This window comes from Coregonus lavaretus (genome assembly GCF_964263955.1).
Source record: "Coregonus lavaretus genome assembly, chromosome: 38".
In the NCBI taxonomy this organism is placed as follows: Eukaryota; Metazoa; Chordata; class Actinopteri; order Salmoniformes; family Salmonidae; genus Coregonus; species Coregonus lavaretus.
In genome coordinates, this window is record NC_140025.1 from 28,561,693 (window position 1) to 28,705,871 (window position 144,179).

Genomic DNA, 144,179 nt, shown 5'->3' on the forward strand with positions numbered 1-144,179 from the left:
GGCTGTTTTGCGTTCATCCAGGTGTAGCCATATATTGAAATTGTTAATTTAGTGAAAATAAAACTGGCTTTCACCTGGATAAACTGTTGTCTGTTCTAAATAGTTATCTGCTGCCCTCTGTTAGAGCAGACATGCCGATGCAAAACCATCACGCAAGCTGTGAAACCTCAGGGGTTTCAGTGGTGTCATTTCTGCCATACCAGGTCACCTAATAATATTTAGGTGAAATACTTTGCAAATTCTAGAAAAATCTATTAATGTATTATTTCAGGATCCTATTCTTGAAAACAAAATAGTTTATACTGCATTAATACTATTGATAACATTACAATTATAATATACAGAAATACATGCTTTTATAAAAAATTGGAGTAGGCCTATTTAAGGGATTTAACAGCATACCAATGTAGTGCTATATGACCAAAAGTATGTGGACACCTGCTCGTCGAACATCTCATGCCTTACTCATGGTTATTAATATGGAGTTGATCACCCTTTTGCTGCTATAACAGCCTCCACTCGGCGTTCCAATTGATCCCAAAGGTGTTCGATGGGGTTGAGGTCGGGGCTCTGTGCAGGCCAGTCAAGTTCTTCCACACGTATCTCGAAAAACCATTTCTGTATGGAACTCACTCGAAAGGGCCTTCTCCAAATGGTTGCCACAAAATTGAAAGCACAGAATCATCTAGAATGTAATTGTACACTGTAGCGTTACGATTTCCCTTCACTGGAACTAAGTTGCATATTCCAAACCATGAAAAACAGCCCCAGACCATTATTCCTCCTCCACCAAACTTTACAGTTGGCAGTATGCATGGGGCAGGCAGCGTTCTCCTGGCATCCACCATACCCAGATTTGTCAGTCGGACTGCCAGATAGTGAAGCGTAATTCATCACTCCAGAGAACACGTTTCCACTGCTCCAGAGTCCAATGGCGGCGAGCTTTACACCCCTCCAGCCGTCGCTTGGCATTGCGCATGGTGATCTTAGGCTTGTGTGCGGCTGCTCGGCCATGGAAACCCATTTCATGAATCACCTGACGTTGTGCTGACATTGCCTCCAGAGGAAGTTTGGAACTTGGTAGTGAGTGTTGGAACCGATGACAGACGATTTCTACTCGCTGCGCTTTAGCACTCGGCGGTCCCGTTCTGTGAGCTTGTGTGGCCTACCACTTCGTGGCTTAGCAGTTGTTGCTCCTAGATGTTTCCGCTTCACAATAACAGCACTTACAGTTGACTGGAACAGCTCTAGCAGGGCAGAAATTTTACAATCTGACTTGTTGGAAAGGTGGCGTCGAATGAAGGTGCCACGTTGAAAGTCACTGAGCTCTTCAGCACGGGCCATTCAACTGCCAATGTTTGTCTAAGGAGATTGCATGGCTTTGTGCTCTATTTTATACACCTGTCAGCAACCGGTGTGAGTGAAATAGACAAATCCACTAATTTGAAGGGGTGTCCACATACTTGTGGTCATGTAGCGTACAATGAGACGGGTGGTGGTGGAGCCATTGCGAGAATAAAAACTGAATGGAAGCGGTCAAGCTTCCTTTGTCTCACACGCTTTATAATGTGTTGCAAATAGATTAATATAAAACTATTATTGTCGCACTAAATTATCAGCCCACTGTGTACAGACGTCAATTCAACGTCTATTCTACGTTGATTCCACATAATTCCATTGTTATGACGTGGAAACAATGTTGATTCATCCAGTGTGTGTCCAGTGGGGGGCCAAATTAATCAAATGTCTTGGACTTAAATTAACTGGTTGAGAAAGAGAAATATGGCAGTACATTATAAGGCCCGTATTTATCAAATTACTTAATTGTTTTTGGAATAACTATGTTGTGACAAATAGTACACTCCCTAGTGTAGATAAGATGTTGGCTGTGTTACAAATGCATGGATGACTCAGGAGCTTATAATGTCTCAACATGAATGACACTGACTCACCCCTTACATTACAATTAAGGAAAATGCTTCACAACAGCACTTATGTACTTGTGACTGAACTTGATGGGCCGGATTCCATTAAATTGACCTACACCCCAAAAATAAATTCTTTCGAAAACAATATTACAACTGCACATTAATTGTGTATTATAAAACCAAGAACAGTAGCAATTACACATGAATAGCAGTTACTTTTGGGTATGTCTATTTAGGCCAAAATCTACATTTTGCCATACAATTTTTAACTAACTATTTAGCAGTCTTATGGCTTGGGGGTAGAAGCTGTTCAGGTTCTTGTTGATTCTAAACTTAATGCATCGGTACCTCTTGCCATTCGGTAATAGAGAGAACAGTCCATGACTTGAGTGGCTGGAGACAATTTTTTTGGTCTTCGACACCGCCTGGTTAAGAGGTCATGGATGGCAGGGAGCTCGGCCTCAGTGATGTACTGGGCCGTACACACTACCCTCTGTAGAGCCTTGCAGTCGGAGGCCAAGTAGATGCCATTCCAAGCGGTGATGCAGCCAATCAAGATGCTCTCAATGGTGCAACTGAATAACTTTTTGAGGATCTGAAGGCCCATGCCAAATATTTCCAGCCTCCTGATGGGGAAGAGGCATTGTCATGCCTTTTTCACAACTGTGTTGGTGTGTGTAATGTGGACACCAAAGGAACTTGAAGCACTGGACCCGGTCCACTACAGCCCCTTCGATGTGGATTGGGGCGTGCTCGGCCCTCCGTTTCCTGTAGTCCACGATCAGCTCTTTGTCTTGCTGACGTTGAGGGAGAGGTTGTTGTCCTGGCGCCACACTGCCAGGTCAATAACCTCCTCCTGATAGGCTATCTCATCGCCGTAAGCAAAATTAATAATGGTGTTGGAGTCGTGTGCGGCCAGTACAGGAGGGGATGGTCAGCATGGCTGTGTTGATGGTCAGCGTGGCAGAAGTGATGTTGCCTACCCTCACCACCTGGGGTCAGCCCGTCAGGAAGTACCGGATCCAGTTGCAGAGGTACGGGTTCAGTCCCAGGGTCCTAAGCTTTCTGCTGAGCTTGGAGGCGACAATGGTGTTGAATGCTGAGCTGTAGTCAATGAACAGCATTCTCACATAGGTATTCCTCTTATCTAGGTGGGTGATGGCATTGTGGAGTGCAATTGATATTGCGTCATCTATGGACCTGTTGGGGTGGTATGGAAATTGGAGTTGGTCTAAGATGTCTGGGATCATGAAGTTGATGTGTGCCATAAGATGCCTTTCAAAGCACTTTATGAATACAGATGTGAGTACTACAGGGCGGTAGTCATTGTGGCCTGAAGCCTTAGCGTTCTTGGGAACAGGAATGTTGGTAGTCCTTTTAAGACGTGGGGATTACAGAACGGTACAAGGAGAGGTTGAAGATTACTGTGAATATGCCAGCTGATCTGCACTTGCTTTTAGAACAGCGCCCTGGAATACTGTCCGGCCCCATGGCCTTGCAAGTGTTGACCTGATTAATGACCTTACTCACGTCAGCCTCGGAGAGTGAGATCACCCAGTCCTCTGGGTCGGTAGGGGCCCTCACGCACAGCATAGTGTTATTGTTGAAGTGTGTACAAAATTCATTGAGTTCGTCTTGTAGAGCGGCATTGTTGGGCAGATCACGGCAGGGTCTTCCTTTGTAATCCGTAAAGGACTGTAGCCCCTGCCACATGTGGCGGTCGTCAGAATCTGTGTAGTATGATTCCACTTTATTCCTATAATGTCCTTTTGCTTGTTTGAGGACTCTGTGGAAATCGTAGCGGGACTTCTTGTACTTGTTCCTGTCCTCAGCCATAGCCTCAGGGTTATCTGCAATAGCCCTGTGTGTGGTAGTCCTGTCCTTTAGCTTTGCGCCAACCTCAGTGTAATTTCAAGGCTTTTGATTAGGGAAGAAGCAAACCTTCACTCCGGGGACAACGTCACCGATGCATTTCCTTATGAAGCCAGTGATGGAGGTGGTTAGCTCATTGATGTAATCGGCAGAGCCTTAGAAAATATTCCAAAAAGCGCTAGCAAAGTAGTCCTGTATCATAATCTCTGATTCTCATGACCATTTCTCAATGGAGTGAGTCACGGGTACTTCCTGTTTTGAGCTTCTGCTTGTAAACAGGAAGCAGTAGTACGGAGTCATGATCTGATTTGCCGAAAGGCGGACGAGGGAGGGCCTTGTATGCTTGCTTGTGGGTAGAGTAACAGTGGTCTAGGACTTTATCGCCCCTAGTGACAAAGGAGACGTATTGATGGAATTTGGGCATTACGTGTCTTAATGACGCAGAATTAAAATTGCTGGCGACAAGAAAGGCAGCCTCTGGATGTAAGTTTTCCTGCTCGTTCATAGCCTCGTATATTTGTTACATTTGTTGTCCTGGAACGTATACAACAGTCACAATAATAGCTGAAAACTCCCTCGCGAGATATGGTCTGCATTTGACCATCAGGTACTCCAAGACGGGTGAACAATGAGTCGAGACTACCTCTGCGCTTGAGTCAGCACACTATTTGTTGTTAATGAAGAGGCTAACCCCTCCCAATTTCCCTGACTCTACTGTCCTGTCCACTCGATAAATGGAGAATCCATCGAGTTGGATAGCCATGTTTACGAAAAGCAGAGAATATTACAGTTATGAGTGTCCCGTTGGTAGCAAATCCACGGTCAGAGGTCATCCATCTTATCATCAAGTTACCTGTAGAATGGGGGAAAGAGGTGGCCGGTTTTCCCTTCGCCTTAATCTCGCCAGGACTTCCCCTCTCCTGCCTCTGTAACGCCGGTGTGTCCTCTTGCATAACCTGAAAATTGGGTTGAAATTACAGAAAGAGCCCAAGGCAGGTGAGTCAAAGTCGAAGTTGCAGCCGGAATTAAGGTATGTAACTGCCGATCTGATGTTCAAAAGTTATTGTTCGTTATAAGAAATTATAGCGCATTAATTTTGTGAAAATAAAGTAAAGATAAACACGAAAATAATGACAAAATAGCAAAGTTGGGTTGGAGCTCGCAAAACGGCAGCAATCCAGTATGGTGCCAATTTAGGTGTTCCTTTTGTGCAGGTGGGAGAGGGCCGTGTGGAGTGCAATAGAGATTGCGTCATCTATGGATCTGTTGGGGCGATATGCGAATTGGTGTGGGTCCATGGTGACAGGAATGATGGTGCTGATGTAAACCATGACCAGCCTTTCAAAACATTTCATGGCTACAAATGTGTGCTTAGGGGCGATAGTCGTCTAGACAGGTTACCTTGCCGTTTTTGGGCACACAGACTATTGTTGTCTGATGAAACATGTAAGTATTGCAGACTGGGTCAGGAAGAGGTTGAAAATGTCAGTGAAGACACTTGCCAACTGGTCAGTACATGCTCTGAGTACGCATCCTGGTGAATGTTATCTTGTTTAAAGGTCTTACTCACATTGGCTACAGAGCGTGAGATCACACATTGTCCGGAACAGCTGATATGAGATCGTCCAGAACAGCTGGTGCTCTCATGCAAGGTTCAGTGTTGTTTGCCTCGAAGCGAGCATAGAAGGCATTTAGCTCATCTGGTAGGCTTGCGTCACTGGGCAGCTCATGACTGGGTTTCCCTTTGTAATAATAATAATAATATAATATGCCATTTTGCAGACGCTTTTATCCAAAGCCACTGACAGTCATGCGTGCATACATTATTAATTTTTTTGTGTATGGGTGGTCCCGGGGATCGAACCCACTACCTTGGCGTTACAAGCGCCGTGCTCTACCAGCTGAGCTACAGAGGACACCACTTTTGTAACCCGTGATAGTTTACAAGCCCTGCCACATCCAAAGAGCATCAGAGCTGGCGCAGTAGGATTAGATTTTAGTCCTGTATTGACACTTTGCCTGTTTGATGGCTCGTCGGAGGTCGTAGCTGGATTTTTTATAAGCTTCTGGATAAGGTGGAGTGGGCTGCTTTTAGTGCTTTGAAGTAGCAAGCCTGGTGGTCTTTATAGGCCAGTAGGTGGACAGTTAGGCCAGTACTTCTCCAAGATGCTCTAAACTGCGGCCATGGGACTTCATGCTGCCTAGCTCCTCTATGAACCATGGGGAGGACTGTTGGAAGGACATTTTACTGCTATTATACAGGTCAACCATCTCGTCAGGGGTGGACTCAAGCCAGTCAGCTTGTAGGGCAGGGTGAACAGACTCCTGAAAGAGGGATGTGTTAAGGACTTGATGTTTCTGAATTTAATAGTGCTCTGGGGATGGAGCTGAAGTGCAGGAGTACTCACAGACATTGTCACGGCCCTATGGTCAGCTACACCAAGCTCATGTACATCCAAGGTCTGAGGCAGGGACTTCTCCAGTGATGATGAGGTCTAGTGTATGCTCACGATTGAGTTTGGGGACATTGACATGCTGTACTAGGTTGAGACAGTCAAGCATGTTCAGGAAGTCAGTAGCAGAGGAACATTTTGTTGAATCAATGTGAATGTTGAAATCATCTAGCATAACAACATTGGACAGAGTAGGACACAGAGAGGTGACCAGCTCATAGAACTCTGTAGTAAAATAGACTTTGTTTGTTGTAGGGGGGTGATTGATGAGTATCACTGCGAGAGGACAGGGAGACTTCATTTTAAAAGCCATGCAGTCAAATGATAAGCCAGCAGGGACAGGCAACATTTTCAGGTCAAATCAGTCTTTGTGGAAAACAGCAAGACCACCATCCCTGCCATGGGCACATGCCTTTTCCAGATACAGTGGGGAGAACAAGTATTTGATACATTGCCAATTTTGCAGGTTTTCCTACTTACAAAGCATGTAGAGGTCTCAAATTTTTATCATAGGTACACTTCAACTGTGAGAGACGGAATCTAAAACAAAAATCCAGAAAATCACATTGTATGATTTTTAAGTCATTCATTTGCATTTTATTGCATAACATAAGTATTTGATCACCTACCAACCAGTAAGAATTCCGGCTCTCACAGACCTGTTAGTTTTTCTTTAAGAAGCCCTCCTGTTCTCCACTCATTACCTGTATTAACTGCACCTATTTGAACTTGTTACCTGTATAAAAGACACCTGTCCACACACTCAATCAAACAGACTCCAACCTCTCCACAATGGTCAAGACCAGAGAGCTGTGTAAGGACATCAGGGATAAAATTGTAGACCTGCACAAGGCTGGGATGGGCTACAGGACAATAGGCAAGCAGCTTGGTGAGAAGGCAACAACTGTTGGCGCAATTATTAGAAAATGGAAGAAGTTCAAGATGACGGTCAATCACCCTCGGTCTGGGGCTCCATGCAAGATCTCACCTCGTGGGGCATCAATGATAATGAGGAAGGTGAGGGATCAGCCTAGAACTACACGGCAGGACCTGGTCAGTGACCTGAAGAGAGCTGGGACCACAGTCTCAAAGAAAACCCTTAGTAACACACTACGCCGTCATGGATTAAAATCCTGCAGCGCACGCAAGGTCCCCCTGCTCAAGCCAGCGCATGTACAGGCCCGTCTGAAGTTTGCCAATGACCATCTGGATGATCCAGAGGAGGAATGGGAGAAGGTCATGCGGTCTGATGAGACAAAAATAGAGCTTCTTGGTCTAAACTCCACTCGCCGTGTTTGGAGGAAGAAGAAGGATGAGTACAACCCCAAGAACACCATCCCAACCGTGAAGCATGGAGGTGGAAACATCATTCTTTGGGGATGCTTTTCTGCAAAGGGGACAGGACGACTGCACCGTATTGAGGGGAGGATGGATGGGGCCATGTATCGCGAGATATTGGCCAACAACCTCCTTCCCTCAGTAAGAGCATTGAAGATGGGTCGTGGCTGGGTCTTCCAGCATGACAACGACCTGAAACACACAGCCAGGGCAACTAAGGAGTGGCTCCGTAAGAAGCATCTCAAGGTCCTGGAGTGGCCTAGCCAGTCTCCAGACCTGAACCCAATAGAAAATCTTTGGAGGGAGCTGAAAATCCCTATTGCCCAGCGACAGCTGCGAAACCTGAAGGATCTGGAGAAGGTCTGTATGGAGGAATGGGCCAAAATCCCTGCTGCAGTGTGTGCAAACCTGGTCAAGACCTACAGGAAACGTATGATCTCTGTAATTGCAAACAAAGGTTTCTGTACCAAATATTAAGTTCTGCTTTTCTGATGTATCAAATACTTATGTCATGCAATAAAATGCAAATTAATTACTTAAAAATCATACAATGTGATTTTCTGGATTTTTAGATTCCGTCTCTCACAGTTGAAGTGTACCTATGATAAAAATTACAGACCTCTACATGCTTTGTAAGTAGGAAAACCTGCAAAATCGGCAGTGTATCAAATACTTGTATGTATAACCAGGTGGAGATGTTTACAATGATCTTTACTTCAACATTATTGTTTTTTTAATGTATTTGTAATACCTTTTTCTGATGTTTAAGACCTAATTTCCATCGGTTTGACCAGAAATCAAAGCCTTTGCTTATTCCTAATATTTAGGATAGAAAATTGTTTTTAAAAATGTATAAATGTCATAACCTAAAGTCGATTTCCGCACCCACGCTGAAATCTAATTTCCGTAATACATGTTTCTCGGGTAGACAATATTTCATTTATAAACATAATACAAACAGTGCATTTGTATTCAGACCCCTTGACTTTTTCCACATTATTACGTTACAGCCTTATTCTAAAATGTATTCAATTGTTTTTCAATCTACACACAATACCCCATAATCAGAAAGCAAAAGCAGGTTTTGAAAATGTTTAGCAAATTAATAAAAATAAACGATAAAATTCATATTTACATATGCATTTAGACCCTATAGTCAGTTGAAGCACCTTTGGCAGTGATTAAAGCCTTGAGTCTTCTTGGGTATGACACTACAAGCTTGGCAGACCTGTATTTGGGGAGTTTCTCCCATTCTTCTTGGCAGATCCTCTCAAGCTCTGTCAGGTTGGATGGGGAGCGTTGCTGCACAGCTATTTTCAGAACTCACCAGAGATGTTCGATCGGGTTCAAGTCCGGGCTCTGGCTGAGCCACTCAAGGACATTCAGAGACTTGTCCCGAAGCCAATCCTGCGTTGTCTTGGCTGTGTGCCTAGGGTTGTTGTCATGTTGGAAGGTGAACCTTTGCCCCAGTCTGAGGTCCTGAGCGCTCTGGAGCAGGTTTAAATCAAGGACCTCTCTGTACTTTGCTTCATTCATCTTTCCCTTGATCCTGACTATTCTCCCAGTCCCTGCCGCTGAAAAACATCCCCACAGCATGATGCTGCCGCCACCATGCTTTACCGTAGGGATGGTGCCAGGTTTCCTCCAGATGTGATGCTTGGCATTCAGGCCAAAGAGTTCAATCTTGGTTTCATCAGACCAGAGAATGTTGTTTCTCATGGTCTGAGAGTCCATTAGGTGCCTTTTGGCAAACTCCAAGCAGGCTGGAGCTCTGTCAGAGTGACCATTGGGTGCTAGGACACATCCCTGACCAATGCTCTTCTCCCCCAATTGCTCAGTTTGGCCAGGTGGCCAGCCCTAGGAAGAGTCTTGGTGGATCCAAACTTCTTCCATTTAAGAGTGATGGAGGCCACTTTGGGGACCTTCAATGCTACAGAAATGTTTTGGTACCCTTCCCCAGATCTGTTCCTCAACACAATCCTGTCTCGGAGCTCTACAGACCATTCCTTCGACCTCATGTCTTTGTTTTTGCTCTTACATGCACTGTCAACTGTTGGACCTTATATAGACAGGTGTGTGCCTTCCCAAATCATGTCCAATCAATTGAATTTACCACAGGTGGAGTCCAATCAAGTTGTAGAAACATCTCAAGGATGATCAATGGAAACAGGATGCACCTGAGCTCAATTTTATAGCAAAGGCTCTAAATAGTTAAGGTATTTCAGTTTATTTGTTTTTTTATACATTTGTAAACATTTCTGAAAACGTGTTTTCGCTTCGTCATTATGGGGTACTGTGTGTAGATTGATGAGGACATATTTTATTTAATGCATTTTAGAATAAGGCTGTAACATAACAAAATGTGGAAAAAGGGAAGTGGTCTGAATTATTTCCGTATTCACTGTATATCATAACAATTGCAGAATAAATTCCTCATATTTTCTGGTTGATATTCCCAATGTAGCCATACGGCAAATTACCATGTGCATCTCTCATTTAATTGGGCCTATTAGATAGGCCATTCTATTTTCACTTTTTTGCTCTATGCATCCCGAAAGGGAGCGCGGTTAATAACATACAGTAGAATTTGACAGGTGAACAGACAGTTTATCTTCTTTCATTCAAGAGTGTAGATTACCACTAGGCCTAGTCATAGCCACAGGAAATTGGCGTGCTGAGGTTGATAATAATATTTATACTTATAAAAAATAAAAAATAGTTGTGCACTGGGCCTTTACTGTGTTACCGATATAGCCATCTGTAACGCACATCTTTAGAGTAAGAGTTAAGCAATGTTATAAACGATGCCCAGGGCCCTCATTTGACACCCGATTTGACATGATCCTATGAACTTCACATTGCTGCTCTTGGGTCATTTTACATTGAAATGCCCCTTGTTATTCTAATATTTTTGCATTTTGGAAGTGAAGTAAAGGGCCATAGGCCTACTGCTCATATTTTAGTGAATTTATAAGTCGTGACAAATCAGAGGCTGAGGCTACAATCTAAAATATAGGCAAATGTTATTCCAGAAGCAAAAAGTACAAGGCTGGGACAAGCAAGTTGATAAACTCTTCTGCTGACTTTTTTATCCTGTCAAATAGCCTATTAGATGTTGATCTAACAGCAAGGCTGAGCCCCCATACCATGAGTAACAGGAGTAGCGCGCATTGTGACTGCGATGTTCTGAGATGGTAATGGCTCACTCACTCACTCCATCCATTTTTCTCTCTCTCTTTCTCTCTTTCTCTTTCTCTTTCTCTTTTTATATATTGTTAAAGCAGAAAGCACACTAAAGCCGATGAAAAGATTGCCGCAAACAGGTTGGCTTCCATGCCTCAGTGCCGCTGTCACAGAGTATTTTTGTATTCCCAATGAAAAGGTGCTTTCATAGGCTAATGACGCATTTGAAGCAGCGAAAATACAGTGAGGGAAAAAAGTATTTGATCCCCTGCTGATTTTGTACGTTTGCCCACTGACAAATAAATGATCAGTCTATAATTTTAATGGTAGGTTTATTTGATCAGTGAGAGACAGAATAACAACAAAAAAGTCCAGAAAAACGCATGTCAAAAATGTTATAAATTGATTTGCATTTTAATGAAGGAAATAAGTATTTGACCCCCTCTCAATCAGAAAGATTTCTGGCTCCCAGGTGTCTTTTATACATGTAACGAGCTGAGATTAGGAGCAAACTCTTAAAGGGAGTGCTCCTAATATCAGCTTGTTACCTATATAAAAAACACCTGTCCACAGAAGCAATCAATCAATCAGATTCCAAACTCTCCACCATGGCCAACACCAAAGAGCTCTCCAAGGATGTCAGGGACAAGATTGTAGACCTACACGAGGCTGGAATGGGCTACAAGACCATCGCCAAGCAGCTTGGTGAGAAGGTGACAACAGTTGGTGCGATTATTCGCAAATGGAAGAAACACAAAATAACTGTCAAGCTCCCTCGGCCTGGGTCTCCATGCAAGATCTCACCTCGTGGAGTTGCAATGATCATGAGAACGGTGAGGAATCAGCCCAGAACTACACAGGAGAATCTTGTCAATGATCTCATGGCAGCTGGGACCATAGTCACCAAGAAAACAATTGGTAACACACTACGCCGTGAAGGACTGAAATCCTGCAGCGCCTGCAAGGTCCCCCTGCTCAAGAAAGCACATATACATGCCCGTCTGAAGTTTGCCAATGAACATCTGAATGATTCAGAGGAGAACTGGGTGAAAGTGTTGTGGTCAGATGAGACCAAAATGGAGCTCTTTGGCATCAACTCAACTCACCGTGTCTGGAGGAGGAGGAATGCTGCCAATGACCCCAAGAACACCATCCCCACCGTCAAACATGGAGGTGGAAACATTATACTTTGGGGGTGTTTTTCTGCTAAGTGGACAGGACAACTTCACAGCATCAAAGGGACGATGGACGGGGCCATGTACCGTCAAATCTTGGGTGAGAATCTCCTTCCCTCAGCCAGGGCATTGAAAATGGGTTGTGGATGGGTATTCCAGCATGACAATGACCCAAAACACACGGCCAAGGCAACAAATGAGTAACTCAAGAAGAAGCACATTAAGGTCCTGGAGTGGCCTAGCCAGTCTCCAGACCTTAATCCCATAGAAAATATGTGGAGGGAGCTGAAGGTTCGAGTTGCCAAACGTCAGCCTCGAAACCTTAATGACTTGGAGAAGATCTGCAAAGAGGAGTGGGACAAAATCCCTCCTGAGATGTGTGCACACCTGGTGGCCAACTACAAGAAACGTCTGACCTCTGTGACTGTTAATTTCTTTGTCAGTGGGCAAACGTAAAAAATCAGCAGGGGATCAAATACTTTTTTCCCTCACTGTAGATACCATACACGCCTGCTATAGACGTTGCAGATACAGGCTATTTTTACAGTTGTCACGAGTGTCAGTGTATTGCAGTGGATCGAAGTCAGGCACAGGACACAGAACTCTAAAAAACTTACTTTACTGAAAATAAGTAATGAATACAACACAGAATATATCCACACAGGGAGGAACTAACCCGCTCACCAACGACACACGAAACGAAAAACAACCATGCACAAAACACATTGGGAGCCACTGGGTTAAATAGGGAAGGAGTGATCACAATAATGGGCAACAGGTGCAACATCGAAACATAGAACATAGATCGGCAGCAGCTAGTATTCCGGTGACGACGAACGCCGAAGCCTGCCCGAGCAAGGAGGAGGGGAAGCCTCGGCAGAATCCGTGACAGTACCCCCCCCACGCACGGCTCCAGCCATGCGTCGACACCAGCCTCGGGGACAGCCAGGAGGACGCGGCGCAGGGCGCGTCGGATGACTACGGTGGAAATCCCTCAACATGGCGGGATCCCTCCAAGGGACCCAGCACCGCTCCTCCAGACCGTACCCCTCCCACTCCACGAGATACTGCAGGTTTCCCACCCGACGCCTCGAATCTAAGATGGAACGGACTGAGTACGCCAGTGCCCCCTCGATGTCCAGTGGGGGCGGAGGAACCTCCCGTATCTCAGACTCCTGGAGTGGACCAGCTACCACCGGTCTGTGGAGAGACACATGGAACGAGGGGTTAATACGATACTCAGGAGGAAGCTGTAACCTATAACATACCTCGTTCAATCTCCTCAGGACTTTGAATGGCCCCACAAACCGCCGACCCAGGTTCCGGCAGGGCAGGCGAAGGGGCAGGTTTCGGGTCGAGAGCCAGACCCAGTCCCCCGGTGCATACACCGGAGCCTCACTATGGTGGCGGTCGGCGCTCGCCTGCTGCTGCTCGATGGCCCACTGCAGGTGCACATGGGCAGCGTTCCAGGTCTCCGCCGAGCGCCGAAACCATTCATCCACCGCAGGTGCCTCGATCTGGCTCTGATGCCAAGGTGCCAGAATGGGCTGACAACCTAATACACACTGGAATGGAGTAAGGTTAGTGGAGGAGTGGCGGAGTGAGTTTTGGGACATCTCTGCCCAGGGGAGGAAATCTGACCACTCCCCCCGCCGGTCCTGGCAATACGACCTCAGAAACCTACCCACCTCCTGGTTGACTCTCTCCACCTGCCCGTTACTTTCGGGGTGAAACCCTGAGGTCAGGCTGACCGAGACTCCCAGACGTTCCATGAACGCCCTCCAAACCCTCGAGGTGAACTGGGAACCCCGATCAGACACTATATCCTCAGGTATCCCATAGTGCCAGAAGACGTGTGTAAATAGGGCCTCAGCAGTCTGTACAGACCGGGCAGAGGAATGAGGCAGCAGGACTTAGAAAACCGATCCACAAAGACCATGATCGTGGTATTGCCTTGTGAAGGGGGAAGATCCGTCACGAAATCCACCAATAGGTGGGCCCACGGTCGTTGTGGAACGGGTAGGGGTTGCAATTTCCCTCTGGGCAGGTGTCTAGGAGCCTTACACTGGGCGCACACCGAGCAGGAGGAAACATAAACCCTCACGTCCTTAGCTAAGGTGGGCCACCAGTACTTCCCACTAAGACAATGCAATGTCCGACCGATACCAGGATGACCATAGGAAGGTGACGTGTGAGCCCAATAGATCAAACGACCGCGGACCTCCAGCGGGACGTACACACGACCCTCTGGACACTGGGGAGGAGTGGGTTCGTTACGCAACGGCCGCTCGATGTCCGCGTCCACCTCCCACACCACCGGTGCCACCAGACACGACGCCGGAAGTATGGGAGTGGGCTCCACGGAACTCTCCTCCGTGTCATACAGTCGGGACAGAGCATCTGCCTTAGCGTTCTGGGAACCTGGCCTGTACGAAAGGGTGAAACAAAAACAGGTGAGAAACATTGACCACCTTGCCTGGCGAGGGTTTCACCTCTTTGCCGCCCGGATGTACTCCAGATTGCGGTGGTCAGTCAAAATGAGAAAAGGGTGGTTAGCCCCCTCAAGCCAATGTCTCCACGCTTTCAGGGCTTGGACCACAGCCAACAGCTCCCGGTCCCCCATATCATAGTTGCGCTCCGCCGGACTGAGCTTCTTTGAAAAGAACGCACAGGGGCGGAGCTTGGGTGGGTTGCCCGAGCGCTGGGAAAGTACAGCACCTATCCCAGCCTCCGACGCGTCCACCTCAACCGTGAAAGCCAAGGAGGGAGCCGGATGAGCCAGCACAGGAGCCGAGGTAAACAGGTTCTTCAGCTGATTGAATGCCCTGTCCACCTCAGCTGACCACCGCAGACGCACCGGTCCCCCCTTCAGTAACGAGGTAATGGGAGCCACTACCTGACCAAAGCCCCGGATAAACCTCCGGTAGTAATTGGCAAATCCCAAAAATTGCTGCATCTCCTTCACCGTGGTTGGAGTCGGCCAATAACGAACGGCCGAAATGCGGTCACTCTCCATCTTCACCCCAGACGCGGACATGTGGTACCCTAGGAAGGAGATGGACTCCTGAAAGAACAGGCATTTCTCCGCCTTGACATACAGGTCATGCTTCAACAGTCGTCCAAGTACTTCACGCACCAGGTAGACATGCTCGGCCCGTGTAGCGGAGTATATGATAATGTCATCAATATACACCACTACACCCTGTCCGTGCAGATCCCTGAAAATCTCATCGACAAAGCTTGGAAGACTGATGGAGCATTCATCAACCCGTATGGCATGACGAGGTACTCATAGTATCCTGAGGTGGTGCTGAAAGCTGTCTTCCACTCATCTCCCTCCCGAATACGCACAAGATTGTACGCGCTCCTGAGATCCAATTTCGTGAAGAAGCGCGCCCCGTGCAGTGATTCCGTCATACATGCTATCAGAGGTAAGGGATAGCTGTACTTGACAGTGATCTGATTAAGCCCACGGTAATCAATGCACAGGCGTAACCCACCATCTTCCTTCTTCACGAAAAAGAAACTCGAGGAAACAGGTGTAGTGGAAGGCCGAATGTATCCCTGTCTCAGAGATAGCCGCCTTCTCTGCCTGTGACAGAGGATACACGTGACTCCAGGGAAGAGCAGCGCCTACCTGGAGTTTTATCGCACAATCCCCCGGACGATGGGGTGGTAATTTAGTCGCCCTCTTTTTTTCTGAAGGCGAGAGCCAAATTGGCATACTCAGAAGGAATGTGCACTGTGGAGACCTGGTTTGGACTCTCCACCATGGTAGCCCCCAAGGAAACCCCTACACACCTCCCTGAGCACTGACTGGACCATCCCTTGAGAGCCCTCTGTTGCCAGGAAATAGTGGGGTCATGAGTGGTTAACCAGGGAAGTCCCAACACCACAGGATACGCAGGAGAATCAATCAGTTAGAGACTAATCCTCTCCTCATGACCCCCCTGCGTCCTCATTAAGAGTGGTGCGGTAAACTCCCTGATTAGACCTGACCCTAGCGGGCGACTATCTAATGCGTGGACAGGGAAGGGCACATCAACACGAACAGTAGGAATCCCTAAACTATGAGAATATTGACGATCAATACAATTCCCAGCTGCGCCTGTATCTACTAGCGCCTTATGCTGGGAATGAGGAGGAAACTCCGGAAACACAACCTCTATACACAACTGACCAACAGGGAGCTCTGGGTGAGTCGGGTGCTTACTCACCTGAGATGGTCGACCAGTGCTCTGCTTACTGCCTCGACTCCCTGGGGACCCTCCCCTAGCACCGACCCGCAGTGTGTCCTCTGCGGCCACAGTTGGTGCAGGGGACGGCCCCTCTCCTGGTCTCCCTAATCGCAGCTCCATGGGGGTAGAGTCGGAGGTGCTGGGGGATGGAATGAATGGGCCCTGATCAGAACGTCCACGGGTCTCCAACAGGTTATCCAGCCTGATGGACATCTCCACCAGTTGGTCCAGGTTGAGATTGGTATCCCTGCAGGCCAGTTCCCGCCGAACGTCCTCCCTTAGGCTGCACCAATAGTGGTCGATCAGGGCCCTCTCATTCCAGCCAGCGCTGGCTGCCAAAGTCCTGAACTCCAACGCAAAATCCTGGGCGCTCCTCCTCTCCTGTCTTAGGTGGAACAGACGCTCGCCCGCCGCTCTCCCCTCCAGTGGATGATCGAATAACGCCCGGAAGCAGCGGGTGAAATCCTCGTAGCGGACCGAAGTAGCGTCAATTCCTCCCCACTCGCCGTTGGCCCACTCGAGCGCCTTCCCCGACAGACAGGAGATGAGGGCGGACACGCTCTCGTATCCTGAGGTCGCCGGGTGAATGGTTGCCAGGTAGAGCTCTACCTGGAGAAGGCAACCCTAACACCTGGCTGGTGTACCATCATATGCCCTCGGGAGCGAGAGCCGAATCCCACTGGGCCCAGGTGGCGAAGGGGTGGACTGTGGTATGGGTGGTAGAGTGGTTGGAGGAGGTGTAGGAAGGCCACCTCTCTCCCAACGGTCCATAGTATTTATCACCCTCTCCATGGCGGTGCCGAGAGCCTGGATGATACTCTCCTGTCGTTGAAATCGTTCCTCCATCGATTCGGACTGACTGGCTGTACCTGCTGACTCCATAAATGGTGCGTGGTTCTGTCACGAGTGTCAGTGTAATGCGGTGGATCGAAGTCAGGCGCAGGACACAGAACTCTAAGAAACGTACTTTACTGAAAATAAGTAAAGAATACAACACAGAATATCTCCACACAGGGCGGAACTAACCCGCTCACCAACGACACACGAAACGAAAAACAACCACGCACAAAACACATTGGGAGCCACTGGGTTAAATAGGGAAGGAGTGATCACAATAATGGGCAACAGGTGTGTAACAATAGACAACAGGTGCAACATAGCAACATAGAACATAGATCGGCAGCAGCTAGTATTCCGGTGATGACGAATGCCGAAGCCTGCCCGAGCAAGGAGGAGGGGCAGCCTCGGCAGAATCCGTGACAACAGTCAAATGTTATTGCAACCATACACTTAACAGATGTAAAAAATAATGTAAAGCTAATGAAACTACGGTTAAGAAATTGCAGAAAACATTTGTTACTTAATAATAATAAATTATACTAAAATCTGGGTAAATAATATTTTCATAGTAACTATTACATGTTGTTGTTACCATGTTACATGTAATTTACTATTACCACTTTAACCCATACTGTAATGTAAAATGTTACCTCTTTCGGTCTTCATCAGTAGGCTAATATTTACATGTGGAAGTGTAGGGAACTGTTCACATATGGCTCAGAAGTGAACAATGAGTATAAGTAACACATTAGAATAACTATCATCAGGGTTGTTCCCTATGATTTCAATCACTTTCTGACTGCACCCTTTTGATTTGAATAAAACCTTCCACCCATGGTAGAAGTGGTCAGAAAGTGACTTTTTGGACCTGAATGCCAGAACATTAAAGAGCGACTGAACGTACCGATTCCGCATTTGTTTTCTTATGCTCATCAAGAAAAAACGAGATTTCAGTCATTGGGTGTGGTTTGATGTGGCAGTTACTGATGTTTGTGCCCAATGAAACACCATAGGATCAAAGCCAGGATCACTTCCCCCAAATAGTCAGAATGATATCAAAGATAACTCAAGATATCTGTAATTAATTTGGATGTTTTTGACAAGGAGGTTTTAGTCGCACAATTTTACATCTAGCTAAAGTGTTTGGTGCGGTATTTCTCAAGTAAATAAATGCTCAAAGTGTTGTCTTATGTAAACAAAGTCTGATCAGCTGCGCTGCTGGGCAGTCTGTGTCACTCTCTGTGTGTTCTGTGGTAGGATTGGATAGAGCCCAATCTCTGCAGCTGTGTATCCTGTACTAGTGGGCAAGTGAGCATTGTCGAAATCAAATCCCAACCCTCAAGTAAGTCATGATGAACACAATTACAAAACTCTTTTTTGGACGAGATTGACTTTCTGACCAAAATTATCCTGTTTACACATTGTAGTGAATTTGACACTACATTTGTTGGACTAAAATCGATGCCACATAGGCCGTTTTCAATCAGAGAAGTTGATAATTCCCTTCAGTTACACTAAGGAGATAGAGGTGCTCAAAGTTGACCTATTTTACATACCCCACCCTACCTACCATGAGACATCCATGTCTTCATCACTGAAGACACACTCACTGAACCGTTGAGTTTGATATCATTTGAAAACTTACAAACAGGGCTATCAAAGTATTTATAATTTCTTGAAAAAATAAAACAATTTTATTTTATCTTTAACATAAATTATCATAAAATGTGTACACTGATTGTATTGATATTCATAAAGACCCTATTTGAAGTTATCTGAAGTGTTTGGGTAGTGCCCATCATCAGTTGAGTCACAGCCTGCTCTTGAATACAGGATGGGTGTCATGTTTTGGCTGATAAATGCACTAAAATGTTAATTAAAGTACATTTTAACTTTGAAACGGTACCACAAAGATGGTTGGAGGTCCACACATCAGAAAATGTTGACTTGTGTGGGCATATTCATTGTTTTGAATTCAACTGTCAATCTTCCAAAATAAAACTTTTTAAATAATATAAATATAGATAATAGAATAGACTTTCCCATTCAAGTTGACATTTCGCTGTGGGTGGACTAGCTGCCATCTTTCTGGTAGTAATTGGAATTTTAAAGGACAACTCCACCACTTTTCAACCTCTTTTTCATTATCTCCAGCACAATACCAGTGTCTACATATGTGAAACCAAACAGATTTCTACCCGATGCCATCATCAAAAGTTAAAATATATAAAAAATGGTGATTTTCAAACACTATGAGATTCGCAGTGATGTGTGGAGCAAGAAAATGCCCTCCCATAGCTAGAAACTAGTTGAAGGTTTTGAAAATCAATGTTTTTCTTACTTCCTACCCTGTGATGTCACAGATAAGCATTTTTTAGGATCTTGCTCCTTATTCTTTTTAATCACAAGTCATAGAAACGCGTCATTTTCACAGACACTGGTATGATATCTGGGCCCAGTTTTCCAAATGTTATCTTTGCGGATTTCGGCTATCGGACAGGAAGAGATAAATAGAAATAGAATGAATAGAACAGGAGTACCCATTCAAGTCAATGATTCATCCGTTCTATTTATTATATTTCAATGCTTTTAATATTATCCAATACCTGAAGTCCAGATAGATAACTTTTTAAAAACTGTGGCCCTGGAGATAATGAACATGAGGTTGAAAAGTGGCGGAATTGCCATTTAAATTTCCATTCAGTTTAAAATTAAATGGTGTACCAGTTAAATTACAGTGGTCTGAAGGGATAGTTCCATTCTATGGATTATATTTATACATTTTCAGCTTCCAGGAATTGTGTACAGATCCTTGCAACATGGGGCCGTGCATTATCATGCTGAAACTTGAGGTGATGGCGGCGGATTAATGGCACGACAATGGGCCTCAGGATCACGTCACGGTAGCTCTGTCCATTCAAATTGCCATCGATAAAATGCAATTGTGTTCGTTGTCCGTAACTTATGCTTGCCCATACCATATTCCCCACGGCCACCATGGGGCACTCTATTCACAACGTTGACATCAGCAAACCGCTCACCCACACAACGCCATCTGCCCGGTACAGTTGAAACTGGGATTCTTCTGTGAAGAGTACACTTCTCCAGTGTGCCAGTGGCCATCGAAGGTGAGAATTTGCCCACTGAAGTTGGTTGCAACACCGAACGGTAGTCAGGTCAAGACCCTGGTGAAGATGACGAGCATGCAGATTATCTTCCCTGAGACGGTTTCTCACAGTTTGTGTAGAAATTCTTCGGTTGTGCAAACCCACAGTTTCATCAGCTGTCTGGGTGTCTGGTCTTTGACAATCCCGCAGGTGAAGAGGCCGAATGTGGAGGTCCTGGGCTGGTGTGGTTACACGTGGTTGTTAGGCCGGTTGGACGTACTGCCAAAATCTCTAAAACGAAGTCTTATTGTAGAGAAATTAACATTAAATTATCTGGCAACAGCTCTGGTGGACATTCCTGCAGTCAGCATGCCAATTGCACGCTCCCTCAAAACTTGAGACATCTGTGGCATTGTGTTGTGTGACAAAACTGCACATTTTAGAGTGGCCTTTTATTGTCCACAGCACAAAGTGCACCTATGTAATGATCATGCTGTTTAATCAGCTTCTTGCCCCACCTATCAGGTGGTCGGATTATCTTGGTAAAGGAGACATGCTCACTAACAGGGATGTAAACAAATTTGTGCACCAAAATTTAGAAAAAAAGATTTGTGTGCGTATGGAAAAAATTATGGGATTTTCTATTTCAGCTCATGAAACATGGGACCAACACTTTCCATGTTGCGTTTATATTTTTGTCAAGTATATTCCCACAATATGAAGTTTGAATAATACTGGGAAATTGTGGATAATGCCCTTTTAGTGTGAGATGTCATTTTACATTTTAGTCATTTACCAGACGTTCTTATCCAGAGCGACTTACAGGAGCAATTAGGGTTAAGGGCACACCGACAGACTTCTCATGTAGTCGGCTCAGGATTATAACCAGTGAACTTTCAGTTACTGGCCCAAAGTTCTTAACTACCAGCCGTCCCTAAAAGACCTCCTGAAATTTCAGCCTGTTTTGGTGGGATGGAGTTTTGGCCTGCCTGGTGACATCACCAGGAGGTAAATTAGCTAATAGACCAATAAGAAAGAGAGTTCCAAACCTCTCAGACAAAAACAGTTCGTTTTCAGTTTTCCCCTCCACACTCAAACCACTCCCAGACAGTCTTAGCAAAATTATTGCTTGAGAAATGTATCTTTGCTTACAAGCTATTATTATTAATTTTTCTCAATTTTAATTGAAAACAATCACAGTAAGGTACTTAATTGTTACACACAAATGATTCAATGTTGAGATAAAAATGTCTGCAACAATTTTTCAAAAAATTATAAAATAGTTTGACAACCTTGTTTGTAAGCTTTCAAATGATATCAAACTCAACCAAACTCAATCTTTTCAGTAATGAAGACATGGATGTCTCATGGTAGGGTGGGGTATGCAAAATGGGTGAACTTTGAAACAGTCACTTTCTGACCACTTCTACCATGGGCAAACATATGGAAGGTTTCATTGAAATCAAAAGGGGTGCAGTCAGAAAAGGATTTAATTCATATAGAACAACCATAAACAAGCAGTAATAACCTTTTTAAAATATTAATGCATAGGTAGGACATTTCATTATTTGTGAACATTTTAAAACATTTTAAACATTTCCAAGCATTATAAACATTACAATTCACAAGCACTTATAACATTTAGAATAATTTATAAAACATGTATAAATACTTATGGTGTTGGTAAACATGTATAAGCATAATGGCTTATCGTGAAAATTATAAAGCATTTCCAAAGAATCAATATCGCTTGAGATTTGATTACCGCGATTTGAATAGATTTCACTGGTATTGCTTTCTGAGGCATGACAAAAAACGGGCTTTTCCAGTTTCTATTCATCAGAAGAGAGATGAGTCACGATCTGCATAATTTAGTCCCAAGAGGTGTGCCGGAAAACACTGCATGCATTCCTGAGCACTCCTTTGAGTTACTTATAGACGTACGCAGCCGACAACCAGCACAAGGACCGCCATAATACAAGGATTAAAGGTTATGGATTTAGTGAAGTCCATAGGGTAGGTTGGATCCAAAGGGTTGGGTATTGTGCTGTAATCATTATGAAATGTATAGGTCCTATAACTGTCACTCACGTTTAGGATAAAATCAACAGTTTCACAGATTTCATCTCAATAAATAACTACACTGAACAAAAATATAAACGCAACATGTAAAGTGTGGGTCCCATGTTTCATGAGCTGAAACTAAAGATCCCAGAAATGTTCCATAAGCACACAAAGCTTATTTCTCTAATGTGTGCACAATTTCTCTACCATAAGCCACCTCCAACATCATTTTAGAGATCTTGACAGTGCGTCCAACCGGTCTCATAACTGCAGACCACATGTATGGCATCGTGGGTTGAGCGGTTTGCAAATGTTAACATTGTGAACAGAGTGCCCCTTTGGGGCGGTGGGGTTATGGTACGGGCAAGCATAAGCTACGGATAACGAACACAATTGCATTTAATCGATGGCAATTTGAATGCACAGAGATACCGTGACAAAATCTTGAGGCCCATTGTCGTACCATTTATCCACCACCATCACCTCATGGTTCAGCATGATGATGCACGGCTCTGTACACAATTCCTGGAAGCTGAAAATGCCCCAGTTCTTCGATGGCCTGCATACTCACCAGACATGTCACCCATTGAGCATGTTTGGAATGCTCTGTATCGACATGTACGACAACGTGTTCCAGTTCCCGCCAATATCCATCAACTTTGCACAGCCATTTAAGAGGAGTTGGACAAAATTCAACAGGCCACAATCAACAGCCTGATCAACTATGCGAAGGAGATGTGTCGAGCTGCATGGTAAAACCAGACGATGACTGGTTTTCTGATCCACACCCCTACCTTTTTTTTCAAAGGTATCTGTGACCAAAATATGAATGTCTGTATTCCAAGTAATGTGCAATTATCTGTGACTTTTGGTATAACCGGTAGGGCAAATAACTTAGATACCTCTTTTGCAATCAGACAATGAATAAAAACAACATATAGGCAGATGGCATTGATGATGTCTTTACATAGTGGGTTAGGGTAGATACAGTGGGGAAAAAAAGTATTTAGTCAGCCACCAATTGTGCAAGTTCTCCCACTTAAAAAGATGAGAGAGGCCTGTAATTTTCATCATAGGTACACGTCAACTATGACAGACAAAATGAGAAAAAAAATCCAGAAAATCACATTGTAGGATTTTTAATGATTTTATTTGCAAATTATGGTGGACAATAAGTATTTGGTCAATAACAAAAGTTTCTCAATACTTTGTTATATACCCTTTGTTGGCAATGACACAGGTCAAATGTTTTCTGTAAGTCTTCACAAGGTTTTCACACACTGTTGCTGGTATTTTGGCCCATTCCTCCATGCAGATCTCCTCTAGAGCAGTGATGTTTTGGGGCTGTCGCTGGGCAACACAGACTTTCAACTCCCTCCAAAGATTTTCTATGGGGTTGAGATCTGGAGACTGGCTAGGCCACTCCAGGACCTTGAAATGCTTCTTACGAAGCCACTCCTTCATTGCCCGGGCGGTGTGTTTGGGATCATTGTCATGCTGAAAGACCCAGCCACGTTTCATCTTCAATGCCCTTGCTGATGGAAGGAGGTTTTCACTCAAAATCTCACGATACATGGCCCCATTCATTCTTTCCTTTACACGGAACAGTCGTCCTGGTCCCTTTGCAGAAAAACAGCCCCAAAGCATGATGTTTCCACCCCCATGCTTCACAGTAGGTATGGTGTTCTTTGGATGCAACTCAGCATTATTTGTCCTCCAAACACGACGAGTTGAGTTTTTACCAAAAAGTTCTATTTTGGTTTCATCTGACCATATGACATTCTCCCAATCCTCTTCTGGATCATCCAAATGCACTCTAGCAAACTTCAGACGGGCCTGGACATGTACTGGCTTAAGCAGTGGGACACGTCTGGCACTGCAGGATTTGAGTCCCTGGCGGCATAGTGTGTTACTGATGGTAGGCTTTGTTACTTTGGTCCCAGCTCTCTGCAGGTCATTCACTAGGTCCCCCCGTGTGGTTCTGGGATTTTTGTTCACCGTTCTTGTGATCATTTTGACCCCACAGGGTGAGATCTTGCGTGGAGCCCCAGATCGAGGGAGATTATCAGTGGTCTTGTATGTCTTCCATTTCCTAATAATTGCTCCCACAGTTGATTTCTTCAAACCAAGCTGCTTACCTATTGCAGATTCAGTCTTCCCAGCCTGGTGCAGGTCTACAATTTTGTTTCTGGTGTCCTTTGACAGCTCTTTGGTCTTGGCCATAGTGGAGTTTGGAGTGTGACTGTTTGAGGTTGTGGACAGGTGTCTTTTATACTGATAACAAGTTCAAACAGGTGCCATTAATACAGGTAACGAGTGGAGGACAGAGGAGCCTCTTAAAGAAGAAGTTACAGGTCTGTGAGAGCCAGAAATCTTGCTTGTTTGTAGGTGACCAAATACTTATTTTCCACCATAATTTGCAAATAAATTCATAAAAAATCCTACAATGTGATTTTCTTGATTTTTTTTCCTCAATTTGTCTGTCATAGTTGACGTGTACCTATGATGAAAATTACAGGCCTCTCTCATCTTTTTAAGTGGGAGAACATGCACAATTGGTGGCTGACTAAATACTTTTTTTCCCCACTGTATATATTTTAGTCCTAATTGTAAACCAACTCTAGGCATACATTGCAATCTTTGGAAATTACACTTTGAAAACCCTTGAATAGATAATTCCATAGAAAATCACATACCAATAAACATGTATTGACAAATAAACTTTAGATAGTAGATATATTGTAATAAAACTTAAACACAAATGATCATTTCAATGTTGATGTAGTCTACATACTATATTATACAGACGGTACTCATCTGAGATATTGAGTGCCACAAACTTGAAAATGTTCAACAGACTGTAAATCTCTCAATTGAAAAAACAATTGTACATTTCTGAAATGTCAGACATTTACATTTACATTTACGTCATTTAGCATACGCTCTTATCCAGAGCGACTTACAAATAGGTGCATTCACCTTATAGCCAGTGGGATAACCACTTTACAATGTTTAGACAAAATGTTGGCTGGAGGAAATCAAATTGTATTTGTCACATGCGCCGAATACAACAGGTGTAGACCTTACCGTGAAATGCTTACTTACAAGCCCTTAACCAACAATGTAGTTCAAGAAATAGAGTTATGAAAATATTTACCAAATAAACTAAAGTAAAAAATAAAATAAAAAGTAACACAATAAAATAACAATAATGAGGCTATATACAGGGGGTACCGGTACTGATATGATGTTTTTATAGTATAATGATGTCATGCCATGGTGTTGTGAGGACAGAGGAAGAGATAAGAGATGAGTGGTTTGGGGCCATGAAGTCTACATTCCATTATGTCAAGGTAGATTAGTGAGGTTTAGGAAAGCATGAGTGATGTTTAGGATACTGACTTGGGGTAAAAAGTGATGAACATCAAAGACAGGGAGTGCCCATGGAGACTTGCCAGATGTATGCCAGGAAGATGGTAATAAAGGCTATATTAGATGGAGGGTCTTCTTTGTCAAGTTAGTTCAACTGACGAAGGGCAAAGCCATGTCCGTTTGTTAGATGAACCCACGAGCTTGTGATTCAATAAATACTTGGTATGAAATCTCCACAGAGTGTCTAAGAATATCCTTGCATCCTTGATTCTTTGATACCTGAGAAACTCATCATAACAGATTGGCGTCTAAACGAACAGGATGCAGTTCACAGCTCAACTAACAGGTAAGCAGACTTTCATTTTTTGAATTATGTCAAAATCTGCTTATCTGTGGTAAGGCTTAGCTGTAACGGACCTTTAAAATTCAATATTTTTAAAGGGGGATGATGAGTGGTATTGAATTATGTAAAGGGATGTAAGGAGGAATATATAATTTGACTATTACGTTGTGCTATGATTCAAATTTGTCAATGGGTGCTGAAGGTGGGTGTGGTGTATGAATCAGGCGCAGGACGCAGAGGCTCAGTCCAAAAGACTTTAGTTCGATATTCACGAAAAGAAATAAGCACAATAAGCCCGAAGGCGAATACACGGCGCACACAGGCGTCAAAATAAACAGCGCACTAACATGTGCAAATAGAACCTCTCCAAAACACTGGAGGGAAATAAGTAGCTCCAACACGAAACAGAAACGCAATCACACACAAAGACAAACACAACCAACGAGAACTAAATAGGACACTAACGAGGACTAACAAGACACAGGTGTACAACATCAAGACAAAACCAAACGAACATGAAACATAGATCGGTGGCAGCTAGTACTCCGGGGACGACGACCGCCGAAGCCTGCCCGAACCAGGAGGAGGAGCAGCCTCGGCCGAAACCGTGACAAAATTAGAGTGTGGTCGAAGTAAGGAGTAAATGCAACAGAATAGTGAGATAAGGCGCAGAGCACCTTTAATATGATTTTAAACATTATATTATAAAGAGAGTGAATGATTCCATTGAAGGGCTCAGGTAAACCCTTGATGTTACAGACATCATAAAGAGAATGAGCGGAAGACACCCTTAATGTATGGTACATTATAAAGGTAGTGGGTTTTTAGTCCCGTAGTGTGAAAGACATTATAAAAGAGTGGAATAGGTTATGGACCTTTTGATGTGGTAAATCGTCATAAACAGAGGGGAGAATAAAAACCTTTGTAATACTCAAAACGACCAGGAGATGGAACCAATGACATGTAACATATTGAATCATAGCACACAAAAAAAATAAAAAAATAAAAAGACACAATAGGAACTACATTTTAATACAGCATGGGGATTTCATGTAAAGTGTTACTAATAAATGCATGAACTAATAGTGATTAATGACCAGCTTAGTAGAGCGATATCTGGAAAAACAGTCACCATTAAAAGTAAAGCAGAGCTTCATTTAACTCGAAGAGAGAGACAGGAAGTGATAAAATTATTAGAGGCAAATCCGCAGTTAAGAAAAATTATTTTGTAAAAGTAATGTAAAGTTAAGTAATTGAATGGGACAAAATGGGCTATATTATGAACAAAGAACAGAAAGTTATTTGAATCTGAAGGGTGCAAAATAAGTTCTACAAAATTGGTATAATAATTTGATGTAAGTATGGATAAGAAGTTACGATATATAACTTAATTAATTCATAGAATAATCAAGGACTGGTATGGAGATTGACGTTATTTTAGAGAGCAATTTAGGCTATATATTCTGAACAGGCAGAGCAGTGTCCGTGAAATTAGTCTATTTATTTTTTGGGTTCCGCTGGGAAAATGTAGAGATTTGTGTCGATTAAGAATGGTTAAAAACACTACGAAGGGATTATTTCATGTGAGTATATAGAACTTTCTAACGTTCTATAAGGAGTTGTGACATTTGGAAATGGTAATGACAAAATCATAATTAGAGTGCCATGTCTGTATTATACTTTCTCACCCAAATGTAGACGTACGTCGTGGGTGAAGAAAGTAATTAATATGGGTTTTCTAAGTTTATACCGTTGTCGGATCATGTGATGGTGGAATAAATTGATCATAAGTAATGTTGTTTTAGACGTAATGTATAATATAGTACAAAGTCAATAAAGGGTTCAATTAAAATAATTATTGTGGTAGAGCTAACGTAGTAAAGTGATGGAACTTCATTTTATATCAGAGGGGAAGATGAGAAATCATTGTAAGGGCGCTATTTGTGGAATTGATTTATCATTTCAATGGCATGGAGTAACAATCTGTCACGCCCTGGCTCTGGGGACTCTAGTATGTTGAGCCAGGGTGTGAGTTTTCATGGGTGTTGGTTCTAGTGGTTGTTTATCTATGTTGGCCAGGGTGGCTCCCAATCAGAGATGGCTGTAGCTCGTTGTCTCTGATTGGGAGTCATACTTAGGTAGCCGTTAGGCATTCATTCATTGTGGTTTCTTCTTCGTGTTGGTTTGTGTTTGACCATTGACTGTCACGTCATCGTTTTGTTGTTTTTGATCGTGTGATCATTATATAAATAAATATGTTCGCATTCAACGCTGTGCCTTGGTCCTCCTCTCTCACCGACGATCGTGACAGAAGAAACCACCAAGACTGGACCAAGCAGCGTGTCCAGGAGCCATCGCCAGGGAGTTCTCTAGCAGATCTCCTTCGCCTCCTCGACTGGGTCAAGCCGGGTGAGGAAGAGAAGGGCTTGACATGGAAGCAGAAGGGCGAAAGGCTGGCGAGGGACATGGAGACCTGGTCCACGGGTAGGAGAGACGCCCAGAAATTTTTTAGGGGGGGGCTAACGCCGTGGACGACGGGCCAGCAGGAGACCGCGGCAGAGCGGCCCAGCGGGTTGGCAGAGGAGGCCGCCAGGTTACGGGGGCCACTGGTCGAAGAGGGGATGGAAGGTGTAGAGGCACGGCGAGAGGTACTGGGGTGTGTTACCAGTCCGGTCCGGCCCATTCCAGATCCCTGCGTAGGACCAGTGGAGTGTGTCCCCAGTACGGTCCGGCCTGTTCCTGCTCCCCGCACCAGGCCAATGGTGCGCGTCATCAGCCCGGCTCGGCCCGTTCCTGCTCCCCGCACCAAGTCAGTGGTGCGCTTCGTCAGCCCGGCTCGGCCCGTTCCTGCTCCCCGCACCAAGTCAGTGGTGCGCTTCGTCAGCCCGGCTCGGCCCGTTCCTGCTCCCCGCACCAAGTCAGTGGTGCGCTTCGTCAGCCCGGCTCGGCCCGTTCCTGCTCCCCGCACCAAGTCAGTGGTGCGTTTCGTCAGCCCGGTTCGGCCCGCTCCTGCTCCCCGCACCAAGTCAGGGGTGCGTTTCGTCAGCCCGGCTCGGGCCGTTCCTGCTCCCCACACCAAGCCAGTGGTGTGCGTCGTCAGTCCGGCACAGCCCGTGCCTGTTCCACTGGTGCCTGGTTCAGCACGGGTCAGCTGCTTCACGCCGGAGCTAGAGCAATCCGCTCCACCAGTGTGCAGTCCAGCTCCGGTCAGCAGGGCCAGACCGGACCAGGGGTACTTTGGGGGGTTAGAGAGCGAGTGGGGATCATGCCCGGAGCCGGATCCGCCGCCAAGGCGGAGTGCCCACCCGGTCCCTCCCCTGTGGTATTTGGTTGGCGCGGTCGGAGTCCGCGCCTTTAGGGGGGGGTACTGTCACGCCCTGGCTCTGGGGACTCTAGTATGTTGAGCCAGGGTGTGAGTTTTCATAGGTGTTGGTTCTAGTGGTTGTTTATCTATGTTGGCCAGGGTGGCTCCCAATCAGAGACGGCTGTAGCTCGTTGTCTCTGATTGGGAGTCATACTTAGGTAGCCGTTAGGCATTCATTCATTGTGGTTTCTTGTTCGTGTTGGTTTGTGTTTGACCATTGACTGTCACGTCATCGTTTTGTTGTTTTTGATCGTGTGATCATTATATAAATAAATATGTTCGCATTCAACGCTGCGCCTTGGTCCTCCTCTCTCACCGACGATCGTGACACAATCTGCATTTATGAGTGTAAATTCCACTGCTGATGTGTTGATTGAATGGGTACGACGGAGTATTTGGTTTGGTGATGTTGAATGTATGATTTGAAGCGTGTGTGGTTTAAATAGCAGGACTCTTGTAGCTCGTTTGGTGGAGAATGGGGCTTGCAACGCCAGGGTTGTGTGTTCGATTCCCAAGGGGGGCTAGTATAACTATAAAAAATTTATGAGCTCACTAATTGTGGCTCGCTTGGGATAGGAGCATCAGCTAAATGACTAAAATGTTAAAATGTTAACTGGTATGGAGAGAAGAGTGCGTGATAGTAATTTTTTTGGCATTTGAATAAGGTTTCGCTAGATTAAACGAGTGAAATGGTGGAATATGTCTATAAATAAATTGGATCGTGATAAATTGATGATTTCAATATATGATGGTAAACTACAGCAAGTGTTTGGTGTTACTTGTAGCCTACTTAGAAAGGATAGTTGACTAGATCTCATTCATTCTGATAATGGCGGAGTGATGGTTTCATTGCGTGGCTATGATTTTAGTTGATTACAAGAGAAATAGGATATAGTTTACGACGCATGGAGAAGTGAATGTCTTATATCGTAATAGATAAACTGAACCAAACATGACGTTACTACAGCAATTTAGGATGGTTAATGTTGTTAAGTTCGTTTTTAAACCCTATGATAGAGGTAAATGCAGAACGCTGTTTGAAAGTGTGTTTTATTAGGTCTGCTAGTAAAAATGGAAGAATTTCCATTTTTGTCTGCGGGTGTTAACCATTGGGGCTTGCTGAAACGTGAGAGCGCTGTAAGGGACATTATGGGTTACGTTAGGTGTACAAGGATCGCATATTTTGTAGGAAGTCGTTGGGGGTTGAATGTTTGGTGAAATGGCTAGCTAGTTAGCGGTGAGAGCTAGGGCTAGGTTTTCATTAGGTGACGTCACTTGCTCTATGAACTGGAAGTAGTTGCTTTGCAAGGATAGCGGATTATGTATGGTGTGTCGATGGTGAATGTTGTCGATATGTCGATACGAACCCAGTAAGGGAGAGAAAGCAAATATTTTACATTGATGCTATTGATGTGAATTACTGGTTTCATTGATAACATTATAGGAAAGATATTGTCCTACCAATCAATGTCGGATAGGATAACATAGTATTTAAAGTTGGATAGCTTTGAATTGGATGTTTTATTTGTTTTGACTATCACTTTAAATTAATTTGTCATCTGTTGAGGTACCGTTATGAGGAAAATTAGCGATAGAGTATGATAGATATTGTAGAGAGTTTACAATGTAAGTAAGTTCATTGGGTGATGAGACAGGTTGACTTGATGTTGAATGGGATTGTTTAATAGAAGTAATTATTTATATTTAGGAGAATGAGAATATGTTATGAGGTAGTATTGCTTTGTGGAGACGATTTACTAATGAAGAACATGTCTAGATAGTTGAATAAGGAACGACATTTGATAATTGATCATTAGTATTATGACATTATATTGTTTGTTTAAACAAAAGTGAGTTATGCAGACGGTTCATTACTAGATAACGATAGGTTGTTTATAGTACGTTGAATGATGGGAGATAGTTGTTGCTGTTGGCCTGATGGATTAAGTAGATATATTTTTATGGGTTTTGGATTATGAAACAATAGGTTTATATTTTGTGGGATTTTTCCTTATATATATAAAATAGGGTTTTGACTACATAGATTATGAGCATGAACATATAGTAGTTAATTATATGTTTATCTTTTACTCAGACTGAGTTATAGAGGTTTGAGAGGTTTGATATCGCATAAGATAGATGACTGAGAATGTATACCTTTCTTGATTAAATAAATGGAGAATCGAGTTGGATTCAGGTATGAAAGGTGGAAGGGATCAATTCTCAGTTATCTAGCATAGTTTAGGATCTAGTCAGAGATGTGTGTACTAATGATGGGAGAATATTGTATTTTATATAAAGTTATATGTGCATTGTTGGGGTTAAGTCATGTCACTTACCACAAAAGAAAAAAAAAAGAGTGGATTGATATGATGTTTTTATGGTATAATGATGTCATGCCATGGTGTTGTGAGGACAGAGGAAGAGTTAAGAGATGAGTGGTTTGGGGCCATGAAGTCTACATTCCATTATGTCAAGGTAGATTAGTGATGTTTAGGATAGCATGAGTGATGTTTAGGATACTGACTTGGGGTAAAAAGTGATGAACATCAAAGACAGGGAGTGCCCATGGAGACTTGCCAGATGTATGCCAGGAAGATGGTAATAAAGGCTATATAAGATAGAGGGTCTTCTTTGTCAAGTTAGTTCAACTGACGAAGGGCAAAGCAATATCCGTCTGTTAGATGAACCCACGAGCTTGTGATTCAATAAATACTTGGTATGAAATCTCCACAGAGTGTCTAAGAATATCCTTGCATCCTTGATTCTTTGATACCTGAGAAACTCATCATAACAGATACCGAGTCAATGTGCGGGGGTACAGATTAGTTGAGGTAATTTGTACATGTAGGTAGGGGTAAAGTGACTATGCATAGATAATAAACAGCGAGTAGCAGCAGTGTAAAAAAAAAAGGGGGGGGGGGTCAATGAAAATAGTCTGCGTGGCCATTTGATTAGTTGTTCAGCAGTCTTATGGCTTGGGGGTAGAAGCTGTTAAGGAGCCTTTTGTAACTAGACTTTGCGCTCCGGTACCACTTGCCGTGCAGTAGCAGAGAGAACATTCTATGACTTGGGTGACTGGAGTCTTTGACAATTTTTTGGACCTTCCTCTGACACCGCCTATTATATAGGTCCTGGATGGCATGAAGCTTGGCCAAGTGATGTACTGGGCCGTACGCACTACCCTCTGTAGCGCCTTACGGTCGGATGCCGAGCAGTTGCTATACCAGGCGGTGATTCAACCGGTCAGGATGCTCTCGATGTTGCAGCTCTATAACTTTTTGAGGATCTGGGGACCCATTCCAAATCTTTTCAGTCTCCTGAGGAGTAAAAGGTGTTGTCGAGCCCTCTTCACGACTGTCTTGGTGTGTTTGGACCATAATAGTTTGTTGGTGATGTGGACACCAAGGAACTTGAAACTCTCGACCTGCTCCACTACAGCCCCGTCGATTGGACTGGGGGAGTGTTCGGCCCTCCCTTTCCTGTAGTCCACGATCAGCTCCTTTGTCTTGCTCATGTTGAGAGAGAGGTTGTTGTCCAGGCACCATCCTGCCAGGTCTCTGACCTCCTCCCTATAGGCTTTCTCATCGTTATCGGTGATCAGGCCTACCACTGTTGTGTCGTAAGTAAACTTAATGATGGTGTTGGAGTCGTGCTTGGCCACACAGTCGTGGGTGAACAGGGAGAACAGGAGGGGAATAAGCAGGCACCCCTGAGGGGCCCCCATGTTGAGGATCAGCGTGGCAGATGTGTTGTTGCCTACCCTTACCACCTGGTTTCGGCCCGTCACGAAACCAGTATCCAGTTGCATAGGGAGGTGTTAAGTCCCAGGCCAGATCTCACAACTGATATCATACAGTGTCTTCAGAAAGTATTCACACCCCTTGACTTTTTCCACTGTTGTTGTGTTACAGCCTGAATTTAAAATGGATGAAATTGAGATTTTGTGTCACTGACTTACACAAAATACTCCATAATGTAAAAGAGGAATAATGTTTTTAGACATTTTTACAAATTAATAAAAAATGAAAAGCTGAAATGTCTTGAGTCAATAAGTATTAAACCCCTTTGTTATGGCAACCTAAATAAGTTAAAGAGTACACATTTGCTTAACATGTCACATAATAAATTGCATGGACTATGTGTGCAATAATAGTGTTTAAAATCTTTGAGTCTATTGACACACCTGTGCATCAATCTAAGAAAGTTCTCCGTTTTGCACTATGAGCCCCACAAGTGTCACAGGACTAGTCTGAAGGTAACCCATAGAAACGAATGGAAGTATGGAGGTAGTTTTGTGCCAACAAAAATATGGGGTTAAATATGTCCAAAAAAACAATAATACTCATGAGCTTTCTTATATCTCCTAGATATAGGACAGTCACTTCAAAACCTTATTCCTTATGATTTATTTTGACTGTCTTTTTTCCCATTTTTGCCCCCCCACCTCATTTGTACCCCACATATGAAATGATCTGTAAGGTCCCTCAGACGACCAGTGAATTTCAAACACAGATTAAACCACAGAGACCAGGGAGGTTCTCCAATGCCTCGCAAAGAAGGGCTCCTATTGGTACATGGGTCAAAATTATTTAAAAAAACTGACATTGAATATCCCTTTGAGCATGGTGAAGTTATTAATTACACTTTGGATGGTGTATCAACACACCCAATCACCACAAAGATACAGAGTCCTTCGTAACTCAGTTGCCAGAGAGGAAGGAAACCGCTCAGGGATTTCACCATGAGGCCAATGGAGACATTAAAGCATTTACAGAGTTTAATGGCTGTGATAGGAGAAAACTGAGTATGTATCAACAATATTGTAGTTACGCCACAATATGAACCTAACTGACAGAGTGAAAAGAAGGAGCCTATACAGAATAAAAATATTCCAAAACATATATCCTGTTTGCAACAAGACACTAAAGTAATACTGCAAAAACGTTGCAAAGTAATTCACTTTTTTCCCTGAATAATTTAAATTGAATTTATTTTGAATTTAGTTTAGTTGGGTAACAGACATACAGTGCATTTGGAAAGTATTCAGCCCGCTTCACTTTTTCCACACTTTGTTACGTTACAGCCTTATTCTAAAATGAATTAAATAAAACAAATTCCTCATCAATCTACACACTATACCCCATAATAACAAAGCAAAAACAGGTTTTTAGAAATGTTTGCAAATGTATTAAAAATAAAAATTATTTACATAAGTATTCAGACCCTTTGCTATGAGACACAAAATTGAACTCAGTTGCATCCTGTTTCCATTTATCATCCTTGAGATGTTTCTACAACTTGATTGGAGTCCACCTGTGGTAAATTCAATTGATTGGACATGATTTGGAAGGGCACACACCTGTCTATATAAGGTCCCACAGTTGACAGTGCATGTCAGAGCAAAAACCAAGCCATGAGGTCGAAGGAATTGTCCGTAGAGCTCCGAGACAGGATTGTGTCGAGGCAGAGATCTGGGCAAGGCTACCCAAAAATGTCTGCAGCATTGAAGGTCCACAAGAACACAATGGTCTCCATCATCCTTAAATGGAAGAAGTTTGGAACCACCAAGACTCTTCCTAGAGCTGGCCGCCCAGCCAAACTGAGCAATTGGGGGAGAAGGGCGTTGGTCAGGGAGGTGACCAAGAACCCGATGGTCACTCTGACAGAGCTCCAGAGTTCCTCTGTGGAGATGGGAGAAACTTCCAGAAGGACAACCATCTCTGCAGAACTCCACCAATCAGGCCTTAATGGTAGAGTGGCCAGACAGAAGCCACTCCTCAATAAAAGGCACATGATAGCCGCTTGGAGTTTGCCAAAAGGCATGTAAAGACTCAGACCATGAGAAACAGGATTCTCTGGTCTGATGAAACCAAGATTGAACTATTTGGCCTGAATTTCAAGCGTCACGTCTGGAGGAAACTTGGCACCATCCGTACAGTGAAGCATGGTGGTGGCAGCATCATGCTGTGGGGATATTTTTCAGCGGCAGGGACTGGGAGACTAGTCAGGATCGAGGGAAAGATACATGGAGTAAAGCACAGAGAGATCCTTGATGAAAACCTGCTCCAGAGCACTCAGGACATCAGACTGGGGCAAAGGTACACCTTCCAACAGGACAATTACCGTAAGCACACAGCCAAAACAATGCAGGAGTGGCTTCGGGACAAGTCTCTGAATGTCCTTGAGTGTCCCAGCCAGAGCCCAGACTTGAACCCGATCGAACATCTCTGGAGAGACCTGAAAATAGCTGTGCAGCAACGCTCCACATCCAACCTGACAGAGCTTGAGAGGATCTGCAGAGTAGAATGGGAGAAACTCCCCAAATACAGGTGTGCCAAGCTTGTAGCGTTATACCCAAGAATACTCGAGGCTGTAATCGCTGCCCAAGGTGCTTCAACAAAATACTGAGTAAAGGGTCTGAATACTTATGTAAATATGATATTTCCGGGGTTTTTTCTTCTAATGAATTTGCCAAAAAAATCTAAAAACCTGTTTTTACTTTGTCATTATGGGGTATTGTGTGTAGATTGATGAGTGGAAGAAGCTATTTAATCAATTTGTAACGTAAGAAAATGTAGAAAAAGTCAAGCTGTCTCTATACTTTCCGAATGCGCTGTATACAACAACATTTACAAAGTGGACCCAGAGGATATCGCTTAAAAGTATTAATTAAAACACTTGTTTCCAAAGTAGTCCTCTATAGTAAAAACAAAAACACATATAATGATTAAATGGCGATACAATGTTACAAACAACCATGAATACATTCATTTACATTGACATTTGGAAAGTGACACTATTCATCAAATATATACACCTGACCAGCAGGACGCAGAAGGGGCAGTGGAGTGGTTTTTCTTAGTTAGACAACCTTTGGCTGGTTTTTAAAGCTATTTCTACTTTTTCTTTGCTTGATCTCCAAGGGGAGACTGTTCCAAAGACAAATGCCTGTATAAAAAAACATGCTCCTCACATTAATGTTTACTGTTGGGACTTTACAAGACATAACACTAGCTCTGGTATTATAGACCATATCAATGTGTTTTTTCATATGACCTGGGGCACGGTCATTTAAGATGTTAAACTTATGATTTGGTCCACTTTGGACTCCAAATACAACAAACCCACCTCCCGGAACTCCTGTACCCCTATGTGGGTCCTAGTGGGGACATTCAGCATATACTGTATAACATAAACATTTGGACCAGGCTAATCATGCTAACTACTGACTGTGACAAAAGTAAACAACAGATTATTGTGGATGCTGTCACTACTGGCCTACAGACACAACTCAAGGTAAGAGGAATTTTACACAAACATACATTTTGGCTGAACTACCTCTTAAAATTTTAAAGGAATAGTTCACCCATTTATATAGTATGGTTAAAGAAAATTGTATTGCCTTAATGGCCATGTACTCTTATAATCTCCACCCGGCACAGCCAGAAGAGGTCTGGCCACCCCTCAGAGCATGGTTCATCTCTGTTTCTTCCTAGGTTCCTGCCTTTCTAGGGAGTTTTTCCTCCGTGCTTCTACATCTGCATTGCTTGCTGTTTGGGGTTTTAGGCTGGGTTTCTGTATAGCACTTTGTGACATCTGCTGATGTAAAAAGAGCTTTATAAATACATGTGATTGATTGATTACTGAAACATAATTGTCTTTTTTTAATAAAGACAAAGTAGACATAGATTTTTTACAAAGACTAATCTCTTACCACCTGCTCATGGATTGGCAAAGTATAATATTCCTCTTTTACATCCATCTCTTGATTAAACAATGTGTCTGATAGCAATGGTTGGTGTATTGTTTTTATAGGTTTTCTTAACAATGTTGAGGTCATCTTGCTAAACTGTTACTGCCCTAATCATGATGAACCCAAGTTTGTTAATGATCTCACCCTCATGGTGTTACATTTTATAGGGGGGGATTTTAAGTATGGGGTACAACCCATCCTTTTTTTATACTCATGTACACAGATCCTATTCAATAATATACTTTTTCTTTGTTCCATATATTATTTTCAAATTTCTAATTGTGTTCATTTCCCTAGAATTTTATCTGACCCTTCAGCCCTGTTTTTTTCTCTCTCAACATGAGCAAGACAAAGGAGCTGTTTGTGGATTACATGAAAAGGAGGGCTGAGCACGCCCCCACTCACATCGACGGGGCTGTGTAGTGGAGCAGGTTGAGAGCTTCAAGTTCCTTGGTGTCCACACAACCAACAAACTATCATGGTCCAAACACACCAAGACAGTCGTAAAGAGGGTACGTACTACTATGCCTACCCCCCCCCCCCCCCCCCCCAGGAGACTGAAAGGATTTGACATGGGTCCTCAGATCCTCAAAAAGTTATACAGCTGCACCATCGAGAGCATCCTGACTGTTTGCATCACCACCTGTTATTGCAACTGCTCGGCATCCGACTGCAAGGCGCTATAGAGGGTAGTGCGTACGGCCCAGTACATCACTGGGGCAAAGCTTCCTGCAATCCAGGACCTCTACACCAGGCAGTGTAAGAGGAAGTCCCTAAATATTGTCAAAGACTTCAGCCACCCTAGTCACAGACTGTTCTCTCAATTACCTCGACTAACCTGTACCCCTGCACATTGACTCGGTACCAGTACCGCCTCTATATAGCCTCGTTATTGTTATTTTATTCTGTAACTTGTTTTTTATTTTTTACTTTAGTTTATATAGTTACATTTTACTTAACTCTTATATTTCTTCAAACTGTTTTTGGTTAAGGGCTTGTAAGTAAGAATTTCATGGTATTCGGCGCATGTGACAAATACAATTTCATTTGATTTGATTTGATTTTGGAAGTAACTCTGAGACTCTTAATTCCTTCCTGAATGAGATCAATCGACCAATGTTGTCAGAAGAAGCAAAGCTACATTTAGATCAATAAATTACTACTGAGGAGCTATCACAAGCTATGGGTTTCCAAACAGATGCGCAAGGTAGATGGATGATGTTAAATATGTTATTGGACCATAAACAGATATGGCTCATTAACCTCTACGGGATCGGTGTCCTTTATACAGGATGGTTGAGCTAATGTGCGCTAATGTGATTAGCATGACTGTTGTAAGTAACAGCAAACTTTCCAGGACATAGACATGTCTTATATGGGCAGAAAGCTGAAATTCTTGTTTATCTAACTGCACTGTCCTACATAAGAGATGCAGACGGCATTTGCCGTATGGTCGATGAGAAATGTAATATGGCAAATGGACGGCCCCAAACTAGAAGTCCGTGGGCGCACTAAAAACAGGCCCGAAGGCCTCGGGTCAAGCGCCAAGGCCCGTTCTTCCAGGAAGTCACAAAATAAAGTTTCCAGGACACTCGGTTTCTGAGATATCTTTTTTATATTTTGTATTAATTTTTTTCTGCTGTACTGGACAATTCCACAGGGTGTCAACCCGCTGTATATGGCAAATGGACATTTCATCACCAAATGGACATGGCCGTTTCTCGTAAACGGAACAGACTTCAAAGATGAAATTCGGTGAGCAGAGGGGCGGCCAGATGTACTTTTAGCCTGGAAACAAGATGGCGTCAAGGCCACAACGCTCTTTGAGATAATGCACATTTTCTGGGATTAAAGGTCAACAATGGTAATACAGCGCTAATTTGAACGATGCATGTCAAAGTACATAAACCTATGGTGTAAGGAAAAATAGAACCAGCCATGTACAGTGAGGGAAAAAAAGTATTTGATCCCCTGTTGATTTTCCACGTTTGCCCACTGAAAAAGAAATCTATCTAAAGTCTATAATTTTAATGGTAGGTTTATTTGAACAGTGAGAGACAGAATAACAACAACGAAATCCAGAAAAACGCATGTCAACAATATTATAAATTGATTTGCATTTTACTGAGGGAAATAAGTATTTGAGCCCCTCTCAATCAGAAAATTTCTGGCTCCCAGGTGTCTTTCATACAGGTAACGAGCTGAGATTAAGAGCACACTCTTAAAGGGAGTGCTCCTAATCTCCGTTTTTTACCTGTATAAAAGACACCTGTCCACAGAAGCAATCAATCAATCAGATTCCAAACTCTCCACCATGGCCAAGACCAAAGAGCTCTCCAAGGATGACAGGAACAAGATTGTAGACCTACACAAGGCTGGAATGGGCTACAAGACCATCGCCAAGCAGCTTGGTGAGAAGGTGACAACAGTTGGTGCAATTATTCGCAAATGGAAGAAACACAAAAGAACTGTCAATCTCCCTCGGCCTGGGGTTCCATGCAAGATCTCACCTCGTGGAGTTGCAATGATCATGAGAACGGTGAGAAAATCAGCCCAGAACTACACGGGAGGATCTTGTCAATGATATCAAGGCAGCTGGGACCATAGTCACCAAAAAAACAATTGGTTACACACTACGCCGTGAAGGACTGAAATCCTGTAGCGCCCGCAAGGTCCCCCTGCTCAAGGAAGCACATATACATGCCCGTCTGAAGTTTGCCAATGAACATCTGAATGATTCAGAGGAGAACTGGGTGAATGTGTTGTGGTCAGATGAGACCAAAATGGAGCTCTTTGGCATCAACTCAACTCGCCGTGTTTGGAGGAGGAGGAATGCTGCCTATGACCCCAAGAACACCATCCCCACCGTCAAACATGGAGGTGGAATCGTTATGCTTTGGGGGTGTTTTTCTGCTAAGGGGACAGGACAACTTCACCGCATCAAAGGGACGATGGACGGGGCCATGTACCGTCAAATCTTGGGTTAGAACCTCCTTCTCTCAGCCAGGGCATTGAAAATGGGTCGTGGATGGGTATTCCAGCATGACATTGACCCAAAACACATGGCCAAGGCAACAAAGGAGTGGTTCAAGAAGAAGAACATTAAGGTCCTGGAGTGGCCTAGCCAGTCTCCAGACCTTAATCCCATAGAAAATCTGTGGAGGGAGCTGAAGGTTCGAGTTGCCAAACGTCAGCCTCGAAACCTTAATGACTTGGAGAAGATCTGCAAAGAGGAGTGGGACAAAATCCCTCCCGAGATGTGTACAAACCTGATTGCCAACAAGGGTTTTGCCACCAAGTACTAAGTCATGTTTTGCTGAGGGGTCAAATACTTATTTCCCTCATTAAAATGCAAATCAATTTATAACATTTTTGACATGCGGTTTTCTGGATTTTTTTGTTGTTATTCTGTCTCTCACTGTTCAAATAAACCTACCATTAAAATTATAGACTGATCATTTCTTTGTCAGTGGGCAAACGTACAAAATCAGCAGGGGATCAAATACTTTTTTCCCTCACTGTATCTATCGTAGTTTACGAGAAATCGTACAACGTCATCTTTGTGATGCAAAAAAAAATGTTTTTGGTATAGATCCAGTTGAGGCGTGTTAAGGTGAATCCTTTAATGCAGGTTTCGGAGCTCTACGTGATTACTGTGATTTTCTGTATGAAGTTTGTCCATCTTCAATAGATTAGTACAGTGTCCATTTGCCATATGATATATTGCAAGTGCCAATATTTCATATTGGAATTGGACAGACTCACACGGCCCTGTGTACTTCAAGTATTCTTTTGAGACCCAAAGAACCACCCCATAAGCACAGGACACAGAGACAGCACCCATAGAGACATGCTCTAGCCTGACAAGTTCTCACACTGCCCATCAGACCAAAACTCACACACACAGCCAAGATGGAGTGACACAGTGTGTGGCTTACAGACGCAAGGAGCCTGCAATAGATACCGGTGTTCGAACCATCAAAGAACTGTCAGACCTAGAGCTCTGAAACTTTATAAACCTGTTCTATAGCTTAAGTCAGTACTGCACAGTGAGTTATGTGGCTCTAGGAGGTTCTCCAGCCGAGAAACAGCCTCGTCCATTTGCAATATATTCAATTCATTTTTAACATAACGAAAATGATGACATTTAGAAAAGTCCCAGAATCTCAAGACTAGGTGCATTGAAACCGCCTCGGCCCATAGAAATGGACCCAACACGTTTCTGGTAGATAGCTTGTTCAGGGACCACGTAGCATTTTCTGAACTAATGAACGTCGCTGCTAGGGCTCCGAATGACCTATCGAGCCGAAACTCGGGATTCGTGTTCGCCTCAGAACTGGACCCGCAGCTCGAATGTAACTACGTGTTTTATGTTTTTTTTATGATTTTAACAGAAGGCGCTATGAATTTTGGGCCGGCTCTCACATATATGATAGTTGGCTTCTAAATGAGTTGGACAAAGTGAGTTTTGTGTCAGTATGTATCAGTTTGGTGTCAGTATGATATATTATTGACTGATGGCTGACTTGATGGCTGACTGTCCAATTGCAGGATAATATATTGGCATTGTCCATATGTTATAGTTCTGCACCAGTGTGGAGCACGGGTGAGGTCGTCGGGTCGTCGGGTAGCTTGGCTTTATACATAGTTTGGGCTTTGTCGAGTAAGGCTTAAACTATGTATTTAGATTGTAGTTAGGTATTGTAGTTAGGTATTGTAGGTAGTTATTGTGGGTTGTTGTATGTAATTATTGTAGGTTAGTATTGTATTCAGCTGAGCCCGGTGAAGCACAAAGCTAGCTGGCTAACCCACTACCTAGTGGGTAGCTACTGGCAACTATTAGCAACGGTATAGTTGTTTCACCCCTGAGAGTGCCTGTAATTACGTCAGCTGGCTGCCTACAATAATTACATCCAATATTTGCCTACCATTCAGCTGTTTTCTAACCTCATTGTCTAAACCGTTAACGTTAGGTAGGAAGTGGCTACTGTGCTTGAAATTTAGCTAGCTTGTTGCTACCTGGATAGCAACTAGTAAACAATAGCTGGAACGACCTAGCGAACTGACGCGAACTGGTTGAGTCAATTCAGTGGCTAGCTTTGCACTTGGCTAGCTAACAGTAGCTGCTAGGGGTAAGTCATAACCTACATTTGTGATTTATTTTTACATATTGGTAGCTAGAGTCGTTCAAGGAATTCGGGACATGGGTGACTAGTTAACGTTAGTTTGGCTCTCTCTGTGTGTTCGTGCCGTGAAAGGAGGGGTTTCTTCTTTGTCTGAAAGCAATGGCTAGCTAGTATGCTAACTATTCTAGCTAACTAACTGGCTGAATAAGTTGACGACGGACTCGCTCAAGCTGTCAGGACTAACCCACAACGTTAGACACGGACACGAACGATCTGCTTGGCGTGTTGACACACTGGTGGTTTGTTGTGGAGAATTGGTGCTAAACCGTGTTGTTGGAGTCCAGCATGCTAGCTGGCTGTGGCGTCTTATGACTAGTCTATTCCTAGAAAACATTGAACCGCTGTAGTTTACAACAATTATAGTTTCTGAGGTGGAAGTTGGGAGAGTTATATTTGGGTGTTGTGGTGAGGGAGGCCCCGCTCTCTCCTTTCCCAGATGTTTAGTTCATTTCATTCCGATCTCCTTTGCATTATTGTAGCCATTTTCTGCAGCCTGTCAACTATGCCTCTGTCTATCCCTGTTCTCTCCTCTCCGCACAGGCTATACAAACGCCTCACACCGCGTGGCTGCTGCCTCTCTAACCTGGTGGTCCCTGCACGCACCACCCATGTGGAGCTCCAGGTCTCAGGCAGCCTCTAGAACTGCCGTTCTGCTGCCAACAAGGCAGAGTTCATCTCAGCCTATGCTACCCTCCAGTCCCTCGACTTCTTGGCGCTGACGGAAACATGGATTACCACTGCAAACACTGCTACTCCTACTGCTCTCTCCTCGCTGACCATGTGTTCTCGCATACCCCGAGAGCATCTGGTCAGCGGGGTGGTGGCACAGGAATCCTCATCTCTCCCAAATGGACATTCTCTATTTTTCCCCTGACCCATCAGTCTATCTCCTCATTTGAATTCCATGCTGTCACAGTCACTAGCCCATTTAAGCTTAATATCCTTGTCATCTATCGCCCTCCAGGTTCCCTTGGAGAGTTCATCAATGAGCTTGACACCTTGATAAGTTCCTTTCCTGAGGATGGCTCACCCCTCACAGTTCTGGGGGACTTCAACCTCCCTACGTCTACCTTTGACTAATTTCTCTCTGCCTCCTTCTTTCCACTCCTCTCCTCTTTTGACCTCACCCTCTCACCATCCCCCCCCTACTCACAAGACAGGCAATACGCTTGACCTCATCTTTACTAGATTCTGTTCTTCTACTAATCTCACTGCAACTCCCCTCCATGTCTCCGACCACTACTTTGTATCCTTTTTTCTCTCGCTCTCCTCCAACACTACTCACTCTGCCCCTACTCAGATGGTAATGCGCCGTCGCAACCTTCGCTCTCTCTCTCCCACTACTCTCTCCTCTTCCATCCTATCATCTCTTCCCTCTGCTCAATCCTTTTCCCTCCAATCTCCTGATTCTGCCTCCTCAACCCTCCTCTCCTCCCTTTCTTCATCCTTTGACTCTCTATGTCCCCTATCCTCCCGGCCGGCTCGGTCCTCCCCTCCAGCTCCGTGGCTTGATGACTCATTGTGAGCTCACAGAACAGGGCTCCGGGCAGCCGGGCAGAAATGGAGGAAAACTAGACTCCCTGCGGACCTGGCATCTTTTCACTCCCTCCTCTCTACATTTTCTTCATCTGTTTCTGCTGCTAAGGCAACTTTCTACCACTCTAAATTCCAAGCATCTGCCTCTAACCCTAGGAAGCTCTTTGCCACCTTCTCCTCCCTGCTGAATCCTCCCCCCCCCCCCCCCCTCCTCCCTCTCTGTGGATGACTTCGTCAACCATTTTGAAAAGAAAGTTGACGTCATCTGATCCTCGTTTGTTAAGTCAAATGACACTAATGGTCCTGCTCACACTGCCCTACCCTATGCTTTGACTTCTTTCTCCCCTCTCTCTCCGGATAAAATCTTGCGACTTGTGACGGCCGGCCGCACAACAACCTGCCCGCTTGACCCTATCCCTCCTCTCTTCTCCAGACCATCTCCGGTGACCTTCTCCCTTACCTCACCTCGCTGATCAACTCATCCTTGACTGCTGGATATGTCCCTTCCGTCTTCAAGAGAGCGAGAGTTGCACCCCTTCTCAAAAAACCAACACTCGATCACTCTGATGTCAACAACTACAGACCAGTATCCCTTCTTTCTTCTCTCTCCAAAACTATTGAGCGTGCCGTCTTTAGCCAACTCTCTTGCTAACTCTCTCAGAATGACCTTCTTGATCCAAATCAGTCAGGTTTCAAGACTGGTCATTCAACTGAGACGGCTCTTCTCTGTGTCACGGAGACTCTCCGCACTGCTAAAGCTAACTCTCTCTCCTCTGCTCTTTTCCTTCTAGACCTGTCTGCTGCCTTTGATACTGTGAACCATCAGATCCTCCTCTCCACCCTCTCCGAGCTGGGCATCTCCGGCGAGGCTCACTCTTGGATTGCGTCCTACCTGACCGGTCGCTCCTACCAAGTGGCGTGGCGAGAAGCTGTCTCCGCACCACGTGCTCTCACCACTGGTGTCCCCCAGGGCTCAGTTCTAGGCCCTCTCCTATTCTCGCTATACACCAAGTCACTTGGCTCTGTCATATCCTCACATGGCCTCTCCTATCATTGCTACGCAGACGACACACAACTAATCTTCTCATTTCCCCCTTCTGATAACCAGGTGGCGAATCGCATCTCTGTATGTCTGGCAGACATATCAGTATGGATGACGGATCACCACCTCAAGCTGAACCTTGGCAAGACGGAGCTGCTCTTCCTCCCGGGGAAGGACTGCCCATTCCATGATCTCGCCATCACGGTTGACAACTCTGTTGTGTCCTCCTCCCAGAGTGCGAAGAGCCTTGGCGTGACCCTGGACAACACCCTGTCGTTCTCCGCTAACATCAAGGCGGTGACCCGATCCTGTAGGTTCATTCTCTACAACATTCGGAGTGTACGACCCTGCCTTACACAGGAAGCGGCACAGGTCCTAATCCAGGCACTTGTCATCTCCCGTCTGGATTACTGCAACTCGCTGTTGGCTGGGCTCCCTGTCTGTACCATTAAACCCCTACAACTCATCCAGAATGCCGCAGCCCGTCTGGTGTTCAACCTTCCCAAGTTCTCTCACGTCACCCCGCTCCTCCGCACACTACACTGGCTTCCAGTTGAAGCTCGCATCTGCTACAAGACCATGGTGCTTGCCTATGGAGCCGTGAGGGGAACGGCACCTCCGTACCTTCAGGCTCTGATCAGTCCCTACACCCAAATGAGGGCATTGCGTTCATCCACCTCTGGCCTGCTGGCTCCCCTACCTCTGCTGAAGCACAGTTCCCGCTCAGCCCAGTCAAAACTGTTCGCTGCTCTGGCACCCCAATGGTGGAACAAGCTCCCTCACGACGCCAGGACAGCGGAGTCACTCACCACCTTCCGGAGACATTTGAAACCCCACCTCTTTAAGAAACACTTGGGATAGGATAAAGTCATCCTTCTACCCCCCCCCCCCCAAAAAAAAAAAAACTATAATAATTGTAAAGTGGTTATCCCACTGGCTATAAGGTGAATGCACCAATTTGTAAGTCGCTCTGGATAAGAGCGTCTGCTAAATGACGTAAATGTAAATGTAAAATAATGGACAGCATCCATTACCCATATGTTTAAACAGGGAGTTACCATCACCAAATGGACAGGCTAAAATCATCACTGAATGGCAAACAAACGGCATTACTATATTATCTAGGCCGTACTGAGTTCAAAAAGGTTCACCCATCCGAGTTGTTCTCTTGGGATAACATTGGATTAAAGGTAATGCTCTAACTCTGCTTCTGTTTATGCAATTTGCAAAGTTCCTTTTGCCACGTGTTCAGGGTCACCGATATCTCTACAGATATCAATATGAATAGAGTACATGGTCCCCTTCAAATCCTAAATGGGAAGTTTGAACTTGCAATATATCATATGGCAAATGCCATTGTAACATATTGCAATTGGACAGCAATCAAGTCAGCCATCTCATTGCTTACAATCATCATAAACAGTCAAAGGACAGCACATATGAATTGTATTTGTACAGTAGTGTGTCCCAGTAGTGGACTTTATTAGTTTCAACCCTTTAACTGCATGTCCAATTTGTAATGGTAAATGCCCATTGTAACGTATTGCTAATGGACAGTGTCCATTTGCCATATGATATATTGCCAGTGCCAATATGTTATACTGGACATATTGGCACTGGCAATATATGATATGGCAAATTGACACTGTCCATTTCCAATATGTTTAAACAGGGATTTACTATCACCAAATGGACATGCTGAAATCAACACCAACGAGCAAGGGAGAGGAACCACTATCATCTCTATGCCGTTCCGAGTTCAACGAGGTGCCCCACTTGACCGTAGCTCACTCGGTCAGACCGCAGCGACTGTGCAAATAAGGATGCCCGGAATGAAACATGACTAGTAGTGATTTCAACATGATTTTGACATATTGCAGCCTCTGAGTCACACAGAGACACGCCATTTTCGACTGGGTCATGGGGGGAGGTTGGGGTGAACAAGCCACAGAGTTATTCTAGCTGCGTGCGGCGGTTCATTCAGTTTGACCCATCCGAGTTGTTCCCTTAGGATAACATTGGTTTACAGTTTACGCTCTAACTCTAATTCTGTGCATGCAATTGGCAGAGTTCCTTTTGCCACGTGTTCAGGGTCACAGGTAGCTCTACAGATATCAATATGAACAGACTACATGGTCCTCTTCATATCCTAAACGGGAAGTATGTGATTGCAATATATCATATGGCAAATGCCATTGTAACATATTGCAATTGGACAGCAATCAAGTCAGCCATCTCATTGCTTAAAATCATCATAAACAGTCAAAGGACAGCACATTTCAATTGTATTTGTACAGTAGAGTATCCCAGTAGTGGACTTTATTAGTTTAAACCCTTTAACTGCATGTCCAATTTGTGATGGTAAATGCCCATTGTAACATATTGCTAATGGACAGCATTTTACCATCACCAAATGGACAAGCTGAAATTAACACCCAAGAGTGAAGGAGAGGAAACACTGTCTGTTTGACTCTTATTTTTTGTCCATTGGCAATAAATTACTCTGCTAATTGGACAGTGTATGTCATTGCTCAGAATCATTTTTAAAAAACTAAGCAAGGACAGCACATATAGTGTACGTGCACACTGTTCATTTCCAATATGTTTAAGCAGTGTTTTACCATCACCAAATGGACAGGCTGAAATCAACACCAACGAGCGAGGGAGAGGAACCACTATCACTGCTAGGCCATCCCAAGTTCAACAAGCCTGACAATTGGGCATTTCAGCAATGTAACACTATGTCCAATATGTGATGGTAAATTCCCATTGTAATATATTGCTAATGGACAGTGTCCATTTGCCATATGATATATTGCCAGTGCCAATATGTTATACTGGACATATTGGCACTGGCAATATATGATATGGCAAATTGACACTGTCCATTTCCAATATGTTTAAACAGGGATTTACTATCACCAAATGGACATGCTGAAATCAACACCAACGAGCAAGGGAGAGGAACCACTATCATCTCTATGCCGTTCCGAGTTCAACGAGGTGCCCCACTTGACCGTAGCTCACTCGGTCAGACCGCAGCGACTGTGCAAATAAGGATGCCCGGAATGAAACATGACTAGTAGTGATTTCAACATGATTTTGACATATTGCAGCCTCTGAGTCACACAGAGACACGCCATTTTCGACTGGGTCATGGGGGGAGGTTGGGGTGGACAAGCCACAGAGTTATTCTAGCTGCGTGCGGCGGTTCATTCAGTTTGACCCATCCGAGTTGTTCCCTTAGGATAACATTGGTTTACAGTTTACGCTCTAACTCTAATTCTGTGCATGCAATTGGCAGAGTTCCTTTTGCCACGTGTTCAGGGTCACAGGTAGCTCTACAGATATCAATATGAACAGACTACATGGTCCTCTTCATATCCTAAACGGGAAGTATGTGATTGCAATATATCATATGGCAAATGCCATTGTAACATATTGCAATTGGACAGCAATCAAGTCAGCCATCTCATTGCTTAAAATCATCATAAACAGTCAAAGGACAGCACATTTCAATTGTATTTGTACAGTAGAGTATCCCAGTAGTGGACTTTATTAGTTTAAACCCTTTAACTGCATGTCCAATTTGTGATGGTAAATGCCCATTGTAACATATTGCTAATGGACAGCATTTTACCATCACCAAATGGACAAGCTGAAATTAACACCCAAGAGTGAAGGAGAGGAAACACTGTCTGTTTGACTCTTATTTTTTGTCCATTGGCAATAAATTACTCTGCTAATTGGACAGTGTATGTCATTGCTCAGAATCATTTTAAAAAAACTAAGCAAGGACAGCACATATAGTGTACGTGCACACTGTTCATTTCCAATATGTTTAAGCAGTGTTTTACCATCACCAAATGGACAGGCTGAAATCAACACCAACGAGCGAGGGAGAGGAACCACTATCACTGCTAGGCCATCCCAAGTTCAACAAGCCTGACAATTGGGCATTTCAGCAATGTAACACTATGTCCAATATGTGATGGTAAATTCCCATTGTAATATATTGCTAATGGACAGTGTCCATTACACATAATACATTGCCAGTCTTTTTTTTTTTTTTTTTTTTTTTTTTTTGGGGGGGGGATGGATCAGCTTAATATTGCAGATAGATTGTATCTTCTATCAATGTAATTGTCTGCATCACTTCCAATCCCCCATGTTTTTTTATTTTTTATATATATATTCCCCTTTATTACTTTTCAACCCCACCATCCTTTCCCTACTTGGAGTAAATTAGTGAACAACAACGCCCAGGCCTCTACTTCCGGTCTATACTTACTATCTACACCTTATGGACAGAGTTAATTTTACAATAATTCTATATCTATGTATATATATATATATATATATATATATATTTATTTATTTTTTTGCTCCTGAACTTCTTCTACTCTCAACCTCTCCGATCATTTTCATGATGTCCATCCGGTTTGCTTCTAAATGCCATATCTTTCTAACTGTGCTCTTTCCCAAAAGCTCCCAACATACAACCTATATACTTATTATGGACACAGTATGCTTACATTATTAGCTATCTTTGTTATTATTTGTTGTTATTTGTTATTAGTCCCATCCTTCAACTCTATTCAATACCTCCCATCTATCTCTTAACACCATCCATATAGGATTTCTATTTGCCATATATATTTCAACCGTACTGTGATGTTTTACAAAAGTTCTGAACCTTTCTATTCTCATTGCTTCTACAGATTGTGAATTAAAAATAAACATTTTTGCTAAAAGTATTATTATATTATTGATTGATTGACTATGACTTTTCAGATCACCCAGTAATGCTATCTGCAAGGTTAGTTCCAGGTAAATATTGCAATCCTTTAGCCATTCCTGGACCTGTGTCCAAAAACAAGCTACAAATGGACAGAACCAAAACAAATGATCTAATGATTCTATCTCTTCACAGCAAAATCTGCAGAGCTGGGAAGATTGTATCCCCCATATAAATAACATTCTATTGGTAGCAAGAATTTTATATAATAATTTAAATTGAAAGATTCTAATTTTTGAATCCGGTGTCGTTTTGCGTGTCAGTTCATAAACACTATGCCATGGGATCGGTACGTCAAAGATCTCTTCCCAACTATTTTGCAATCTATATGGGATGGCTGTCAATCCTTTGGTCCTTAAGTGAAACTGATATACTTTTTTATTTATCACAGTTTTCCTTAACCAATTATGTTCTTTAATGCAAGGCCGACAGACAAGTTCCTTACTTTCTCCCCCTTCAACTTTCCTCTTCCACTTTTGCGGTAAGGCTGCAATTATTTGGTTGTAATTTTGGGTAGAGCAGACATTTCCATATGTTTTTGTTAGCTGCATGTGCGACATAACTCCACCAGTCCTACCGATGATATCATTTACGAAGATTATACCTTTTTTAAACATTCTGTCAAAAAATAAAGGTTTTTTGTCAATTAGTATATTTGAATTTAACCACAATATTTGTTGCATTATTTGTTCTGTCGTTTCTGGAGGATTAAATTGAAATTGCAACCAACTTTCTATGGCTTGTTTTAGAAATAGTGACATTTGGGAGATTATTTCCTTTTCGAATAACTGAAAGTGAGAGGTTGTAATCTGAATAAAGGGAAAAAGGCCTTTCTTGAACAGTGGGTGAGACAATCTTACTAATTTGCTTGAGAACCAGTTCGGATTTAAGTATAACTTTTGGATGACTGAAGATTTTAGTGATAGGTCTAATGCTTTAATATTTAATAATTTCTGTCCTCCGAATTCATATTCATTATATAAATATGCTCTTTTAATTTTGTCTGGCTTGCCGTTCCAAATAAAATTGAATATTTTTTTCTCATATAATTTAAAAAACTGTTTGCTAGGCGTAGGCAAGACCATAAGCAAATAGGTAAACTGGGATAATACTAAAGAGTTAATCAGGGTGATTTTTCCACAAATTGACAGGTATTTTCCTTTCCATGGTAGTAAGATCTTATCTATTTTTGCTAACTTTCTATTAAAATTTATTGAAGTGAGATCATTTATTTCCTTTGGGATATGTATTCCGAGTATATCCACATCACCATCAGACCATTTTATTGGTAAACTACATGGTAATGTAAAATTTTTATTTTTTAGTGATCCAATACGTAATATAGTACATTTGTCATAATTTGGTTTTAATCCAGAGAGGTTAGAAAATGTATCTAGATCCTCTATGAGGCTGTGGAGGGATTCTAGTTGTGGATCTAAAAGAAAACATGAATCATCTGCGTACAATGACACCTTTGTTTTTAAGCCCTGTATTTCTAATCCTCTGATATTATTATTGGATCTGATTTTAATAGCTAACATCTCGATGGCCACAATAAATAGATATGCCGATAGTGGACAACCTTGTTTCACTCCTCTTGACAGTTTGAAACTTTCTGAGAAATAGCCATTATTTACTATTTTACACCTAGGGTTACTATACATGATTTTGACCCATTTTATAAGAGATTCTCCAAAATTGAAATGCTCCAGGTATTTATATATAAATTCCAGTCGAACTTTATCAAATGCTTTTTCGAAGTCTGCTATGAATAGCAGGCCTGGTTTCCCATATTTTCCATAGTGTTCTATTGTTTCCAATACTTGCCTTATATTATCTCCAATGTATCTTCCATGTAAAAAACCTGTCTGATTAGAATGAATAATATCCGACAATACCTTTTTAATTCTATGCGCTATACATTTTGCTAGGATTTTTGCATCACAACACTGAAGTGTAAGGGGCCTCCAATTTTGTAAATGGACTGGATCTTTATATTTTCCACTTGTATCCTGTTTCAGTAATAATGAGATCTTCTTCTTGAGTGTCAGATAATCTACCATTTACATAGGAGTGGTTAAAACATGCTAATAACGGTCCTCTTAGTATATCAAAAAAGGTTTGGTATACCTCGATTGGTATGCCATCCAACCCTGGAGTTTTCCCGGACTTAAAGTCTTTAATTGCATCCAGAAGTTCCTCCTCTGTAATTTCACCTTCACATGAGTCTTTCTGTGTGGCTGTTAATTTGACATTATCAATAGAAAAAAAATCTCTACAATTAGCTTCAGTTAGAGGAGATGGAGGCGACTGAAAAGAAAACATATGCTTAAAATACTTTGTTTCTTCCTTCAAAATATCATTAGGTGAATTATGGGTGACTCTGTCAATTGTAACCAGTTTCATTAAGTTCTTTTTGGTAGCATTCCTATGTTGAAGATTAAAAAATAATTTTGTAAATTTTTCCCCATATTCCATCCAGTTTGCTTTATTTTTATAATATATTACACTTGATCTTTCTTGAATAAGTTTTTCCATTTCTTTTTGTTTTTCCTCTAATTTATTCTGAGCCTCTATGTTACAGTTTTTATTGCCATCTATCAGTTCTGTTAGACTTTCTATTTCCTTTCTTAGTATAAACTCTTTTGACCTAAATTGCTTTTGTTTTCGAGATGAGTACTGAATTGCATGGCCTCTAAAGCCACATTTAAAGGTGTCCCATACAATAAGGGGATTCGCTGTACCTATGTTATGTTGGAAAAAGTCGGTTATAAATTCCTTTGTTCTAATTATAAATAAATTATCATCTAATAGGCTTTGATTAAATTTCCAATATCCTCGCCCACGTGGAAATTCAGTCAGAGTAATGTATATGCCTATTATATGATGGTCCGACCGCATTCTGTCCCCTATCAACACTTTTTTTTACTTTTGGTGCCAACGAGAATGAGATAAGAAAGAAGTCAAGACGACTAGCTTGATTCAGTCTCCGCCATGTATATCTCACTAGATCAGCATATTTAAGCCTCCATATATCTACTAGTTCTAATGTATCCATGACATTCACAATTTCCTTAAGAGCATGTGGGTGATTGTTTGTGGGTGATACATTGCCAGTCTTAACATATTATGATGGACACTGTCCATTTCCAATATGTTTAAGCAGTGATTTACCATCACCAAATGGACATACTGAACTCAACAACAATGAGTGAGGGAGAGGAACCACTATGTCTGTTTGACTCATACGGTATATTGGACAGGCTAAAATCATAATGAATTACTCTGCTAATTGGACAGTCCATTACACAATACTATGCCAGTCCATTGCCAATGTATATCAATAAGGACTTCCCATTACGAAATGGACATGCTGAAATTAACACCAACAAGAAATTCTTATTTCCTATGACCAAACATGACAAATAGACCTTCTCGGTTGATTCAGGACTTAACATACTGAATAATATATACACCATTTGGTCATTATATAGGCAATTTGGACATGGTTCACTGACTTTTGGGTTTGAAACTGACTTCCTATGATCATATATGGCAAATGGACATGCATCCTGATTTAGTACTTTCAATACTTACATATGCCAATTGGACATTATACATGCCATTTGGACATGGTTCTGTTACTGTAATTTTAGGTGAAAATTGAAAAGATTTGTAACGAACCGGCTCAATAACCAAGGCAACCCCTCCTCCCAATCCCTATCCATACAATAAGCTCTCAAAGACTTTAGTGTTTGATGGAAACGTTGCAGCGCTCCTTGACTGCGCGTGATAGGCGCTAGACAAATTATGTTTAATATGGAGCTGTTGGAGAACCTGACCAAACAGATTAGAGGTGAAATTAGAATGTTGATCACTCTGAATGACCTTAGGGATTCCAAACAGTGAGATAAAAGCTTTGACTCAGTTTAGCACCGACTTAATCGTTGTCAAGGGGTGCTGAAGGTGGGTGTGGTGCATGAATCAAGCGCAGGACGCAGAAGCTCAGTCCAAAAGACTTTAGTGCAGTATTCACGTAGAAAAATAAGCACAATAAGCCCGAAGGCGAAATCACGGCGCACACAGGCGTCAAACAAACGGCGCACTATCATGTGCGAAAAACCTCTCCAAAACACTGGAGGGAAGTACGTAGCTCCAGCACGAAAACAGAAGAGCAATCACACACAAAGACAAACACAACCAACGAGAACTAAATAGGACACTAACGAGGACTAACAAGACACAGGTGTACAACATCAAGACAAAACCAAACGAACATGAAACATAGATCGGTGGCAGCTAGTACTCCGGGGACGACGACCGCCGAAGCCTGCCCGAACCAGGAGGAGGAGCAGCCTCGGCCGAAACCGTGACAGTACCCCCCCCTTGACGCGCGGCTCCAGCCGTGCGCCGACCCCGGCCTCGGGGACGACCAGGAGGACACGGAGCAGGGCGCGCGGGATGGTCCCGGTGGAACTCCGACAGGAGAGATGGGTCTAGGATGTCCCTCCGCGGCACCCAGCACCGCTCCTCCGGGCCGTACCCCTCCCACTCCACGAGATACTGGAGACCCCCCATCCGGCGTCTGGAGTCCAAGATGGACCGAACGGTGTACGCCGGAGCCCCCTCGATGTCCAGTGGGGGCGGAGGAGTCTCTCCTATCTCATTGTCCTGGAGTGGACCAGCTACCACCGGCCTGAGAAGAGACACATGGAACGAGGGGTTAATATTCTTATACTCAACAGGTAGATGTAACCTATAACACACCTCGTTCAATCTTCTCAGGACTTTAAAGGGCCCCACAAACCGCCGACCCAGCTTCCGGCAGGGCAGGCGGAGGGGTAGGTTTCTGGTAGAGAGCCAGACTCGATCTCCGGGTGCGTACACCGGCCCCTCACTGCAGTGGAGATCGGCGCTCGCCTTGTGACGAAGGACGGCCCGCTGCAGGTGGACATGGGCAGCGTTCCACGTCTCTTCCGAGCGCCTCATCCAATCATCCACCGCAGGGGCCTCGATCTGGCTCTGCTGCCACGGTGCCAGAACCGGCTGGTAACCTAACACACATTGGAAGGGGGTTAGGTTGGTAGAGGAGTGGCGGAGAGAGTTCTGGGCCATCTCGGCCCAGGGAATGTACCGTGCCCACTCCTCAGGCCGGTCCTGGCAATACGACCTCAGAAACCTACCCACATCCTGGTTGACACGTTCTACCTGCCCGTTACTCTCCGGGTGGTACCCTGAGGTAAGGCTAACCGAGACCCCCAAACGCTCCATGAACGCTCTCCAAACACGGGAGGTAAACTGGGGGCCTCGATCAGACACTATATCCTCGGGTACCCCGTAATGCCGGAAGACGTGGGTAAATAGGGCCTCAGCGGTCTGTAGGGCAGTAGGAAGACCCGACATAGGGAAAAGACGACAGGCCTTAGAGAACCGGTCCACAACGACCAGGATGGTGGTATTCCCCTGAGAGAGGGGAAGGTCTGTCACAAAATCCACCGAGAGGTGGGACCATGGTCGTTGTGGAATGGGCAGGGGTTGTAACTTACCCCTGGGCAGATGTCGGGGCGCCTTACACTGGGCGCACACCGAGCAGGAGGAGACATAAACCCTCACATCCCTAGCCAAAGTAGGCCACCAGTATTTAGTGCTAAGGCAATGCACTGTCCGGCCAATACCCGGATGTCCAGAGGAGGGTGACATGTGAGCCCAGTAAATGAGTCGATCCCGAATCTCGAGCGGAACGTACCTCCGACCCTCAGGACACTGTGGAGGGCTGGGGTCGGTACGCAACGCTCGCTCGATTTCGGCATCGACCTCCCACACAACCGGTGCCACAAGGCAAGACTCTGGTAGTATGGGAGTAGGCTCAACGGACCTCTCCTCCGTGTCATACCGCCGGGACAGCGCATCTGCCTTACCATTCTGGGACCCAGGGATGTACGTGATTTTAAATACGAACCTGGTGAGAAACATACTCCATCGAGCCTGGCGAGGGTTCAGTCTCCTCGCTGCCCGGATGTACTCCAGGTTCCGATGGTCAGTCAAAATGAGGAAAGGGTGTTGAGCCCCCTCAAGCCAATGCCTCCACACCTTAAGGGCTTGAACTACAGCTAACAGCTCCCTGTCCCCAACGTCATAGTTACGCTCCGCCGGGCTGAGCTTTTTTGAGTAAAAAGCACAGGGGCGGAGTTTAGGTGGCGTGCCGGACCGTTGAGAGAGAACGGCCCCTATACCTGCCTCAGACGCGTCCACCTCAACCTGAAAGGGTAATGTGGGATCCGGATGCGCCAGCACCGGAGCCGACGTAAACAGGTCCTTCAGTCTCCCAAAGGCCCTGTCCGCATCAGCTGACCACTGCAGGCGCACCGGACCCCCTTTCAGAAGGGACGTGATGGGAGCTGCCACCTGTCCAAAACCCTGGATAAACCTCCGGTAGTAATTCGCAAAGCCCAAGAACTGCTGCACCTCTTTTACAGTGGTTGGGGTTTGCCAATTACGCACAGCGGACACACGATCCACCTCCATTCTCACCCCTGACGCGGACAACTGATAACCCAAAAAGGAGACCGACTCCTGGAAAAACAGACATTTCTCTGCCTTGACATATAGGTCGTGCTCCAACAGCCTCCTCAATACACGACGCACCAGGGTTACATGCTCGGCTCGGGTAGACGAGTACACCAGAATATCATCAATGTACACGACCACCCCCTTGTCCCTGCATATCCCAGAAAATGTCATCTACGAAGGATTGGAAGACTGATGGAGCATTCATCAACCCATATGGCATGACAAGATACTCGAAATGACCTGACGTGGTACTAAACGCTGTCTTCCATTCGTCGCCCTCCCTAATGCGCACCAAGTTATACGCGCTCCTGAGATCCAATTTTGTGAAAAACCGCGCTCCATGCAATGACGCCGTCATGGTCGCAATCAGAGGGAGTGGATAACTGTATTTCACAGTAATCTGATTGAGACCACGGTAATCAATGCACGGGCGCAACCCTCCATCTTTCTTCTTCACAAAAAAGAAGCTAGAGGAGGCGGGAGAAGTGGAGGGCCGAATGTATCCCTGTCTCAAAGATTCGGCTATGTAAGTCTCCATAGCTTTTCTCTCCTCTTGAGACAAAGGATACACATGGCTCCGTGGGAGCGCTGCTCCTGCCTGGAGATCAATCGCACAATCCCCCTGTCTATGAGGAGGCAACTGCGTCGCCCTAGTTTTACTAAACACGAGAGCTAAATCCCCATATTCAGGCGGAATGTGCAGTGCGGGCACTTGGTTTGGACTTTCCACCGAAGTCGCCCCCACGGAAACACCCAGACATCGCCCCTCGCACTGAGCAGACCACCCATCGAGAGCCCTCTGTTGCCATGAAATAGCAGGGTTATGGGTGCTTAACCAGGGAATTCCCAGCACCACTGGGTACGCAGGAGAGTCGATCAGATACAGCTGTATAGTCTCTTCATGACCCCCCTGCGCACACATCCGAAGTGGCGCTGTGATCTCCCTAATCAACCCCGACCCCAACGGGCAGCTATCTAAGGCATGAACGGGAAAAGGTTTGTCAACAGGTAGGAGAGAGATCCCTAAATCTAAACAAAACTTCCGATGAACAAAATTCCCAGCTGCGCCTGAATCTACTAGCGCCTTATGCTGGGAATGAGGTGCAACCTGTGGAAAACAAACAGGTATACAAAAGTGCGCAACAGAAAGCTCTGGGTAAGTGGGACGTCTACTCACCTGGGAGGCCCCCCCAGTGCGTGGCCTGTTGTCTTCTCCCCCGGAGAACCCTCCCCAGCACCTGGCCGCAGTGTGCCCTCCACGACCGCACTTGGTGCAGGAGACATGCCCCCTCGGGCTCCTCCTCCTCCTTTCTCTAGCGCCGGCACCCCCGAGCTCCATAGGGCTCGGCTCGGAGGTGCCGGAGGGCGGAATGGACGGACCCCCCTCGGGACGTCCACGGGTGGCCAGCAGGGTGTCCAGACGGATGGACATATCGACCAACTGGTCGAAGGTAAGATGGGTATCCCTGCAGGCCAACTCACGTTGAACGTCCTCCCGTAGGCTACATCGGAAATGGTCGATGAGGGCCCGTTCATTCCACCCTGCGTCCGCCGCTAGAGTCCGGAACTCTAGAGCAAACGCCTGTGCGCTCCTCCTCCCCTGTCTCAGGTGGACTAGACGCTCCCCCGCCGCTTTGCCCTCAGGTGGATGGTCGAACACGGCTTTGAAGCGACGGGAGAACTCGGCGTAGGAGATGGTGTTGGCGTCCATCTTCCTCCACTCGGCGTTAGCCCACTCCAACGCCTTGCCCGTGAGACAGGAGATGAGGGCGGAAACGCTCTCGTGTCCCGAGGGCACCGGGTGTACAGTGGCCAGGTAGAGCTCCACCTGCAGGAGGAACCCCTGACACCCGGCAGCTGTTCCGTCATACGCCCTCGGGAGCGAGAGCCGAATCCCCCTGGGTTCCGGACCTGGGACTGGTGGACCGGCCGATGGGGTTGGCAGGGTAGGTGGAGATGTGGGTACCCCGCTGGCCTCCCATCGGTGCAAGGTGTTGATGACGTCCTGTAGAGCGGTCCCCAGTTGTCGTATCTGGTCATCTTGCCCGCGGACATGCTCCTCGAGCGACTCAGGCGTAACTGCAGATCCTGCTGATTCCATTCTGGTGTGTTATTCTGTCAAGGGGTGCTGAAGGTGGGTGTGGTGCATGAATCAAGCGCAGGACGCAGAAGCTCAGTCCAAAACACTTTAGTGCAGTATTCACGTAGAAAAATAAGCACAATAAGCCCGATGGCGAAATCACGGCGCACACAGGCGTCAAACAAACGGCGCATTAACATGTGCGAAAAACCTCTCCAAAACACTGGAGGGAAGTACGTAGCTCCAGCACGAAAAAAGAAGAGCAATCACACACAAAGACAAACACAACCAACAAGAACTAAATAGGACACTAACGAGGACTAACAAGACACAGGTGTACAACATCAAGACCAAACCAAACGAACATGAAACATAGATCGGTGGCAGCTAGTACTCCGGGGACGACGACCGCCGAAGCCTGCCCGAACCAGGAGGAGGAGCAGCCTCGGCCGAAACCGTGACAATCGTGATAGACCGGAGAGGATAGGCTGCAGGAAACCTAGTGGTCTGACACATCACAGTGAACAGGTAACTACTACCATTCTTAGAGTGAGGCAGAGGGCCAACACAGTCAATAATCAGATGTTCAAAAGGTTGGCTGAGTACGGGAATAGGAAACAGCGGTACCGGCTTAATAGCTTGATTAGGTTTACCCGTTAATTGACAGGTGTGACAGGTTGATAAACGCAGAAACATCCCTCTTTAACCTAGGCCAAAATAAATCTCAGTATATGATTGTAGGTTCACACGCCCAGATGTTTTCAGCACCAACTCACGAAGCTTAACTGGTACCACAACCTGACTAATTGCCTCCCCCACAATACTACCATGAGGCACCCATTTTCTCATCAGGACATCATCTTGTAGAAAATAGCCATGGGCGACATCTCCCAACTCTTCCACAGGCACAATTTTGTCACGCAACTCTTCTAATGTGTGGTCAGCCCGTTGCTCTTTGATTAGATCAGAGCGGGGCACAGATAACGGGGAAAGTAGTGACAGATTTCTTTGTACCATCATCATTAGCCGGCGCTGTGACCAGGTCGCCACGGCTCATGGAACGCGTCACCGCGCACGCAGAGAACACCTCTGGGAAACGAATGACGGCTTACAGGAAACCACTAGAGATAGAACACGACAGGCCATACAGGCTCATCAGGCAAGTAATTCCAAAGGATAACGTCTATACCCTCAATAGGCAACGAAGGACACACCCCTACATCTACCTCACCTTTCACCAGTTCAGAATCCAACATCAGTTTATGCAATGGAACTGAGTGTTCAAACAGATTACCCTAATTAAAACACTATTCCCTGAATCAGTCTCAGCAGAGAAGGGTAACACAAATGACTCAGAGGCACCTGTGTCCCTTAGGATCTTCACTTGCACTAGGTCATTACTTCCTAACAAAGACAAAACCGTCCGTAATGAAAGGTAAATAATCTGGGTCAATTGGGACTTTTACATGCACCTGGGCATGAGACGGAGTGACAGGAGTGAACTGATGTAGGACAGGCGCTGCTAACGCCGTAGCGCGAATTTACCCTTAGCCCTGAGAACAGCATATTCATTTTTCCAATGACTTGAACCCTGATAGTGACACTTGACCGAAGTCAGCTTTACCACGGGAGCCAGGCTCAACCCTAGACAAATGAAGCTCTGCCCGTGAATCAGAGTATCTCGGTGGGCGAGACCCAAATCTTTCCGAACGTCCAGTTGTGAGTCAAAACATACTCATCCCCCAAAACAGCAGCTTCACTTTGTTGGTTAATGTACATGGCTATTCGATCAGGGATTGTGTCCTTAAATTGCTTTAGAATAATCAGATCACACAGCCCTTGGAAAGTTGTAACCGCAGAGGCGGAACACCAGCAATTAAACTGAAGATAAATCATTGGCGGTAAGCCTCAGGAACCAATTCGTAAATCTGTAACAGCCATTTTAACCTTAACATAGCTGACACTGTCAGCTACACCAAGAGATGAATATGCTTCCTGCACTTTACAAGTCAACACACACTGCAACATTAAAGTGCGATCAGTCAGGCCAACTCCTAGTGTCAGCAACACGCTCAAACAACGAAAATAACTCAGGGTCCTTCATTACATTTTGGCAACAGCCGTAAGATTCTAACAATATCAAATGTGTTCGGGGCACGACAGAGAGGAGCGACCCCTAGGTAAATCAGGGTCACCTTCCCAGAGCAAACTCTCCCCCAAGAGCTTTCCTTCCCTAACCAACTCCAACCGCTCATTGCAGCTTAATTTTAGCATGCTCCAAATCCTGTTTAAATTCCAATTCCTTTTCATACTTAACACGATCATGCTCGATGCTTAACACGATCATGCTCGAGCTTAACACGATCATGCTCCAGTTGTAGCAGAAGTAGCTCTTTTCTGCTGTTCAAAAGACAGACCACTAACGCTAACAGACGGAGCGGCCATTGTAAGGAAACGGGGAGACTGCTGGGGAGGTGGCGAGTCCTTGCCAGAGTGCCCCAGTGGCAACTTCCAGTATACCACTCCATCAGGTTGGCCTTCAATATCAACTTAACAGAATTTTAGAGGTTAATCACTAATTTCAACCCGGTAATGTTCAGCGATCTTCAACAGCTGTTCGTTAGTACATCATTCTAACAGCTCCTCTGATGGAATGCGAATGAACTCGTCTACGTTAGACTCCATAGTCACAAATAACTACTAAAAAGAATCACGCTCTTCCCCTCTGCTGAACGCACCAGACCACAACAAGAGAAGAGCCAATCACACTGGACACCGCAGGAGAGAGATGAGATATATAGGGAGCTTCCCCAAATCATACAATAACTAAACCTACACCCTAGTCTTTGTGCGGATTCGCTGTGGGTAATTACGCACTGTAGCCCGCTGGCATGGGAAAAAACCAGCACGCTGGCAGATTCCACCCAAGCCATGGATGAGCCGGAGAAAACTTCTCCGTCCATGGACACCACACAAAAACAATGCCCAACGTATTCCAAAGTGGAACACGTCGCCAAGCCTAACAGGGGAAAAGAAAGGCTATAGCTCCGGGTAGCAAATAGCACTACCCTACCCAAATCTCCCACTGAGGTACACAGCTGATTGTACTCACCTCAGACCAATATCCCAACAGCGAGTAGACCAAGAGTTTCCAGCCTGGGCAGGGGCCTGGAAATTAACCACTGTACTCTAACGCAGCACAAAACTATCTATCGCAGTGGCTAGTTTAACAAACAGAAGGTAACCAATACTGGGACTACCAAACATCCCAACTCAAAAAAAGCTGTACCAAAAGACGCAAACAAAGTACCTAAAGAGTTTATCGAACACTAACTCCATGGTTTCTCCCAAATAAAATCCTCATACCAGTTAGCCAAACACTAATATTAGGCCTACTGGCATGCTTTACCAGGCAACGCACTGTTTGATAACGTCACCGGACAACCAAAATCACTGAAACGTCTCTAAGGCACTATACCAAACACTTATAAAAGACTATGCAGTGAATACCAACCATAGCGAATCCCAAGTAACATTAATACACCAAAATACTATACACTAAAATGTGATGATGATCCTGGACGAGCCCCCACTTGTCACAAACCAGCTCATAACAAATAGGGAGACAATGTGGAGATAAAGAATAAATTATATTTATTATCCAAAGCAAACTATATACAATGAACAATGGTGTGTGTTCTCAGTAATGTGAGTGGATGCGTGCATAGACATGATAATGAGGAGTGTTGAAAGGTGCCAAAAAACAAACAAACAAACACATAAACAAACACATAAACAAACACATAAACAAACACGAACCCACAAAACTGCCACAACCAAAATCCAACAGTGTGTCTGCATGGAGAGAGTCTCCACAATGAATGGGGGAAAGGTGTATTTATCCCTGGGACACACCCGAGCCCAGGTGTGTCCCATTACTTTGACGACCCTCCCGGCTCCGCCCACCGACATCCTATTAAGGAATACCAGAACAAAGAGAGAATTCGGCAGACAGAGTGGGAGGGTCGTCACACATTGGTACATACATATTTGGATTTAAAGGAATTATATATAGCCATTGATTCTTGAAGAATATAACTCGTAAATGTTTCACGTTCAACTGTCTTATCCCATCAGTAACCAACATAAAAGCTTGTTTACTCTATTATTTGTAAACAACATTATTGTAAATAAGCACTCTATAACTTCAGAACATGGATAAAACTATCATTTTTATCTCCTGGATGGTCAGTCCTTGCACCCATAGCTCTGTCTATGAATTTGAGAGTTGTTAAATTTCTTCAGTTCCATTAATCAGTTGTTTATTTTTTCAAATACCGGCTTACTCCTTATTATATAAACATTACATTTATTTGTTTTGTTCTTCTGTCAGGTGAATCGTGGGTACAGGACAATCTATCCCATTACATACAAAATATCGCGTCAATACATTCTCGTAAGTACAAACTTGTTTCTACTTTTAATCTGATATGCATGACTCTTTTACACAAATAATTTACAATGCAGTTGTACTTAACCTGTGAAAATGAATTTTATTTTACAATACAGGAGCGGTTCAGTGATAGTCAACATGACTCTTATATTCAACAACAACACAGTGGTTCCCGATACAACCAGTGCAGAGAAGGCATTTACTGAAGTCCAAGGGCAGCACCTCCCTTTCAGTTGAAATGGCATCCATCATTGCAAGTAAGCCATATTTGTTTTGTCATTGTCATCAGTGTCATGAATAAAGATGTTCTCTGCACATCTAGTAAACATATTTAGAACATAATTCAAAAGGAGCACACATAAACAGCTAGCTTGCAACATTTCAATGTATATTTTATAAACTGTTCCAATGTTAATTTGTTGAATGCCATATCTCTGGTTTTATAGAGTTAACTCCTACTACAACAGCTGCACCCTCAAACACACCAGGAGTAACTTCAGTATCAGCAACCGTTGCTAGTTCCAAAATATTAAATACTGATTCTACTTCAACAGCAGCAACTCCCACGTCATCAACGGGAACAACAATAGCAGGATCAACACCTTCTGTCATCAGTTTGGCAACAATTGCAGGATCAACACCCCCAGTTAGCTCAACAGGAACAACTGCAGGAGTAACACTACTCATAAGTTCTACAGGAACAACTGAAGGATCAACACTCCCAGTTAGTTCCATAGCAACAAATGAAGGGTCAACAACACCTGTCAGCACTTTGGCATCAATTGCAGGATCAATATCTCCTGGCTCTTCAATGTCAGTTTCTGGTTCCACAGCACCAACAGCCAAACTCACTACTGAAACAACTGCAGTATCAACACCCTTTTTTAGCTCTAACATTCCTAAGGTGTAAGATAATTAAATTCACGGAAGTAACAATTCATTGTATTCTGTAACTGTATGAATGTCTACATTTAAATATAATTATTTAGAAATAACAATACATTAAGAACATTTCAAAATAAATTGTATACACATTGTCATCTTTCTAAATACTTTTTGGGAAACAACTGTATAAGCATCTGAAGTTGGAAGAGTTGTATTTGAGTGTTTCAGTGAAAGGTTAGTGAGGGAGGCCTCGCTTCCCCAGATGTTTAGTTAATTTCATTCCGATCTCCTTTGCATTAGTGTAGGCTTTTCTGTAGCCTGTCAACTATGTGTCTGTCTATCCGTGTTCTCTCTTCTCCGCACAGGCCATACATACGCCTCACACCGCGTGGCTGCTGCCTCTCTAACCTGGTGGTCCCTGCACACACGACCCACGTGGAGTTCCAGGTCTCCGGCAGCCTCTGGAACTGCTGCCCTGCGGCCAACAAGGCATAGTTAATCTCAGCCTATGCTACCCTCCAGTCCCTCGACTTCTTGGCGCTGACGGAAACGCATTACCACAGAAAACACTGCTACTCCTACTGCTCTCTCCTCGTCTGACCACGTGTTCTCGCATACCCCGAGAGCATCTGGTCAGCGGGGCGGTGGCACAGGAATCCTCATCTCTCCCAAGTGGACATTCTCTCTTCTCCGCTGACCCATCTGTCTATCTCCTCATTTGAATTCCATGCTGTCACAGTCACTAGCCCATTCAAGCTTAACATCCTTATCATTTATCGCCCTCCAGGTTCCCTTGGAGAGTTCATCAATGAGCTTGACAAGTTCCTTTCCTGAGGATGGCTTACCCCTCACAGTTCTGGGTGACTTTAACCTCCCTACGTCTACCTTTGACTCATTTCTCTCTGCCTCCTTCTTTCCACTCCTCTCCTCTTTTAACCTCACCCTCTCACCGTCTCCCCCTACTCACAAGGCAGGCAATACGCTTGTCCTCATCTTTACTAGATGCTGTTCTTCTACTAATCTCACTGCAACTCCCCTCCAAGTCTCCGACAGCTACTTTGTATCCTTTTCTCTCTCGCTCTCCTCCAACACTACTCACTCTGCCCCTACTCAGATGGTAATGCGCCGTCGCGACCTTCGCTCTCTCTCTCCTCTGCTCAAACCTTCTCCCTCCAATCTCCTGATTCTGCCTCCTCAACCCTCCTCTCATCCCTTTCTGCATCTTTTGACTCTCTATGTCCCCTATCCTCCCAGCCGGCTCGGTCCTCCACTCCTGCTCCGTGGCTTGACGACTCATTGCGAGCTCACAGAACAGGGCTCCGGGCAGCCGAGCGGAAATGGAGGAAAACTAGACTCCCTGCCGAACTGTCATCTTTTCACTCCCTCCTCTCTACATTTTCTTCCTCTGTTTCTGCTGCTAAAGCCACTTTCTACCACTAAATTTCAAGCCTCTGCCTCTAACCCTAGGAGGCTATTTGCCACCTTCTCATCCCTGCTGAATTCTCCTCCTCCTCCTCCCCCTCCCTCCTCCCTCTCTGTGGATGACTTCGTCAACCATTTTGAAAAGAAGTTGACGTCATCCGATCCTCATTTATTAAGTCAAATGACACCGCTGGTACTGCTCACACTGCCCTACCCTATGCTTTGACTTCTTTCTCCCCTCTCTCTCCAGATGAAATCTTGCGACTTGTGACAGCCGGCCGCCCAACAACCTGCCCGCTTGACCCTATCCCCTCCACTCTTCTCCAGACCATATCCGGAGACCTTCTCCCATACCTCACCTCGCTCATCAATTCATCCTTGACCACTGGCAATGTCCCTTCCGTCTTCAAGAGAGTGAGAGTTGCACCCCTTCTCAAAAAACCTACACTCAATCCCGCCGATGTCAACAACTACAGACCAGTATCCCTTCTTTCTTTTCTCTCCAAAACTCTTGAGCGTGCCGTCTTTAGCCAACTCTCTTGCTATCTCTCTCAGAATGACCTTCTTGATCCAAACCAGTCAGGTTTCAAGACTGGTCATTCAACTGAGACTGCTCTTCTCTGTGTCACGGAGGCTCTCCGCACTGCTAAAGCTAACTCTCTCTCTTCTGCTCTCATCCTTCTAGACCTATCTGCTGCCTTTGATACTGTGAACCCATCAGATCCTCCTCTCCACCCTCTCCGAGTTGGGCATCTCCGGCGCGGCTCACTCTTGGATTGCGCCCTACCTCACAGGTCGCTCCTACCAGGTGGCCTGGCGAGAATCTGTCTCCGCACCACGTGCTCTCACCACTGGTGTCCCCCAGGGCTCAGTTCTAGGCCCTCTCCTATTCTCTCTATACACCAAGTCACTTGACTCTGTCATATCCTCACATGGTCTCTCCTATAATTGCTACGCAGACGACACACAATTAATCTTCTCCTTTCCCCCTTCTGATAACCAGGTGGCTAATCGCATCTCTGCATGTCTGGCAGACATATCAGTGTGGATGACGGATCACCACCTCAAGCTGAACCTTGGCAAGACGGAGCTGCTCTTCCTCCCGGGGAAGGACTGCCCGCCCCATGATCTCGCCATCACGGTTGACAACTCCGTTGTGTCCTCCTCCCAGAGTGCAAAGAACCTTGGCGTGACCCTGGACAACACCCTGTCGTTTTCCGCTAACATCAAAGCGGTGACCCGATCCTGTAGGTTCATGCTCTACAACATTCGCAGAGTACGACCCTACCTTACACAGGAAGCGGCACAGGTCCTAATCCAGGCACTTGTCATCTCCCGTCTGGATTACTGCAACTCACTGTTGGCTGGGCTCCCTGCCTGTGCCATTAAACCCCTACAACTCATCCAGAATGCCGCAGCCCGTCTGGTATTCAACCTTCCCAAGTTCTCTCACGTCACCCCGCTCCTCCGCACACTCCACTGGCTTCCAGTTGAAGCCAGCATCTGCTACAAGACCATGGTGCTTGCCTACGGAGCTGTGAGGGGAACGGCACCTCCGTACCTTCAGGCTCTGATCAGTCCCTACACCCAAACGAGGGCATTGCTTTCATCCACCTCTGGCCTGCTGGCCCCCCTACCTCTGCGGAAGCACAGTTCCCACTCAGCCCAGTCAAAACTGTTTGCTGCTCTGGCACCCCAATGGTGGAACAAGCTCCCTCACGACGCCAGGACAGCGGAGTCACTCACCACCTTCCGGAGACACTTGAAACCCCACCTCTTTAAGGAATACCTGGGATAGGATAAAAGTAATTATTCTACCCTCCCCCTACCCCACCCCCCCCTCCCCCCAAAAAAACAATATATATATATATATATATATATATATATATATATATATATATGTGTGTTGTAAAGTGGTTGTCCCAACGGCTATCATAAGGTGAATGCACCAATTTGTAAGTCGCTCTGGACAAGAGCGTCTGCTAAATGACGAAAATGTAAATGTAATCTGACCTCAAAAGAAAAACTAAATATTTTAGCAGACGCTCTTATTCAGAGCGACTTACAGTTAGTGAGTGCATACATTTTTTCATACTGGTCCCCCGTGGGAATCGAACCCACAACCCTGCCGTTGCACGTGCCATGCTCTACCAACTGAGCTACACGGGACTATCTTCATATATTTCTTGGTTTACAGGAGTGGCTCAGTTATTGTCAACATGACCCTTATTTTCAAGAACCAGACAGTGGTTCCCAGTGCAACGAGTGCAAAGCAGGGATTGACTCAATCTCTAGATCAGGGGAACACCTTCCTAACCGTTGATACAACCTCCATTAGTGCAAGTAAGTAATTCCATCTGCTATTCTAAGATTTTATACTGTTTCCAATGTAGTTGTGGCATTATCACCATTCTTACAAAAACGAATGGAGCTTCATACAAGGGAATAAATCTTAATGTCATTTCACTCTCTTCCCCTGTTAAACCCTGACAATCGCTACCACCACAGCACCAACTACAGCAGCTGAAGTCGCAGACACCACTGCCTCACGACCCAACACCTTAAAAATCACCATGGGGATTGCAGTTTGGCTACCCATACTCTTCACAATGCTAACAGGACGGTCCAGCTGGCTATAACCCTTTTAAAGTAAAGGACATCAGCTGGCTATAACCCTTGTGAACTAAAGGACATTAACTGAGGAACACAACAACTGGTATGAAAGTGAGTACGGGAGGGAATGGAAATAGAGAGGAAAACTAGGTGTGCCATATTAATTTTTTTCAGCGGGGAGGGACTTTCACATTTTAAGTGGCTCAACTTGTTTAACTGTAATAATGATTAATCAGGAGAAGTAGTTAATAATGACAAAATTCACCTGCAAACATAATCATGGCCTAAACACCAGCTGAACACTGATATGATTTTATAGGAAGAAAACAGTTAGCTCAAATTTAGTCTCTTTTCAAAAGCTTTGTTTACATGCTATGCTACTGCAATTCATATGTTGGGCAGAATGCAATATAATCAAAAATACTTGGATTAAAACAAGAATGATGAATGCTGTATATACCTTATTAATATTTAAGAAAAAATTCTTTATAAAGTGAAAGAAATGGATTGACCTGTCTATAGTCTTTTATGCTATAGGTCACATTATCTGTATTAAATTATTTCATTTTATTTCATATTAACATTTATGAATACATTATTGATAGGCATATACAGTATATGATCATTTGTGTACACCCAGGCCTTCTTGAAGACATTTCAGAATTCATAAATAAATTGACAAATCATCAAGCCTTGGTTGGTATGGCAAAAATTTGAGAAAAAAAATATATTTTAATGAATTATATAATTTTCATTCTTTCATTACTTAATGTCAGGAAAATGCACACTGTTCCTTTTTCACATGGAATGGATTCCATAATCACAGTGCCTTTTTTCGACTTCTGTAATAACGAGTAGATTTCTAGATTTCTCTTGGACCAGTTCAAAGAAAGAACCTGACAAGAAGTGGAAGTTCTTCCAAAGTTTCCTTTTTATTTTCATCATATCAACGGTACACAAATAGTGGCTAATTGTATTAACACAGACATATTCTCACAATAGTGATGCTGGGTGACAGTTGGGATTATCTTCAGGTCGGGTTTCAATGTTTGCCCTGCCTTCATTAACTGCATATTGAAATTCAGTCCACTAAAAGGTTTACTTTATAATGACACTCAATGTATTATAAAACATGCGCTACATTATATTTTACTATGGGCTATAACCAAACAAATAAAGTCTGCTTAAGCATCCATTCTTGTACAATATGTTTAACATTATGTTAAAGAGCAGTCTAGGATTAAACTACTATAATTTGCTTCTGAATGATAGAGCTCTTTTCTCTTTGATGTGGTGACTTCACATACAACAGCTGATGGCTGGATCCTAATATGCATATGCTATAGACAAAGTTCACTGCAAAAAAAAAGTTACATGTGTAATCACGTGCAGGGTTGCAAATGAGATGGCAAAGCGCGTGCATGCATGTTTCCATGTGTCCTGGTCTTAAAGTCTGTGCATTGCAGCAGACAGCAGCAGGAAAACCAGGGTCATTCCAAAAGAGGAAAACACACCGTTCACAACTGGCGACATGGATGAGCTTAGAACTGTGGATATAAAAAATGGGATTCCAGTTATAACACTTGAAACACATGTACAATCATTCTAATCATCATCGCTATCTAAACTATCATTTTCACATGTTGTGATGTGACAGCATCACAGGGGCAGCATAGCTACATAGCCACTAATGCTAGTATCGTATCGGATGAGTGGTGGCAATTAGTGCTGATAAACAAAGGAGTCTGCTCATACTGAATCCTTGATCATAAGTTTATTCAGATCACAAGCTTCCAGCATAAGTGACAGGTGACATGACACCCGGAGAGCGACGCCTCAGAATGGCTGCTCGTTCTGCCCTCTCCTTCGTTTTCCCCCCTATTTATAAACAATGATGCTCCCTCTTCTGGCCAATCACCAGTCTCCCCTGTCTACAACACACTTCCTGTCTGTTGTATGTGGCGTTACACCTAAAACATTCCCTCTTGATACTAACATAAACAACATTCCATTTCTTCATGAAAAACATTTAACACCATCATAATCTTAATATACTACATTCCCCCCTTTCGAGACCAACTAAAAGTCTCGAAAACAAACAGAATAGGATTATGACTAGTAACAATTTATCTTATTGAGTATCTTTAACATTAAACCAAAAACATTCTTCTCTAGAGTGTAAATACCTTTCTATGAAATAACTGTTTATGAAGTGTGAATACATTCCTATGAAATATGAACAAATCTCTATGGAGTGTAAGAGCGAAAAACTGTCCGGCAACCTTCCATCCATCAATCAAGACAGTAAAATTCTCTCACGGTCCCTCTGCCCCAGGCAACCACCTCGGTACTCCAGATAACCTCATAAACCATGTAAATGCATTTGAAACTATGATGCAATTAAATACACATGTAAGCCCCTGCAAACAAAATCCTATCCAAAAACATCCACTTGTAAGGCTGGTCAACCCATTGGACCCTACAGTGAACCTCTCCCTGCCTAAATTCCCTGTCCCTAAACATTCACGAAATAAACAAAAACATCTAAGATCCTCACATGTATTCAATAACATCAAACATCATTCTACAAAAAGTAATCCCTAAAAATATGACACAATTATGTATTACACATGTCTATATTTCATTGCAGACACTGGAATGTAGTCCACTACACTTCATCTCCCCGTAGTCTCCTCTTCCAATGGACTTGTTGATGATGGAATCGGCCACACCCTCCTTGTTTCATCTCCTCCAGTCATATTGTCCCTTCATATTGTCCCTGTTTTGAGTATTTCAATCTCCACATGTTCCCCCAAATGCTTCTGGAAGAAAAGGAAAGACCAAACAGTATCTTTTGCAAAACAACACTTTCAAATTAAACATCAATATCAACTAAGAATATAAAAATGATATATAAATGATGCATGAATCACATTAACCTCTTCCCCCCTTGATTCATAAAATCATACCAACATCACCCCAATATTGATTTTTTTTTTTTGAAAAATCATCAAATAATCAAAAATGATATTTATCCATCAGTTCCACTTGTTCATCTTTATCCAGATCAGGAACAGTCAACACCGGCATCTGAGTGTTGTCTCCAGGCATCACTCTCCAACCTATCTCAATATCATAGCTTTCTCAAAGGTCAGTAACAAATTACAAACATCACACAGTGTTATCAAAGCTGCCATTAAATGTAACCCATCACTGCCCCTACTGGCCTAACTGATCTTGCAACCAAGTCTTCTCAGATCTCCCAAACGCATCCCTTATATTCTTCAATGCATATATAACTATCTGAACTATCTGGACTCAAAGTATAACTATTATCATCAATAGGATCTTCCCAAATGTTACACCATACCATGGAAAAAATCCCCCCTTTTATCCTTCAATGATAGGCTTGAAGACTATGACATGTAGCCATGTCACCCTTTTAACCCTAGATTTAGCTGTGTCCGGTGCTATCCCTCTTATAATGGTAAAAACCTCATATGGAAGCTTCAACGTTGACATGTAACAACATCCTGTCTATCCATAGTGTAAGAATATATATGCTTTATCACCCCAAACCCTCTAAATATCTCTAAAATTCCCCATAGTCACATTGTCAGGCAAAAGCTAATCTTTTAACCATCAAAGTCCTGCTGTTCTTACTACCTGGTACATAAAAAAAGTAACCTATTTCTCATTACTACCCTTAAGATCATGCATACCCAAAGTTATCATATAGCATCACAATCTGATATTCCCATAAACATACCCCTTAACTCATATGTTTTATTAGAACAAAAACAACTTTTAGCCCTCAATGGTTACACCTCAAATGCTTCAGTTACGCTGTTACCTGATTTTACTTTCCATCTAACAAATGCACCCAAGTTAATTCACTTAACCCAATAACACCTAACCCTAGGCTTAAACAAATGTTTTGACAATGACATTATTTTATCTGTTACTGATTGTTGCTGATACCACAGTCATGACAAAGCATAAGATTGACACATACTTGATAGAGGTCGAACGACCGTCTCTAACATGTTTGACTGGAATTCTCAACAGACATGGACCCTCAAGATTCCTTACTGATCTTACAAAATGCACTGCTGGAACCTGCCCATCTATCTCTAATTTTCACAACAGAAGAATCAAACCACTCCCTTTAGTTTCTCTCTTCCCTAACGAGCGGTACTGCAGATACCTCTCCTTGTCTGTCATTAAAATCAAAGACCTCATCCTGTACCTCCATGATGAATCTATATTCTCTCTACTACTATCTGTTCTCCTATTTTAATCCTATTCGTATTATAATTGACAGCACTCTCCATCCGTAACATAACCCCTGAGTCCTTCTTGCTACCCCCTTTAATTTCAGAAAAGTTGTTGTCGGTGTCATACTTCCTACATTTGCTAATGCCATCGTATCATTAATCCCTTCCAAAGTTACCATTAAAGTAGTTGATGTATTAACCTTAATTATTTCTAGTGGCAAAGCTACCGATATCCTATGTGTATTATTCACTGTTGGAGTGACTACTGTAATCTACTCCTGAACTCCTTCGGTGACTGTGGAACTTCAACAGATTTCAAATCTTCCATCATAAGCGTTACTTTATGAATTACATATCCTTTTAACCAATAATTCTTAACCGGAACAAATTTTAATGCTTGCACTAGATAAGTACACATATATTCTCCCTGACCTTTCTCTGTAACATTACGCCAAATAAGTGAACAGTCACTCCTAACCTCTTCCACTTCATATCGTTGTACAAACTATCCCCCCTTTGACTAGGGGACACCGCTTCTACATCTGGTCCTGATAACAATACTTATTCTCCATAATTATCTCTCCATATGGGAGGAACGTCCCCATCCTAACCCTAATAAGTATTTTTCCCCTAAAATTGGTAAGCTATTGGTTCCCTTATAATCAAATGCGATATATTTATGGCTTTAATGACTATCAATGTTGAAAGAGTTAAATTGCTTCTCACTGTTGTTATAATAGACTGAAGTGTTAATGTCCTTAGTTACTTCTAGTTTTTCCCCAAAGAAAAGTTGTCTTTGCTTGTACTTCCATCTATCACCACTAGTGTCACTTTTTCCCCACTCTCAGTCCTTTCTCTAATCCCTGACTTTCAAACTTTTGATTATAAAAAATACACCTATAATTACCTTGATCTCCCTGCTGGGAACTGTAACTATAGATACTCAATCACCCTCAATCTTCTCTTATTATTCAGCAACACATACTTTCTCAATGCATCTGCTCCTAACAGATCTAAACTCCTACCATATCTTCCCACTAAACTTTAAAATGTCCTTCACTACTGTTCTCTCTCTCTTACTACTAACTTTGAAACTTAGCTTACTGTCTTAGAGTTCCTTCAACCTAGTTCTCCTAACTTATTTTAATCTAATCTTTTCCTCCTAACCTTTAAAAACCTTTTCCACTGATTTATTCACAAAATCCCTTTACCACCAAATTTCTTAGAATATGTGATTGGGAAAGTCCCCACCTGCCTTTGACTTCTTTACACACAGACTTGGCAAATGACTAAACACCTTTTAGCCTAGCCTGAAATCTCTTGGTGTAAGAATGTAAACCAGACTAACAGTCACCCCTTTTAAACTTTATTTTTCAGACAGATTGTCTAATAGATTATCATCCTTCCTATGATATTATCTTTTTAAGCAAATACGATTCCCAAAAACCCTACTTTTTAAAATCCTCTACCAGACAGCCGTTTAGTGTACATCCTATTGTACAATTCAATTTAAACAATGCATCTCTTCCCAACACTGCAATAACAGTATCTTCTAATATTCGTATGTCTATTTTAATTTCTCTTTGAGTTCTTATAGCATAGCTCAATTGGTTCCCTAAGAGTACTTAACTGTTTACTACCTCAAATCCCTATCCTAATTAGTCAATTTTACATAGTGAGATGTTTAACCTCTTTAGGCTGAACACAGATAAGTTTTTCCACTATTCACCATCACTTCTAATGGTCGGTTGTTTTACTTCAATTGTTAGCTATTTTCTCTTCTTCTCTAATCGATGCTATCAGCTAACACCCCCCTTCCGGATCTTCTAGGCACTCTAGAATCTTTAGGGTTCACCTGGAGAACAGGTGATCTTGACTTGCCCCTGTATCTTCCTTAAAAATGTTCTCTGTTTTTCCTCCTGACTTGTTGCACTCACAGGTAAAGTACCCAATCTGTCCACAATTATAACAGTCTTCTGAAAGTTGCTGGAAGTGTAGCTGAAATCTTCCTCCTCCTTCTAAGCCTTCTCGTCCTCTTCCTCTCCAATTCTGTGTCTGTCCAGAAACTGGCTGTGGATATGGAACATTTGGTACCCCCCTTGGCTGGTACAATTGCATTTGATATTGTTCAGTTGAAGCTGTAACAGTGATTGTTGATTTGGTTCACTCTGATTCTTCATAACCAAAGCTTCTCTTCTCCACCAGTTGTATGATTGAGTTTTCTGAGAGTTTCTTGATCTGTTCTTTCTTGCTGTTGACATATCAGGATTCTTCAACAGCTTATATTCTAAGTACTGTCCTCGAAATATCATCTTCCATCATCTTCTTACTTTTCTTCAGCAGCTTGGCCTCAATGTATTCTTCTTCTCCTCCAATTCTTGGGATTAAAAATGTTCTCAGCAGGTTTTCTCCTTGTCTCTTCAACGTCTCGAGCTGTTCCTCTAGCTCTCTTACCTCTCCCAAAGTCCTCGCTTCCTCCAGGCCTGATAAGCCTCGGTCTATATCTCCTTCTATTTCTTCTGTGCCAGTCCTTGTAGGACAAACTCCTTTTGAATACACAGCACCTTCAGTCTCCTCTTTCATCGCTTTCTTCATCTTCAACTTTCATCAGAGATCAAATCTCTAGTATCCTTCTTCTTTCCTCTCTTGCCAACTTCCTTCTGATCACAGAGTCATCTCCCTCCTGGATGATCACTGGAAGCTGAGGATAAACATCCCTAAGCTCTACTCCCTTAGCCTTATCTCTATAGCTTTGTTTATCTTATCGCTGTAATCTTTTATCAGTTTTTGTTTGAGAATGAAGGGCAACTTTTGTTTCACTTGCCGGATAACCTCGCAATACTTTAGTTAAAGGGTCACTATGTTGTACTATATCAATCGGTGTACTGACTTTTATAGCCTTGATGTCGTTTTCCCCCATTGTAACTACTATTTGATATTCCTTTATTATGAATTATCTTATTTTAGACTATATAGCCTATGGCTTCCCCCCTCTAATTATTAATATAACCTAACAACTCCAAAAAAAAAAAAAGAAAAAAAAAAAAATCCCCCCAAAATCAAATCAACTAAAATATGAATATTAAAAAATTCAATTTAATGTTTTATTCAAAAACCATTTCTAATTAAAATAAAAAAATCAATCAAAAAATCAATTAAAAATTATGAATAATTTAAAACCAATTTTTTATTCCTATATCACCAATTTATCAATTAGTGTTGGCTATCTTACCACAACCCATCAAATGCAAGTAAATGCAAGTTAGTCAACTTCAAAGCAATCCCAAAAACAAAGCCTGTAACCCTACCATTACTCCAATTCTTATAACCCCTTGCTCTATCAGCACCTAATTATCTTAAATTTACAGAATAATGTCAGTCCTTGATTCCCAACACAACTCCAATCAAACCCCAGTGATGCACAGAGCCTCCAAAATGCAATTTTTAATGAAATAGTATTTGCCAAGCCTATGTGAAATTGTCATCAAATATTTTGTAAGGGATGATTTTGTGAACTAGCCTGATATCTGATCCGATCCTCTGCCTCGTCACATGATGTCACGACAGCACTTCCTGTATCTCCTCTCTCTCTCCTGTCTCTCATGACAAGGGAACAAAGACACAGAAACAGCTTTTAGTAGTTAATGCAATCACTGAGTTATTTCAACCATTCAATATTCGTTCGTTCTACATTCGCTCTAAGAATTAACTCAGGAATAATTATCGATCGCTCAAAAACATTTAATTTAATTTTAATCCGTCATTTAATTTAATTCATTATACTTCGCCAACATATATTTAATGTATAAATTCAATAGGTCACAAAACAAGTTTCATCTTTAACCAGCCGCCGTTTAAACTAGAATACTCGTGTTAAAATCTCTCCTCTTTGTCTGTGTCCATTTCTCTGTCTCCCCCTTGCAGGGTAACCCCAGATGGGACCTATGACCTTTACCCACAATGCAGTGTTTTGTAGGCTTAGCACAACCGCATGTCGTAGTTTTAGCCCCGTAAAATCAAGCGCATGCGCACATCCACTTAACCCCATGCTTACCATACCATAGAACGCCAGCGTTCTACCTCAGTTCTCTATTTTACCCTTATAGCCAGACAATAACACATAACAGAACTCACATTTGCGTAGAACTTTCAGTTCCACCCACATACAAACAAGTTTAAGAGGCTTGAATCCATCGCAGTGGACCTCTAAGGTTAAGGTTATCATGTAGCACGCAACACAATTAGCATTTAGCAATTAGCATTAACATTAACTTTAGGTACAATGTGACACAACACCCATTTAGCATTTAGCATTAGCATTAGCTTTAGGTACAATGTGACACAACACACATTTAGCATTTAGCATTAGCATTAGCCTTTAGCCAACTGCGGCCTACAACATGTAACAAAACCCGCATTGCGTCTTTAATTACTGTTTCGTTTGTCCTAAATTTATTCTGCCGTGAGTATGGCTATTTAAATGAGCGGTCCCACCCACGCAGATATCCCGTCGGACAGAAGATGAGCAGCCAACCCCCAAATAAATTTTCAACCAAACCCCAGTCAAGACTGACTGACTGACCTGAAACCCATAACGCGTTTCCCGGATTTATGGCCCACCCTGCGGTCGCCCCGTTAGTCACGAGGGCTTATCTAAACCTGCAATGCTCTAAAATTGTATACATATCTTGGCCCCGATTGTTCTTGACTTACTATTCAAGCAACACATCTCTATAAACAATCCATAAACTCTAACCACTTTTGCGCTGTTTTTAAAATTGTATAATGATTAGCCAGACCCCCCAGTCATCAGCAAAAACGCCACCCGAGGCACGGTCGTAATGGTACATTCCTCCAGTGTACACAAGCAGTAACAAAACTAACAACTTAGCTGTGAGGAACACTCACCCTGGTCTGGTCATGACTCCAGACCGAAGTTAGCTTGAGTTAGCTTGGCGGCTACAAATGCAGCAGAGGAGAAGTGCAGACCAGCCCCACGTTGGGCGCCATTTATCGTATCGGATGAGTGGTGGCAATTAGTGCTGATAAACAAAGGAGTCTGCTCATACTGAATCCTTGATCATAAGTTTATTCAGATCACAAGCTTCCAGCATAAGTGACAGGTGACATGACACCCGGAGAGCGACGCCTCAGAATGGCTGCTCGTTCTGCCCTCTCCTTCGTTTTCCCCCCTATTTATAAACAATGATGCTCCCTCTTCTGGCCAATCACCAGTCTCCCCTGTCTACAACACACTTCCTGTCTGTTGTATGTGGCGTTACACCTAAAACATTCCCTCTTGATACTAACATAAACAACATTCCATTTCTTCATGAAAAACATTTAACACCATCATAATCTTAATATACTACACTAGTAACACTAAAGCCTAATTTATGATAGAAAAGACAAGTGTTGCCTAGGTGAGTTGTAGAAAAAGTGATGACAAAGCACACCAAAAGACCTGCGCGTCGGCTGTAGTGGTGCGTTGGCCGCAGATGGTGCGTTGGCCGCAGCCTACTCAAATGGCACTAGTCCTTTCTACCATAATTTGTGTAAATGGTAGCATTCATTTATGCTCAAATGTGTCCCTGTCTGACATGTTACAGTGAGGGAAAAAAGTATTTGATCCCCTGCTGATTTTGTACGTTTGCCCACTGACAAAGAAATGATCAGTTTATAATTTTAATGGTAGGTTTATTTGAACAGTGAGAGACAGAATTACAACAAAAAAATCCAGAAAAACGCATGTCAAAAATGTTATAAATTAATTTGCATTTTAATGAGGGAAATAAGTATTTGACCCCCTCTCAATCAGAAAGATTTCTGGCTCCCAGGTGTCTTTTACACAGGTAACGAGCTGAGATTAGGAGCACACTCTTAAAGGGAATGCTCCTAATCTCAGCTTGTTGCCTGTATAAAAGACACCTGTCCACAGAAGCAATCAATCAATCAGATTCCAAACTCTCCACCATGGCCAAGACCAAAGAGCTCTCCAAGGATGTCAGGGATAAGATTGTTGACCTACACAAGGCTGGAATGGGCTACAAGACCATCGTCAAGCAGCTTGGTGAGAAGGTGACAACAGTTGGTGCAATTATTCGCAAATGGAAGAAACACAAAATAACTGTCAATCTCCCTCGGCCTGGGGCTCCATGCAAGATCTCACCTCGTGGAGTTGCAATGATCATGAGAACGGTGAGGAATCAGCCCAGAACTACACGGGAGGATCTTGTCAATGATCTCAAGGCAGCTGGGACCATAGTCACCAAGAAAACAATTGGTAACACACTACGCCGTGAAGTACTGAAATCCTGCAGCGCCCGCAAGGTCCCCCTGCTCAAGGAAGCACATATACAGGCCCGTCTGAAGTTTGCCAATGAACATCTGAAAGATTCAGAGGAGAACTGGGTGAAAGTGTTGTGATCAGATGAGACCAAAATCAAGCTCTTTGGCATCAACTCAACTCGCCGTGTTTGGAGGAGGAGGAATGCTGCCTATGACCCCAAGTACACCATCCCCACTGTTAAAAATTGAGGTGGAAACATTATGCTTTGGGGGTGTTTTTCTGCTAAGGGGACAGGACAACTTCACCGCATCAAAGGGACGATGGACGGGGCCATGTACCGTCAAATCTTGGGTGAGAACCTCCTTCCCTCAGCCAGGTCATTGCAAATGGGTCGTGGATGGGTATTCCAGCATGACAATGACCCAATACACACGGCCAAGGCAACAAAGGAGTGGCTCAAGAAGAAGCACATTAAGGTCCTGGAGTTTCCTAGCCAGTCTCCAGACCTTAATCCCATAGAAAATCTGTGGAGGGAGCTGAAGGTTCGAGTTGCCAAATGTCAGGCTTGAAACCTTTATGACTTGGAGAAGATCTGCAAAGAGGAGTGGGACAAAATCCCTCCTGAGATGTGTGGAAACCTGGTGGCCAACTACAAGAAACGTCTGACCTCTGTGATTGCCAACAAGGGTTTTGCCACCAAGTACTAAGTCATGTTTTGCAGAGGGGTCAAATACTTATTTCCCTCGTTAAAATGCAAATCAATTTATAACATTTTTGACATGCATTTTTCTGGATTTTTTTGTTGTTATTCTGTCTCTCACTGTTCAAATAAACCTACCATTAAAATTATAGACTGATTATGTCTTTGTCAGTGGGCAAACGTACAAAATCAGCAGGGGATCAAATACTTTTTTCCCTCACTGTATATGTTGCTCTGAATAGAGTGACGTGCCACCTTATGTAAACTGCATTGTATAGTGAAGTGACGCAGAATGAAGATGGGCAGCTATGATTGTGGTAAAATGTTGAGCGTGATGTGTTGCATAGTGGCAGAAACATCAGTGGTTGAGGTGTTGAACTGACCGCTGACAGTGATGGAGCTGGCATTGACACTGATACTTAGATTCCCGCTGTTGACTGCAGCCACCAGAACATCTTTCACTGAATTAGCATTGGGTGCAGTCTCGTTACCAGTAAGTCTAAACTCCATTCTGCAGTCTGTGATGATGGAACCACGTCTGTGAATGCAAAACAAGGAACAGAGCTAAGGTTAAAAAAAGTGGTACAGTCCCTTGAAAGATAGAAAAAAATACTGACTGAAGTAAATTGGAAAAAATACAATTTGAACTTCTATTAGAAAAACACCCAGATCATTACTGCATTTAGACTGCCACTCACGTGAATTTCAACACAAAAAGCTGAATGAAACTTTTAAAGGCTTTGCGATAGAAGGGCTCAATCTGAAAAACAAACAGAGATGGTATGAAGACTTCAGGTTCAAGAGAGAAATCACAGACCTTATAATGCTCATAGCTGGGAAATTTGAAATCAAACAACATTACAACCTCTATTTGCTGCTTGATTGCAAAAATGATCTTACCGCATTTTTCGTTTTAGTAGCCCGATCACGGAAAACCGCTGAGGTGCTGTCTGAGAGAGTATTGGCAAAGATCTCGTCTGAACTGAACACTAGAAGAAAAAAGCTTGTGGTTGTCGAGGCAACAGCAGCTGTGGTTGTTTGTGGGGCAGCTGTGGTTGTTGTTGGTGCACCTGTGGTTGTTGTTGGTGCTCCTGTGGTTGTTGTTGGTGCTCCTGTGGTTGTTGTTGGTGCTCCTGTGGTTGTTTTGTTGGCAGCTGTGGTTGTTGTGTTGGCAGCTGTGGTTGTTGTGTTGGCACCTGTGGTTATTTTTGGGGCAGCGGTTGGAGTCACTTGGACTGAAAAACAATGAATACATTTATATAATGAATTGACATCTGTATTAAATGTTAATGTATAAAATTTCTACCATCTCGTGCATACTATTTTTCTCTGTATAATACTCATTTCTTGCTGATTTGTTGTAGTCAAGGCCGCGCACAGACCTTTCAGGGGTTAGGCTCTCAAAATGATTTTTTTTACACATTTTTGAGCATAGGCCTATTTATTTCTGCAACACACTCACTCATCATCACACATTGTAAGCAAGCTAGTTACAGTGCCTACTAAATACATTATTTACATATGGAAAAGAGTGTGGGCTATTAGCTGATCATTGATATAAATAAATAGGTCATTTAGCAGACGCTCTTATCCAGAGCGACTTACAGGAGCAATTAGGGTTAAGTGCCTTGCTCAAGGGCACATCGACAGATTTTTCACCTAGTTGGCTCGGGGATTAGAACCAGCGACCCTTTGGTTACTGGCACAACGCTCTTAACCACTACCTGCCGCCCTTGATGTTGATGATTGATGTAAATCTACTAGTTGGCTAGCTCAATTTTTTTACTGATTGGGATTTACCTCTCTATGTCTTTCTGTCTCTTTCTGCTACAGGTATCAGCCAACTAGACCGAATATTGATGAGGATGTTGGCTAAATCAAGTGTCATCAAGCGTTGATCAAATCTTATGCTGCTGTGGCAGTACTGTTGATATTTAAACTATGTAGCTAGCTACACATACTCGGCCAGTGACCGCATCTCTCAAGCCATGCATATTTGGATACAAGGCGGCGCAATCTCTGTACAGGGCGGACTGGGAACATGTGCACACACAAACTCTGTACAGGGCAGATTATCAGGCACAACAAACGGACAGGGTGGGTGGGGTAGCAAAAAAGACAATGACTTGCTGGCAGTTAGGGTTGAGCCAAGATGTGGACATGAAGCTAGCTTTAGGGTTAGGGTTGCGCCAGGTGTGGACATGAAGCTAGGGTTAGGGATTGCCCTAGACATAACTCTAATCCAATTAACAATTAATTTATTCAGCCCTACCCCCTATACTTGGCAGAAAGGTAGGCCTCACTTGAAGCATGAACTAGAGTAATTGTGGGTTAAGGTCACTGGTGTAACACATTGACGCAAAATGAAGATGGGCAGCTATGATTGTGGTAAAATGTTGAGCGTGATGTGTTGCATAGTGGCGGAAATATCAGTGGTTGAGGTGTTGAACTGACCGCTGACAGTGATGGAGCTGGCATTGACCCTGATACTTAGATTCCCGCTGTTGACTGCAGCCACCAGAACATCTTTCACTGAATTAGCATTGGGTGCAGTCTCGTTACCAGTAAGTCTAAACTCCATTCTGCAGTCTGTGATGATGGAACCACGTCTGTGAATGCAAAACAAGGAACAGAGCTAAGGTTAAAAAAGTGGTACAGTCCCTTGAAAGATAGAAAAAAATACTGACTGAAGTAAATTGGAAAAAATACAATTTGAACTTCTATTAGAAAAACACCCAGATCATTACTGCATTTAGACTGCCACTCACGTGAATTTCAACACAAAAAGCTGAATGAAACTTTTAAAGGCTTTGCAATAGAAGGGCTCAATCTGAAAAAACAAACAGAGATGATATGAAGACTTCAGGTTCAAGAGAGAAAACACAGACCTTATAATGCTCATAGCTGGGAAATTTGAAATCAAACAACATTACAACCTCTATTTGCTGCTTGATTGCAAAAAATATCTTACCTCATTTTTTGTTTTAGTAGCCAGATCACTGAAAACCACTGAGGAGTTGTCTGAGAGATTACTGGCAAAGATCTCATCTGAACTGAACACCAGAAGAAAAAAGTTTGTGGTTGTCGAAGCAACAACAGCTGTGGTTGTTGTTGGTGCGCCTGTGGTTGTTGTGTTGGCAGCTGTGGTTGTAGTGTTGGCACCTGTGGTTGTTGTTGGGGCAGCGGTTGGAGTCACTTGGACTGAAAAATAATGAATACATTTATATAAATAATCGACATCTGTATTAAATGTTAATGTATACAATTTCTACCATCTCGTGCATAATATTTTTCTCTGTAGACTACTCATTTCTTGCTGATGATCACACACAGTGTTGCAGCACAGTGTTGCAATCTTATGGCATAATGTTATGTGTTGTAGTCAAGGCCGCGCACAGACCTTTCAGGGTGCAGGCTCTCAAAATGATTTTCTTTTACACATTTTTGAGCATAGGCCTATTTATTTCTGCAACAACACACTCACTCATCATCACAAATTGTAAGCAAGCTAGTTACAGTGCCTCCTAAAGACATTATTTACATATGGAAAAGTGGGTGGGCTATCAGCTGATCATTGATGTTGATGATTGATGTAAATCTGCTAGTTGGCTAGCTCAATTTATTTTACTGATTGTGATTTACCTCTCTATGTCTTTCTGTCTCTCTCTGCTACAGGTATCAGCCAACTACACCTAATATTGATGATGATGTTGGCTAAATCAAGTGTCATCAAGTGTTGATCAAATGTTATGCTGCTGTGGTAGTACTGTTGATATTTAAACTATGTAGCTAGCTACACATACTCGGCCGGTGACCGCATCTCTCAAGCCATGCATATTTGGATACAAGGCGGCGCAATCTCTGTACAGGGCGGACTGGGAACATGTGCACACACAAGCTCTGTACAGGGCAGATTATCAGGCACAACAAACGGACAGGGTGGGTGGGGTAGCAAACTTGACAATGACTTGCTGGCAGTTAGGGTTGAGACAAGATGAGGACATGAAGCTAGCATTAGGGTTAGGGTTGAGCTGGGAGTGGACATGAAGCTAGGGTTAGGGATTGCCCTAGACATAACTCTAATCCAATTAACAATTAATTTATTCAGCCCTACCACCTATACTTGGCAGAAAGGTAGGCCTCACTTGAAGCATGAACTAGAGTAATTGTGGGTTAAGGTCACTGGTGTAACACATTGACGCAAAATGAAGATGGGCAGCTATGATTGTGGTAAAATGTTGAACGTGATGTGTTGCATAGTGGCGGAAATATCATTGGTTGAGGTGTTGAACTGACCGCTGACAGTGATGGAGCTGGCATTGACCCTGATACTTAGATTCCCGCTGTTGACTGCAGCCACCAGAACATCTTTCACTGAATTAGCATTGGGTGCAGTCTCGTTACCAGTAAGTCTAAACTCCATTCTGCAGTCTGTGATGATGGAACCACGTCTGTGAATGCAAAACAAGGAACAGAGCTAAGGTTAAAAAAGTTGTACAGTCCCTTGAAAGATAGAAAAAAATACTGACTGAAGTAAATTGGAAAAAATACAATTTGAACTTCTATTAGAAAAACACCCAGATCATTACTGCATTTAGACTGCCACTCACGTGAATTTCAACACAAAAAGCTGAATGAAACTTTTAAAGGCTTTGCGATAGAAGGGCTCAATCTGAAAAAACAAACAGAGATGATATGAAGACTTCAGGTTCAAGAGAGAAAACACAGACCTTATAATGCTCATAGCTGGGAAATTTGAAATCAAACAACATTACAACCTCTATTTGCTAATTGATTGCAAAAATTATCTTACCTCATTTTTTGTTTTAGTAGCCAGATCACTGAAAACCACTGAGGAGTTGTCTGAGAGATTACTGGCAAAGATCTCATCTGAACTGAACACCAGAAGAAAAAAGTTTGTGGTTGTCGAAGCAACAGCAGCTGTGGTTGTTGTTGGTGCGCCTGTGGTTGTTGTGTTGGCAGCTGTGGTTGTAGTGTTGGCACCTGTGGTTGTTGTTGGGGCAGCGGTTGGAGTCACTTGGACTGAAAAATAATGAATACATTTATATGAATAATCGACATCTGTATTAAATGTTAATGTATATGTCGTATCGGGTGAATGGTGGCCATTATTGCTGTCAACAAAGAGTCCGTCTATGCTGCATCGTGTTAGAGGCTTTTATTAAAATCACGAGGTTACAGCATAAATGACAGGTGACATGACACCCGGAGAACGACGCCTCCGAATGGCTGCTCGCTCTGCCTTCTTCTTTGTTTAACCCCCCTATTTATAAACAATGAAGCTCCCTCTTCTGGCCAATCCCCAGTCTCCCCTGTCTACAAGACACTTCCGGTCTGTTGTATGTGACGTCACACCCAAAACATTCCCTCTTGATACTAACACAAACACCATTCCATTTCTTCATGAAAAACATTTAACAAAGGCATAATCTTCAGATACGATATTCCCCCCTTCGAGACGAACTAAACGTCTCGAAAACAAACAGAATAGGATTATGACTAGTAACAATTTATCTTATTGAGTATCTTTAACATTAAACCAAAAACATTCTCCTCTAGAGTGTAAATACCTTTCTATGAAATAACTGTTTATGAAGTGTGAATACATTACTATGACATATGAAGTGTGAATACATTACTATGAAATATGAAGAAATCTCTATGGAGTGTAAGAGCGAAAAACTGTCCGGCAGCCATCTTTTCAGATATCCATCCATCAATCAAGACAGTAAAATTCTCTCACGGTCCCTCTGCCCCAGGCAACCACCATTCGGTACTCCAGATAACCTCATAAACCACGTAAATACATTTGAAACTATGATGCAACTAAATACACATGTAAGCCCCTGCAAACAAAATCCTATCCAAAAACATCCACTCTAAGGCTGGTCAACCCATTGGACCGTAAAGTGGAACTCTCCCTGCCTAAATTCCTGTCCCTAAACATTCACGAAATAAACAAAAACATCTAAGATCCTCACATGTATTCAATAACATCAAACATCATTCTACAAAATTAATCCCTGAGGCTATTACACAATTATGTATTACACATGTCTATATTTCATTGCAAACACTGGAATGTAGTCCACTACACTTCATCTCCCTGTAGTCTCCTCTTCCAATGGATTTGTTGATGGAATCGGCCACACCCTCCTTGTTTCATCTCCTCCAGTCATATTGTCCCTTCATATTGTCTTTGTTTGAGTATTTCAATCTCCACATGTTCCCCCAAATGCTTCTGGAAGAAAAAGAAACGACCAAACAGTATCTTTTGCAAAACAAACACTTTCAAATTAAACATCAATATCATCTAAGAATATAACAATGATATATAAATGATGCATGAATCACATAAACCTATTCCCCCCTTTGATTCATAAATCATACCAACATCACCCCAATATTGATTTTTTTTGTTGAAAAATCATCAAATAATCAAAATGATATTTATCCATCAGTTCCACTTGTCCATCTTTATCCAGATCAGGAACCGTCAACACCGGCATCTGAGTGTTGTCTCCAGGCATCACTCTCCAACCTATCTCCATATCATAACTTTCTCAAAGGTCAGTAACAAATTAAACATCACACAGTGTTATCAAAGCTGAAACTAAAATCTGACCCATCACTGCCCCTACTGGGCCTAACTTATTTTGCAACCAAGTCTTCCAAATGCATCCCTTATTTCCTTCAATGCATCTATAACCCCAGTGATATTATCTGAACTATCTGGACTCAAAGTATAACTAATATTTATCAATATGATCTTCCCAAATGTTACACCATACCATGAATAAAGTCCCCCCTTCTCCCTTAGACTTATCCTTCAATGATAGGCTTGAAGACTATGACATGTCGCCATGTCACCCTTTTAACCCTAGATTTAGCTGTGTCCGGTGCTATCCCTCTTATAATGGTAAAACCTCATATGGAAGCTTCAACGTTGACATGTAACAAAATCCTTTCCATCCATAATGTAAGAATATATATATGCTTTATCACCACAAACCCTCCAAATATCTCAAAAATCCCCAATAGTCACATTGTCAGTCAAAAGCTAATCGCTTAACCATCAAAGTCCTGCTCTTCTTACTACCTGGTATATTAAAAAGTAACCTTATATTTCTCATTACTACCCTTAATGTCATGCTTATCCAAAGTCATCATATAATCATCACCATCTGATATTCCCATAAACATACCCTTTACCTCATATGTTTTATTAGAACAAAAACAACTTTTAGCCCTCAATGTTTCACCTGAATACTTCAGGGTTCCGTTGTTACCTGATTTTCCTTTCCCATTTAACAATTCCCATAGGGTAATTCATTTAACCAAGAACACTTAAACCTAGGCTTAAACCACTGTTCTGACAACGACATTATTTTATCTGTCAATGACTGTTGCTAATACCACAGTCATGACAAAGCATAAGACTGACCCATACCTGATAGAGGCCGCGCGACCGTCTAACATGTTTGGTGCTGGAATTCTCAACAGACATGGACCCTCAAGATTCCTCACTGATCTTACAGAATGAGTTAATCTATCTCTAATTTCCACAACAGAAGAACGAGCGGTACTGATCAGATACCTCTCCCTGTCTGTCATTAAAATCAAAGACCTCATCCTGTCCTCCATGATGAATCTATATTCTCTCTACCACTATCTGTTCTCCTATTTTAACCCTATTCGTACTATCCTTGACAGCACTCTCCATCCGTAACATAAACCCATGAGTCTAAAATTCCCCATTTAATTTCAGAAAAGTTGTTGTCGATGTCATACTCCCTACATTTGCTATTGCCATCGTATCATTAATCCCTTCCAAAGTTACCATTAAAGTAGTTGACTTAATTGCTGTATCAACCCTAATTACTTCTAGTGCAAAAGTTCCCATTATCCTATGTGTATTATTCACTGTTGGAGTGACTACTGTAACATATTCTTCCTGAACTCCCTTGGTGACTGTGAAACTTCAACAGATTTGAAATCTTCCATCATAAGCGTCACTTTACGAATTACATAGCCTTTTAACCAATAATTCTTAACCGGAACAACTTCTAATGCTTGCCCTAAATAAACATACATATATTCTCCCTGACCTTTCTCTGTAACATTACGCCAAATAAGTGAACAGTCACTCCTAACCTCTTCCACTTCATATCATTGTACAAACTATCCCTCCTTTGACTAGGGGCAACAGCTTCTACTCCTGGTCCTGATAACAATACTTCTTCTCCCTAATTATCTCTCTATGTGGGAGAAACGTCACCATCCTAACCCTAATAACAGTCTTTTCCCCCTATAATTGGTGCTGGACCCTTATAATCAAATGCGATATATTTATGACTTTAATAACTATCAATGTTGAAAGAGTTAAATTGCTTCTCACTGTTGTTATAATAAACTGAAGTGTTAATGTCCTTAGTTACTCCTAATTTTCCCCAAAGAAAAGTTGTCTCTGCTTGTACTTCCATCTATCACCACTAGTGTCACTTTTTCCCCAAATCTCAGTCCTTTCTCTAATTCCTGACTTTCAAACTTTTGATTATAAAAAATACACCTATAATTACCTTGATCTCCCTGCTGGGAACTGTAACTATAGATACTCAATCACCCTCAATCTTCTCTTATCAATCAGCAACACATACTTTCTCAATGCATCTGCCCCTAACAGATCTAACCTCCTACCATATCTACCCACTAAACTCTAAAACGTCCTTCCTCACTGTTCTCTCTCTGTCTTACTAACTTTGAAACTTAGCTTACTGTCTCAGAGTTCCTTCAACCCTAATCTACTCCTAACTTATTTTAATCTAATCTTTTCTCTCATAACATTTAAACTTGTTCCACTGATTTATTCACAACATCCCTTACCACCAAATTTTTAGAATATGTGATTGGGACAGTTCCCCACCTGCTTCTGACTCATTACACACAGACTTGGCAAACTAAACACCTTTTAGCCTAGCCTGAAACCTCTTAGTGTAAGAATGTAACCCAGAATAAACAGTCACCCCTTTTAACTTTTCAGACAGATTGTCTAATAGACAGTCGTCTAGTGTACATCTTATTGTACAATTCAATTTAAACAATGCATCTCTTCCCAACACTGCAATAACAGTATCTTCTAATATTAGTACCTTAAGAGTAATTAACTGTTTTACTACCACAAATCCCTATCCTAATTAGTTATCAATTAGTGAGATGTTTAACCTCTTTAGGCTGAACCCAGATAAGTTTTTCCACTATTCACCATCCCTTCTAATGGTCGGTTGTTTTTAATTCAATTGTTGGCTATTTTGTCTTCTTCTCTAATCGATGCTATCAGCTAACACCCCCCTTGGCTGGTACAATTGCATTTGATATTGTTCAGTTGAAGCTGTAACAGTGATTGTTGATTTGGTTCACTCTGATTCTTCATAACCAAAACTTATCTTCTCCACCCGTTGTATGATTGAGTTTTCAGAGTTTCTTCGTCCTGTTCTTTCTTCTTCTCCAATTCTTGGGATCCTTTTCTCAGCAGTTTCTCCTCTTCTGTATCTTCAGCTGTGTTACTTCTAAACTCTTTGCTTATAAACATCGGTCTATATCTCCATTTCTTCTTTGCTAGTCATTGTAGGATAAAATCCTCTTGAACATAAAGCACCTTTAATCTCCAAATCTTCATCTTCAACTTCCATCAGAGATCAAATCTCGTGTATCCTTCTTCTTTTTCCTCTTGCCAACTTCCTTCTGATCACAGAGTCATATCCCCCCATGCATTACCTCTTCATCATCACTCTCATCTTCATCATCCTCGTCTTCTTTAACCTCACTCTTCTCTTCCAGACATCTAATTTTCTTCCTTCTGGAGTTTTGGATTCATCTTCATCGTCGTTTCTGCTTGTCCTCTATCTATTATTCATCTTCATCTCTGATGCAACAATCACCCTCCTAGATGATCACTGAAAGCTGAGGATAAACATCCCTAAGCTGTACTTTTGGCTGAATCCGTATGTGAGAAAGGTGTACTAACTTCTGCCATTAGTTTTTCTAACACTACTTTCTAACACTACTTTAGTTAAAGGATTACTATTTTTTCCCTATATCAATCGGTGTAATCACCTTCATCTAGCCTTGCTGTCCTTTCTCCCCATTGTAACAACTCTTTTATATTCCTTTATTATGAATTAGCTTATTTTAGACTGTATAGCCTAAGGCTCCCCCCCCTCTAATTATTAATATAAAACTAACAACTCCAAATAAATTCAAATAAACTCCAAATAAATCAATTAAAAATCATGAATAATTAAAACCAATTTTTATTCCCATGTCACCAATTTATCAATTAGTGTTGGCTATCTTACCACAACCCATCAAATGCAAGTAAATGTAGTTAGTCAACTTCAAAGCAATCCCAAAAACAAAGCCTCTAACCCTTCAATACTCCAATTCCCATAACCCCTTGCTCTATCAGCATCAAATTATCTTAAATTTACAGAACAATGTCAGTCCTTGATTCCCAAAACATCTGTAATTAACCCAAGTGATGCACATAGCCTCAAATGCAATTTTTTATGAATCATTTGCCAAGCCTATGTAAAATCGTCACAACATCACATATTTTGTCAAAGATGATTTTGTGAACTAGCCTGATATCTGATCCTCTCGTCTGCCTCGTCACACCTTGTCACGTGACGCACGTCAGTCACACGTTAGCCCCTCCTCTCTCCTGTCTCTCATGACAATGGAACAAAGACACAGAAACAGCTTTTAGTAGTTAATGCAATCACTGAGTATTTCCAACCATTCAATATTCGTTCGTTCTACATTATTCACTCTAAGACTAAACTCAGAACTAAATAGATCGCTCAAAAACATTTTTATTTAATTTTAATCGTCTTTTAATTATTTAATTCAATTCATTATACTTCGCCAACATATATTTAATGTATAAATTCAATAGGTCACAAAACAAGTTTCATCTTTAACCATCGCCGTTTAAACTAGAATACTCGTGTTAAAATCTCTCCTCTTTGTCTGTGTCCATTTCCCTTGCAGGGTAACGCCAAATGGGACCTATGACCTTAACCCACCATTTTGTTTTGTAGGCTTAGCCCAACCGCATGTTGTAGTTTTAGCCCCGTAAAATCAAGCGCATGCGCACATCCACTTAAGCCCATGCTTACCACACAATACAACGATAGCATTACACTACAGCGTCACTATTTTCTACCTTATACTCACACAATTACACATAACAGAGCTCACATTTGCGTAGAACTTTACATTCTACACACACATACATATTTTAAGAGACTTTAATCCATCGCAATGGGGTCTCTAAGGATACGTTAGCATGTAGCACACAACACAATTAGCATTTAGCATTAGCCGCCATGTACCATGTAGCATGAAACACACTCCCATTTAGCACTAACATTAGCCTTAGCCTTTAGCTAACTGCGGCCTACCCAGCCCTAAGTAACCTGCACTGCCCTATCAATTTTAAACATATTTATCCTACTGTTTTTGCTACCGGGACTAATGACCATTACACCGAGAAATTAAACCCAATCAAACATCCCGTCGGACGAGAGTCGAATCATAATCACAATCAGATAAACGTCATTAATCCGAGCTCTCTTTAAAAAAAGAAACCCACCGTCCACCCATTCTATCGTGTAAACGGATTTGCCGGCCCGACATCTAAAATGGCCCCCCCTGGAGGTCTTAAATGGTACAGTGCCCTAAAGAATGCGCATATCTGCCTTAATCGTACACTTCAATACTTAAATCCTACCGTTTAATGCTCTAAAAACTTCCAATTATCTGCCGTTTCCAATGGAATAAATTTTAGCAGACTCTAGTCGACCACAATAACGCCACCCGAGGCAAGGTCATATGGTACATCTCTCCAGTGTACACAAGTCGTATCCAATCTAACAAACTCCGAAGCGGTAAGAAACACTCACCCTTTTTTGGCCATGCTTCAAAGCGAGTTAGCCTGGCGGTTGACTGAAACAAGGAAGAGACGCAAACACAGCCCCACGTTGGGCGCCATTATGTCGTATCGGGTGAATGGTGGCCATTATTGCTGTCAACAAAGAGTCCGTCTATGCTGCATCGTGTTAGAGGCTTTTATTAAAATCACGAGGTTACAGCATAAATGACAGGTGACATGACACCCGGAGAACGACGCCTCCGAATGGCTGCTCGCTCTGCCTTCTTCTTTGTTTAACCCCCCTATTTATAAACAATGAAGCTCCCTCTTCTGGCCAATCCCCAGTCTCCCCTGTCTACAAGACACTTCCGGTCTGTTGTATGTGACGTCACACCCAAAACATTCCCTCTTGATACTAACACAAACACCATTCCATTTCTTCATGAAAAACATTTAACAAAGGCATAATCTTCAGATACGATATATACAATTTCTACCATCTCGTGCATAATATTTTTCTCTGTAGACTACTCATTTCTTGCTGATGATCACACACAGTGTTGCAGCACAGTGTTGCAATCTTATGGCATAATAATATGTGTTGTAGTCAAGGCCGCGCACAGACCTTTCAGGGGGCAGGCTCTCAAAATGATTTTTTTTTACACATTTTTGAGCATAGGCCTATTTATTTCTGCAACAACACACTCACTCATCATCACAAATTGTAAGCAAGCTAGTTACAGTGCCTCCTAAAGACATTATTTACACATGGAAAAGTGGGTGGGCTATCAGCTGATCATTGATGTTGATGATTGATGTAAATCTGCTAGTTGGCTAGCTCAATTTATTTTACTGATTGTGATTTACCTCTCTATGTCTTTCTGTCTCTCTCTGCTACAGGTATCAGCCAACCACACCGAATATTGATGATGATGTTGGCTAAATCAAGTGTCATCAAGTGTTGATCAAATGTTATGCTGCTGTGGTAGTACTGTTGATATTTAAACTATGTAGCTAGCTACACATACTCGGCCGGTGACCGCATCTCTCAAGCCATGCATATTTGGATACAAGGCGGCGCAATCTCTGTACAGGGCGGACTGGGAACATGTGCACACACAAGCTCTGTACAGGGCAGATTATCAGGCACAACAAACGGAAAGGGTGGGTGGGGTAGCAAACTTGACAATGACTTGCTGGCAGTTAGGGTTGAGACAAGATGAGGACATGAAGCTAGCATTAGGGTTAGGGTTGAGCTGGGAGTGGACATGAAGCTAGGGTTAGGGATTGCCCTAGACATAACTCTAATCCAATTAACAATTAATTTATTCAGCCCTACCACCTATACTTGGCAGAAAGGTAGGCCTCACTTGAAGCATGAACTAGAGTAATTGTGGGTTAAGGTCACTGGTGTAACACATTGACGCAAAACGAAGATGGGCAGCTATGATTGTGGTAAAATGTTGAGCGTGATATGTTGCATAGTGGCAGAAATATCAGTGGGTGAGGTGTTGAACTGACTGCTGACAGTGATGGAGCTGGCATTGACACTGATACTTAGATTCCCGCTGTTGACTGCAGCCACCAGAACATCTTTCACTGAATTAGCATTGAGTGCAGTCTCGTTACCAGTAAGTCTAAACTCCATTCTGCAGTCTGTGATGATGGAACCACGTCTGTGAATGCAAAACAAGGAACAGAGCTAAGGTTAAAAAAGTGGTAAAGTCCCTTGAAAGATAGAAACAAATACTGACTGAAGTAAATTGGAAAAAATACAATATTACATTTTAGTCATTTAGCAGACACTCTTATTCAGAGAGACTTACAGTTAGTACATACATTATTATTAAATTTTTTCATACTGGCCCCTGTGGGAATCAAACCCACAACCCTGGTGTTGCAAACACCATGCTCTACCAACTGAGCTATATCCCTGCCAGCCATCCCCTCCCCTACCCTGGGCCAATTGTGCGCCGCACCACGGGTCTCCCGCTCGCGGCCGGCTACGACAGAACCTGGATTTGAACCAGGATCTTTAGTGGCACAGCTAGCACTGCGATGCAGTGCCTTAGACCACTGTGCCACTCGTTATGTTATATGTACTTCTTTTAGAAAAACACCCAGCTCACTACTGCATTTAGACTGCCACTCACCTGAATTTCAACAGGGTTGAGCCAAGATGTGGACATGAAGCTAGCTTTAGGGTTAGGGTTGAGTGGACTACGCTACCGATCGGAGTATAGGCTACCGATCGCTGTGCGCCTATAGCTTTGCTTTAGCTAATGGATAAATGTTTATTGGTAAGCCTATTTGGTTGTTATTTTCTCATGTTAAGCCTAACATTTCACACAGCTAAACACTGTGTCACAATGCTGCCATTTAGACTGCTGGCTGGCGGCAATAATGTAATTACTTGTTCAGTAATTAAAGTTTGAAATTCAAACATTGCAGATTGTAAAATGAATATTTGATGCAACAGCATACTAATCAGCAACCATTCATTTGTTTTTATATACAACTGTCCTGTGTAGCCTACCTGAGCCTACATGACATGAGCCTTCATCGCGGTGACCCCTAAAGGCGGCGTTACATGATGCCAGTGTTACGTTTGTTATTCTCATCAGTACCTCTGTCTAAAAGTTCCCCTGTTTTTCAAGATCGGAGGCTACCTGTTTGTCAATGGTTTGGTCATTTTTTCAGGTGTCATAAGCTACGCATGCAGCCAAATGTCACTATTCTCGAGGGGAAAAGGAGCAAGTCCACTGTCATTGCCGGGCAGTGAGGTCTGTCGGGACTGGGAGGCTGCTAGTGCTAACTGCTGCAGAAGTACTAGCTTCTTCCACCTACAATGGTGTTTCGTCAGTCGAGGAAAAGGTGGAGTCGCTGACTGGTCTGAATAATGTGGTAATCTTCTATAATTTGGCATGAGCATAATCAGATAATTTTTGAGCACCACTTGGCCTTGCCTTTTGTTTATCCATCTCACTCTCGGTATCCGAGTCCGTCCTGCTGATTCAACGTACATTTTCAACTTGATAGCCAATTAAGTGAGGAGGCCGGGGCTGAGCAGTAGGCCAAATAGATGTATGACAATGATAGGCCTTTTGTCTCTGACTCACCTGCTACCCATGTAGATTATTGAAAAACACAAACACTTAGCTTCCTACATGTGTAAATTAAAAAGTTTCATGAATTACTTTTTGGAGGGTTACTGTCAAACTTATTTACAACACAATGGCAGAGTCATGTCTTAAGTGGAAAATGCTATGAAGTTCAAAAGTTATGGGCAGAGCTAGAAAGTTGGCTGTCAGAAGTATTACAATGTAAATTTATTTTAGTTCGTCTGTCTGCATATTTCAAGACCTGGCATTTGGGGGTGTAGTGAGTGTTAGAGATTTTTTAAATTAGCATTCCTTTAAGGTTAATATAAATGATAGGTGTGTACAATCCTGTTACTCTGGTTGTGTAAATTGCTGTTTTAACATATCTCTGTACGTGGTCCACCACGGCTGTGCACATCTCGTGTTCTTACCCCCACCCTCTGTACTCTGAAACTTGCATGTTCGGATACAAGGTATCTCTGTTCCGAACGAAGTCTCTCCATATTCTCTATTCTAAGAACAAACAGTTCTTAGTACTCGCAAGAGAACACAGAGGACATAATATTTTGCCCCCTCATCCGGTTGATATCGGTTGGTTCAACACATTGAGACAGTTGTGGTGGAACCAGCCATGACTAAGCATTTATAGGTCTACTATATAAGACCTCTGTTTATCTCTGTATGTCAGAGCTCTCGGCCCAACACTCAAGAGTGTTGGGTCGACCAGCCTCATTATTGAAGAGCACTCACTCTATTCATTAGTGTATATGGTGTGACCTGCTCCCTTATTATGTGGTCCTCTGTAGCTCAGCTGGTAGAGCACGGCACTTGTAACGCCAAGGTAGTGGGTTCGATCACCGGGACCACCCATAGACAAAAAAAATGTATGCACGCATGACTGTAAGTCGCTTTGGATTAAAGCGTCTGCTAAATGGCATATTATTATTATTAACAAGTACAATAAAGATGTTTGATTAAGTATAACCTGGTTGGTGATTGAGTTTGTCTCTCCTTATTTGGTAATTTAGAATATCCAACGCATGAGATACCAAATGGGCTGGACAATTCTCTTTTCATCACTAATCTTTAAAAAATGTATACAAAAAACTTGGAAATCAATCAATCCACCATCATTAACACAATGGAAAAATCAAATTATTGAAGTATTGAAATAGCATGGGCGTCCGAGAAAAACGAATGAGTGCAATTTAAGGCCTGTTTTTACTTTGTCATTATGGGGTATTGTGTGTAGATTGATGAGGGGGAAAAAACAATTAAATCATTTTTTGAATAAGGCTGTAACGTAAAATAATATGGAAAAAGTCAAGGGGTCTGAATACTTTCCGAATGCACTGTAATATTAGTAACATTAGTAGATACAACTTAATTCATCTTTTTAAATGGAAGTGCTCAAGAGCTTTCACAATTTAGTGACAGGAGAGAGTCACCAGTAACAACTATATAATTGACATTGATAGGGATTGGCAATAACCATATTGATGAAACAGTAACTGTCAACATCATCAACATGTTTTGTCGTCATTGCCAACTCCCAGGAGACAGAGGAGACGCATCACTTGGCTAGACATCTCAAGAGAGGAGTAGATAACAGGATAAACTTACCAGGAACAACTGCATAGAAGCAGAGAACTGCCGTCAAAATCTTCCAATACATGACACCTTTTAATGCTACCGCTACCTGGAAATACCTACAAATGAGTAGAGAAGAAATTGAAGAGTTGAAAGCAAATGATCCAATACAATATAATAGGATCAGTCAATTAAAGGGAATATTTAAGGAATTCGATCTCTGAAAAAACCAGCCTTTACTGTATTTTAAATGTAGTTTTAAAAAGCAGTTATCCATGTCGGTTAATTTAATAATGTAGGTTAATTGAAAGTGTAAAATCAATCAACACACACAACAGGAGTCAGGAGTGTTCATATACTTGACTGCCTATATTCAGACCAAAGAGCAGACCAACTTTCATGCATTCAGATGCGTGGGAAGAGACTATTAATTATCAATTATCAATCAATTTTCAATTTTATTTTATATAGCCCTTCTTACATCAGCTAATATCTCGAAGTGCTGTACAGAAACCCAGCCTAAAACCCCAAACAGCTAGTAATGCAGGTGTAGAAGCACGGTGGCTAGGAAAAACTCCCTAGAAAGGCAAAACCTAGGAAGAAACCTAGAGAGGAACCAGGCTATGAGGGGTGGCCAGTCCTCTTCTGGCTGTGCCGGGTGGAGATTATAACAGAACCATGCCAAGATGTTCAAAAATGTTCATAAGTGACAAGCATGGTCAAATAATAATCAGGAATAAATCTCAGTTGGCTTTTCATAGCCGATCATTAAGAGTTGAAAACAGCAGGTCTGGGACAGGTAGGGGTTCCATAACCGCAGGCAGAACAGTTGAAACTGGAATAGCAGCAAGGCCAGGCGGACTGGGGACAGCAAGGAGTCACCACGGCCGGTAGTCCCGGCGTATGGTCCTAGGGCTCAGGTCTCTCAGTTGGCTTTTCATAGCCGATCATTAAGAGTTGAAAACAGCAGGTCTGGGACAGGTAGGGGTTTCGTAGCCGCAGGCAGAACAGTTGAAACTGGAATAGCAGCAAGGCCAGGCGGACTGGGGACAGCAAGGTGTCATCATGCCCGGTAGTCCTGACGTATGGTCCTAGGGCTCAGGTTCTCATCTCTAAATCTTTAAGTGCCTCAAACAAAGAACATATTTCATAACATCCATCACTCACCTTTACAAATATAGCTATGTTTGCCACGAAGAGGAGCCGTTAATTTCCTTCCACAATAGGATGAAAATTAATTGACTGATTTCCAGATGTAGAACTATCTGCCTCACAGCCAAATAACAACTACCTTGGGAGTGTAGATGTGGGAGCATTTAAGAAGAGGAAGTAATTGGGTTATGGCATAAGCACGCCCATCGCTTCGACATTCCTAAAACCTGAAGGAACGATGTAGCCAAAACTAAATTTCTCAACAAACTTGCAGGACAACGCGGAAACCCTGTGACAATACTTTCTGGTGAAATACAAGAAATTACATGTAGTTTGATTGAAGCTCTAGACGTTTGTGTGAGATCAGACTCCAGAAGGAGTAGATGATTATCAGAAGCATTCTCTATCACGTTTCCCCGGCACTGTTACAGTAATATATATATATATATATATATATATATATATATATATATATATATATATATATATATATATATATATATATATATACACACACTGCTCAAAAAAATAAAGGGAACACTAAAATAACACATCCTAGATCTGAATGAATGAAATAATCTTATTAAATACTTTTTTCTTTACATAGTTGAATGTGCTGACAACAAAATCACACAAAAATTATCAATGGAAATCAAATGTATCAACCCATGGAGGTCTGGATTTGGAGTCACCCTCAAAATTAAAGTGGAAACCACACTACAGGCTGATCCAACTTTGATGTAATGTCCTTAAAACAAGTCAAATGAGGCTCAGTAGTGTGTGTGGCCTCCACGTGCCTGTATGACCTCCTTACAACGCCTGGTCATGCTCCTGATGAGGTGGCGGATGGTCTCCTGAGGGATCTCCTCCCAGACCTGGACTAAAGCATCCGCCAACTCCTGGACAGTCTGTGGTGCAATGTGGCATTGGTGGATGGAGCGAGACATGATGTCCCAGATGTGATCAATTGGATTCAGGTCTGGGGAATGGGCAGGCCAGTCCATAGCATCAATGCCTTCCTCTTGCAGGAACTGCTGACACACTCCAGCCACATGAGGTCTAGCATTGTCTTGCATTAGGAGGAACCCAGGGCCAACCGCACCAGCATATGGTCTCACAACGGGTCTGAGGATCTCATCTCGGTACCTAATGGCAGTCAGGCTACCTCTGGCGAGCACATGGAGGGCTGTGCGGCCCCCCAAAGAAATGCCACCCCACACCATGACTGACCCACTGCCAAACCGGTCATGCTGGAGGATGTTGCAGGCAGCAGAACGTTCTCCACGGCGTCTCCAGACTCTGTCACGTCTGTCACATGTGCTCAGTGTGAACCTGCTTTCATCTGTGAAGAGCACAGGGTGCCAGTGGCGAATTTGCCAATCTTGATGTTCTCTGGCAAATGCCAAACGTCCTGCACGGTGTTGGGCTGTAAGCACAACCCCCACCTGTGGACGTCGGGCCCTCATACCACCCTCATGGAGTCTGTTTCTGACCGTTTGAGCAGACACATGCACATTTGTGGCCTGCAGGAGGTCATTTTGCAGGGCTCTGGCAGTGCTCCTCCTGCTCCTCCTTGCACAAAGGCGGAGGTAGCAGTCCTGCTGCTGGGTTGTTGCCCTCCTACGGCCTCCTCCACGTCTCCTGATGTACTGGCCTGTCTCCTGGTAGCGCCTCCATGCTCTGGACACTACGCTGACAGACACAGCAAACCTTCTTGCCACAGCTCGCATTGATGTGCCATCCTGGATGAGCTGCACTACCTGAGCCACTTGTGTGGGTTGTAGACTCCGTCTCATGCTACCACTAGAGTGAAAGCACCGCCAGCATTCAAAAGTGACCAAAACATCAGCCAGGAAGCATAGGAACTGAGAAGTGGTCTGTGGTCACCACCTGCAAAACCAGTCCTTTATTGGGGGTGTCTTGCTAATTGCCTATAATTTCCACCTGTTGTCTATTCCATTTGCACAACAGCATGTGAAATTTATTGTCAATCAGTGTTGCTTCCTAAGTGGACAGTTTGATTTCAGAGAAGTGTGATTGACTTGGAGTTACATTGTGTTGTTTAAGTGTTCCCTTTATTTTTTTGAGCAGTGTATATACAGTTGGGAAAAAAAGTATTTAGTCAGCCACCAATTGTGCAAGTTCTCCCACTTAAAAAGATGAGAGAGGCCTGTAATTTTCATCATAGGTACAAGTCAACTATGACAGACAAAATTAGAAAAAGAAATCCTGAAAATCAAATTGTAGGATTTTTTATGAATTTATTTGCAAATTATGGTGGAAAATAAGTATTTGGTCAATAACAAAAGTTTCTCAATACTTTGTTATATACCCTTTGTTGGCAATGACACAGGTCAAACGTTTTCTGTAAGTCTTCACAAGGTTTTCACACACTGTTGCTGGTATTTTGGCCCATTCCTCCATGCAGATCTCCTCTAGAGCAGTGATGTTTTGGGGCTGTCGCTGGGCAACACGGACTTTCAACTCCCTCCAAAGATTTTCTATGGGGTTGAGATCTGGAGAATGGTTAGGCCACTCCAGGACCTTGAAATGCTTCTTACGAAATCACTCCTTCGTTTGCCGGGCGGTGTATTTGGGATCATTGTCATGCTGAAAGACCCAGCCACGTTTCATCTTCAATGCCCTTGCTGATGGAAGGAGGTTTTCACTCAAAATCTCACGATACATGGCTCCATTCATTCTTTCCTTTACACGGATCAGTCGTCCTGGTCCCTTTGCAGAAAAACAGCCCCAAAGCTTGATATTTCCACCCCCATGCATCACAGTAGGTATGGTGTTCTTTGGATGCAACTCAGAATTCTTTGTCCTCCAAACACGACGAGTTGAGTTTTTACCAAAAAGTTATATTTTGGTTTCATCTGACCATATGACATTCTCCCAATCCTCTTCTGGATCATCCAAATGCACTCTAGCAAACTTCAGACGGGCCTGGACATGTACTGGCTTAAGCATGGGGACACGTCTGGCACTGCAGGATTTGTGACCCTGGCGGCGTAGTGTGTTACTGATGGTAGGCTTTGTTACTTTGGTCCCAGCTCTCTGCAGGTCATTCACTAGGTCCCCCCGTGTGGTTCTGGGATTTTTGCTCACCGTTCTTGTGATCATTTTGACCCCACGGGGTGAGATCTTGCGTGGAGCCCCAGATCGAGGGAGATTATCAGTGGTCTTGTATGTCTTCCATTTCCTAATAATTGCTCCCACAGTTGATTTCTTCAAACCAAGCTGCTTACCTATTGCAGATTCAGTCTTCCCAGCCTGGTGCAGGTCTACAATTTTGTTTCTGGTGTCCTTTGACAGCTCTTTGGTCTTGGCCATAGTGGAGTTTGGAGTGTGACTGTTTGAGGTTGTGGACAGGTGTCTTTTATACTGATAACAAGTTCAAACAGGTGCCATTAATACAGGTAACGAGTGGAGGACAGAGGAGCCTCTTAAAGAAGAAGTTACAGGTCTGTGAGAGCCAGAAATCTTTCTTGTTTGTAGGTGACCAAATACTTATTTTCCACCATAATTTGCAAATAAATTCATTAAAAATCCTACAATGTGATTTTCTGGATTTTTTTTCTCTCAATTTGTCTGTCATAGTTGACGTGTACCTATGATGAAAATTACAGGCCTCTCTCATCTTTTTAAGTGGGAGAACTTGCACAATTGGTGGCTGACTAAATACTTTTTTTCCCCACTGTATATATATATATATATATATATATATATATATATATATATATATATATATATATATTTATTATTGGATAGGCTCTTGTACATATTCACAGCTAAAGAATTGCAGTATACAAAAAAAACAAGTGACATCAGTAAGGTATCACAGCTTTCACCTGGATTCACCTGGTCAGTCTATGTCATGGAAATAATGTTTTGTGCACTCAGTGTATGAATTAAGCAAACACTGTCACTCCTAGTTGCTCAACTGTACAGTAGACCTAGATGTGTAAGTTACAGTATGGGGCCACCTTTAAAAATATGATTCATGCCAGTAATAGTTAGTCTGGCTGACACCTAACTTGAAGTCTTCCTAACTTCAGAGTCTGGAAAGGCTCCATGATGTTGTAGGCAAGATGCTTCGATAATGAATTGGGCCGTACTGTTTAATTGATTGGTTCTTCTCTGTGTCTTTCTCACTCAAACACCCACATTGACAGCCACACACAGCTCCGGAGCGCCGCCCCATTACAATACAAGTGTTGGATTTTCAAATCCATACAACGAAAGGTCTCAACCCCCATAAACAAATCGAAGCTCAAGCCTTCTTCTGCACGAATACTGCGCTAACAACGGGCTCCTGTCCAGACCAGTGTGTCACAGCTCTCCTTCTCTGTGTACCACGTGGGCCGCGTCAGCCAGGCTCAGTAGTAGTGCCAATGACAACAAAAACATGTATATGCTAAGACAGACTGAAAGCATGAATGTGTGTGCATGTTGTGGCGCGCCGCGCATGCATGAGACACACAAGTACAACCAAAAGTACACTAATGATGCCATGGAAAGGTGCACTGTCGTGGCTTGAACTAGACAGCCAAACCAGTTTATTCGCATTGCTTGGCTAACTGAACATTTAATCACAGTTCTAAACTAGCAGAGGGTGTTGATTGATTCTTAGTTATGCTCTGGCAGTGTACCACAAGGAATGGCAGTTGAGTGCTGAGAAACCTCATAAGCACACAAAAGTATGTTTACTCTTAGGCCTGTAGACTATTTTACATATCAGCCTTTTGTTACAGCACTGGGCAAAAAGGGACCATATGAAAAGTTTTTGATATTCTAGAGAACACCAACATGATATCATAGGAAAATGTCATCCTGGCACAGGATTTTGCAAAAATGTAAAATGTCACTGTAGCTGCAACATTGCAGTCAATGGGAAAAGATGGGTGTCATAGGGTTGAAGTTTTTCTCATATATCTCATGTCTGTCTCTCAATCTCAACCTCCTCTTTATCCCCCGTTCATTCTCTTCTCTCTCCCTCCCCCTTCCTTCACCCCCTACACCCTCTTCCCCCTCTCTCACCCTCTCCATAGCTCTCTCCCCTCCTCTCTCTCACCCTCCTTCCCACTCCACCACTTCTCATCTCTGTCCCCGTCTTGCTCCTCTCTCCCTTTTCACGATCCCTGTCCCTCTCTCTCTCCCCCTCCCTCCCTTCTTCTTTCCCTCCCTCCCCCTCTTCTTATTTATCTCCCCCTCTCTCTCCTCCCTCCCTCCTCTCTATCCCTGTCCCTCTGTCACCCTCTCCCTCTCTCTATCCCCTTCCCTCACTCTCCCGCTTCTCTCTCTCCCTCCTCCCCCATCCATTCTCTCTCCCTCCTTCTTTCCTTACCTCCCCCTCCTCTCATCTCTCACTATACCTCTCCCTCCTCACTCTCCCCCTTACCTTTAGACACAGACAGACAAACAGACACAGACAGGCAGGCTGACAGACAGACACAGACATTTAAGTTTCAAGTCAATCTAAAAAAATACCAATATCCTCTTCAGAGGTCAAAAATGCTTTTCGGTCAATTGACTTGAAATTTCCTATGCCAGGTCCCCCGGTCACAAATATGTAACATTTGAGAGGAATATTTTTAACCCGTCAAAACTGCCCCTATCACACCCAATTAAATCTGCAATATGTAACTTTTCGGCGACCCGACCAAATTCACATATAAATGTGAGTTATAGCTCTGTCATTCTCATTGAAAGCAAGTCTTAGAGGCGGTAGATCTGTTCTATGTGTGCTATTTCTATGTTTCCCGTTCTTAAGTTTAGTTTTTGCTTCTTTTACTTTCGGTTTTGTACACCAGCTTCAAACAGATGTGATTATGGAAAATAGATTTCACAGGGGTTTAGATGGTACAATGATTCTCTACACTATACTTGCTTGTTTTGTCACATAAACAGGAAGCTGAACCTCAACACAGGGCATCCCTATAAGGTCACGATTGGTTGTGTGCAAGGACGGATACCTAGCTCAATCGCAGTCAATGGGGGCGATATGGTTATGTGAGGGCTGTAGGTAATGCTTTTCTATGGAAGAAAAGCTTTGTTCTCTTTGGGACCAAGTTTTCACTGTGAAGATTTAATTTCACATGTTCAAATGTAGGCTTGCGTTCATCGGGAGAATCTGTTGAACGATCCCATTCGTGAATTTTGTTTCTAGCCTCAACCGTTCTGCCGATATCACTCAAAAGCACATTAACTCTAGGTCAGGCTTCAAATGAGCCCTACCTTTCTGCCATGTAGTGTGTTGAGGGACACATTAATTGTTAATTGGGATAGCCCATAAGAGTCTAAGCCCTGTCTAAGCCAGCAGAAGGGGGTTCTACCAAGCTACATGGAATTGTTTTAAGAAGGTCATACCAAGGATAGTTTTGATATTTGAGTTTGAATTTTAACACCCCTTGATGTATCAAAAAATGTATGACTTCATGAACATTTGTATTTGGCCTTACTGCTATTAGTCAGGGTAATTTAGTAAATATGTATTATTTTCTGGAACTACTACATGTGCCCATCTCATTGATATCAAATTATTAGAGACACACAACTTGTTTTCGCTCCCACCATGCGTCATGTCCGTAATGGTCATGTGAGGTGAAATGTGTATATTTTGGGATGTGAGCACTCAGTTTGTTTGTTTGACCTGAAGAAGATCGGTTTCGGATCGAAACGTTGTCAATAAAGTGGTGAATTGGGAGCTTTAACAGTGTGCGGCCCTTCTTGTTCCTTGCTGCTATTAGCCCATACAAACACATTGAATAACAGATTCACTACAAGGAACGACAGATAGGCCCCCAAAGTGTCCGTCCTATATCTGAGAGACATAAGAAACAAAAGGAAACATTTGTAAAAGAAATGTTGACATGTATTTAACCCGTTATTTTTGGCACTTAACAGTCTCCGTAAACAGTGCATTGAGAAAGTTTTCAGACCCCTTGACTCTTTCTACATTTTGTTACATTATAGCCTTATTCTAAAATTGATGAAATTGTTTTCTTCCCTCATCAATCTACACACAATACCACATAATGACAAAGCAAAAACAGGTTTTTAGACATTTGTGAAAATGTATAAAAAATTTAAAAACTTAAATATCACATTTACATATGTACAAAATACCTTTTTCTCAGTACTTTGTTGAAGTACCATTGGCAGCGATAACAGCCTTGAGTCTTCTTGGGTATGACGCTACAAGCTTGGCACACCTGTATTTGGGGATTTTCTCCCATTCTTCTCTGCAGATCCTCTAAAGCTCTGTCAGGTCGGATGGGGAGCTATTTTCAGGTCTCTATAGAGATGTCAGATCAGGTCCTGTGCGCTCTGGAGCAGATCAAGGATCTCTCTGTACTTTGCTAAATTCATCCTTCCCTTAGTCCCGACTAGTCTCCCAGTCCCTGCCGCTGAAAAACATCCCCAAAGGATGATGCTGCCACCACCATGCTTCACCGTAGGGATGGTGCCAGGTTTCCTCCAGAAGTGATGCTTGGCATTCAGGCCAAAGAGTTCAATCCTGGATTCATCAGATCAGAGAATCTTGTTTCTCATGGTCTGTGATTCCTTTAGGTGCCTTTAGGAAAACTCCAAGCGGGATTTCATGTGCCTTTTACTGAGGAGTAGCTTCCGTCTGGCCACTCTACCATAAAGGCCTGATTGGTGGAGTGATGCAGAGATGGTTGTCCTTTTCGAAGGTTCTCCCATCTCCACAGAAGAACTCTGGAGCCTTCTCCAAGTGTCAATCGGGTTCTTGGTCATCTCCCTGACCAAGGCTCTTCTCCCCCAATTGCTCTGTTTGGCCGGGCGGCCAGCTCTAGGAAGAGTCTTTGTGGTTCCAAACTTCTTCCATTTAAGAATGATGGAGGCCACTGTGTTCTTGGGGATCTTCAATGCTGCAGACATTTTTGGTACCATTCCCCAGATCTGTTCATCGACACGATCCTGTCTCGGAGATGAACAGACAATTCCTTTAACCTCATGGCTTGATTTTTGCTCTGACATGGAATGTCAACTGTGGCACATTATGTAGACAGATATGTGCCTTTCCAAAACATGTCCAATCAATTGAATTTACCACAGGTGGACTCCAATCAAGTTATAGTAACATCTCAAGGATGAACAATGGAAACAGGATGCACCTTAGCTCAATTTCGATTCTCATAGCAAAGGGTCTGAATACTTATGTAAATAAGGTATTTCTGTTTTTAATTTTTAATATATTTGCAAAAATGTTGAAGAAACTGTTTTCACTTTGTTATTATGGGGTATTGTGTGTAGGTTGCTGACGATCATTAAAACATATATATATATTTTTTAAAGGCTGTAATGTAACAAAATGTGGAAAAAGGGAAGGGGTCTGAATACTTTCCTAATGCACTGTATATCATTCATTTGTAAGTCCAAAAACGTATGTAGAAACTAAGGATTCTAATTTGAAGTACAAACGTGTTTTTGTTGTAAAAATAGAGATGAATGATGACGTGCAATTTGAGATAAACATCTTCATCAAACTTCCCCTTTACATGTTCCTCATAGTTTACAGTGGGGAAACAAATTATTTAGTCAGCCACCAATTGTGCAAGTTCTCCCACTTAAAAAGATGAGAGAGGCCTGTAATTTTCATCATAGGTACACGTCAACTATGACAGACAAATTGAGGAAAAAAAATCCAGAAAATCACATTGTAGGATTTTTTATGAATTTATTTGCAAATTATGGTGGAAAATAAGTATTTGGTCACCTACAAACAAGCAAGATTTCTGGCTCTCACAGACCTGTAACTTCTTCTTTAAGAGGCTCCTCTGTCCTCCACTCAATACCTGTATTAATGGCACCTGTTTGAACTTGTTATCAGTATAAAAGACACCTGTCCACAACCTCAAACAGTCACACTCCAAACTCCACTATGGCCAAGACCAAAGAGCTGTCAAAGGACACCAGAAACAAAATTGTAGACCTGCACCAGGCTGGGAAGACTGAATCTGCAATAGGTAAGCAGCTTGGTTTGAAGAAATCAACTGTGGGAGCAATTATTAGGAAATGGAAGACATACAAGACCACTGATAATCTCCCTCGATCTGGGGCTCCACGCAAGATCTCACCCCGTGGGGTCAAAATGATCACAAGAACGGTGAGCAAAAATCCCAGAACCACACGGGGGGACCTAGTGAATGACCTGCAGAGAGCTGGGACCAAAGTAACAAAGCCTACCATCAGTAACACACTACGCCGCCAGGGACTCAAATCCTGCAGTGCAAGACGTGTCCCCCTGCTTAAGCCAGTACATGTCCAGGCCCGTCTGAAGTTTGCTAGAGTGCATTTGGATGATCCAGAAGAGGATTGGGAGAATGTCATATGGTCAGATGAAACCAAAATATAACTTTTTGGTAAAAACTCAACTCATCGTGTTTGGAGGACAAAGAATGCTGAGTTGCATCCAACGAACACCATACCTACTGTGAAGCATGGGGGTGGAAACATCATGCTTTGGGGCTGTTTTTCTGCAAAGGGACCAGGACGACTGATCCGTGTAAAGGAAAGAATGAATGGTGCCATGTATCGTGAGATTTTGAGTGAAAACCTCCTTCCATCAGCAAGGGCATTGAAGATTAAACGTGGCTGGGTCTTTCAGCATGACAATGATCCCAAACACACCGCCCGGGCAACGAAGGAGTGGCTTCGTAAGAAGCATTTCAAGGTCCTGGAGTGGCCTAGCCAGTCTCCAGATCTCAACCCCATAGAAAATCTTTGGAGGGAGTTGAAAGTCTGTGTTGCCCAGCGACAGCCCCAAAACATCACTGCTCTAGAGGAGATCTGCATGGAGGAATGGGCCAAAATACCAGCAACAGTGTGTGAAAACCTTGTGAATACTTACAGAAAACGTTTGACCTGTGTCATTGCCAACAAAGGGTATATGACATAAGTATTGAGAAACTTTTGTTATTGACCAAATACTTATTTTCCACCATAATTTGCAAATAAATTCATAAAAAATCCTACAATGTGATTTTCTGGAGAAAAAAAATCTAATTTTGTCTGTCATAGTTGACGTGTACCTATGATGAAAATTACAGGCCTCTCTCATCTTTTTAAGTGGGAGAACTTGCACAATTGGTGGCTGACTAAATACTTTTTTTCCCCACTGTATGTGCTGTTGAGTAGTGATTAAGTAGTGATTAAAATCTGTTCCACTTATGAAGCAACCCTATACCTTGCATTGTAAGTCGCTCTGAATAAGAGCGTCTGCTAAATGACAAAAAATAAAAAGTTGTAAGACCACACAGTATATTATGCTTTTTTGAGAGAAAAAAAAAAACAAGCCTGTGGTCTGTTCTCAAAGCATATGATGGTGTAAGTGTCAAATCTGGAATTTTGTCAATTCCGTGCATAAACAGATGGGCTATACAGACACAAAAATGTTCTGTTGAACTTCTGATAGATATGTAGATATGTGAAGCTACAATATATCAAAATGTGTTACAAAAAATACATCAAATGCATTCACCCTGCATCAAAGTCTATTGTATTCTCATTTATTTTTCACTCACTTTTAACTCACTCCCTTATCTCTCAATTGTTTGGTCTCACTCATTGTTTTCACCTCCATGACTTGCAGAAAAGCTAAAGTACATATTTACCTCATGAACACAGCCTAATTATCAACTGAAACCAATACCTTCCTCATTCCTGTGGGCCCGGTGCTGGTTACAAGTAGTTGTTTTCATTGTCGGTAAGTCTCACAGGGAACAATAAGCAGCTGTCTAGGAATATAGGTCTGAACACTCCAGATAGGCCTAAAGATCATTGATAATAAATGGGTCAGGTCCATGTAGCATTGATTTAAACTTAGTTTTGCAGGCCTATACAGTCAAACATTAATTTTACAATACGCTACAAGCATGGTGAAACCAGAGGATTCATTAGGCTTATGGAGTATATTAAGAGTAGCCTAGTTTGATTAGGTGATTCACAATATTAATAAATAATTGAATAATAGTGGCAAAATACATTTGTTCTGTTTATCAGGGTCTAAACACTGAGTGTATAAAACATTAGGAACACCTTCCTAATATTGAGTTGCACCCCTTCTTGACACCTACCACCAAACCCCATTCAATGGCACTTACATATTTTGTCTTGCCCATTCACCCTCTGAATGGCACACATACAGTGCATTCGGAAAGTATTCAGACCCCTTGACTTTTTCCACATTTTGTTACCTTACAGCCATATTCTAAAATTGGCTCTGGAGCTCTGTCAGAGTGACCATCGGGTTCTTGGTCATCTCCCTGACCAACGCCCTTCTCCCCCAATTGCTCAGTTTGTCCAAGCGGCCAACTATAGGAAGAGTCTTGGTGGTTCCAAACTTCTTCCATTTAAGAATGATGGAGACCACTGTGTTCTTGGGGACCTTCAATGTTGCAGACATTTTTTGTACCATTCCCCAGATATGTTCCTCGACACAATCCTGTCTCGGAGCTGTAAGGACAATTCCTTCAACCTCATGGCTTGGTTTTTGCTCTGACACGGACTGTCAACTGTGGCACCTTATATAGACAGATGTGTGCCTTTACCACAGGTGGACTCCAATCAAGTTGTAATAACATCTCAAGGATGAACAATGGAAACAGGATGCACCTGAGCTAAATTTTGAGTCTCATAGCAAAGGGTCCGAATACTTATGTAAATAAGGTATATCTGTTTTTTATTTTTTATACATTTGCAAAAATATCTAAAAACCTGTTTTCGCTTGGTCATTATGGGGTATTGTGTGTAGATTGCTCAGGAAAGAATAATATTTCATCAATTTTAGAAAAAGGCTGAACGTAACAAAACGTGTAAAAAGTCAAGGGGTCTGAATACTTTCCGAAGGCACTGTATGTCATGGAAAGAACAGGTGTTCCTAATGTTTTGTGCACTTAGTGTATGAATTAAGCAAACACTGTCACTCCTCGTTGCTCAACTGTACAGTAGACCTAGATGTGTAAGTTACAGTATGGGGCCACCTTTAAATATATTATTCATGCCAGTAATAGTTAGTCTGGCTGACACCTAACTTGAAGTCTTCTTAACGTCAGTCTGGAAAGGCTCCATGATGTTGTAGGCAAGATAGTTCGATAATGAATTGGGCCGTGTTGTTTTATTGATTGGTTCTCTTCTGTGTCTTTCTCACTTAAACACCCACATGGACAGCCACACACAGCCCCAGAGCACCGCCCCATTCCAATACAAGTGTTGGATTTTCAAATCCATACAACGAGAGGTCTCAACCCCCATAAAAAAAACGAAGCTCAAGCCTTCTTCTGCACGAATACTGCGCTAACAACGGGCTCCTGTCCAGACCAGTGTGTCACAGCTCTCCTTCTCTGTGTATCACGTGAGTCGCGTCATCCAGGCTCAGTAATAAGCCAATGACAACAAAAACATATATTCAACCCGTTACTTTTGGCACTGAACAGTCTAAGCCCTGTCTAAGCCGGGGGAGGGGGGTTCTACTAAGCTACATGGAATTGTTTTAAGAAGGTCATACCAAGGATCGTTTTGATATTTGACTTTGAATTTTAAGACCCCTTGATGTATCAAAAAAATAATTATTTGATGAACATTTGTATTTGGCCTTATTGCTATTAGTCTTGGTCATTTTGTAAACATATATTATTTTCTGGAACTACTACATGTGCCCATCTCATTGATATCAAATTATTAGATATAAACAACTTGATTTTGCACCCACCATGCGTCATATGTGTAAAATGGTCATGTGAGGTGAAATATGTATATTTTGTGATATGAGCACTCAGTTTGTTTGTTTGACCTGAAGAAGATCCTTTTTGGATCGAAACGTTGTCTATAAAGTGGTGAATTGGGAGCTTAAACAGTGTGCGGCCCTTCTTGTTCCTCGCTGCTATTAGCCCATACATACGCATTGAATAACAGATTCACTACAAGGAACGACAGATAGGCCCAAAAAAATATCTAAAGGAAGAGTCTGTCCTATATCTGAAAGACATAAGAAACGTTGTAAAAAAATATATATCTACATGTTTTTAACCCGTTATTTTTGGCACCAATCTGTCTCCATATATAGTGCATTCGGAAATTATTCAGACCTCTTGACTTTTTACACATTTTGTTACATTACAGCCTTATTCTAAAATAGATTAAATTAATACTTTTCCTCATCAATCTACACACAATACCTCAAAATGACAAAGCGAAAATAGATTTTTAGAAACTTTTTGCAAATGATTTACAAATACAAAACAGAAATACCTTATTTACATAAGTATTAAGACCCTTTGCTATGAGACTCGAAATTGTCCTCAGGTGCATCCTGTTTCCATTGATCATCCTTGAGATGTTTCTACAACTTGATTGGCGTCCACCTGTGGTCAATGCAAATGATTGGACAGGATTTGGAAAGGCACACACCTGTCTATATAAGGTCCCAGAGTTGACAGTGCATGTCTGAGCAAAAACCAAGCCATGAGTTCGAATGAATGTCCGTAGAGTTCCGAGACAGGATTGTGTCGAGTTCCTCTGTGGAGATGGTAGAACCTTCCAGAAGGACAACCATCTATGCAGCACTCCACCAATCAAACCTTTATGGTAAAGTGGCCAGACGGAAGCCACTCCTCAGTTAAAGGCACATGACAGCCCACTTGGAGTTTGCCAAAAGGCATCTAAAAGACTCTCAGACCATGAGAAACAAGATTCACTGGTCTGATGAAACCAAGATTGAACTCTTTGGCCTGAATGCCAAGCGTCACGTCGGTTAAGCATGGTTGTGGCAGCATCATGCTGTGGTGATGTTTTTCAGCGGCAGGGACTGGGAGACTAGTCAGGATCAAGGGAAATATTAATGTAGCAAAGTACAGAGAGATCCTTGATGAAAACCTGCTCCAGAGCGATGGTTCACATTTCAACAGGACAACGACCCTAAGCACACAGCCAAGACAACGAAGGAGTGGCTTAGGGACAAGTCTCTGTATGTCCTTGAGTGGCCCAGCCAGAGCCTGGATTTGAACACCATCAAAACTCCCCAAATACAGGTGTGCCAAGCTTGTAGCGTCATACCCAAGACGACTCTAGGCTATAATCGCTGCCAAAGGTACTTCAACAAAGTACTGAGTAAAGGCTCTGAAAACGTATGTAAATGTAATATTTCCGTTTTGTTTAATACATTTATAAAAACCTGTTTTTGTTTTGTCATTATGGGGTATTGTGTGTAGATAGATGAGGGGAAAAACGATTTCATCCATTTTAGAATAAGGCTGTAAGGTAACACAATGTGAAAAATGTCAAGGGGTCTGAATACTTTCCAAATGCACTGTATACCATACTTCCATTTTTTTTTTTACTGATACCTTCAGATTAGTCTTGTGAGCAGTGTTGTGTTCGAGACCACCTAAAGCGAGACCAATTCAAGACCAACACTGGAGCAAATCGAGTCCGAGTCAAGACCGAGACCAGAAATAGAACATGATTGTAATTTTGTCAATTCACCACCATAATAAGAGTTCAAAATGTCCAGATTTCTGTGTTCATATTTCAGAACAACATATGGATTCTTTAGACATTCAAAATAGTGAAAAAAATGCATGATGTGGGAAAATAGAGCCACTCTACAAATTATTACTAACCCAAACACAGTGGGGAACAATGGGCCTTCTATGCTTTCAGAGAAGGGCTAAGGATTTATAAAATTCTTATTACAATAATAATTGTATTATTTTCAAAGATGTTCTGATTGAATCTCTTCAGTTTTTGTTGGAAAGGAAAGGGTTAACACTGAAGAGAAAAAAAGATCCCATCAGGAATTTCTTTGCTGGTCTCTGGGGAGATAAATCTAGCTAGCTAAGTCACCATAGGCTAGGCCATCAGAAGCAAAATAAAGACATTTACCATTCAACTGTTTTAGGGCAAAATGTTGGAGTGACAGTGGAATCAACCAATCACATCTTGACTTAATGTGTGGGACCGTTTTTACAAAAACGTATGGAAACCTCTGCCTTCTTGAAGGCCAACATGTCACTGCGCAATAGCGAGCAGTAGTTTTCCCACGGTCTAGCTAGCTACGTTTTGTTGTTGGCTAGTTTGCAGTGGCTGAAGCAGGTGTTATCAAATAGGATGTTGTTGCTAATTAGTTAGCTTCTCCCTTTTCAAGAATAACTTTCAACAAGAAGTTATGTTTCAAATGATCATCATCTGGCGAGGGAAATTGTGTTTTGTATTGCAGCGTGCTTGCTCTTGTTAGCCATCTCTTTGAAAATAACTTGTGTGTGAAACATTGTTGTATTTAAAGTGGAATTGACAGCATTTTAGCAACATGAAATCTTATTCAAATCTGTTAATATACACCCCCAGGAAGAATGACACTTTTTAAAACATTTCCACTTAGATATGGTCACTTTCACTTTTTCATAAATTCTTAGAATGTTTGGGAATTACATATACTAAGGCATTTGTGAACATTTGATAGCAATATAGAGTGGAAAAGCGGCCGCGCGTTTGGACAATAAATAGACACCAAAATAAAACAGTATAAAAACATATGTCTTTTCTATGTCCGGAGTCTTCACAGACAGCTGCGCTATAGCCAATCAGAGCTACAGTAGGCCTTTATACAAACAAGCCATTTGCCACACAGGCCTGCCATCATTCACTCTGAACTGGACTGTGTGTTTACAGGCAGTTGCAACAGCGCGACTTTAGATTATTAGAACGCATTCGCCAAAAGACGCAAAAAAACCCTGAATGGATTTCTGTAAATATGTAAACACAATGGGAGTCCTCTTACATTTAGGAAATGTAAAGTCCTATTGATCAAACAACTATAAAAGGTAGGGTCTCTCTCCCTCAATTATGCACATCAACAACAACAATATCAAAAACTAATGCTAGCTAGAACAAGATGAGCTAAAATCTAACGAAGGAACATTAGATAAACGCTCTCAAACTTTTTCAGCTAGTTGGCCATCAAAATTGCACTGATAAACGATGGGGAATTGTAGCCTCCTCGTCCTTCTGCAACATACCTGCCAATGCATGCTTTTCCAAACCAAGCGCCCAAGCTAACTGGCTAAAGTGCACTCTGGCACACTCAGATGAGAGTGCTCTGAAATCGGAGTAGATAGCCAGAGTGAATTTGCGAAACAATAGATATGCTAACTGGATAAAAGTCGTTCAAGTTTTTGCCTGCTAGCCAAAATCTCTAGCTGTGTATAGCCACCGAAAAACGATATGAGGGGAAAAAGTCAGTCACTCACCCACTCCTCAAATGGCATGACATGACATCCTCCTGGCAGCCAGCTAGCTATCTAGCTAACGTTAGGCTCAATGTTTTTAGCTTGCTACATAAAATTATATGCTAGCCTATTAGCTACATTATGACTGATTTGTGATCATTGCCCTTGCTAGTTTGATTGTATTGACATTCACAGCCTTAGTTACATTAGTCCGTTTTTGTCCAGTATACTGAGTAATTGAAACTGAAACAGTGCATCCCGAATGGAAGCAGCAAACAATGTACCAGGTCAGCTGTGATTTACAACCTGATAGCAATATTTTTTGGACTACCAAGAAATGTATTGGTGAATTATATTAATCATGCATTGAACTGCGTCCATCTATTCTGCCAACAATGCGTTAGTGTACGTTATGGAACGTTGAGTCAAATATAACCTATTTTTAAACCTCTTATAAAGTTGGTTTTGTAGCAAAAACTGAGAATTTGATATTTTTTACTGATATTATGATTGTCTGTTTGTTTCATATCTGTTTCATATCTGTCAGTTCCATTTTCATCTTTAGGTCGCCGGTTACTTTTTGTGCTAAATGTGAAATGTATTTTGCAATGGGAAGTAACAGTTGTACATTTCGATTGGGAAATGCTTAATGGTTGTGTTTTTGCATTCTTATGATTGGGACCTACTGGCTTATTATGTCACAGTTTATGGACTGCTTATCCTTTAACATCATGCTGTGTGTGACAACTGTCTTTCCATCGGCCCTATTCAGTGTTGTAGTGGTGCCTCGAGAAGTGGGTATACTCAAATGTATTTAAAAAGTTCCCAAACAGCCCGCCCTGTGAAGGAAAGGCACCCTGTGTGACAAACCCTGTTTTACTATATTTTTTCCCCAGATTTTCACTTTTTTCACTTTTTTTCCCCAAAATCACACTTTTGTTCAATAGACAAAATACAACAATTTGGTGCTCTAAGTCCACAACAATGCTTACACCACATCAATATGGTTGGGTGGGCCTGTCAGGGCCTGGCTCCCCAGTGGGTGGGCCTCTGTCCACTCAGGCCCATCCATGTCTACACCTCTGATGCAAACAGCTCATGATGAAGATTTCATATCACAAATAGCCTACTAACCAACACTTCGGACGAAACTTTTTCAATACCTGGTTTGCATACCTATTGTTGCCTTAGTTATCATTTACTGGTAGATATCATAAGTTGAAATGTCTTTCCTACCCGACCGGCTACAGATGTTATTCTTCTATGAGCTGCTCCATGCCAAAACCAGTTGAGAGCTGCACACTCTTGCTTCATGCAGATGATATTCCGCTGAAACAAGGCTTTGTGTGCAACGCTCATGTGAATATATTTCACATGCTTTGCGATTGTGTAGACAATTTTGTACATTATTTATTTACTGTACTACATAATTGATAAGTCATATATCTCCACTACACAAAAAAAAGTGGATATACGGCTTATACCTGCTGGCTTAGGGAAGAAATTACATGTCCTCACTGTCCGAGACCAAGTCAAGACCGATACATACCGGACACCAAGAGAAGATTTACGTCTGGAGACTGGACTGTTCTACAATACTGCTTGTGAGACCTGTGGGTGTCCTAGAGCAAAACAACCGACATGTACGTGTTCGTTCCACAGAGGGGTAACTTAGAGTGTAGCCCAAACTATTCGGACGCTACAGACAGAAGTTGTCAAATCGGCTGTACCGACTTCAGACGAGTGCCAAGACGCTTGTGGGAGTGGAGAAAAACTAAGAACACCATCGTGTTCATGAGAATATCATTTTCCCATAGAGGGGTCATAATAGTTTCTAGGCCAAACCGTTTGGACACTACATACGATTTTGTGAGAAGACCGTTTTTCAGGATGTCTCATGGTCTGACAAACACCAATCTAGCTCTGTCACCTTTCACCACAGATGCAGAAGTGCGACATCGGCGGATGCGATGGATGGAGAAGCATATATCCAGCTTAAACTGACAGATTTTTATGGGGATTTTTTGTTATGCTAATTAGATTTCCGCGGGGGCACGGACATTGACTCTAGGGGGTTAAGGATAGGGTTATGTTTAGGGTTGAGGGCCTGACCATAACCCTAGCTTCTTGTCCACTCCCAACTCAACCCTAACCGTAACTCTGTCCCTAAATCTAGCTTCATGTCCACATCCTGGCTCAACCCTAAACCTAGCCTCGACCCTATCAACTCCCGACTCAACCCTGACCCTAACCCTAACCTTAACCTCCGCTTCATCTCCACATCTTGGTACAACCCTTCTGCCGATGTCACTCAAAAGCACATCAACTCTAGGTCAGGATCAAGTGAGGCCTACCTTTCTGGCATGTAGTGGGGGAAGGGGCAAATTCATAAAATGTTAACCCTACCCATAGCTTCATGTCCACTCCGAGCTTAACCCCATCCTTAAAACTAACCCTAATGTTATGTCCACATCCTGTCTCAACCCTAAACAAATACTGACTTTATACATAGCATATTTATGTTTTTTCAGCACACTCAAGATAGGAAGCTATATGTGACCCGTTTCAGGAAGCTAGGCATACAGTTGAAGTCGGAAATGTACATACACTTAGGTTGGAGTCATTAAAACTCGTTTTTCAACCACTCCACAAATTTCTTGTTAACAATCTACAGTTTTGGCAAGTCGGTTAGGACATCTACTTTGTGCATAACATGGTTCCAGTAATGCCTGGCGAAAACCAAACTCTGCATTCCACAGTAAGAACATCATACCAAAGGTCAAGCATGGTGGTGGTGGTGTGATGGTTTGGGGATGCTTTGCTGCCTCAGGACCTGGACGACTTGCCTTAATAGAAGGAACCATGAATTCTGCTCTGTATCAGAGAATTCTACAGGAGAATGTCAGACCATACGTCTGTGAGCTGAAGCTGAAGCGCAGCTGGGTCATGCAGCAAGACAATGATCCAAAACACACAATCAAGTCTACATGAAAATTGCTAAAAAGCAACAAATTGGAAGTTTTGGAATGGCCTAGTCAAAGTCCAGACCTAATCCCAATTGAGATGTTGTGGCAGGACTTGAAACAAGCAGTTCATGCTTGAAAACCCACACGTCACTGAGTTAAAGCAGTTCTGCATGGAAGAGTGGGCCAAAATTCCTCCACAGCGACGTGAGAGACTAATCAACAACTACAGGAAGCATTTGGTTGGAGTCATTGCAGCTAAAGGTGGCACAACCAGTTATTGAGTGTAAGGGGGCAATTACTTTTTCACACAGGGGAATTGGGTGTTGCATAACTTTGTTTATGAAATAAATGAAATAAATATGTAGTGTGTAGTTGTGTTATTTGTTCACTTATGTTCCCTTTATCTAATATTAGGTTTTGGTTGAAGATCTGATAACATTCAATATCACAAATATGCAAAAGTAGAGAAAATTAGAAAGGGGCAAATACTTTTTCATAGCACTGTAGCTTACTACTACTAAATATGTTGCAATGTTCAGATATGTGAAGAAGCACAATGATTTTCAGTGCCTGAACAGGTAAAGTAATTTGGCCACTGGATATTTCATGAGCCGGATTTAGCCCATTTTCAATCAGACATTCGAGGTTGAAACATTAAAATATACATGATTCATATATCATGTAAAGATATCTATTGAAATTATATATTTTTTATTTTCGGATACATAAATAAATTAAATTATCAGGTAATGACTACTGATATGATACATTTCTGAAGAAATGTGGATTCATTCATGCTTAAGTATAAAGGCTTAGATATGTCAGCATGTTCCTAATGTGGAGGATGACCTCAATGCAAAAAAACTAACAGCCCAGTCCGATCAACAAAAGTGATTTTGAACGATATAAGTAAAAAAAAAAAACGGACTCTGAAGTGTTTTCAGTTGTAGAGTTTTGTTTAGTTGTTTACGGTTCCAAACATACAGTGCATTCGGAAAGTATTCAGACCCCTTGACTTTTTCCACATTTTGTTATATTACAGCCTTATTCTAAAATGGATTAAAACATTTGTTTTCTCATCAATCTACACACAATACCCCATAATGACAAAGGAGAAGCAGACTTGTCCCGAAGCCACTCATGTGTTGTCCTGACTAGTCTCCCAGTCTCCACAGCATGATGCTGCCACCACAATGCTTCACCGTAGGGATGGTGCCAGGTTTACACCAGACTGACACTTGGCATTCAGCACAAAGAGTTCAATCTTGGTTTCATCAGACCAGAGAATCTTGTTTCTCATGGTCTGAGAGTCCTTTAAGTGCCTTTTGGCAAACTCCAAGCGGGCTGTCATGTGCCTTTTACTGAGGAGTGACTTCCGTCTGGCCACTCTACCATGAAGGCCTGATTGGTGGAGTGCTGCAGAGATGGTTGTCCTTCTGGAAGGTTCTACCCTCTCCACAAGGGAACTCTAGAGCTCTGTCACAGTGACCATCTGTTTCTTTGTCACCTCCCTGACCAAGGCCCTTCTCCCCCGATTGCTCAGTTTGGCCGTGCGGCCAGCTCAAAGAGTCTTGGTGTTCCCAAATGTCTTCCATTTAAGAATGATGGAGGCTACCGTGTTCTTGGGGACCTTCAATGCTGCAGACATTTTTTGGTACCCTTCCCCAGATCTGTGCCTCGACACAATCCTGTCTCGGAACTCTATGGACATTCATTTGAACTCATGGCTTGGTTTTTGCTCTGACATGCACTGTCAACTGTGGGACAATATATAGACAGGTTTGTGCCTTTCCAAATCATGTCCAATCAGTTTAATTTACCACAGGTGGACTCCAATCATGTTGTAGAAACATCTCAAGGATGATCAATGGAAACAGGATGCACCTCAGCTCAATTTCGAGTCTCATAGCAAAGGGTCTGAATACTTCGGTAAATAAGGTAGTTATGTTTTAATTTTTTTACGTGCAAATTTCGCTTCGTCTTTATGGGGTATTGTGTGTAGATTCATGAAGAAAAAAATATATGTAATCATTTTTAGAATAAGGCTGTAATGTAACAAAATGTGAAAAAAAAGTAAAGGGGTCTGAATACATTTACATTTACATTTACGTCATTTATCAGACGCTCTTATCCAGAGCAACTTACAAATTGGTGCATTCACCTTATAGCCAGTGGGATAACCACTTTACAATGTTTTTTTCTCTTTCTTTGGGGTGGGGTAAGGGGGGGTAGAAGGATTACTTTATCCTATCCCAGGTATTCCTTAAAGAGGTGTGGTTTCAAGTGTCTCCGGAAGGTGGTGAGTGACTCCGCTATCCTGGCGTCGTGAGGGAGCTTGTTCCACCATTGGGGTGCCAGAGCAGCGAACAGTTTTGACTGGGCTGAGCCGGGAACTGTGCTTCCGCAGAGGTAGGGGGGCCAGCAGGCCAAAGGTGGATGAACGCAATGCCCTCGTTTGGGTGTAGGGACTGATCAGAGCCTGAAGGTACGGAGGTGCCGTTCCCCTCACAGCTCCGTAGGCAAGCACCATGGTCTTGTAGCAGATGCAAGCTTCAACTGGAATCCAGTGGAGTGTGCAGAGGAGCGGGTTGACGTGAGAGAACTTGGGAAGGTTGAACACCAGACGGGCTGCGGCATTCTGGATGAGTTGTAGGGGTTTAATGGCACAGGCAGGGAGCCCAGCCAACAGCGAGTTGCAGTAATCCAGACGGGAGATGACAAGTGCCTGGATTAGGACCTGTGCCACTTCCTGTGTAAGGCAGGGTCGTACTCTCCGAATGTTGTAGAGCATGAACCTACAGGATCGGGTCACCGCCTTGATGTTAGCGGAGAACGACAGGGTGTTGTCCAGGGTCACGCCAAGGCTCTTCGCACTCTGGGAGGAGGACACAACGGAGTTGTCAACCGTGGTGGCGAGATCATGGAACGGGCAGTCCTTCCCCGGGAGGAAAAGCAGCTCCGTCTTGCCGAGGTTCAGCATGGGGTGGTGATCCGTCATCCACACTGATATGTCTGCCAGACATGCAGAGATGCGATTCGCCACCTGGTTATCAGAAGGGGGAAAGGAGAAGATTAGTTGTGTGTCGTCTGCGTAGCAATGATAGGAGAGGCCATGTGAGGATATGAGAGAGCCAAGTGACTTGGTGTATAGCGAGAATAGGAGAGGGCCTAGAGCTGAGCCCTGGGGGACACCAGTGGTGAGAGCACGTGGTGCGGAGACAGATTCTCGCCACGCCACTTGGTAGGAGCGACCGGTCAAGTAGGACGCAATCCAAAAGTGAGCCGCGCCGGAGATGCCCAACTCGGAGAGGGTGGAGAGGAGGATCTGATGGTTCACAGTATCAAAGGCAGCAGACAGGTCTGTACCAATATTTTTTTTTACATTTATTATTTCAGCTGGAAAGTTGAAAGCTTCCAAAACTTTGAACAGAAAAGGCCATTCAAGATGGTCAAAAGCTTTTTCGGCATCAACAGCCATTATTTATAAATCTATCTGTAGTTTTTTGTGTATTGTATTAAATTGAAACATGTTCTTGTATTTGTTTGTAAGTGCCTATTTTTTTATAAACCCTGTTTGATTGATACAGTATGTTTCAAGTGTGGTAAGACTTTTACCATTCTATTGCTTATAAGCTTTGTTATTAAACTCATAGGTCTATAATGAACAAATGTTCCTGTATTTAATATAACTGAAATAATTGTTTGATACATGTAACTAGGAAGTACTGAATTGAGTGACATGTGTTTTGTCCTTTGTGTAAATAAGGGGGCTGCTTTGTCCCAAAATGTTGAATAGAATTCTATTGGAAAGCCATCCATTCCTGGTGCTTCTCTCCGTGCAAATGTTTTAAATGATCTAATATTTCTTCTTGGGTGATCTCTATTTTTACAGAATGTTTTTCTGCTGATAATAGATTCAGAGTTGTGGAGTCTGAGAAAGCTATAGGATCCATCCAACTGTTGTTCTGACTTATATACAGTACCAGTCAAAAGTTTGGACACACCTACTCATTCAAAGGTTTTTCTTTATTTTACTATTGTCTACATTGTAGACTAATAGTGAAGACATCAACACTAGGAAATAACACACATGGAATCATGTAGTAACCAACACAGTGTTAAACAAATCAAAATGCATTTTATATGTGAGATTCGTCAAAGTAGCCACCCTTTACCTTGATGACAGCTTTGCACACTCTTGGCATTCTCTCAAACAGCTTCATCAGGAAGTCACCTAGAATGCATTTCAATTAACAGATGTGACTTGTTAAAAGTTAATGTGTGGAACTTCTTGCCTTCTTAATGCATTTGAGCCAATCAGTTGTGTTGTGGCAAGGTAGGGTTGGTATACAGAAGATAGCCCTATTTGGTGAAAGACCAAGTCCATATTATGTTAAGAACAGCTTAAATAAGCAAAGAGAAACGACAGCCCATCATTACTTTAAGACATGAAGGTCAGTCAATACGGAACATATCAAGAACTTTGAAAGTTTCTTCAAGTGCAGTCGCAAAAACCATCAAGCGCTATGATGAAACTGGCTCTCATGAGGACCGCCACAGGAAAGGAAGACCCAGAGTTACCTCTGCTGCAGACGATACGTTTTATCAGATTACAGTCCAAATAAATGCTTCACAGACACATCTCAACATTAACTGTTCAGAGGAGACTGCGTGAATCTGGCCTTCATGGTTGAATTGCTGCAAAGAAACCACTACTAAAGGACACCAATAAGAATAAGAGACTTGCTTCGGCCAAGAAACAAGAGCAATGGACATTAGACCGGTGGAAATCTGTCCTTTGGTCTGATGAGTCCAAATTTGAGATTTTTGGTTCCAACCGCCGTGTCTTTGTGAGACGCAGAGTAGATGAACGGCTGATCTCCGCATGTGTGGTTCCCACCGTGAAGCCTGGAGGAGGAAGTGTGATGGTGTGGAGGTGCTTTGCTGGTAACACTGTCTGTGATTTATTTAGAATTCAAGGCACACTTAACCAGCATGGCTACCACAGCATTCTGCAGCGATACGCCATCCCATCTTGTTTGCGCTTAGTGGGACTATCATTCGTTTTTCAACAGGACAATGACCCAAAACACACCTCCAGGCTGTGTAAGGGCTATTTGACCAAGAAGGAGAGTGATGGAGTGCTGCATCAGATGACCTGGCCTCCACAATCACCCAACCTCAACCCAATTGATATGGTTTGGGATGAGTTGGACTGCAGAGTAAAGGAAAAGCAGCCAACAAGTGCTCAGCATATGTGGGAACTCCTTCATGACTTTAGGAAAAACATTCCTCATGAAGCTTGTTGAGAGAATGCCAAGAGTGTGCAAAGCTGTCATAATGGCAAAGGGTGGTCACTTTGAAAAATCTAAAATATATTTTGAATTGTTTAACAATTTTTTGGTTAGTACAGTGGCTTGCGAAAGTCTTCACACCCCTTGGCATTTTTCCTATTTTGTTGCCTTACAACCTGGAATTAAAATTGATTTTTTGGGGGTTTGAATCATTTGATTTACACAACATGCCTACCACTTTGAAGATGCTAAATATTTTTTCTTGTGAAACAATCAAGAAATAAGACAAAAAAACAGAACTTCAGTGTGCATAACTATTCACCCCCCAAAGTCAATACTTTGTGGAGCCACCTTTTACAGCAATTACAGCTGCAAGTCTTTATTTTTCTTTCTTTATTTCACCTTTATTTAACCAGGTAAACCAGTTGAGAACAAGTTCTCATTTACAACTGCGACCTGGCCAAGATAAAGCAAAGCAGTGCGATAAAAACAACAACACAGAGTTACATATGGGGTAAAACAAAACAAAGTCAAAAATACAACAGAAATACATATATATACAGTGTGTGCAAATGTAGCAAGTTATGGAGGTAAGGCAATAAATAGGCTATAGTGCAAAATAATTACAATTAGTATTAACACTGGAATGATAGATGTGCAAGAGATTATGTGCAAATAGAGATACTGGGGTACAAATGAGCAAAATAAATAACAATATAGGGATGAGGTAGTTGGGCGGGCTAATTTCAGATGGGCTGTGTACAGGTGCAGTGATCGGTAAGGTGCTCTGACAACTGATGCTTAAAGTTAGTGAGGGAGATAAGTGTCTCCAGCTTCAGAGATTTTTGCAATTTGTTCCAGTCATTGGCAGCAGAGAACTGGAAGGAATGGCGGCCAAAGGAGGTGTTGGCTTTGGGGATGACCAGTGAGATATACCTGCTGGAGCGCAGACTACGGGTGGGTGTTGCTATGGTGACCAATGAGCTAAGATAAGGCGGGGATTTGCCTAGCAGTGATTTATAGATGGCCTGGAGCCAGTGGGTTTGGCGACGAATATGTAGTGAGGACCAGCCAACAAGAGCGTACAGGTCACAGTGGTGGGTAGTATATGGGGCTTTGGAGACAAAACGGATGGCACTGTGATAGACTACATCCAATTTGCTGAGTAGAGTGTTGGAGGCTATTTTGTAAATGACATCGCCGAAGTCAAGGATCGGTAGGATAGTCAGTTTTACGAGGGCATGTTTGGCAGCATGAGTGAAGGAGGCTTTGTTGCGAAATAGGAAACCGATTCTAGATTTAACTTTGGATTGGAGATTCTTAATGTGATTCTGGAAGGAGAGTTTACAGTCTAACCAGACACCTAGATATTTGTAGTTGTCCACATACTCTAGGTCAGACCCGTCGAGAGTAGTGATTCTAGTCGGGTGGGCGGGTGCAAGCAGCGTTCGGTTGAAGAGCATGCATTTAGTTTTACTAGTGTTTAAGAGCAGTTGGAGGCTACTGAAGGAGTGTTGTATGGCATTGAAGCTCGTTTGGAGGTTTGTTAACACAGTGTCCAATGAAGGGCCAGATGTATACAAAATGGTGTCGTCTGCGTAGAGGTGGATCTGAGAGTCACCAGCAGCAAGAGCGACGTCATTGATATACACAGAGAAAAGAGTCGGCCCAAGAATTCAAGTCTCTTGGGGTATGTCTCTTTAATCATGGCTCATCTAGCCACCGGGATTTTTACCCATTATTTAAGACAAAACTGCTCCTTCAAGTTGGATCGGTTCCGCTGGTGTACAGCAATCTTTAAGTCATACCACAGATTCTCAATTTGATTGAGGTCTGGGCTTTGACTAGGCCATTCCAAGACATTTAAATGTTTAGCCTTAAACCACTCAAGTGTTGCTTTAGCAGTATGCTTAGGGTCATTGTTCTGCTGGAAGGTGAACCTCCGTCCCAGTCTCAAATCTCTGGAAGACTGGAACAGGTTTCACTCAAGAATGTCCCTGTATTTAGCACCATCCATCATTCCTTCAATTCTGACCAGTTTCCCAGTCCCTGCCGATGAAAAACATCCCCACAGCATGATGCTGCCACCACCATGCTTCACTGTGGGGATGGTGTTCTCGGGGTGATGAGAGGTGTTGGGTTTGTGCCAGACATAGCGTTTTCCTTGATGGCCAAAAAGCTCAATTTTAGTCTCATCTGTACCATCTTCCATATTGTTGGGGATTCTCCCACGTGCCTTTTGGTGAACACCAAATGTGTTTGCTTATTTTTTTCTTTAAGCAATGGCTTTTTTCTGGCCACTCTTCCGTAAAGCCCAGCTCTGTGGAGTGTATGACTTAAGGTGGTCCTATGGACAGAAACTCCAATCTCCACTGTGGAGCTTGCAGCTCCTTCAGGGTTATCTTTGGTCTTTGTTGCCTCTCTGATTAATGCCCTCCTTGCCTGGTCCGTGAGTTTTGGTGGGCTGCCCTCTCTTGGCAGGTTTGTTGTGGTGCCATATTCTTTCCATTTTTTTATAATGGATTTAATGGTGCTCCGTGGGATGTGCAAAGTTTCTGATATTATTTTTTATAACCCAACCCTTATCTGTACTTATCCACAACTTTGTCCCTGACCTGTTTGGAGAGCTCCTTGGTCTTCATGGTGCCACTTGCTTGATGGTGTCACTTGCTTTGTGGTGTTGCAGACTCTGGGGTCTTTCAGAACAGGTGTATACATACTGAGATCATGTGACAGATCATGTGACACTTAGATTGCACATAGGTGGACTTTATTTAACTAATTATGTGACTTCTGAAGGTAATTGGTTGCACCAGATCTTATTTAGGGGCTTCATAGCAAAGGGGGTGAATACGTATGCACGCACCACTTTTCCGTTATTTATTTGTTCAAATTTTTTGAATCAAGTAATTTTTTTCATTCCACTTCACCAATTTGGACTATTTTGTGTATGTCCATTACATGAAGTCCAACTAACAATCAATTTCAATGACAGGTGGTAATGCAACAAAATTGGAATGCCAAGGGGGATGAATACTTTTGCAAGGCACTGAACATGATTCCATATATGTTATTTCTTTGTTTTGATGTCTTCACTATTATTCTACAATGTAATTTCTATATGGATAGACCCCATTAGTGACACACCTTGCCGTTCAATTGAGGAGAAAATAGTTCTACGTCATAGATTGGAAGATTAAATTATTCCTGTGAAACAAGCTCGACTTGATTATGGACCCATAATTTCTAATGTTCTGTCTATATTGAAATCAGCAATGAAGCAGACAAATTGTAATGTCTCATGTCATAGTCACACACTATTTACACTTTACACAATCAATTTGATTGTCATGGACTATGTGCTTTTGTAACAGGGTTGAAATAGACATCCTTAGTTGTAGGAGTTTTGTCTTAATTACAGTTTTTCTCAATTGTTTACACACAAATACTGGTACTTGAGACACAATGACCACAACATGTAACTCATGCACCAACCCCCTGAACCAATTCTGCTAAACTACAAGCACAATTCCTGCTTTACACTCAAATTGCAGTTCTACAACACACTTTTTTTCAAAACACTACACACAAATCTTTGCATTTGGCACAATTTTCATGCAGAAAATCTCTTGTTTTCACAATGAACACACTGCCATTCAAATATGCACACTGACTCATCACATGGGCAAACACCCGTCACACAGTTTTACAATTAGCAATCAGAGCTTTAGCATAAAAGGGCAACAGGTGAGCTCTTCTGTTTTGGAGCAATGGATGCAAACATTGGAAACAGAGGCAGAGCCAGAGGAGTGAGAGTAAGAGGAGGACGGGGAGGACAAGGACGAGGACGAGGAAGGCCAAGGACCGTAATCTCTGATGAGATCCGAGCCACTTTGGTTGATCATGTGGTCAACCATGGTCTAACAATGAGGGAGGCTGGGCAAAGAGTACAGCCAAATTTGAGCAGGTACACTGTAGCATCCATCATCCGGACATTCCGAAATGAGAATAGGTAAGAAATCTACTCTCACTAGAAAATTGCAGTACTGCATATCAATACAGTACTCAATGAGTACAGTAGTACAGTATTGCCTGTGGACTGTTCTGTAGGACTGTAAAAATAAAGTATGTTTCAAGTATTTGGGAAATGTATTTCTACTTTGTATTTACAGCATTTTACTATTTGTTTGGCAGAACTGAAAGATTACCAACACAAGGTGGTCGGGAACGTGTTCTGTCTCCTGAACAGGAAACTGAAATCATGAACATGGTCCTAGAAAATAATGCCATAACATTACGGCAAATACAAAGAAAAATAATAGAAAACAATGAGATATTTCAAAATATTGATAGGGTAAGCTTATCAACACTGGACTGTGTCTTGTGCAGAAATAATCTCACGATGAAGCAGGTCTACAGGGTGCCATTTGAACGCAATTCAGAAAGAGTCAAATAATTGCGATATAACTATGTGCAAGTGAGTCCTATACAATCCCACAATTGATGCATACTCTCAACACTGTATAAATTATACATATTTCAGTATTGTAATCATAATGATTGTGCTTCACAATAGTGACCACTCCATGTCTATTTCTGATATTGTCATGTGTGTTTCAGAGAGTCCTTGAGCTAGAGGTGGCTGCAGTGGAGCACCTCTCACAAAAAGACGAAAGAGGGGAAGGAATATCATCGGCCAGCGTGCCATTGTTCAAGTCCCTGGCCAGCGCGGAGGGAACATCACAATGTGTGCAGCGATTACCCACCACGGCGTCATCCATCACCATGCTACCCTTGGCCCCTACAACACCGCCCATCTGATCACATTCCTGGACACCCTACACAACACACTCATTCCACCAGATCAGGTAGATGGCCCAGAGCAGCTCAGGTACGTTGTCATTTGGGATAACGTAAGATTCCACAGGGCTGCTCTGGTTCGTAACTGGTTCACTGCCCACCCACGCTTTTTAGTTGTTTATCTCCCTCCATATTCTCCATTCCTCAATCCTATTGAGGAATTTTTTTCTGCCTGGAGATGGAAAGTGTATGACCGAAATCCACAAACGCGTATACCTCTTCTCCAAGCTATGGAAGACGCATGTGGAGATATAGCAGCTGATGCTTTTCATGGCTGGAATCGCCATGCTAGGCGATATTTCCCCCGCTGCTTGGCCAGGGAAAACATTGCTTGTGATGTGGATGAGGTGCTGTGGCCAGACCGCAACAGAAGAGAGGATGCAGCATAGTTTTTTTTTTTTACTGTAACTGTACACATTAAATTCTTCTGTTTTGTATGTAGACCTCTGTATGTGCAACTTTGTGTTGGTTGGGAATGGGATGTACACTGTGTACATTGTTTTTGTGGGAAAAATGAAATATATTTGTTACCGTGTATTTGTGTGTTCTGAGTATAAAAACAATATTCTCAAATATTTTACAACACACTTATGTATGTACTGTCTGTAGTAGTGGCAACACTGAACCAAAAAAAGGCTTAAGTCATTATGATGAATGGAGAATAAGTGTTTTCCATTCATCATAGTGTTTTACATTGAGCACATCAGTGTTCAACTGGTTCTTATAAATGTCTATTCATATGATGGTTTGTGTGTGTCATTTGAAAACAAAATACAATTTTGATAAGAAATAACATTGTTTTGAATGTAAAGTTTCATTTTGCTGGAGAATTGAGGGGTTTTGCCCATTGTGTGTGTGTTTTTTGATTTGTGTGTAGAGTTCTGAGAATATGAGGCATGCTTTCAGAAAATGTGTGTAAACAATCGAGAAAAAATGTAAGCAGCCAGGGTTTATATATGTATGTATAGTTGTAGAGCCACCTGCTGTATTATTTAAGTAACTGCATTCCAGTGTATATAATATATGTGTACATGATCACGCAGCATCCAGTCAAAGAGTTGTTAAACTTTGATGGAGGTATGTATCGTGATCCGTGTGCACCCAGTGTTTCCACTATTAAAATGATATCTAATGTAAGTTAGGCTGAAAACCATATTGTTTTATAATCACTATCGATGTTGACATGTGATGTGATAGTGTTACAGAGTTGTGTCATGTATTTACAATTTTATGGACATTTACAAAATTTGCACTTTGAATTATGTTAAAGGCTAGCTAATGTTTGCCTTGCACTTTATTTGCTAATGAGGCTAGTCACCTCCTGAAGTGTAAATGTATTTTTATTTTATGTTATTTCATGTCACTCAGATTGCTTGGTGGGTTGGAGTTGTTCTGACGTTTACACAGTGTATTTGCAGGTATGTGCACCCACATTATATGGAATAATGTTACGTTACTGTACACGTGTAGCCCATGTGCTGTGGTGATGTGTTATGGCCTCAGACGGAGTCATAAGTTGAGCGCTCCTCTGTAGGCATGTTGTTATAAATGTAATGTATAAATGTATATAATGAATATACATTTTTATAAAATTGTTCCAGTTCCAGTGAAAGAGTTGTTAAACTTTGATGGCGATTGCTTGGTCGGTTGCAGTTGTTCTGACGTTTACACAGTGTTGTGTATGTATTTGCAGAATAAACAGTGAAAGAGAACAGCACCGTGTCCTTCATTGATGAGCCATATGAGAGCTGTTACACTTTTTCTGATGTACAACATTAAGTTTAATCGGCCTGATTTTTCCTTTTTTCTTTACCTTCAGTTACGTGCTCCCTTAAAGGTTTATGGTGTTCCTTGGTCTTCACACCTATGTACCGCAAATACCCATTTCCTTGCTGGATGTATGCAACATGTAAAACCAAGGGAATTGTGTCTGTTATTTATGAGAAAATTGGTGATGGTAAAAACAAACCCCTAAAGATGTATGAGACTTGGAAGAATGATTTTCCACTCCAATTTTCTGAATAGAAAACAGTATGTAGTAACATACTGTAAGTACACAGGAAATAATGGAGAATAATTACAGCAGAGTAAACATTTTTTACTTAAAGAGTTAAACTAACACTGCTAAAAGTGAAATTAACAGTGTTGGTGTTAATTACCAGAATTGAGCATGATTGTGTAATTTTTACTCTGTTTAGAGTAAAACACTCAACCACGCCCATCATTATCATTTTTCTCAGCATGCTCTATTGCAGTTTGATTTTTAGAAATGTTTGTTTCAATATCTGTGTTTTTTGCATGTACATTGATTGATTAAGTTGGAGAATTTTGCATTTTTCAGACACCTATAGTGTCACACCTGCCTTTGCTTTGGCTCCCCCTCCTGTCCAGCTCAGGCGTTCGACGTCGCCGGCCTTCTAGCTGCTGCCGAACCTGCTGCTGGCAAACGCCCTTCACTCATCAACCCCGGACTTGTCTCGTCATCATTACACACACCTGGATCCAATCCCCACTCTATCACTGTATATATACTCCCTCTGCCATTTGTCTTTGTCGGTCATTGTATATGTTGCTTGTTTTCCTGAGAGGAATCTTGCCTACTATTTCCTGAGTACTTTATAATTTGCACTGTGGGTTTCGCCTCTTTAAGCTATGGTGCTTTAATAAATTCAGTAGTTCAGAACCTGCAACTGCCTACTGACTACTCCTCTCTACACTTGTGACAGAATGACCGACCTAAGAAAACAGGAAGCAGCAGGACATCCTGACCTCGGGACTGCCATGTGGGGGGGGGGGGGGGGGGGGGGGGGGGGGACTGTCACAACATTTAGACAATCTAGCAACTCTAACTTGATTGATATCCTGAAATGGCTTCTTGGTAGCTAGTTATGAGGTTGGGAGATTGGGAACCTATCTGGGCTTGTTAAAGCCAACTTCATAAAATTGCTGGTAGTATTACAGAGCATCAACACAATGTAATTAAAATATCACATTTTAATTGTTTTAACAGGACAAATCTGATGGACCACGTAACCCTGTGCCCTCTATGGGCATGACACCTCTGGTTCTAACCCTGGCAGTCATTCTGAATGCAGGTGGTGGGTGAATAAACATTCTAAATGTTGGATATCCCCACTCTGGCTACATTCCAATAGGAATTAAACATCCTGATGTGGCCTGCAAACCAGGAGTTTCAGGCCACTGTATTAGGGTAACAATATAATTGTTCTGTGTTTACCCTGATCATAGTCAATATAACCCAGATCATCCCTGCTCTATGTGGCGATGCAAAGATATTTACTAGTGAAGGGCATTTCAAGTCTTTTCAGTTAGCCTTTTTATTCTGCTTCGTTTACAAGCAAGAGACGGCTCCGAACAGCTCTTCGTTCATTATCCATGATCGTGTTAAATAGACATGGGCTGGGGCCTCAGACTGGCCTCTGCCTGGAACCTCCAAATCACAAAGTCCGTCCCTGCCTTTACCACCTAAAATCTTCATAGTTACAGTGCCTTCAGAAAGTATTCACACCCCTTGACTTTTTCCACATTTTGTTTTATTACAGCCTGAATTTAAAATTGATTAAATGTAGACGTACTTTGTCACTGGCCTACACACAATAACCCATAATATCAAAGTGTTAGAAATGTATTACAAATTAAAAGATGAAATATCTTGAGCCAATAATTATTCAAGCACTTTGTTATGGCAAGTCTAAATAAGTTCAGGAGTAAAAATGTGCTTAACAAGTCACATAAATTGCAAGGACTCACTCTGTGACAGTAATAGTGTTTAAACATGATTTGTGAATGACAACCTAATATCTGTACCCCACACATAAAATTATCTGTAAGGTCCCTCAGGCGAGCAGTGAATTTCAAACATAGATTCAACCACAGATTAAGGGAGGTTTTCCAATGCCTCGCAATGAAGGTCACCTATTGATAGATGGGTAAAAATAAAAATAAAAAAGCAAACATTGAATATCCCTTTGAGCATCGTGAAGTTATTAATTGCACTCTGGATTGTGTATCAATACACCCAGTCACTACAAAGATACAGGCGTCCTTTCTAACTCAGTTGCTAGAGAGGAAGGAAACCGCTCAGGGATTTCACCATGAGGCCAAATGGTGACTTTAAAACCGTTACAGAGTTTAATGGCTGTGATAGGAGAAAACTGAGGGTGGATCAACAACATTGTATACTTACCTAAATTACAGAGTGAAAAGAAGGAAGCTTTTAAAGAATATAAGATATTCCAAAGCATGCATCCTGTTTGCAATAAGGCACTAAAGTAAAACTGCAAAAGATGTGGCAAAGAAATTAACATGATGTCGTGAATACATGGCGTTATGTTTTGGGCAAATGCAACACAACACATCACTGAGTACCACTATTCATATTTTCAAGCATGTTGGTGGCTGCATCATGTTATGGGTATGCTTGTCACAGTCCAGGTCTAGGGAGATTTTCAAGATAAAAGAAATGGAATAGAAGCTAAGCACAGGCAAAATCCTACAGGAAAACCTGGTTCAGTCTGCTTTCCAACATACACTGGGAGACAAATTCACCTTTCAGCAGGACAATAACCTGAAAGACAAGGCCAAATATACACTGGAGTTGCTTACCAAGACGACATTGGCCTAGTTACAGTTTTGACTTAAATTTATGGCAAGACTTGAAAATGGCTGTCTAGTAATGATCAACCAACTTGACAGAGCTTGAAACATTTTTTTAATAATAATGTGTAAATATTGTTCAATCCAGGTGTGCAAAGCTCTTAGAGGCTTACCCAGAAAGACTCACAGCTGTAATCGCTGCCAAAGGTGATTCTAACATGTATTAACTTAGGGGGTTGAATACTTATGAAATTAAGATATATTAGTGTTTTATATATATATTTACAAATGTTCTAATTATTCTTCCACTTTGACATTACAGAGTATTTTGTGTAGATCGTTGACAAAAAATGACACTTAAATCAATTTTAATCCCACCTTGTAACACAAGAAAATATGGAAAAATTCCTGGGGTGTGAATACTTTCTGAAGGCACTCTTTGCTGCAATATCATATCCTGAGTACCTCCTTAGACTGCCTATGCCTGTATCATGCTTCTGATTGTAATAGCATACTGGTACAACTGACAAAGAAGTTTGTTGTACAACATGTTGATCATGTATTTTGTACAACATGTCAACGTTTATAGGATATACCAGATACAGTGGGGAAAAAAAGTATTTAGTCAGCCACCAATTGTGCAAGTTCTCCCACTTAAGAAGATGAGAGAGGCCTGTAATTTTCATCATAGGTACACGTCAACTATGACAGACAAATTGAGAAAAAAAAATCCTGAAAATCACATTGTAGGATTTTTAATGAATTTATTTGCAAATTATGGTGGAAAATAAGTATTTGGTCACCTACAAACAAGAAAGATTTCTGGCTCTCACAGACCTATAACTTCTTCTTTAAGAGGCTCCTCTGTCCTCCACTCGTTACCTGTATTAATGGCACCTGTTTGAACTGTTTATCAGTATAAAAGACACCTGTCCACAACCTCAAACAGTCACACTCCAAACTCCACTATGGCCAAGACCAAAGAGCTGTCAAAGGACACCAGAAACAAAATTGTAGACCTGCACCAGGCTGGGAAGACTGAATCTGCAATAGGTAAGCAGCTTGGTTTGAAGAAATCAACTGTGGGAGCAATTATTAGGAAATGGAAGACATACAAGACCACTGATAATCTCCCTCGATCTGGGGCTCCACGCAAGATCTCACCCTGTGGGGTCAAAATGATCACAAGAACGGTAAGCAAAAATCCCAGAACCACATGGGGGGACCTAGTGAATGACCTGCAGAGAGCTGGGACCAAAGTAACAAAGCCTACCATCAGTATCACACTACGCTGCCAGGGACTCAAATACTGCAGTACCAGACGTGTCCCCCTGCTTAAGCCAGTACATGTCCAGGCCCGTCTGAAGTTTGCTAGAGTGCATTTGGATGATCCAGAAGAGGATTGGGAGAATGTCAGATGAAACCAAAATATAACTTTTTGGTAAAAACTCAACTCGTCGTGTTTGGAGGACAAAGAATGCTGAGTTGCATCCAAAGAACACCATACCTACTGTGAAGCATGGGGGTGGAAACATCATGCTTTGGGGCTGTTTTTCTGCAAAGGGACCAGGACGACTGATCCGTGTAAAGGAAAGAATGAATGGGGCCATGTATCATGAGATTTTGAGTGAAAACCTCCTTCCATCCGCAAGGGCATTGAAGATGAATTGTGGCTGGGTCTTTCAGCATGACAATGATCCCAAACACACCGCCCGGGCAACGAAGGAGTGGCTTCGTAAGAAGCATTTCAAGGTCCTGGAGTGGCCTAGCCAGTCTCCAGATCTCAACCCCATAGAAAATCTTTGGCGGGAGTTGAAAGTCCGTGTTGCCCAGCGACAGCCCCAAAACATCACTGCTCTAGAGGAGATCTGCATGGAGGAATGGGCCAAAATACCAGCAACAGTGTGTGAAAACCTTGTGAAGACTTACAGAAAACGTTTGACCTGTGTCATTGCCAACAAAGGGTATATAACAAAGTATTGAGAAACTTTTGTTATTGACCAAATACTTATTTTCCACCATAATTTGCAAATAAATGTCACACTCTGGTTCTAGGACTTTTTGTGTTTAGTCAGGGTGTGTAGATTTCCGTGTGTTGTGTACTGTGGGTAGTGTCTAGGTGTTCGCGTTCTATGTTTGGTCAGTGACTCCCAATCGGAGGTAACGAGGGTCAGCTGTCGGCTCGTTATCTCTGATTGGGAGCCATATTTAAATGTCTGTGTTCACCTTGTGGTTGTGGGTTTTTGTTCATTGTTCAGTAGTTGTCACTGAGGACTTCACGGATCGTGTTTTGTTTTGTCGTGTGTTTCAAAATTAAAATCATCATGTTCACTCCCAACGCTGCGCTTTGGTCATACTTCATTGGCGACCGTGACAGAAAAACCCACCACAACGAGACCAAGCAGCAGTTGGAATACGAGTGGTGGAGCCAGAAGAGCGAAGGTTGGGAGAGGACTATGGAGGCCTGGTCCACCGAGAGGAGAGACCCCCAGAAAATTTTTAGGGGGGGGCTCACGACGTCGGGGCAGAAGGTGTACGGCCCGGAGGAGTGCAAGAGGTTGGCAGATATGGCCGCCAGTTTAAGGGGGCCACTGGTTACGAAGGGGATGGAAAGTGTGGAGGCACGGCGAGAGGTACTGGGGGGTGTTTCCAGTCCGGTCCGGCCCGTTCCTGATCCCCGTGTAGGGCCAGGGGTGTGTGTCCCCAGTGCGGTTCTGTCTGTCCCTGCTCAACGCACCAAGCCTACGGGGTGCGTCGCCAGCCCAGCTCGGCCTGTTCCTGCGCCCCGCACCAAGTCTGTGGTGCGTTTCGCCAGCCCAGCCCGGCCTGTCCCTGCTCAACGCACCGAGCCTACGGGGTGCGTCGTCAGCCCTGTCCAGCCAGAGCCGTCCGCCAGACAGGATCAGCCAGAGCCTTCCGCCAGACAGGATCAGCCAGAGCCTTCCGCCAGCCATGAGCAGCCAGATCCTTCCGCCAGCCATGAGCAGCCAGATCCGTCAGCCAGCCATGAGCAGCCAGATCCGTCAGCCAGCCATGAGCCGTCCAGCCAGGATCCGCCAGAGCCTTCCAGCCAGGATCCGCCAGAGCCGTCCAGCCGGGATCCGCCAGAGCCGTCCAGCCAGGATCCGCCAGAGCCGTCCAGCCGGGATCCGCCAGAGCCGTCCAGCCGGGATCCGCCAGAGCCTTCCAGCCGGGATCCGCCAGAGCCTTCCAGCCGGGATCCGCCAGAGCCGTCCAGCCGGGATCCGCCAGAGCCGTCCAGCCGGGATCCGCCAGAGCCGTCCAGCCGGGATCCGCCAGAGCCGTCCAGCCGGGATCCGCCAGAGCCGTCCAGCCAGGATCCGCCAGAGCCGTCCAGCCAGGATCCGCCAGAGCCGTCCAGCCGGGATCCGCCAGAGCCGGAGCCGCCGCCGAGGAGGAATGCCCACCCAGCCCTCCCCTGTTTGCTTGTAGTTAGGCGCGGTCGCAGTCCGCGCCTTTGGGGGGGGGTACTGTCACACTCTGGTTCTAGGACTTTTTGTGTTTAGTCAGGGTGTGTAGATTTCCGTGTGTTGTGTACTGTGGGTAGTGTATAGGTGTTCGCGTTCTATGTTTGGTCAGTGACTCCCAATCGGAGGTAACGAGGGTCAGCTGTCGGCTCGTTATCTCTGATTGGGAGCCATATTTAAATGTCTGTGTTCACCTTGTGGTTGTGGGTTTTTGTTCATTGTTCAGTAGTTGTCACTGAGGACTTCACGGATCGTGTTTTGTTTTGTCGTGTGTTTCAAAATTAAAATCATCATGTTCACTCCCAACGCTGCGCTTTGGTCATACTTCATTGGCGACCGTGACAATAAATTCATTAAAAATCCTACAATGTGATTTTCTGGATTTTTTTCCCTCATTTTCTCTGTCATAGTTGACGTGTACCTATGATGAAAATTACAGGCCTCTCTCATCTTTTTAAGTGGGAGAACTTGCACAGTTGGTGGCTGACTAAATACTTTTTTTCCCCACTGTAGATATTCGATCATCACGGTGGCGAGAAAGAACATGTGCATAGAAGCGTTGATTGTTTAGCTATCGGGAAGAGGAGTCCAGCAATAAATGGCACTCTGCTCTTTAAATTGATTCTCCAGAGACATAACTTTAGGCTATGTCCGAGTCTGTCAAACCTTTCCATCATATGCTTTGAGAATGGCACTGGCTTTGTTTATGTTCTGTTTCTCTGGTACAGAGAGCCCTGACTGAAATTATCTGCCTTTGTTTTACTAAGCTAATTGTTTTAAGATGATCATACCAAGGATTATTTAGCTATTTGATTTGTAATTTTAGGACCCCTTTTGGTGTAACAAAATATATATATATATATATATATATATATATACACTGCTCAAAAAAATTAAGGGAACACTTAAACAACACAATGTAACTCCAAGTCAATCACACTTCTGTGAAATCAAACTGTCCACTTAGGAAGCAACACTGATTGACAATAAACTTCACATGCTGTTGTGCAAATGGAATAGACAAAAGGTGGAAATTATAGGCAATTAGCAAGACACCCCCAATAAAGGACTGGTTTTGCATGTGGTGACCACAGACCACTTCTCAGTTCCTATGCTTCCTGGCTGATGTTTTGGTCACTTTTGAATGCTGGCGGTGCTTTCACTCTAGTGGTAGCATGAGACAGAGTCTACAACCCACACAAGTGGCTCAGGTAGTGCAGCTCATCCAGGATGGCACATCAATGCGAGCTGTGGCAAGAAGGTTTGCTGTGTCTGTCAGCGTAGTGTCCAGAGCATGGAGGCGCTACCAAGAGACAGGCCAGTACATCAGGAGACGTGGAGGAGGCCGTAGGAGGGCAACAACCCAGCAGCAGGACTGCTACCTCCGCCTTTGTGCAAGGAGGAGTAGGAGGAGCACTGCCAGAGCCCTGCAAAATGAACTCCAGCAGGCCACAAATGTGTATGTGTCTGCTCAAACGGTCAGAAACAGACTCCATGAGGGTGCTATGAGGGCCCGACGTCCACAAGTGGGGGTTGTGCTTACAGCCCAACACCGTGCAGGACGTTTGGCATTTGCCAGAGAACACCAAGATTGGCAAATTCGCCACTGGCGCCCTGTGCTCTTCACAGATGAAAGCAGGTTCACACTGAGCACATGTGACAGACGTGACAGAGTCTGGAGACACCGTGGAGAACGTTCTGCTGCCTGCAACATCCTCCAGCATGACCGGTTTGGCGGTGGGTCAGTCATGGTGTGGGGTGGCATTTCTTTGGGGGGCCGCACAGCCCTCCATGCGCTCGCCAGAGGTAGCCTGACTGCCATTAGGTACAGAGATGATATTCTCAGACCCCTTGTGAGACCATATGCTGGTGCGGTTGGCCCTGGGTTCCTCCTAATGCAAGACAATGCTAGACCTCATGTGGCTGGAGTGTGTCAGCAGTTCCTGCAAGAGGAATGCATTGATGCTATGGACTGGCCCGCCCATTCCCCAGACCTGAATCCAATTGAGCACATCTGGGACATCATGTCTCGCTCCATCCACCAATGCCACGTTGTACCACAGACTGTCCAGGAGTTGGCGGATGCTTTAGTCCAGGTCTGGGAGGAGATCCCTCAGGAGACCATCCACCACCTCATCAGGAGCATGCCCAGGCGTTGTAGGGAGGTCATACAGGCACGTGGAGGCCACACACACTACTGAGCCTCATTTTGACTTGTTTTAAGGACATTACATCAAAGTTGGATCAGCCTGTAGTGTGGTTTTCCACTTTAATTTTGAGGGTGACTCCAAATCCAGACCTCCATGTGTTGATAAATTTGATTTCCATTGATAATTTTTGTGTGATTTTGTTGTCAGCACATTCAACTATGTAAAGAAAAAAGTATTTAATAAGATTATTTCATTCATTCAGATCTAGGATGTTTTATTTTAGTGTTCCCTTTATTTTTTTGAGCAGTGTATATATATTTTAATGAAACATTGAATTTGGCCTTACTGCTATAAGCCCATAGAAATGCATTGAATAACAGATTCATAAATGGAAAAACAGATAGTCCCAAAAAAAGTCTAAATGAGGTTTGTTTTGAAGTGTCTGTCCTGTATCTGAGAGATACTGTATAAGGAAGATCAGGAAACAGTGTTTTTCCTTTTTTTTTCACACATATTTATCAAAGGTTGAGATGCAGCCCGAATTTTAAGAGGGTTTAAAGAGTGAGGGAGGAGTTTGCTTATTGTTTGTTCATTTCTGTGCAATTTGATATTCTCACAATCATGTTTTCCTTTTTCAGGGTGTTTTTTGTCAAGCCGTTGAGTAATTCTTGTTATTAACGTTTTTGAGATAAAGCATTAATTTGCAGTGGTGGAAAAAGCACCCGATTGTCATACTTGAGTGAATGTAAAGATACCATAGAAAATGACTCAAGTAAAAGTGAAAGTCACCCAGTAAAAAACTGCTTGAGTAAAAGTCTAAAAGTATTTGGTTTTAAATATACTTAAGTATCAAAAGTAAATGTAATTGCTAAAATGTACTTAAGTATCAAAAGTAAAAGTACAAGTATAAATCATTGACATTTCCTTATATTAAGCAAAGCAGACGGCCACATTTTCTAGTTTTTATTTATTTACGGATAGCCAGGAGCACGCTCCAAATCTCAGACATTTACAAACAAAGCATGTGTTTAGTGAGTCTGCCAGATCAGAGGCAGTAGGGATGACCTAGGATGTTCTGTTGATAAGTGTTTGAATTAGACAATTTTCCTGTCCTGCTAAGCATTCAAAATGTAAGAAGTACTTTTGGGTGTCAGGGAAAATGTATGGAGTAAAAAGTACATCATTTTCTTTAGGAATATAGTGAAGTAAAAGTTGTCAAAAATGTTAATAGTAAATTAAAGTACAGATACCCCAAAAAAATACTTTAGTACTTTGAAGTATTTGTAATTAAGTACTTTACACCATTGTTAATTTGTGAATGACCATCCCCTTTTCCCCCTTTCAGTGGCGGCAGGTAGTATATCGGTTAGAGCTTTGGGCCAATAACCGAACGATTGCTAGTTCGAATACGCGAGCCGACAAGGTGAAAAATCTGTTGATGTTCCCTTGAGCAAGGCACTTAACCCTAATTTGCATCAGGGGCTGTCACGGTTTCGGCCGAGGCTGCTTCTCCTCCTTGTTCGGGCAGGCTTCGGCGGTCGTCGTCTCCGGAGTACTAGCTGCCACCGTTCTATGTTTCGATGTTGGTTTGGTTTGGTCTGTTTGTACACCTGTTCTTTGTTAGTGTTGATTATGTGCCCTATAAGTTCACTTAGGTTTTGTCATGTGTTGTGTGTAATTGTTTCGTGTCAGCTAGGTGTCAGTTTGTTCTCTCTCGTTCTGTGTTGTTTTGAGAGAGTGTCCGCACTGTGTGCGCAGTTTGGGTTACGCACTGTTCCTGTGTGCGTAATTGTTTCGCTTGCCCTCCAGCTGGGATTTTGCCGTGAGTCTTTTGTATTGTTTGATCCTCACTAAAGACTGTTGAAGAGCCTCTGTTGTCCTGCGCTTGATTTCTGCACCCATCTACGCTCAGCCCTTGACAGGGGCACTGTACTACTATGGCTGACCCTGTAAACCAACACATTTCTCTGCACCTATCCTGTGTATGTGACAATAAAACATATATATTTTGTTCACTATTTGCATTATTGTAGGTATGTGTGCATTGCTCTGGGTAGTTACCCATCAGCCAGATCTAGGATCAGCGTATACTCCCTAACAGTGGTTTAAAGTGGTTTAAAGTAAAAATACTTTAAAGTACTACTATATTTATTTTTGACAACTTTTACTTCACTACATTCCTAAAGAAAATGATGTACTTTTTACTCCATACATTTTCCCTGACACCCAAAAGTACTCGTTACATTTTTTATGCTTATCAGGACAGGAAAATTGTCCAAATGATGCACTAATCAAGATGATATCCCTGGTCATCCCTACTACATCTTAGCTGGCGGACTCACGGACTCACAAAACACAAATGCTTTGTTTGTAAATGATGTCTGAGTGTTGGAGTGTGCCACTGGCTATCTGTAAATTAAAAAATATTTGGTTAATATAAGGAATTTAAAACAATTTATACTTTTGATAGTAAGTATACAGTGAATTCGGAAAGTATTCAGACCTGTTTACTTTTTCCACATTTTCTTATGTTACAGCCTTTTTCTAAAATGGATACAATAATGTTTTCCCCTCATCAATCTACACACAATACCCTATAATGACAAACTGAAAACAGGATTTACATTTTTTTGCAAAAACAGAAATACCTTATTTACATATGTATTCAGACCCTTTGATATGAGACTCGAAATTGAGCTCAGGTGCATCCTGTTTCCATTGATCATCCTTGGCATGTTTCTACAACTAGATTGCAATCCACCTGTGGTAAATTCAATTGATTGGACATGATTTGGAAAGACACCCACCTGTCTATATAAGGTCCCACAGTTGACAGTGCATGTCAGAGCAAAAACCAAGCCATGAGGTCGAAGGAATTGTCCGTAGAGCTCCGAGACAGGATTGTGTTGTGGCACAGATATGGGGAAGGGTACCAAAACATTTCTGCAGCATTAAAGGTCCCCAAAAACACAGTGGCCTCCATCATTCTTCAATGGAAGAAGTTTGGAACCACCAAGACTCTTCCTAGAGCTGGCCGCCCGGCCAAACTGAGCAATCGGGGGAGAAGGGCCTTGGTCAGGGAGGTGTTCCTCTGTGGAGATGGGAGAACCTTCCAGTAGGACAACCATCTCCGAAGCACTCCACCAATCAGGCCTTTATGGTAGAGTGGCCAGACAGAAGCCACTCCTCAGTAAAAGGCACATGACAGCCTGCTTGGAGTTTGCCAAAAGGCACCTAAAGGACACTCAGACCATGAGAAACAAGATTCTCTGGTCTGATGAAACCAAGATTGAGCCCTTTGTCCTGAATGCCAAGTGTCACGTCTGGAGGTAACTTGGCACCATCACTACGGTGAATCATGGTGGTGGCAGTATCATGCTGTGGGGATGTTTTTCAGCGGCAGGGACTGGGAGACTAGTCAGGATCGAGGGAAAGATGAACGGAGCAAAGTAAAGAGAGATCCTTGATGAAAACCTGCTCCAGAGCGCTCAGGACCTCAGACAAGTGCGAAGGTTCACCTTCCAACAGGACAACGACACAAAGCACACAGTCAACACAATGCAGGAGTGGCTTCGGGACAAGTCTCTGAATGTCCTTGAGTGGACCAGCCAGAGCCCTGACTTGAACCCGATCGAACATCTCTGGAGAGACCTGAAAATAGCTATGCAGCGATGCACTTTATCCAACCTGACAGCTTGAGAGGATCTGCAGAGAAGACTGGGCGAAACTCCCCAAATACAGGTGTGCCAAGCTTCATACCCAAGAAGACTCAATGCTTTAATCACTGCCCAAGCTGATTCAACAAAGTACTGAGTAAAGGGTCTGAATACTTATTTAAATGTGATGTTTCAGTTTTCTAAAATCCTGTTTTTGCTTTGTCATTATCGGGCATTGTGTGTAGATTGATGAGGGAAAAAATACAATATAATAAATTTTAGAGTAAGGCTGTAACGTAACAACATTTGGAAAAAGTAAAGAGGTCTGATTACTTTCCCGAATGCACAGTTTTTTAGCAATTACATTTACTTTTGATACTCAAGTATATTTAAAACCAAATAGCTTTAGACTTTTACTCAAGTAGTATTTTACTGAGTGACTTTAATTTTTTCTTGAGTCATTTTCTATTAAGGTATCTTTACTTTTAGTCAAGTATAACAATTGGGTACTTTTTCCACCACTGCTCCCTAAATCCTAAAGTTATTTTTGATAGGGGGTAAAATGCAAGACAGACCATAACAGTAGCCTTTGCTTCCAGGGTCAACCTCATTCAACTGATTACTCAGCATGAAAGTTCCTGACTGATGGTAGAGGTGTTGTCTATTAACTTCCTCACCCTTCAAAGAACAATAAAATCATTTATCAAGATTCAAGGTGATGGAGGTTGTTGTTTCTTATAATTTGCCATCTGACATATACAGTGGGGAAAAAAGTATTTAGTCAGCCACCAATTGTGCAAGTTCTCCCACTTAAAAAGATGAGAGAGGCCTGTAATTTTCATCATAGGTACACGTCAACTATGACAGACAAATTGAGAAAAAAAAATCCAGAAAATCACATTGTAGGATTTTTTATGAATTTATTTGCAAATTATGGTGGAAAATAAGTATTTGGTCACCTACAAACAAGCAAGATTTCTGGCTCTCACAGACCTGTAACTTCTTCTTTAAGAGGCTCCTCTGTCCTCCACTCGTTACCTGTATTAATGGCACCTGTTTGAACTTGTTATCAGTATAAAAGACACCTGTCCACAACCTCAAACAGTCACACTCCAAACTCCACTATGGCCAAGACCAAAGAGCTGTCAAAGGTCACCAGAAACAAAATTGTAGACCTGCACCAGGCTGGGAAGGCTGAATCTGCAATAGGTAAGCAGCTTGGTTTGAAGAAATCAACTGTGGGAGCAATTATTAGGAAATGGAAGACATACAAGACCACTGATAATCTCCCTCGATCTGGGGCTCCACGCAAGATCTCACCCCGTGGGGTCAAAATGATCACAAGAACGGTGAGCAAAAATCGCAGAACCACACGGGGGGACCTAGTGAATGACCTGCAGAGAGCTGGGACCAAAGTAACAAAGCCTACCATCAGTAACATACTACGCCGCCAGGGACTCAAATCCTGCAGTGCGAGACGTGTCCCCCTGCTTAAGCCAGTACATGTCCAGGCCCATCTGAAGTTTGCTAGAGTGCATTTGGATGATCCAGAAGAGGATTGGGAGAATGTCAGATGGTCAGATGAAACCAAAATATAACTTTTTGGTAAAAACTCAACTCGTCGTGTTTGGAGGACAAAGAATGCTGAGTTGCATCCAAAGAACACCATACCTACTGTGAAGCATGGGGGTGGAAACATCATGATTTGGGGCTGTTTTTCTGCAAAGGGACCAGGACGACTGATCCGTGTAAAGGAAAGAATGAATGGGGCCATGTATCATGATATTTTAAGTGAAAACCTCCTTCCATCAGCAAGGGCATTGAAGATGAAACATGGCTGGGTCTTTCAGCATGACAATGATCCCAAACACACCGCCCGGGCAACGAAGGAGTGGCTTCGTAAGAAGCATTTCAAGGTCCTGGAGTGGCCTAGCCAGTCTCCAGATCTCAACCCCATAGAAAATCTTTGGAGGGAGTTGAAAGTCTGTGTTGCCCAGCGACAGCCCCAAAACATCACTGCTCTAGAGGATATCTGCATGGAGGAATGGGCCAAAATACCAGCAACAGTGTGTGAAAACCTTGTGAAGACTTACAGAAAACGTTTGACCTGTGTCATTGCCAACAAAGGGTATATAACAAAGTATTGAGAAACTTTTGTTATTGACCAAATACTTATTTTCCACCATAATTTGCAAATAAATTCATTAAAAATCCTACAATGTGATTTTCTGGATTTTTTTTTCTCATTTTGTCTGTCATAGTTGACGTGTACCTATGATGAAAATTACAGGCCTCTCTCATCTTTTTAAGTGGGAGAACTTGCACAATTGGTGGCTGACTAAATACTTTTTTTCCCCACTGTAACCTTGGATCCCTCTCCTGGCTTTCAGCTAAGGCTAAGCAGGGTTGGGCCTGGTCGGTACCTGGAACAGATACTCCCTAGGATAATACAGTCGATTATTTGTGATGTGGTGATTTGAAGGAGTCAGGCGCAGGAGCGTAGATCACAGAATAACAGGATTTATTCCGGAATACAGAGTTACGCAATAAAGCATCAAACAGTCCAGTGCGCAAAACAGGCGCACTGAAACCAAGAAGGCACACGGGGAAAATAACCCAGTGATACAAAATACAAGGAGCTCCACCGAACTTCACTAATCTCACAAAATAAGGGGAAATGAACCAGGTGTGTGTAATAAACAAGACAAAACAAATGGAATGATGAGATGAGGAGCGGCAGTGGCTAGAAGGCCGGTGACGACGAACGCTGAAGCCTGCCCGAACAAGGAGAGGAGGCAGCTTCGGAGGACGTCGTGACATTATCAGTGTTTAAGATCCTATAGGTGACATTTTTGTTGTGGAAAATAATTGTGCAAAGTGCCCAACAAATACTGTAAACCTTATTATAATATCCCAGGGTGATTTAATGAAAAACCTTTTTTCAACAATGCATTATAAGGAGGCAATTATCTTATTAGCGTTTAGTAAACTGAGCATGAATAGTTGCTTCTTTATAACACACATTTCTTGAGGAAAATATTCAGATTAATCATGCTGCCAGATTATAATTATGCCTATAGTAATTTTGGGGACTTTGTACAATTATTTTGCACTAAGAAAATTTTTCCAGATTTCTTTTAAACTCTGAGCACATACTTTGCATTGGAAATAATGTTAACTTGTAGGGTAAATTGAGCTAAAGGGGTAAGTTGAGCTACCCTTGTTTCTTTGAAACCATACACAAAATGAATCATTTGACCAAATATTAGAAAAAGGTAATCCTTTCATGGATTCACTGAATGAAGAAACAATAAGTAGATCATTTTAAGATTGGTCTGTACATCAGTTTCAATATATGGTCCTAAACCTAGCATTAAAGAGCATCCTTGTAGCTGTGTCGGCTAATATAGTCAAAATGTTTGCCTTGAGATAAATTGAGCCAATGGCAATGGGGTAAGTTGAGCCAATGGTTGAGCCAATGGCAAGTTGAGCAAATTGTGTTTTCTTCTCAGGTGTAATGTAAGGCATTTTCGCAGGGATATGACATAACAACAGGGCCTATTTTAAAAGTGTTCCGAAAAATTTACAAAGTGTTTGTTAGGTGTTAAGCCTGTGTTAAAACCTGCATAAAATGATTAAAGACAAAAAATCAATTGTGATTGAGATTAATTGTTCTTAGTAAATACAGATGTACCTGGTTTTAAAATAGTATTGTTAATATTTAATTCAGTACAGACATTTGTAGGTGGCTTAACTTACCCTGTGCCGCAGCTCAACATACCCCAAGAGACCACCTTTTTTGGACAAGCTATGTTTTCATTCATTCTGATTATTTCCAGGGATACACAACATCCTTAAATACAGTACTAGTCAAAAGTTTAGACACACCTACTCATTCAAGGATTTTTCTTTTCTTTTTACTATTTTCTACATTTTAGAATAATAGTGAAGACATCAAAACTATTAAATAACACATATGGAATCATGTAGTAACCAAAAAAGTATTAAACAAATCAAAATATATTTTATATTTGAGATTCTTCAAAGTATCCACCCTTTGCCTTGACAACAGCTTTGCACACTCTTGGCATTCTCTCAACCGCCTTCATGAGGTAGTCACCTGGAATACATGTCAATTAACAGATGTGCCTTGTTAAAAGTTAATTTGTGGAATTTCTTTCCTTCTTAATGCGTTTGAGCCAATCAGTTGTGTTG